Source organism: Nelumbo nucifera, chromosome 7, assembly GCF_055504915.1.
Source record: "Nelumbo nucifera cultivar China Antique chromosome 7, China Antique-T2T, whole genome shotgun sequence".
Classification (NCBI taxonomy): domain Eukaryota; kingdom Viridiplantae; phylum Streptophyta; class Magnoliopsida; order Proteales; family Nelumbonaceae; genus Nelumbo; species Nelumbo nucifera.
In genome coordinates, this window is record NC_142655.1 from 50,549,213 (window position 1) to 50,693,391 (window position 144,179).

The following is a 144,179-nucleotide window of genomic DNA, read 5'->3' on the forward strand; positions in this document are numbered from 1 at the left end:
ATCAACTTACAGTCGGGTACACTCCAGAATAGAATGGAGTATCCGAAAGAAAAAACAAAACAGTTATGGAGATTGCAAGAGCCATGCTCATGGAAAAGGGTCTTCCCAAAATTTTTTGGGCAGGGGCAGTAAGCACAGCTGTTTATCTGCTCAATAGATGTCCAACTAAAGCTGTGCAAGATAGGATACCAATTGAAACTTGGAGTAGGCAAAAGCCATCAGCAAAGCATCTTAGAGTTTTTGGATGCATATGCTACACACATGTCCCACAAGAGAAAAGAGGCAAACTGGATGAGAAGACTGAATCAAAAGGCTATTGAGTCTATAGCTTAAGGAAAGAAAAACTCATAATTAGTCAAGACATAAGCTTCGACGAGGATGCTGCATACAATTGGGAGACAAAAGAAGTTGAAAGAAAGACTATCAACTTGCCTCTATTACCAAGTCAAAGAATTGAAGAAGATCATGATCAAATCAGTTCGCCAACACAATCGGAACTGGAACAAGTTTCATAGTCTACTCCAGACTCACCACCAAGGCGGACTAAATCCTTATTGGAAATATATGAAACATGCAACTTGATGATCATAGAACCAGAAAGCTTTGAAGAAGTTTTTAAGAAAGAAAATTTGAGAAAAGCTATGAATGAAGAGATAAAAATGATCGAAAAAAAATGAGACTTGGGAGTTTGTGGATCATCCACAAGACAAAGACACAATTAGACTTAAGTGAGTCTATAAGACAAAGCTTAACACTGATGACTCAATCCAGAAGCTTAAAGCAAGGTTAATTGCCAAAGGATACTCACAACAATACGATATCAACTACAATGAGACATTTGCTCCAGTTGCTCGCCTTGACACAATCAGGGCATTGATAGAACTAGCTGCACAGAAGATGCTTTGCTTTGCTTTATTAAAAGTTGCTTTATTAAAAGTAGCTAGATGCTTTGCTTTATTAAAAGTTGGATGACATTTGCTGTCATTGTTAAGCTAAGCTAAGCTACTATTTTCAGAAACTACTAGAAAAGTCTCATCCTTTGGCTTAAAGATCACTACACAAATATATGTTTGTGTTTTTGCTAAAATGAAATTGTTTAAGAGAGACAAGACTAGAGGTTTTGAAAACTCATCAGCCGCCTGAGTTCGGAGTGCATATTTACGTAGAATATTGATCATCAGCCACATCTTCCTACGTGAACAGGTAATTTGCGTAATGTAGTATTCATTCCCCCTAAGCAATAAGATTTATATTTCTGATGTCTGCAGTATGTTTAAACTAGAAATGCATGGTGGAGGGGTCATTTAATTAATTTGTTGTGAAATAGAACCTTCTGAGTACATTCATGAATGCTGACGGTTTAATCCATCTGGAAACGGCTGATTCAATACCTCGAGAAACACCCCAATTTAGTGAAATGATGTTCTTCAGTTTACTCCGTTCAAAACGATTTTGAATTTCAATTGCTGATAGAGAGTGGTTTCCTTTGTCTTGATTGTTGAGTTTGGATTTCAACCTTTGAAATTTGGATTCAACAATTCTAACCCGAACAGAAGCTTCAACAACAGCCTCCCACTTCCTCTCTACCCAACATATTCACTTCATACACTTTAGAGTTGTTACTTGGAGCAATTGCCGACCAATCCTTCTAGCCATTTTCCTACAAATCGAAAACTTTTAAACCATTTCTTTTACACAATGTTTTTGTAAGATTTAAATTTCTCAATTTCTTTATCAAATTTAAATTGTTTAGGTATTCCTATTGAAGAAATTGTTGACTTTCTCATATTGTAGATGCAAGGCTCAATGGTTATTGGACCCAACTCTTGTTCTTACAACCTAGCCCACATTCTGAATCTCACCAACTCCCTCTAATTCTACTCCTCTATGAAAACTTTGTCTGAGAGTTGGCAAATTCATCAAATTTGAATTTGAGTCCTTGACAGGTGGCAATGACAACTCCGATATGATTGGGACCCAATGTTTGACTCACTAGGACTAGTGTGAGTTGTTCTCAGTTAAAGTAAAAGAGGAGTAAACTTCAAAGAATGGGTCGAATTTCACTAAATTAAATGACTACAAGTTTGAATATATACAGGAATAATAAAGAATAAATTGGAAACGATTTTAATGATATGATGTTCTTCAATTTACTCCGTTCAAAACGATTTTAATTTCAATTGCTGGTTTTATTGTTGGCAGAGATAGAGAGTGGTTTCCTTTGTCTTGATTGTTGAATTTGCATTTCAACCTTTGAAATTTGGATTCAACAATCCACACATCTTGTCCCCATTATCAGCTCGATCTGTTTCAGAGGAAAATCCATCTTCCACTTCATTAGCAACTCTAACCCCAACAGAATCCTCAACAACAGCTTCCCACTTCCTCTCTACCCAACACATTCACTTCATACACTTTAGAGTTGTTACTATTGGAGCAATTGCCGATCGACCAATCCTTCTAGCCATTTTCCTACAGATCGAATACTTTTAAACCATTTCCTTTACATAATGTTTTTGTAACATTTAAATTTCTCAATTTCTTTATCAAATTTAAATTGTCTAGGTTCCCCTGTTGAAGAAATTGTCTGAGAGTTGGCAAATTCATCAAATTTGAATTTGAGTCCTTGAAAGGTGGCAATGACAACTCTGATATTGTAGCCACCTCTATCAAAACTCTGTCCTGTCACCTTTACAGATTCTCCTGTTTGATTGATGTCCTTTCAGACATACTCTTCTTCTTTGCCTAAATATTGTTTTGAAAAGCACTCGCCAATGACCCCGGTGACAGCTCAATGCTCATCCCAACCTCTGGAGTATTTTGTGGTTCATCCATTGTAACTTTGTCTTCTTCAACTACTCCCCTATCATCATCTCCCACTACAACCATCCTAAAACCTTTCCTTTGATGAGTGAGTAAAGACTCAAATCCTTCAACTGTTGTATATGGAGGAGAGTCAATAAACTATGTGCTCATACATGTACAGCATGCGTAGGACTTGTACACAAGAGAGGAACACCACTCTTTTATATAAATCCCTTGCACCTCTTTTTCCTTTCTAATGTGGGATTCACTTCAACTTACTCATATGTGAATTCCAACAATCTCCCCTTCATATATGAGTTTCTTCCACATTGAGAATTTCAAATGCCCCCTCACATCATTCCCACGGATAGAGACATCATGGGAGAGCAATCACTCTTTATCAATTACTCGACCATGGTCAATTGTCTTATACTTGCGCCTAGTGGAACCATCAGCTCTGATACTCCATGTTGAATACTAAGGGGAGTCAGCATGCATAGGAGTTGTACACAAGAGAGGAACACTACCCAAAACCTTAAGCTATTAGGTTATGAATCACTCTTGTGTATAAATCCCTTGCACCTCTTTTCCCTTTCCAATGTGGATTCACTTCAACTTACTTGTACGTGAGTTCAAACATCAACCACTATTCTAATTTCTAACCATAAACACTTCCCAAGACCTCTGCGGTATTGCCTTTGGTAACTCAAATGGTGCATGCACCTACACCACTAGACAAACCGAGTTAATCTTCGTTGAAGATTTTCAAATGCCCCCTGCAAAACTGACCAAAGTGTCTCCGATGTACCGAAATGTGGCCCAACACCAAGCATGTAAAGCCATGCCATAGCATCTAGTGCGTCACTTTTGAGCTCCATGAATCACACATTAATTCCTTCTCAAAACTAGGAAACAAAAGCTTAACCATTATCTTATGCACATTAAGTTAGAGAAGACTTTCTAAAAGTGGTTGAAAGTTAAATATTTGCATTTCTATATTTAAGCGATATATGTACATCATGTATAGTGAGTGTCGTATATCAGTGATATACATGTGGATGAAAGAGTGAGATAAGAGAGAGCATCTACAACATAAATACATAGAGTTCAAATGGTATCTGACTCCGTAGTAGGTGGTCTAACAGCCCCACTCAAGTTGACAGTGGTAAGACAATGTTCAACTTGCCCTTAAGCAAGGAGAATCGAGGACCGGGAAGTGGTTTGGTGTGACAGCATCGGCCATCTGATTACGACCATTGATGAAATTAACTTGAATTCATTTGGTAGCCACTTCATCACATGCAAATTGGTACTCTATGGCAATATGCTTGGTACATGCATGAAACATGGGGTTTGCCGTGATACAAGTTTGATGGAGGCCCATCTCATCATGGAGGCCCATATCACCACATGGGCGACAATTCATAGGAAGTAAGAATTCAAGATAAGTCAAGAACTCAAGAGTCCAAGATCATTCAAGAATTCAAGAATCCAAGATAATCCAAGAAACTAAGAGTTCAAGATAATCCAAGATTCATACTAAGATTAGGATAACCCATGCATGGATAAGATCCAGGGAGTTCGGACGGTAGAGATCAAGTCAAAGGAGATTTCGATCCAAGCAAGGCAACATCAAGAAGAGTTCAGCTCTAGCTACAAGATTGAGATGTTTAGATCAACTACAAATTTTCTTTCCTAGTTATTCTGCAATTTCCAAATGTATTATAAATATTGTTATTTCCAAGATAATAGACACTTCAGTTTTTCGCCAACTTTCTCTCTCCTCTTGAGATCTACGTAAAAGCTTCGCTACGAAGCTGGTGTTCGCCCGGTGCTTGCATAGCCAGCCCGGTTTAGTGCTTCCACACCGTGTCAGGTGGTATCAAAGCAGGGATTTCGCCCAGTCAGATGGCCAACTAAGACGGTAGCAGTCGCAACCCACCCCATGACGGTGATCAAGGGTTACAAGCTGTTTGGAGAGCAATTGAAGAATAACGCATAGTCACACGCAACATCGAGTAGTAGTTGGCAGAGATGGCTGAACAACTGTGGACTTTGTTACGGGAGGTTGTTCCACGGAACCGGGAAAATCCATATCCAATCGAAGGAGACGACCACAACAGACCACCCGTCAACACTGTATCCTGGCATCCAGTTCTTGATGATGAAAGTGACGACGAGTTAGAGTTCGGTGTTGCTCCAGTTATTCCCGGCAACGGCAGAAATTGGCGCAACCCAAGTAATTTCAACCCCGTCAGAATCATGATGAATTTAAACTCAAGGTAGACATTCCTACTTTTAGTGGGGATCTTGGTATAAAGGGCCTTCTGGATTGGATCACAGAGGTCGACCGTTTCTTCGAGTACATGGAAACCCCAGAAGAACGGAGAGTTAAACTAGTAGCCTTCCGACTAAAAGGAGGCGCATCTGTTTGGTGGGAACGCATGAGAGAGACCCGGGTTAGAGAAGGAAGGGGTTCTGTTCGAACCTAGAGGCGCATGAAACAGCTAATCAGAGGTAGATTTTTACCCCCAGATAATGAACAATATATGTTTAAATCTTATCGACGATGTGTGCAGGGTTCAAGGAGTGTCAATGAATATACTTCTGAATTTTTAAGATTAGCTGAAAGAAATCAGCTATCTGAAAGTGATAACCAGCAGGCGGCCCGTTATCTGACCGGATTGAGACTGGCTATCAAAGATAAAATTGGCGTCCAAATGGTTCTTAGTGTGTAGGAAGCAAGGAACCTCGCCTTGAAGGCTGAATTAATGTTCCAAGAAAAAGCCCATAGTGATAATTACCGCCGGTACAGTGGGAGCGACAATAGCCCGACAACTATCAACAGGAACAAATCAGCCCCGGTAGTACAACCTTCTCACCCGGCAAGTATAGCTAACACCGGTAAGGCCATCACGGGAGGAAATACTCGAAGTAACCCTTCCAACCCTCCTAAACCCAGTAATCCCTATGCAAAACCTGCTCCTTTTAAATGCTTTAAATGTAATGAGGTTGGACATAGATCCAGTGATTGTCCTAGAAGAAAGGCAGTTTATATGATAGAGAGGGAGGAGGAAGGAGATGTTGAGGAGGAAGTATATTGTGGACCTGATGGGGAAGATGAAGAAGGTCCATACGAGCATGAGGAATATACATGTGTTGTGAGGAAATTAATGCTGTCCCAAAGAAATATAGATACCTCTCAACGATACCGACTGTTCCGTATCAGATGTACTGTAAAGGGGAAATTATTTTATTTAATTATTGATAGTGGCAGTCAGGAAAATATTATTTGCAGGGATGTAATACAAAAATTGCAACTACTTCTTGAAAAATATCCAAAATCATACACAATTGGGTGGATCAAGGAAGGTGGCGGCGTACGGGTGGAAGAACACTACAAGGTACCATTTTTCATTGGTAAGTATAATGATGAAGTATATTGTGATATTGTAGATATGGATGCTTGCCATATCTTGCTAGGTAGGCCTTGGCAATTTGATACAGATGCAAGACACATGGGTAGGAAGAATACCTATCAACTTGAAAAAGAGGGTATACGCTACACTTTATTACCCATGGCTGAAAAGAATGTTCCAATGGCCCCAAAAACTAATGAGAAAAATTTCTTTACTATTACACATCATCATGCTGAATTTGTAAAAGAATTAAGGATACCCGCGAGGTACATTTGTTGGTAGTGAAGGGAGAAAATATGAATGAAACACTGGAGGAAAATAAAATTCCAGTGGAAGTGCAGGGACTACTTGATGAATTCCATGATGTAGTTCCAGATGAATTACCAAATGAACTCTCACCTATGCGAGATATACAACATCACATTGATTTTGTTCCTGGGGCTAGTCTACCTAACCTCCCACATTACAGGATGAGTCCTAAAGAGAATGAAATTCTACGAGAAAAGGTAGAAGAATTGTTGAAAAAGGGACATATTCAAGTCAGTATGAGTCCTTGTGCAGTACCAGCATTGTTAACACCAAAGAATGATGGAAGTTGGAGGATGTGTGTCCACAGCAGGGCCATTAATAAAATTACTATTGGCAACAAATTCCCCATTCCTAGGCTGGACGACATGCTATATCAGCTTAATGGGACTGTAGTTTTCTCAAAAATCGATCTCAGGAGTGGATACCATTAGATCAGGATCCATCCCGGAGACGAATGGAAGACAGCCTTCAAGACTAGAGATGGCCTGTTCAAATGGTTAGTCATGCCCTTTCGACTAACCAACGCATCCAGCACATTCATGCGGCTGATGACTTAGGTACTCCGTCCCTTCACTAGTAAATTTGTTGTGGTATATTTTGATGATATTCTAATTTATAACAAATCAATCACTAAGCACATTGGACATATTAGGGAGGTACTAAAAGCATTAAGGAAAAACAAATTATATGCTAATTTAAAGAAATGCACCTTCATGAGTGATAATTTATTATTCTTGTGATTCATTGTGAGCAAGGATGGAATTAAAGTAGATGAAGAAAAAGTGAAAACCATCAGGGAGTGGGCGACCCCATCAAACGTCACGGATGTAAGACGCTTCCATGGGTTAGCAGCTTTCTACAGGCGATTTATTAAGCATTTTAGCAGTATTGTAGCTCCCATCACTGAATGTTTGAAAAAGGGAAAATTTCAATGGGGAGAAGAACAAGAGCAAAGTTTTGCTCCCATAAAATAAAAGTTATGCACTACTCCTGTCCTTGCTTTACCAAATTTTGATAAATTATTTGAAGTTGAGTGTGATGCCAATGGAATTGGCATAGGGGCTGTATTGTCCCAAGAAAAGAGACCCATTGCTTTCTTTAGTGAAAAGTTATGTGAATCCAGGAGAAAGTGGTCCACCTATGACAAAGAATTCTATGTTGTGGTTAGAGCATTGAAAACATGGGAACACTATTTAATTGCAAAAGAGTTTGTTCTCTACACTGACCACCAAGCCCTCAAGTATCTCAGTAGGCAGAAACAATTAAGGAGTGATCTGCATGTAAGATGGCCGGATTTCCTTGACAAATTCCTGTACAAAATTGTGTATAAGGCTGGACAACAAAATAAAGTGGCCGATGCCCTTAGCAGACGTGTAGCCCTCATCAAGACCCTCAATATTGAGATTGTGGGTTTTGAGTGCTTAAAAGACCTATACGCCCAAGATGAGGACTTCCAATAGGTATGGGAAAAATGTGTGAATCGACAGCCAGCAGACGATTTTTACATTCATGATGGGTTCATTATGAAAGGGGAACAGTTGTGTATCCCTTGCACCTCCCTCCGCAAAAAGATCATCAGGGATTTGCATGGGGATGGATTAGCAGGACACCTGGGAAGGGACAAGACAATTGAATCAGTTAAGGGGCATTACTACTGACTGAAATTAAGAAGGGATGTGTCCACTATTGTGAACAGATGTTATATTTGTGAGACAGATAAGGGACAAACCCAAAATACTGGTCTCTACATGCCCTTACCCGTTCCTACTGCTATTTGGGAAGACCTGTCCATGGATTTTGTGCTAGGCTTGCCAAAAACCCCAAGAAATATGGACTCCGCCTTCGTGGTGGTTGACAGGTTCTCTAAGATGGCTCACTTCCTCCCATGCAAGAAAACAATAGATGCATCAGCGACAGCCAAATTATTTTTCAGGGAGATTGTCCGTTTACATGGAGTACCCAAGACTATCACATTAGATCGAGATACAAGGTTCTTAAGTCACTTTTGGATGACCCTGTGGAGGTTATTTGACTCATCACTAAATTTTAGCAGCACAGCCCATCCGCAGACAGACAGACAAACAGAAGTGGTGAACCAGACCCTTGGTAATTTCATTTGCAGTATCTATCGGGAGAGACCGAAACAGTGGGATTTCGCCATAGCACAGGCTGAGTTCGCATATAATAATGCAGTACACAGCTCTACAGGTAGATCTACATTCTCCATTGTCTACATGAAGGCTACTAATCATGCACTGGACTTAGTGAAGCTACCTAGAGTGCCTGGTGTAAGTACCTCCGCAGAACAGATGGCAGACCAGATCCAGTCCGTCCAAGAAGTCGTAAAGCAGAAACTGGAGCAAACCATTGCCAAGTACAAGTTGGCAGCAGACAAGCATCGCCGGCACCAAGTATTTGACATCGGTGATGAAGTTATGGTATTCTTGAGGAAGGAAAGGATTCCTGTGGGAAAATGCAACAAGTTACAGCCTCAGAAGTACGGTCCATACAAAATCATGAAGAAAATCAATGACAATGCTTATGTCGTGGACCTGGGTATCTCTAGGACATTCAATGTTGCTAACCTTCATCGCTACCTACCAGAAATAACACTTGCATATCCTAGCCACGACTCGGGGTCGAGTTCTTTCCAAGTGGGGGAGAATGATGGAGGCCCATCTCATCATGGAGGCCCATCTCACCATATGGGCGATAGTTCATATGAAGCAAGAATTCAAGACAAGTCAAGAACTCAAGAGTCCAAGATCATTCAAGACTTCAAGAATCCAAGATAATACAAGAAACTAAGAGTTCAAGATAATCCAAGATTCATACCAAGATTAGGATAACCCATGCATGGATAATATCTTGGGAGATCGGACAGTGGAGATCAAGTCAAAGGAGATTTCGATCCAAGCAAGGCAACATCAAGAAGAGTTCGGCTCTAGCTACAAGATTGAGATGTTTAGATCAACTACAAATTTTCTTTCTTAGTTATTCTGCAATTTCCAGATGTATTATAAATATTGTTATTTCCAAGATAATAGACACTTCAGTTTTTCGCCAACTTTTTTCTCTCATCTTGAGATCTACGTAAAAGCTTCACTATGAAGCTGGTGTTCGCCTGGTGCTTGCATAGCCAGCCCGGTTTAGTGCTTCCATGCTACGTCAAAGTTGCTCCAAGTTTATCACACCAAAGTGTGGGAGAAGCTAGTAGCTTGACAACGAGATCATGAAACAAGGAATGAAGGCAAAGTATTTCCAATGTGACAAGCACTATACTTCTACATTTTGACTCTATACTTAGATAGAAAATGGGCACTTGTTTCTTAGAGGACCAAGAGTAAGCCCACTGTCCAGTTTTCCTTGAGGTAGCACAACACTCTTAATTTTCAATGCAACCATGTGAGTGGTGGTGGGGTTGTGCATAAACTAGTTGAGCTTGTTGATAGAGAATGCCAATTCCAAGCGAGTAATGGTTATATACTGGGCAGGCCAACCAGTTTCAAATATTCAAAGAGATCAATGACTAGTGTAACATAAATTTTTGATAGAGAAATGTCAGTTGCCATTTGATGAGAGTAGAATTTACCTTATTTTTATCCCCAATTATTCTGAATTTTATACTGAATTAGCACCTAATTGGACTCATATTTCTTGTATTTTGGTTCAGGGCATGAATGAAGGCATCAAGAGTAAAGAAAGGCAAATCGGATGATTTTTCATAGTTTCAATACCGTTCAGTAATTTGGGCCTAACTCGCGTATCCGAACTCCGATTGGGCGGATTCAAGACCCACTAGAAAGATAAGAAAAGAAGCCACAACTTTTATGTTTTGGGCTTTCGCAGATTCGGCCTGCATCGAAGTCAAATTTGGGCCCGAAGTCGGGGCAAAGTCGTAAGAAGGCCCAATCCGCAGTTGAAGCCCAACTTGCTGAAAAGCCTGACTGAAGCCCAATTTGCAGAGGAGGCCTAATACGAATCCAAGAACAAGAAACTGAGAAGAGTCTTTCCAGATCTAATCCTTGATGTAATCTTAGAAAGATAAAGGGATTGAGTTCATTAGATAAAGAGATAAGAGTAGGATTAGAATAGGACTTTCTATTCTTGTAAAATATATTTCAAGAGGAAAGAGGAGACCACCCCCTCCCCTTTAAGCTATATAAAGAGGGGGGCGGACCAGCTTTAGGACATCACTCAATCTCTAGATTGAATCAAGAAGCAGAGGAGCAATCAGTCAAGAAAGGAGAAAACAAATCAAGAAACTGAGGGAAGGTGATCAAGAATTCAAGAAACCTCAAGAAGAAGGTGGCGGCAAGAAGAAGAGATCTCAGCACCATGGGTGAATTCATGAGTTCTTTATTTCCCTGTGTTTGCTTTAATTCTTTTATCATGAACTGATTTGTTTCTTCCTAGGGCTGTGGAAAGCCTAACCATGTTAATGAATATATTTTTATCTTTATGATTTATCCAAGATTGTGATTTCCATATAGTCTATGAATTATTGTGCTTAATGCAATTAAGAGCTTGGCCACCTCTTAATTGATTTGGGTTATGTGAATGAATCGAGAGAGGAATTCACATAATTGGTTGAATAGTTCATAGTGTGAATTGAATGGAATATAGAGATATATATACATGATTCATCTGAAGTTAATAGTTTTCCTTGGACTTAATGCATTTTCATCTTGAGAGCTCTACTCGAGAGATCGAAGGGTTACCTGATGGGCGTAGTTTTAATATATCTTTAGAGAGAATACTAAATAAAATTGGAAAGACCTCAGCTTATGGGAATGACAAATAATCTTGGTTAGTCGAATCCATTAATATTCATTACATTGGTTAGGTGGACCAAAAGCCCTAGCGATCTCATCCATTGCATATTCGGTTAAGTGATCACCATTGCTTCTGTTTTCTTTTTCTAGTTTTTAGTTCCAGTAGTTCTTGCTCAAATCTGAATTTCGGTTGTCCAAATAATCAAGAAAGACTGTGGTTCTAATACTTATTTTGTTAAATCCCCGTTGGAACGATATTTTTATACTAATTGATAACTAGTGCACTTGCTAGGGTTATATATTAATAGCTATCACCATTGGAGTGTGAATAAATTTTGTAGCATCCATCCCAAACTTGTGAAGTAAATTAGTAGTATACCATCTTTGAGAAAGATGAATGTGTGAAGGAGAGCATTGTACCTCAAAGGCCAAGAAAGTAAGTGAGATCCCCAAGATCTTTGATGGAAAACTAGGAGCCCATGGCTGATATGAGATAGGAAACAACAGCGGAAGAGGAACTAGTTACAAATAATGTCGTCAACATATACTAGCACAAATACTACCCCATCATGATGGTGTGTAATGAAGAGTGATGTATCAAAAAGGAAAGGGTGAAATCCAAAGGACGTAAGGAACTCACTGAGCTTGAAATTGAGTAAGATAAATCAAAATTGCACATGACTCTAATATAGATTAGAATTAACTTGAAAATGTTGCTTCCCTATCGTAAAATTTCTGAAATGCATATGAAGTTATAATATGTGCAAAAGAGTGACTATAACTAAATGAAAAAAAAATAAACAAATAAAATAAAAAATAACATAGAAGCATGATTAGATGCAAGGGTCGACTAAAATTAGAGCATGCCATCAGTGAAACACAACAACTCAAACACAATAATCAAATTTTAACAATAATTAGATGAAGAAAGAAAATGATGATTAGAAAAAGACAAAATAAAATAACAACTAAAATATAACGAAGAAAAGTGATTCAAACAAACGGACTTTTGTATTCATTCTTCTATGAATTTACAAAGTCTGAAAAGATGTTTTGGACAAATGGTTAACTGAACCTAGTTATGTAGCCTATGGGATACAGAGTTTTGTTGGATGTCCGAGATCTACATTGCAACAATGCTTCAAGCATACATCCAACCTTTGCAAGATGTACTCGAAAATATTTAAGGGCTGCACATTCTTGACTCTCCATGTAAGATACTTCTGTAGACTCTCCTATCTAGAAAATGTAATGAAAATTCACTAGTGGCTAGGGAGGCTTCCTCGAGCTCTTGTGTGTCCTTTTGGGTTTGGAGAGGACCCCTATTTATAGGGACATTTGGGCTTATCTTGCATTGAATCTTAAGGGCTGAAATTTGGTGAGGAATAGATTCTGGCTAGGGCAATTCTTGATTGGATAGTCAGAATAGGTTTTGGTTTTAGGTCTTAAGATGAAAGGGTAAACAATGTCATATCTGAGCAATCTTGGTATTGTCAGATTTGAAATTTTGGGCTCTACGTGCCTATTAGGTCAGATTTGTGACATTAGGCTTGGGATTAGTTTTGATTCTGGGGTTTACAACATAAGGATAATAGTGTCGAAGGTATCATCGGATACGGGACTTTAGGCTTCTACATATCTATTGATTTGATTGGTTTAACTTGGTTGTTCAAAATAAAAATCCCAAAAATACCCATTGGTCACCTGATAGGTTAGCTGAAGCACTGCTTGAAAATCAAAGTGCTACAAAGAGATAGATAAAGACTAAAGGGTGCAAAAATGGGGTGTCCACAGATTGCCCCTCTTTGTTAGAGAATGGTAACCCAAACAACAAAGCTTGATGAGATTACCCTTTTTTGCATAGAAATACATTGAAATATATTCCATTTTCAAAAGAATACTGATCGAAAAGCCTTTTCATGATAAAGATGATAGTTATATAAGAAAGATGATGATTGGAAATGATTCCCCTGGAATTTCCTCCAATAGTGTGTTCCCATAGTTGTCTAGAACATTTGGCTATTGACAAAAGGATTGTAGTATCTCGTGCAAGCAAATCCCAAAATCTTCTTAAAGGAGTTTTGAAATAGAATCTCTTACCTACAACAATTGTGTGGCTATCTAGGACTTAGATAGTCCTTACAATAGAGGAATTACGAAATCTTTTGTTGGAAAATTCTTTGAGATTTTTTGAAATCCATGATTTGAAAGTTGAAAAAGAAAAAGATGATTTTTGTCTATGAGAAAATTCCTTTTTACAAAAAAAAATGATGGGTTTGGGAATGTTACTCCAATGTATTTCCTTATTAAACTTGACTAAGATACACTCAGCATATTTCTACACCTTAACCATACGTATTTTACATGGGTAAGTCAATATGCATGGCTCTTTGGGAATTTGGCTTTCAAGTCTAAAATATGCTTTGATGTTGAGAGTTAAGTCAACCACCTAATATGAGATTAGGGGTCATTGTGACTTAAGCCTCTTGTTATGGATGCAATGCAATGATAGTGCTAGAATGATGCAAGAAATGGAAAATGTGATAAATGCATACCTGACATTTACTAGTATCAAGTCTTGGTAGTTGGAGTTGCTATTACTATTTGCCACTAATGCATTTTAAGGAAAAATAAGATTAGATAAATGCAAATGAATCATGAATGCAAAAACAAAAGGCAAAGAGAGCTTTAGTGACTTGTGGAATCAAAATTATCTAAGTGGATATTTTCTTCTTTCTTTTCCTTTCATAATGGAGGACCTAGACTTATCATCATTGGCCATCACTAGAGCATTTGCTTGAAAACCTTTTGAAAACAAAATCCTTTTGGTGTTTTGAAAAATATTTTTGAAACCAATGATAAAACCTCGACAAGACATGGCTTATCTTTCTACCTCTAATCTAGTTCAATCCATTAGAAATTTGTAATGATTACATGTTTAGATTGGAGGAGACTTCAAGCATCATTCTTTGCAGTTAGGAATTTCCTTTTGATGGTCAACTTAGGTAGTTCAGCTACAAATGATAGCTTGGTCTTTGGTGTCAAACTGCCCCTTGTAGTGTGTTGATGTTGAAAAGTATGCCAATTGCTCACACGATCTCTTCATTTATTTATTCTTTTTGGACCCTAGATTTTTCCTGAGCTGCCTTTCCAAGTTTTCAACTCAACAAGTCAAGAAGACGATTTTTCCAAGAGAGGACTTTATTGAAGATGAAATGAGGCCTACACTTTTGATAAAGAAAAAGAGGATCTGATGGACCAAACTTCAAGGATAATACTATGGAGTTACGAGTGTAATGAATCACCTTGCTAGGAGTTCTTATTACAAAGTAGGGTGTATGGTTAGACTTCTTTCTTTCCTTTATTTCTCCTCTTTACATCTTTTTCAGTTTTCCTTTATCATTAGAAGGGAACTCTTAGATTTTCACTACTATGTGTCTTTATCTTGAGGTGTTTGTCATTTTAATTATCGGAGGACTTTCTATAGGATGAAACATAGCTTAGGACTTGGGTTTGGAAAATAGATGCTCAAAAGATGGTACCTAGGGCTGATTGAGGGGTTGTGAGTGTGATGTATCACCTCTCTAAGAGTGATTGGGAAATTGGGGTCATGAACTTTTCTTTTCATTCTTTTTATTTTTCTTTCCAGGTGAGAATTTTTTTTTTCTTTTTCTGTTTGCTTTCAATTTTGACCATGTTACCTCTAGTAAAGTGGAGGTGTGTTTTCCTTAAAAATCCATGGGGAAGATAAATGGGGTTAAAGGAAAACATTTTTGGATTTTGGATTTTTTTGGATTTTTTAAAGAAATCATGAAAAGAAAAAGGCCAAATCTAAAGTCATTTACAAGGGATTAAATATAATCATTAGGTGGCTTATGGTAAATGTTTAGCGAAAAATGGCCTACCACTGATGGAATTAAGATTTTCATTAACTCTTGCCTAAGACATAAGTAGTTGCCTCCTTGAGTGTCATTCTCTCTCTTTCCTATTTTCTCCCTTCTTTTCCTCTTTCTCTTTCCTCTTTGTTAGTCTCACCATGTACCCCTTTGTTTGGAGAAGGTGTGATTTCTATCATTAGGATGTTCTTAGGCCTTGTTCACTTTTTGATAAGTTATTTACTCGGGTAAATGCAAATTACCTAAGTGTTTTTTGGGAAACACTTACCTGAGTAAGTGCTTTTACCCATGTTCTTTTATTTCCTAGGTAAATAAGGTAATGACCATTTTAGTCATAAAAATCTATTATTAAAAGGGGCATTTTTGTCCCATTCAAGTGTTAGCAACTTTCAACTTTCCCCCTAGGTGGGAAAGTTATTTACCCTCCTAGGAGATGGCTATTACTTACCCGGGTAAGTGATACCCAGGAAAATAAACTTTCTCTAGTCTCCACATAAATCTGAAAAATGAACATGGGATTCTTGGTCAATGGGAACTAAAATCCCATTGACCAACTTCCCTCCTCCCAAAATCCAAAAAATGAACACCCCCTATGTGCAATGGAATAGGTTTCCTTTAATGGAATTTTAATTTAAGGGTTCTTGAAAAGAAGAGGCCAAGTTTCAACCATGGTTTACTAGGGATATATGCAATAATTGGTGCCCCTAGTATCAACCTCATCTTGTAAAAATGGTGGAAAAGACATCATCAGTTTTTTTGGTGCCTTAATTTTTACCTGGATTTCCCTTTTAGGTTTTCAATCTAGTGGACTCCTTTTTCTCTCTTTTTTTTCTCTTTTTTTATAGTCAAGTTGGATGAGCTTCATTACATAACTACGAAGTATCTCTTTAATGGTGTATAGTCATTCCCAATTAGATCTGAATTTACCCCCTGGGTCAAGACAATCACCCATAATAGCTTTTAGTACTAAGTTCCCTAGTCGAAATTCCCTTGATCATACTCTTTTGGCAAAACCTCTGGCAATTCTTTCCTGGTAGGATTTGATGTTACATAGAGCTTACAATCTCTTTGTATCCACATTCAATAAGTCTTCCACCTTGGTTTTAATTCATTCCTCTTCTAAAAGTATGTCTACTATTAAGATTCTTTTGTTTGGGATCTGACAAAGTACTAGTTCCATTCCGTACACTAAAGGATATGGTGTTGCACCAGTGTGGGTACGAATGGAGGTGTGGTATTCCCAAAGGGCATATGGGAGCTTCTCATGCCAATATTTATAAGTTTGAGTAGTTTTCTTTAACATACACCCAATTGTCTTGTTGGCATATTCAACAATTCCATTACTTTGAGGTCTATAAGGGAAGGACTTATGCCTTTTGATCTTATACTTCTCACTGAGAGAATCAAGGTACTGATTGTCAAAATTAAGGACGTTGCTCGAGATAATTTCATATAGAATCCGAAACTACAGTTGATGTTGTTCATGATGAACTTGGCCACATGCTTTTGATTGACATTTTTATAAGATGCATCTTCAACCCACTAGGTAAAATAGTCGACTATTACCAAAATGTACTCATGTCCATTAGAGGATACAGGTGTGATTATACCAATGATATTCATACCCTAAATAGAGAATAGCCATAATGAAACTAAGTTATGTAACTTAACGGGTGGTGCATGGATTAGGTTCCCATAGATTTGACATTGATAGCATCTTTTAACAAATTTGCAACAATCTTCAATCATAGTGCTCCAATAGTATTCCATGTGTTGTATCTTCTTTGTTAGCATATACCCATTCATATGAGGCCCAAAATCCACCATGTGTACTTATTTCATCATTTCCTTTGCTTCTTTTTCTATCAAGAAAAGCAAATAGGTTCCATCTTGGCATATTGATATGCCAACCAATATGCCAACTATTGGATAGTTATTTTATCTTTGTACAAATCACCTTCTGGGAATTCTCAATATTCCAAATATCTCTAGATGTCATAGAATCAAGGTTTGCCATCTAAAACAATAATAGTATTACTAATGGTGTAAAAATAGGTTGGGCCTCCTTTTTCTCAACTATAATTGGATGGATGTGTCCTCCAAGCGTTTCAACCAATGATCCCAACATGGCGAAGGCATTGGATAGTTGATTAAGCTCCCAAGACATATGTTGGAATGAGATGCTCCTGAATTGATGGGTAAGTGATTACGGTATGCTTTTAGCCTCTCGTTCTTAGTTTTTCATTTTCCATTGCTGGTTTTCCTACTAGTGATAAGTAAGGAGTCACCATAGGCATCTATCTCCTTAACGCCTAATGTCAAAGTTGTTCTTAACCCAGCAATGCATGCTTCATACTCTACCATATTGTTGCTATAGGGGAATCCCAATTTGAACACAAGTGGAACTTGGGGTCCTTTTGGAGAAACTAGTATAATTCTAATTGCTCTACTTGCCTCATTTCTTGTACCATCAAAATACAACTTCTAATGGTTATGTATGAAGGTTTGACTTTGCTTCTTTGGTAATGATATCTTCATCAAGGAATTTAGATTTTAATGGCTCATGGTCTGGTAAGGAATTCTCTACTAAGTGTTCTGCTATGGTGCGTCCTTTGATAGACTTCTGTGTCACATAAGTGATGTCAATTTCAGATAAAAGTAGTTGCCACCTAGCTGTTCTACCTAACAATGTTGGCTTTTCAAATATTTAGTGGGTTTATTAATTCTTGCCATAAGCCATACTGAATGAGAAGATGTTAAAGGGATTATATTTCCAGTTGCTAGTGAATCTTCAATTTGGAAACCAATGCAGACGAGGAAACGAAAGGAAGGGTGATGGTTAGTGTCAGCTTACCGGAATATTTCGTATTCAAAATCTTCAAGACCATAGAAATCTGATCCTCTTCATTGGGCCTTTTTAACATTTGAGTGGCTAAAGCCCTCCATCTGGTTATAAACTCAGTGAAATATTCATCAAGTCTTTGCTTGACTAAGTCTATCTTGCGCCTTAACAATTGAATGTCAGTATTGTATGAATAGTGGGTGATGAAGGCATTAGCTAGATTTGACCAAGTATTAATTGTATTAGGATATGTGTTCATTAACCAAGTTACAGCTGGTCCAGTTAAACTTCTAGCGAACATCTGAAGTAGTAATTCAGCTGTCAAGCCCATGGGCTTTAATGTTTATAAATACATTCTCACATGGGCCTTAGGGTAACCAGTGCCATCATATCAGTCTATCTTTGGCCACTTAAAGCCGAGGGTAATGTATCCTTTTGTTCAATCAATGCTAGTTTGGTAAAAATTATTACCCCGTAACTTATTCATATTTTCCTCAAAGTAGGCTAGTCGATGGCTTAACCCTTGGTCAACCACATTTTGAGTAAGGGGTTTAAGTGTTGCCCCTTGCATTAGGTATTGGGTGGATGGTCCAATGTCCAAAGATGCATGAATGGCAGTCAGCATCCACGGCTGTTGGGCTTGACCTATATTATCAGTTTGGATTCCTATAGTAGGGGCCAAGATGATTAGGCCATAGCCAGGTTAGTCTGAATACTTGGGAAAGGAACCTAACTTAAGAGAACTAACCCCAAATGGGTGGGGTTTGTTGTATAAAGTCTATCATCTTCATGACATCCTCATAAACTGGTTGGCTCTCAAACATGTATGTGGTCATCAACACTTTGAAGACCTTTTTCCTGGCATAATGATTCTATTATTTATACATGGATTTTATTCTTTCCAATTTCTCCTTACAGGTTGAGACATTCTTATACTATTTTTGGATGGAATTATCTAGTCAAACAAGGATGCTACATTTAGTAAGAAAGTTCTTATCCTATCAACCATTATATTCCCTCCATTCCTCAGAAGCTCGACTCCCAAGTCTTCTAGAGCAACTTGAGTGACAACCTTGTCTAGTATTTTAGATGTAAGTACTATGTTGATACTATGTCTTTAGTCAACCTAATTTAGGCCTTTGGTTCACCAAATTCTAATTTAAAACTGGTTTCAATAGGTTGAAGAAGAACACCCAAAAACCCTAGATTAAATCTAGTAGTGTTTGTCTCTTTGATGGTCAAATTTTGAAAGTACTTCTATGTGTGTACGAATGATCTTGAGTTGGTCAATCTCTAGGTATTTAAAGCCTAGAGTCCTATTCCAATTACCTAAAATGATCATAATCCGATTTAGAAAGGGCAAATGATTAGTAGCTTCCTTAATTCAGTTATCTATAGATTAGCCAAACTAGTTAAGTTCTAATCATATTAGAACTCTATCTAATATACTAAGAAGGTGGGACCCACCTAGGTTGTATTCCCTCCTTACGTAAGAAGAAATTGTCCCAAGTAATTGCACCTCATATTGGACCATTACTGTCTAATATAATATGCTTGAATTTTGTCACCCTAAATACCCAAGCCCATTAAAATATGTCTAATAGATAAAAGGAGCTTAACTAAACATTTTCATTTATGCTATCTCTTTACGATTAATATCATATATGGGATTGGGAAAGGATTTATTCCCTCACACCCTTTACCATGATGGAACCTAGGAAAAATATTTTTCAAACATATTTTTAAGACAATTTATTTGCATAATATTTATTTTGCAAAACCAATTCCAAAACACATGAAATCCACTAGTAACACATTTTCGGCTTTCATCAAAGAAAATATGTGTAGCGATATTCTCTTTATTTGACAAAATGACAAATCCAATCACAATGATCACTTTTTCAAATAATATTTTTACTTTACATACGTAGATAGAACCCTAGAACAATCTTGCTGATCGGCATATCAAAAGCAAACAAGTTTCATACCTGACAAAGTATCATTACCAAGTCTAAGGATTACATGCAATAACCCAATGAAAAAGTTCATGAGCACTTTAGAAGTGGTACAATTTAATGTTTCATAAATACCAACGCCTATACTTTGTGCCTAAATGTAGCAGTTGTGATACACCTATACTTTGGGTCTTACTTAATGGTCAATGCAAGTCTATATTTAATGTTTCATAAATACCAACCCCAGTTTATTTGCTGTTATAGAATATTTTGTCTAGATACTGATTATGTAAGTGTAGTCCTAAAATATAGATCAAAGGCATTACACAAAAGCACACCAAATTTACATATGCAATTGTACTAGAAAATCAAACATTATTCACAATGAAATAGTCTACAATGAAGGTTGGACTTTGAGGGCATATAATGTCTGATAGTTTGTTTTAGAAACTACCCTGATTTGATAGTATATTTGTGGATTTTAAATGTTTCCATACCAACTGATCTAGTCTTATTTGTTTGAAAATATTCACTTGTAGTATACATCTTATAGATTAATTGTCAAAAGGGGTGTCAATGGTATCTTCATTTCAGCTGCCATCCTCTCTTCATAAAGTTCATGAACTTTAACCTACAAATCTGTAATATTATGTCTTTTTATAAATGAAGTATCCCCCTTGTGAGAATGTAAACTGATTGATCTATTGTGGCTTGCACTTTTTAACAATCACATATTTTCCAACAAAAATTTGGTTTCATTTCTTTGGCTATCTTTATGATTTGTTGCCACTGTAAATTAAAATCATTGGTTTTGAAGGAATTTTATTTTATTTTTTCTTTTATTTAAGGAGTTCATTGTGTGAAACAAGCACTCCTTACAAATCCTATAATCAAAACCAAACATTTCTTCTATTCTTTCATCATAAATTCCATTTGGACACCGCTAATTGTTTGAAACATCATACCTAAAATATCTCATGATTAGAACATTCATAGACAAATTAGACACTTTCATTGAAATTGAAACCTTCAAATCTAACAACCTACCAAATTTCACCTCTAAACTACAAACAACAAAACAAATTATAAGTACATATGACACAAAATCTAGTATGGTTATAAATGTGCACCTATATTCATATAAAAAACCCTACTAATTTTCATTATATTCTCAACTATAATTACAACTCCACATTCCCAACTTAATCTCATCACTATCTTCCAAATAATACAATTTCATCCCTTAACCCTATGTAGAAAACTTTGTTCAGAAATGTTATTGCCTCTAAGACAACCTTGATATTGTACCTCCCTTTAGACAATCATGCCATGTAGAATACAAAAAATCTACATAATATCATTCCATTTCAAATGCTCTTGAAAAAAGAATTCTTTCACAATTTCTTTTCTAAGAATAAAAACTTTCTTACACAAATTAAACAAAGCACAAGAGAAAACGAAAGGCACATATTTTAATCATGAGTATATTTGTAATTTATAATGGATAATTTCATTTCACCTTTTGCATATAATCACTTCTTAGTGGGTCAAAGCAAAGAAAACATTTTTGTTCACTTGGCCATTATGACTTCTAGCAATTAGCTTCTACATTGTTCATTGATTTCATTAACTCTTATGTATTGATGGTTTTAAGTGTTTTGTGTTCAACTACTGTCTCTGCTTATCCTTTATCACCTTCTATGGATCCAACAATGGATGTGAATGAACATTCACTTGGTAAATGCTTATCAAATTTTTTTTTAGTTTCTAATAATTGTAGAAAGATGTAACAATTCTTTCGTTTGATGGATGGTTCATTATACTCTACTTCATTGCATACATTTTATTAGAAATATAACCAAAAAACAACCTTCAAGATTAAATCTTTACTTAATTACATTGAGCCCAAATTATAAATAAAGAATTTTGCTTATTGAAAATATTCTCAAACCTCCAGTTGTAAAGGATATGGATAGGCTATCCTTGAGACTCATTTAGGGTCAAACATGGTTGCTTTCTATTTAGACTTCAATAGTTTTAAGAAGATACATACTCCCTTATTAATATAGCTCTCATGCTTTTATCTATATTTTAATGAGTAATTTCACTCTATATTTATCTATATGTAATTATGTCAGTTTAATGTCTAATTTGAACTTCTAATTCAATATTTGATAATAGGAATGTAAAATTATTATTAACTTTGAATTTTGTACTCTAAATATTGTCCCTCAAAAAAAAGGTTAAAAGATGCTATAAAACTAAGGCTCAAAGTTGAAAGTGTTAAAAATGTAAAGTGTTTCATAAAGAAAACAGTAGAAGTGATAAAATGCATTTTAGATATATGTCTAAATATTAAAATTAATATACACATGGATGTACTATGTAAATTCAAATAAATATAGTATAAGTGTCAAGTGACTATCAAGATGGTATAAGCAATTAAGCATAGAAGAAATGCATATTTTAATAATTTGTGTAAATTATAATCTATTTTGATGTACTTACGAAACTTGAAAACTTAAAAAGATTAGATTACATCCATATACTTTATTTTCATTATTCTTTAATGTTTTGGTTTTATAAACATGAGTTAGAAAAGTCAAAATGTTAAATTGTGTGCAACTTCATTTTAAAAATAAAACAAAATAAAACAAAACAAAACAAAATGCATGTTACTTTAACTAGTAGCTTTTGTGGTATAACCTTTTTTTTTGCTTCCAACTTTTGTGGTGTATTTCGACGTTAAGGGGTTTAGTCTTTCTTATGGCCAGCAAGCTAGAGTTTAAAAAATTGCAATTGCAGATGGCACCTAGATTTTTACATGAGATTCAAGATTAAATTAGTATAGTTAGTTGAAGCATTGTCACTTAATGAGAAGAAGTGGGAACTGATTGAGGGACTTATTGAAACTAGTATGCACATGCTTTACACATTGCAATTTTTATGGTGTTGATAATGGTAGTAAATAATAGGTTTCCAAACTTTTCTACATTTTTTTATATTTTTATGTTTATAATTTTTTTTTTTGTTTGTGTAATATGTGGACTATATGATATTAGAGATGTACCCAAATGTTTTCTGCAATTTTTTTTTGTATTTTTATAGTCATGGGTGTTAATGCCGTAAATATAAGACTTAATGAGAGAGAATTAAATAAGGAGAAATGTAATAGTTAAAATTACATTTTGTGCTCTCAAAATTAGAGAATGATCAAATTTAGAAATAGAGGTATTCTAATCAATATTATGATTTAGTGAATGCTAATGGGAATTAATACATTAAAATAATATTTAAATGAGAAAAGTGATTGTTCAAATTACATTTATGCCTTTATAATTATAAAGGGCCAATTTCAAAAAAAATGTATTTTAGTCAAACAAAAGTTCCACAATATCATTCAAACTTTTAATAGTAGTATAGATTTGGGAATACTTTATAACATCCTTAACAAGAGGAAGTGATAATTGAGAATTTGAGAGTTATTAGATTTAATAGGGAATTAAGGAGTTTATACACTTATTGTAGGGCCTCAAACAAATTTATTTATTACAAATCTGTATCATGTACTATACAGAACCAATACAATATCAATACATTATTAATGCTAATGCATATTGACCAATACTTAGGAATATTGTAGAATTTTCAACCCCATGTTTCTTAGTGTGCCACCTGTTGCTTTGTCCAAAAACTAATATGTACAATATCAAATGTGGCTTATGTATGGGACAAAGGGTGGAAATAGGTAAGGCCATGACCAAGCCAATAAATTTATTACTGGTCAATATGAATCGCACTAAAACCATAGTCTCAAACTGAAACATCATTTAGTCCCATGTTTAATGACAAAAAACTGTAATCGAACATTTATTTTTAAAAAATTACCGGAAAAATAAATAGTTTTCAATTCAAAATTTGTCAAGGCTTTCATAGTCAAGGTAAATTGTTTCTTCGGAAATAAAAAGTTTATCTTTCAATTTCACCATCTCATCATAAGGATAAAAGTGGCAAAGCCCTGATCGAGCTTGGGTTGCTGGAACTTGTGTAGCTATGGAGCATGTATTATTTGTAACTTAGTGCTAAGCCCTACCCGAGAGAACTTAATGAATTGAATCACTATCAATTGAAATTAAATATTAAACAATGTAAGAATATATGATATGCACATGTACAAATATTAATTATATATAATGTATGATATTATTTAACTTTTATGAGACCACTATCAAGACAAGTATTGGCTTTATATAATACAGATATTCTAAAGTTGAATAAATAAACTAAATTGAATATAAGATTTAGTGTTCGACTATAAAACCATAAAGACATCATACTATTCATGGGGTGTTTTGATTCATCAAAACTTTTCCAATATCATTTATTTTAGGCATCATAGATTTTTCCTAAGATTTAATTGTCAAATTAGTTGACATTTAAATTTGACCCATCCAAGGTTGATGATGATAACCAACCGACGGATGGAATGTGATAAGAGATAATTAACCATAACAATCATGATAATGACTCCGAATCTCCTACACAAGAACTCTACTCACACCTACCCCCAAGATACAACATCCATCCATTGGAAACATATAAGAGGATGATATATTCTTTATGTGTGGCTGCGATTTCATGTGAATATGTGTGGGTAGAATTGTCATGATGAGATCCGGAATCACATCCCTTATTTTTATTTATTCATTTTTCTTTTTACATGATTTCGACGGAAGATGTTCCTATGCTAACTGGAGAATAAGAGTTGGAAGAAAAATATGGAAGAATATCTGTCTGAAAAGGGACTCCGGCATCACATCAGCGAACCTCAACCAGAAGAGGCAGAATATGGTTGGGTAGAACAAGATTTAAAAGTTTTGATGAAAATCGAAGGGACCTGTGATCCCAAGATCCATCCATACATTAAATCACTGTCCCCGGCTAAGGTTATTTGGGACCAATTAGCTGTAATGTATGGGGAAATGGATGACTTCGGCCCAAGATGGAAAGGTACTAATCTCGACACGCATCTGCCCATATTAGTCTTTTTCGTCCCAACTTCAAGTTTTTTTTGTTTATTTTTTTGAAATATCATAGAATACTGCAAAATTCATCAATTTCTATACCCAACTTCAAATTTGCCCCAACCAAATTTGTATACAAGCCAGCAACTCCAAATCTCCTACATGACACCACAGCCACCCACCGGGTAAAAGATTTGAACACCTAGCCAGTTGGGAGACCAGATCTAGTCGGCACAATATGATACTTAAGCACGTTCAATGAGCACTTCATAAATATTCTGACAACTGTCAAAAATAGATTTAATCTTTAGGTTGAGGGTACAGATGTCAAAAAATTTTCTAAATACTCATTAAACATGCTTACAGTATTGCCCCTACCAGATCGGGACTGGCCAGTTAGTGCCATGGTAGCTAGTAGGTATTTAAGTTACATCACCTGACCATTATGTACTATTGACCAAACAAACTATTCTAACATAAATTGCTTTAGCAGGGAAAGTGAGCACTTGTTATACATGGTGTTTGCCCTTCTTCAATGCAATCGCAACAGGTGAATGGAGTAAAGTGGAAGAATTTGTAAACAAGAATAGAGGAACCCTGACCGCTAGAATCACAGTGAATGGAGAAACCCCTCTTCACATTGCAGCTAAGTTTGGAAAAGAAAGTATTGTAAAGGAGCTGTTGCTCAGGATGGATGAAGAAAGTGTAAAGAAACGGGCGGGCACTCAACGAAGCAACAGCCCTCCATTTTGCTGTCATACAAGAACAACTACAAATTGCAAAGGTCCTTGTGAATAAAGTGGAGGCTCTGGTGCTGATGAAGTTCGAAAACATGTCGGCCGTTGCCTTGGCAGCCAAGTACCGTCACAAGGATTTGGTGACTCATCTTTACCCCATTACACTTAAGGAGGAAGAAATGTTCAAAGGGTTAGCAAAACCAAAAGATTATGAATGTGTAGGTGCAGAAATCGACCAAAACCGGGCTACGCTTCTTACTTCATTGATCAACGTCAATTTCTTCGGTACGTACAATAAATTGAGGTTTCTATTGATTTACTCTATACATATAATTTTTTATTGGATTGTATAATTGGGAACAGTGACAAATAGAGGAATCTATCATAATACAACGATATTATATCATAAATAAATGGGGGTTTGAATAAATACAACTGAAAAACCAGTAAAAATTTAGATGCATGGGACAAACCATAAATTTCCCTAAATTTTAAATCAATGTCATCTGAGCCACAATGTCTTTTGGTTGACACCCAATATTTATTTGTCTGATTATTTCTTTTTTATAACATAATGTCAAGAAGTTCAATTAGTTGCTTCAGTTAGGGGCCATTTGATTATTAAAGGCTGAAGTTGCTTAACTGGAAGACTATTTTCTTATTCAAAACATAGTAACTTCAGATTGTTCACAACCCCTGACAAAACATATTTATAATAGGCAAAAAGCGATAGCTTTCTGATCAGTTCAACCACTTCAGCTATTATCAAACAACCTCTTAATTTTAAATACCCATTGTCATTGATAAAGGGAATGTAACTGAACTGAATGCTTTGTGTTTTAGCATCAGGGCTTCATTGTATAGCACGCTCACGAGTCTGGACCCCCTACTCATGTCTCACTATAGCTATGAGCAATTTTTAAGGTTTAATATCAATAAAAGTAATATATTTAAAAAAAAATCAAAAATAGATTAACTTTTTAAAAATATCAATAAAGGACAAAAATACTATTCATCTTCTTCTTTTTGCCATTTGTTTATCAAAGCTGCCACCTGCCACCGCCGTTCGCTGCCGCCTACCACTGCCTCTGCCTCCGGCAACGTTGCCAGAGGTGGCCGGAGGCAGAGGTGGTGACGGCAAAACTGGTGATCATTCCTCTGCCCCTCGCCGCTGCCACCACCTGTCTCCACCCACCTCTGGCAACCTCTGGCAACGTTGCCAGAGGTGGAGGCGAAAGTTAGCGGAGGCGGCGGCATTGGACAGAGAAATATCATCACTGTCGCCGCTGCCACCTCTACCCCCGGCCACCTCCAACAACGTTACCGGAGACAAAGGCAGAAGTGGGCATAGGCAGCAGCGAGCAACAGTGGACGGCAATGGCGGGGGGTGGGCGGTGGCTTCAGATGTTACCATATAGCCCTAACTTGAACTCAGCCTACTGGATTGGGCCTAACTCAACCTAAATTAATTAGACTTATATTAATGAATCTCTCTCTCTCACACAGGTCTTAGTCTTTGTATTCATTTTATTTCTAACATGCAGATGAGGCTTTATATCTATTCAATCGATTTCCAAATTTAGTCTTGGCCGAAGACATCCATGGGAAAACAGCCGTGCTTTCACTCGCTCGAAATACTTCTGCATTCCGAAGATCCAGTTGGTTTTTTCAACGACGCATCTATTCATGTGGCTCTCTCTCTCTCGTCTGTGTATAAAAATTACTTCCTTTAAAAATGTCTAGCATGATTGAAGTACAAATATTTATTTTTTTTGTCCGTTTTTTGAAGGTTTAAATCTGAAGTTCTTTTGTAACGGTCGGGGCAGAAATCAAGACCAAGAAAATTTAAATCAAGCCTGTGAGGAAATGGAAGGTGTGTGCCCTTTTTCTTCCCGTCTTTTATCTATGGCAAAAGCTTTTTTTTCTTTCCTTTCCTTGGAAAATAAGAGGGATTCTACCGGATGTTTTGTCCCTAATATCAATAAAATAACCCTTTCAATATAATTTCCAAAACAGAATAACTCTCTTTTGAAAAAAAAATAAAATCAAATAAGAGTAGGAGATGCACTATTCACCTCTTCCTCCTCCGGGATCACCAAACAATGGCAGAAAACCTCCCCTACCTCTCTTTCTCTCTTGTCAGATCTTCCACCCACTACACCACACCGACTATCTCTGTGCACCAAATCTCTCTCCCTACCTCTCTCGTCAGATCTTCCGGCCACTCCACCGCTGCTACACCGCCCTCTATCTCACTCAGATCTTGTCACCACACCACCACCACCACCCTCTGTCTCTGTGCTGCTTAGATCCTCCGTTTGAAGGTCGCCGCCGCACAAATCTACCTTTGAAGATCTACCTGTTTGAAGAGAGGAATGTATTGCAGTGCGGTTATTTGATATTTTTTCCAAAAAAGTTATCATGCTTTAATTATTATATTAAAACTGTTATTGTTATTGATATTAGGAGCGAAAAGTGGTGGGTCAGATTTTAGTAGAGAAACATCAGGGTTCTCCTTCAAACCCTGTGGTCAAGGAGAACCAAAAGCCATCCCTCAACAAGAGGGCTCTCCCTCAAACAGGTGGTCAAGGGCCAAAATTTGAAATCAAAATAAGATAAAACTTTGTTGTACCCATTTAATTACAAATCAGATCCTAGGCTCTATTTGCACAAGTTTTGCTTTTGAAATTTGGGCTGTGAGAAGACAAAATGAAACCAAAAAGCATTTTCAAAATTTGGTAAGAAATTCTTTTAAAAACATTATATTCCGAAGGCGAAATACTTTTAAACCCCAAATCACAAAGCCTAAATTTTGGGTTTTGTGAGCTTATCCAAACACAACCTCTGTTAATTTCTTAACTCAAATAGAAAATTGGTTCAAAGGTCGTGAAGACTAGGAGTGTAACCGAGCTGAGCCAAGTCGAGTTTTGGGATGCTTGAGCTCAATCTTGACTCAAAAACATGAAGCTCAAAATTCGACTTGGCTCTAGCCAATTATAAATAAATTAATATTATGAAATATTATAAAAATATTTTACGAACTTTATTACAATTTTATTTATTTATGTTATAATTAAATTAATATAAAAATGAATATTTATTTATATTGTAAAAAATATATCAAAAAATACTATTTTATTAAAAGCTCGACTAGGACTGCAAGCGACTCGAACCGAGTATTATAAATCTCGAGCTCGGCTTAACTAACTACTCAACTGAGTCGCTCAACTAAACTCGATAACCTTGGAGCCGAGTTTGAGTATTTTGCGAACCGAGTCTGAGTCACTTGCACATTGGCTTGCCTCGTTTACCCCCCTAGTGAAGACGTTATATTGGTGTGGGTTCCATTATTCCAAATAAAATTTGTTGTTAATTATAAATTAAGCCTAATTTGGCCTCATAAACTAGATGAAAAAAAAATAACCGAAATGCTTGAGGACTTGCCTTGATAGTAGGGGTGAACAAATGGCTAGATTCTACCCAATACAAAATGGAACTGACCTCGAATTTGTCTTAAACTAACCATACCTAATTTGATAACAAGTAGAGTATGGTTCCAAATTCTTGTAACTGAACCCCATCTAGTCTGATTCTAGGGTCAAGGGGTTTACCCTACTCCAACTCACTTGGAGAACCAACCTTAGTTGATCTTAGTGGAAGCAACCTTAGTGCTTCTGACTTGGGAATTGAAATTGCCATGAAATATACTTTCAAATATATTAAGGATATAAAGATTTGAACCCAAGCACTCATAGTTACAAAGACCATAATCACACTTAGACCTGTTCATAGGTAAGGCTCAGGCTTGGCTGTTTGCCAAAATTTGAATGAGGCTCGAGCCCAACACAATGTAATTCAGGCCCAAAATCTGGCCCGTGAACAGGTCTAGTCACACTTTATCATTGAATCACTTAAATAATTTGATTTTTTTTTTCAATTAATATTTGAATGCGTATAATAAATAGTGTAAAAAGTAATATACAAAATTTAAGTAATAATGATAATTCTTAAACAATCTATTAATATATTTGGATAAATTACAAATTAAATTACTCAATTTAATTAATAAAAATAATATAAGTTTGGAACTATATTATTATTATTATTATTATTAACCAACCTTGGAAAGCCAGAAGCGATGTTGATATGATAGGTTTTAGTTCAAAAACCTAGAATTAATTCTCACAAGGTAGGTTCTAGATTCTGCCTTAAAACCTAACTAAACCGACCCATGTTCACCCCTACTTGATAGTAGGTCTCAAATAAGTTGGGCATGGACAGTTGTCTCATGTTAAGTATAGTGCCATTACCTAGTACCATTACAGCAATACCCTTATAAGTAGGGCTTCTTCAAAAACATGGTTACTTGGTTAGGCCTCGGACTCGAAAGAAGAAGAAGAATGGACTAAATAAGCTTCAATTCAAAACAAAACTACAAATTGAGTGGGACCCACATGTATAGTGGTATGGGTCCCACTCTAGCATACTGTGATGGTTACTAATTCAAAATAAAATGGACCCATGCTTGCAGGCGTTAGTGTTAAAAACACTCCCATATTCTAGAATGACATTTATTATTGTGTGTTTTTTGTGAGAAGACCATTAATTATTAAAGAAACATGTATTGATTAGTGAGCAAAAAGATCAGTGGTTTTAATACTACTTGAGCTGCTATTGTCTTGGTCAAATTTTTACAATTCTTATTATATATTTATAATAAGAAATGATAAGTTTTGAGAGTTGAAAGATTGGACTGAATATGCATCAGATCAACAGCACATGGAAACCAAATTGGTATTTTAACATTTGAGTTCAAATCTTATTCATTGAATTTAAATCAAATTTGGATTGGATATGGAAATTGTTAACAATATTATATATCATAAATAAAAATAATCTGAATATTATATATTGTTAACAAAACAAACTAAAAACTTAATACTATATATATCATAAATAAAATGACTTCAAAATAACTTCTATTATACTTCAACTTACAACTCTTTATAGTAAATATATGAAGTCCAAACATACTTTGTTGACATATAAATAATAATTTGATGTGGATATAATTATGTACAGTTGTAAATTTTTAAATATTATTGGATCACATCAATATTAATTATTTTTTAAATAGAATTCAAATGTATTTTAACTTTTAATTTATGAAATTCTAATTTTTTATTAATTTCTTAATTTTTAATAATTGCTAGATAAAAAATCTTGATAAAATTTTATACTTATTAATAAGTTACTAGGTTTCAAAATATATTTTTCTAACAACTGACCAATTAAATAAAATTTGAATATGAAATAAACATTCAGATGAAAGTATGATTCTCTCTCTTTGGAATACAATAGACAAAATAATTAAAGAGGCATATACAAATATGAAAAAATAGGTTAGTGATGGGGTCAAGGCTTGGGCCAAACTAAAATGATCACCCTTAAGAAAATTGCTTTTGGTATATTAGATTAATGAGGATATGGGAGAGAGAATAAAATAAAATTAAAAAAGAAAAAGTAAAAAATAAAAAAGGAAAAGAGCAATTCAATGGAGTAATTGAAGAGGGAGAACTAGTAAAATATTCCTAAATTAATAAAATATCTCTAAATTTAATATTAATTTTTAAAATATCTTTAAATTTTCCCCAACTATAAATTAGAATATATAACTTAACATTCCATTTGTCAATTATTAATTATATATTTCTGTTTCTCTTCTATGCAGCACCAACCACATCTCTGAAGAAAATAAACCCAGAAGATTTGCAATATCCCAATGCTCTTCGGTTACTGACGACTTCGACCATTTTCTCGGCCGTTCAAATTGGGAATGTTGAATTTGTTACGGAGATGATCAGATATTGTCCTCAGCTTGCACATTTATTTGACGATAATGACTTGGGCATAATCCATCAAGCGATTATTCACCGCCGAAAGAAGATTTTCAACCTTATCGATTCAATGGATCTCGCAAGACAAAAGATGGCCAGATATCGTAGTTCAGAAAAGGAAAACATATTGCATTATAACTGCAAAACGGGCGCCCATTGATCGACTCAATCAAAAACGTAGTCCAGCCAACCGAGAGTTGCAGAACGAGTTACGGTGGTTCAAGGTAATTTTAATTTCCTCCATGTCCTATTATTTTTTCTTGTGCCTCGCCATTTCTTGTATTTTTATATATGTTCCGTTTGGTTCTCAGAAATAGAGGTTTATTTGGAATAGCAATTCTATTTTAATTTCCTCCATGTCCTATTATTTTTTCTTGTGCCTCGCCATTTCTTATATTCTTATATATGTTCCGTTTGGTTCTCAGAAATAGAGGTTTATTTGGAATAGCGATTCTGATTCCAACTGTTTGCTTAGGCAGAATCAGAATTGCATTTCCATTCTTTTTTAGGAGTTGGGAATGAACTCTCATTCCTGCTGATTCCAATTCTTATTTTTATTTTTGTCTGAATCAAACAAACTATGAGAATAAACTATTTTGATTCTAAAGGATTTTGATTTTGATTTTAATTCTGATTCTAATCGAAAGTAAATGAATCCTGATTTTTTCTTCTTTTTCTTCTATTTGAAAAGAGTACAAAAATAATAGTTATTTCTCTAACTAATAATAATTGATTATTAATGGACATAATCAACTACTACTGCTGCTGCAGTTAGTAGGAGATACAGTCCCACCCACCCTTCAAGACTCTGTAAATAACAAGGGTCAGACGCCTGCAATGCCATTCATGGAGGAGCATAAAGAGTTATGGAATGATACAAAGCAGTGGCTCAAGGACACGACCAACTCGGGTATGGTTGCGAGATCCAGCCCTCTCCGGTAAACAACAAGGGTCAGACGCCTGCAATGCTATTCAGTGATGCTTTCAACAGTATTATCTCTACCAGCCCTCTCCGGTACCGGAAAAGCTGATAAAGGCGAAATCCCCATCAAGTTTCTTAATCACGGCCATTTCTACAATGTTGTTATAGCAACTATGATCTCACTGTTCTTTGCTTCTGCTTCTTTGTTGTCTTTCCTATCCGTCTATATGACTTGCCTACATCACTTGCCTCGCATGTTAAGCATGGGTCTTTTATTTCTCTAAGTCGCTGTGTCAGCCATGATAGCTACCTTCATCACTACCATTTACATGGTTTTGCGTAATCGGATTGCGTGGGTTATGCTCCCACCCGCCCTTCTGGCTATTATTCCAGTTGTGGCACTCGCTGCTTTAAGCCAATTTCCTATCTTCATTGACTTGTCGGTTTCCTCCTATGCGCCAACCAAATTCACCGAGCGTAGAAGAGGATACTTCTAAGAAAAGAATGTATAGCTGCTTCAAGCCTCAAACACCATATATATCCAGTTGGATGATCGTGTGTGGATTTTATGTTTTTCTTTTAATTTTATTTTTTGAGGGACAATTCATTTTTCACTCCCTTAACAGTGAAATGAAATGCACTAGACTGATTGTAATTTTATTTGGAATAAAGTGTAGTTTATTTTCAATTATCTCACTTTTCTCGGTTCTCCAACTGTTGTCTTTTTTTTTTTTGGTTGAAAAGCTGTCAGTGTGGTCTATTTACAGAAATTTGCAAACAGTTAGAGAGGGATCTTCAAATATCTCAACAAAGGATTAGAACTAAATCCTCCATTAACCAACTTATGCACCCCTCTCAAGAAGAGTCTTAGAGTCAATCTAGGACTTTAGCCACAGCAAAGTCCCAATCACCTATTGGGTCCCATAGATTCATCTCAAGCCACCTAATGAGCCCTAACAATACTGAATGAGCTCTAATAGGAAGAATAAAAAGAAGGGGAAGGGGATTTAGATAGGGCATCGTCTAGCTGGGTGTTCAAGTGGGTGGCTTCTCCTTCCATTAAGTCAAGTCTCCTTTTTGCTAATTCGAATGGACAGAGAAGACAAGGAAAAGGATGCAAGAGCAATAGAAGAGGAGGAGGAGAAAGACAAAGGCATAAGAGTATGGTGGAAGTATGAATAGAAGCCTCATTGTTGTGATGCTCTTTGTTTCAAAGAAAGGTCATCATGCTCTTTTTCTCATGTTCAAAGATTTCTTTGCATTCCTCTTTTTCCTTAGTTCCAAGAAGGGGAAGAAGATGCAAAGTGAAAATAAGCTCAATCACTTTTTAGATGGAATTACTTTTCCCCATCAATCTTAAATCATTTTTGTCCAAGGGCGTTATTCACCCCTTTTCAGGCTAGGTTTGAATGATGGCAGAGATGGCAATAGTTACAACCATATGTGGATTTCAGGGGTATTTTGGTTATCCATAGAATATTTTTAGTAATTTGGGTATTTCAAAAGCATTCCCATTGATTGATTAGGAATTTGAGATCAACAGCTACCAGCATTCATGTGTCAACCGGGCAATTTTGGTCACCTATGTCTTCAAAACAAGATCTTTTGTAAATTAAGGGGGATTCAGTATTACAAAATGATATATTTTCAAACCTGATGGTTTTGATTTGTCTTTGGAACCAGAATTCAAGTTGTACAATCCGATCATTAAATGCTCATTTAAGTTACCTTTAATTACAGCATTTAATGTATCATTAAATGTTATTTAAATCCAATAATTTGTTAAAAATCATAAACCAAAGGTACAAAGTTTTGAACCCAAGTCATTACTTGCAACACTAATTAATTAACCATTATACCAACCACAATTACTTGTTAAAACATGTTTTTTTATATTCAAAGTAATCTTCCTTGCCTTGGTAGATGTTTCCCAACAAGCTATAAATTTGATTATTAATATTTACATAATAATAAGATGGCAAGTTAAATTTATTTATTAAAAATTAAGGTATATATTAACTTGTATACATAATAAATATCATCTAAATCTATATATAATAAATATTAATTAATAAATGACTTCAAAAAATATTAACTAATAAATATTAGTATATATACACATACATTTTAGTTTTATTATTTTTCAATGGTTACTAATTATATCCCGATACTTTATATAAATCATTAAAGAATGGTTTTTTATGTTTAAATAAATTAGTTATAATCACATAAAACTCATTTTTATTATTATTCATATTTTTTGAATTTTCTAGTGTATCCATGTGTATCTTGATTTTTTGTCCATATCTATATGTTTCCAAAGCGTATCTTGATATATTTCTTAAAATTACTTTTCCAATACACTTTGCGATTTTTATACTTTGAACCTTGGATATGTTGAATATTGATGTCTATTCTCACTCCAGGGATTAGTGGTGAGAGTAGTTGTATTCATAAATAGTGAAACTATTTCGTTTCACAACTCAAGGTGGTAGTTGCTTATCAAACTTTCCCTAGCACTTATTAGTATGCCAATTGAATGAACCCAAAAAAAGGGGCATAGAACAATTGGAAGCAGAGTCTCCCAGCTCTCTTTGTTATAATTGGGTTTAATATATAATCCATACAGTTTGCAAATACTCATGCTTTTTGTTAATTATAATTGAGAGAAATGATGCAATCTATACTTGAATTGCATTCACTGATTTTGTTTTGAATTGTTGGATATTTTAGCAAAATTGGTCTCAAACTAAATATTCCATGCTTGTCTTCTTTAAGAGGAGCTAGGTTTTCAATATTTGCCTTAATTCCTTTTAACAAATGGCAAGTGGAAGATAAGAGGCTACTTCCCATCTCTACATCAAGTCAAAATAGCACAAGCAAGGAAGCAGAATTGTGAATGCCGGCAGAGGCAAAGCAGTTTCAACAACCACCAACTAATAACCCAATCAAATAAATGAGCAGTGAAGAATCTCTGTGAAATCTAAGACTTAAGCAAAGAGGAACTTGGATAAACAAAGCTACTAACATGGAGGACAAGCAGAAATCTCTCTTTCTCTGGCGAAAACAAAAGGTAAAGATACTTGCATAACCAAATAGGAGGGAGATAGACACCAGTGAGAATGGAGAGGTGGGTGGCAAAGTCGTTCGGTCAACATCTATCTAATTGGGTATGTATCGGATCTTGATGCCGGCAACGAGAGTGAGACATGATGAACTGCAGCACAGCCGAAACAAGCTCCCCAACCTCAACTGGTGCTGTGGTGTCAACGGTGAGCTTTGGTACATCACCAACATCATAATCGGAGCAGCCAGCGTACCCGTCCAGCAGCTTCTGCAAATCTTGCCACGTGGCAGGCTTGTGCCAGCTGGAAGCAGCACTGGGACCCGCGCCTCTCCTCTCCAGGCGTCGGCGCCATTCATTCTCATCGTGTGGTCTGCACTCGATGATGATGACATGGGCTCCATACAAAGCTTCCAGTTCTAACAGGCGATCAAGGTGTGACCGGCGAGACAGCGGGGAATCGATGACAACGCTGAGCCCCAAGGCAAGTTGGGTGCCGGCAATTCGCCAGATGACGTCGTAGGAGAGGTCATTGAGCAGCTTTGCGATGGTGGAGGGGGATACGTGGGATTCCTGAATTACCGCAGTGCAATCTCGAACATCATCTTTGTCGATCAGAGGGCATCTCAGAGAAGCGGCTAGAGAGTGGGCCAGTGTGCTTTTCCCAGTGCCAGGATGACCCTTCATTGCAATGATCAGTTTGAGAGGACCCACAATTTCCATTTCTCTCTCTCTCTCTGAGTTGAACTTCAAACCGAAGAACTCACAGGCCAAGCCTTTGAAACCAACCCAGAGGAAAATGGATAAGCTTTCAGATGTGGCAGAAATGAGATTCGACAAATTAATATTGTCTGCATGAAAAAAAAGGGCAAAGAATTCTAGAAAAAGATCAAGACCACACAAACTGATTAACTAAAATACTTATTAGCAATAAATACATATATAAATAAATAACGGAGGAACTGCGATTTCGTTGGTGGTGAGGGGCCCAAATTTACTATAGAACTACCTATTGCTCAAGAGAATTAGAAGATATTCTATAGATGAAAAATTGGTGGGTGTGAATTAATTCACACCACGCCTTACGGTAAGGACCAATCCATACCACACCACAATCCATATTTGTTCTAAACTGTGAATAAACTGTGTAGACAGGATGAGTCCACACCTATAATGGTGTTTTCAGTAGTGTGGTGGTGTTCACACCACACTTTTTTTATTCCATGTATCTCATTTACATGGAATTAATGATATACACATTTAATCATAAATATGTAGTTTTTGCATTTTGTATGATAAATATTTTAAGAAGTGCATCAATGAATTAATATTAACCAAAAAGTATCATTTTTTTATAAAACAATAGTAAAATAATTAAAAATATATATTAAATATTTAAAAAATATTATTTCATTGAAGTTGACATTCCAAGTGGTGGCCTAAATGGGTTTGTTTGTGCTTTGCCTAACAAGTTCTGTGGACCTAAAAATAGTAACTTTCATATTCGAAAACCAGCTCTACTCTCTCTGCAAAGCAGTTGGTGGAGGTTAACAGAGAGAATCATCCTATTGGTGACCCAGCTTTGCTCTCATCTGAATGAGTATCATCCTATTACACCTAAATAAGTATTTTATTTCATCACTATAATTGATTCTTTGTTTTCTTTTATTTTTCCAATCTAAATTTTTATAGTTGAGATTATTGTCATATGACCAATTCTATTCACAAACAATAATAAGGTCAAGGACTATTTGAATCACGGGAAAATGTGATCAATGGAATTTTGTGCAAATTCATAGGTTTGGTTTTAAGAATTTTTTGCCTGTTTTTCATGGAATAAAAAGAAATCTAAAATTTGTAATAGAGTTAAATAATGAAAGAAAAGATGATCAAGATAATAGGAGAAGAATAAAATAGAGAGAGAGGAGAGAAAAAGACTACAGCGCAATACCCAGAGCTATAGAACACGCATGTTAGAGATTGTGACCGCCAACCCATCAACACAATACCCAGAAAGAAACAAAAAAACCAATAAAAAAAAATACAGGAAAGCAACGTAGAGGTTCACTGAAGAGAAAAAAAAAAGAGAGAGGATGTTGTTAAAGATCAAAAAAGGATGCAACATGGGTCTTAACTTCTGTGAAGAACTTGGACAGCATCAGTGGAGCACAGCAAAGGCAATGGAGCACACAGAGGCAATAACGGCGAAACACAGCAACAGAGGTTTGGCGGAGGAGCACGCAGAGCCGGTGGCAGTGGAGAACAACAGCAAAAGCACAGCAATAAAGGTTTGGCATAGGAGACCTTGCACAAGATATAGGGTTATAGATACTGTGCATGAAACACATTATCAAAGGCAACCTGTGGAAGAAATCCATCCACGAGAAGAAGCCGTTGCTGAGAAATTAGGGTGTGGATGGAACAGGTCCATAAGATAATATGGACCAGTCCCATCCATAGTGAACCGAACGCTACTTCCATCTCATGGCGTGGACCAAAATGGTCCATCCACGAGATGTAAACAATACCGAACAGCACCTTACTCGGAAATGTGGGACTTATCTCTTATGGTCCACCCAAAGAACTATTGTTCCAACACTACTCTCGCTCTATGTAATGTTATGAAATGACAAAGCTGAGGCGCCCCTTCATGGTTGGTTCATGCTTGAAAACGTATCCTCTTTGCGGTTTACACCATTTCATTTGAACACAATAATCGGAAGAATCAAGTCATGGTGGGTCTAATTGTCTAATTCAACCTAAACCGAATGAGTCATACCATATTAAGCTTAGCATGACTTCAGTCATGGCGGTGGAATAGATAACTAAAGGAGAGATCAAACAAGCCAGCAAAACAACCCTAGCCCATAACACATTCTACTCTTTGTATGGCTGATGAGTTCCCACAGTTCTAATTCAGGACAGAAAGTTGTTGAGTGTAATAAGCTGCATCCATGTAATGGAGGGCCGTAGTCAATTGAAAAATCAAGCAGTGAGTTCTTGATGCCCATTAATTGAAAACCTCTAGATTTAACTTGTTATGATGATTCAGCATATCATAGTTAGGTAGTACAGTGGAGAGTTGCACCAGAACACAGTAGACGAATTGATTCATTGTTTGAAAACATAAGGCTAGGACTGCTAAGCTCCACATATCAACCCACACAAATATGTACAGAGGAATGCATGGTTCAAGCAGAGAAGGCGAAGTTCTAAGATACAATCATCCAATCAGTTTGATTGGGGAATTACTTAATAAAAGAAAAGAAAAGATGGAAAGAATTTCCCTTTTTTTCTAGTAACGTTCAATGTTTGGCCTTTTTGCTCTGTGTTAGTGTACAAAAAAGATGGATGGCTGCCTATTACACTTAGCCACCCTTCCTACTATCTGTTAATTTCCATGGAGCTGCTTTGGCACAACAAAAACCACAGCCACCTCTTGCTTATCTTCCATCTACAACATTTACCCCTCCACCCAATTTTCTTACCGGGTCCCACTGCCACGATGTCGTTTATATGATCCACTTCTTGGGCCAGATGATCCTTGCCTGCCTGACCCATGTCCACTCAGACCTTGAACTTGTGGTGGTCTCTGACTCCCATGTATGGGTACAAATGGCAATGATGGTGACCTGATTTGGGCTGAGGAGCCACTCAAATGTCCACCATTGGATACTGGTTTTCTTGATTTGTGATAACGTGAAGGAGAATTATGGCGTACATCGTAACCTATGTCATCATTCATCAGCTGCCTCAGATAATTATTTGAATTGCTAATGTTTTGCCCAACTACTCTCCTCCCCCCTGACAATGCTGATTTGGAATCTTCACCGGCTGCTGAATTGTTGATCCCTGCAGCATTGACCATTGATGTCAATGAATCAACAGATTCCAAGGGTAGGGAGATCCCAGATAACCCGTCATAAGACAAAATGCAGGCAATTGCATATATTGATGCTCCAAGAGCTGGAGGTAGAACTTCACATGGATGTTTTACCTGCAAATTATAAGTGAGATTATAGCAGCAGTTGCCATCGTGATGCCAAAATATAGCTGCTTGAAAGTTTTGCAGATGCCATATGCATTCGAACATTATTAATTTATAAAACATACAACACAGTAAGAAAGAATGTCAAATATTTTAGAACATTTGCATCCCATTACCAGGCTTCTCTACTCTACAGTGTTCCATTGCAATAACTCTATGTTCAAACAGAATTAAGAATGCAAACCATAGTAACTGTAATCTCTATATAATACCTACATGCCTCATAAGTAAACCACAACTAATATGAACAAATGAAAAATGACTTAAGTTTCTATATTCTTGGGGAATCCATTATAGTAGAATACCCTATTAGCAAAGTTCAAAGTATCAATATATATCTCTGGGTCTCTGAAACGCTAAATACTTACAGTTTTTAAGTTTTATTTGTTTTTATATATTTCTATATGATGTGACAACATGTCTGACAAAATATCAAACAAAATAGTAAAAAAATATTAGGTTTTGAGCTTTAAAAACTCTAAATACACAAAATGTGTGTATCAAATGTGTCAATACTTTGAACCATGCCTACTAGTAGTTAAGCACATAAATTATAAATTATGCAAAACCAAACAGTTGTGTATATTGCACTGCATGCATGTGGGAATGCTAATGTACAAAATAATAGGCCAAGATTATAATTCTTCCTAAATTTAATAACAATTTTTTTTTTTTTTGTGGTTAGATTTCATAGAAAGCTGTAAAGACTAAAATGTTAAGTTAAAGAGTGGAATAAAGATCATTTCGGAAGAATTTAGGAGAGAAAACTAACTGCAATCTCTCAAATCGAGCTCTTGGATGTAAAGGAGTGTCAATGTGTGATAAGTGAGGAATACAAGGTTATGAGATGGTCCTTGAAAAGGGAGCTGGAAGAAATCCTATAGAGGGAAGAGATAAGTTGGAGAGAGAAATCAAGGCACCAATGGATTGAAAAGGGGGATGGTAATACTAAGTTTTTCCATGCACATGCAAATGACAGAAGAATAAAAAAAAAATTGTGGAGAAATTAGAAGTGAATGCAGAAGCTCTAGTTGATCAAGAAGAGATTGCTAGTTGTTTGTGACTCACTTGAAATCAGTTTCCAGGAGACGAGAATGTGGGGTCTACTTTGGAATGTTTTGATTGGCATAGGTTGAGCACGGAGTTGGTAAGAATGTTGGAAAAGGATTTTGATTTAGAGGAGATAAGGGAGACGATGTTCTCAATGGATAGATCAAAAGCCCCTAGACTAAATGGTTTTATTATGGCTTTTTGTCAGGATTGTTGGGAGATAATTAAAGTGGGCCTTTGAGCAGCTTTTGAGGAATTTGCTAATGAACACTTTATTGGTCTAAGGATTAATTCGACTTTCTTAGCCTTGATTTCCAAGAAGGGAGAAGCCACCCAACTAAGAGATTTCAGACTAATTAGCCTGATAACTAGCATTTATAAAATCTTGGCACTTTGATACTGAAGCTAGTCATTCCTGTCTTGATAAGCTACCCTCAAGCGGCATTCATTCAAGGTAGATAAATCACAGATCAGAAATTGATAGGTAATGAATGTGGAGGATTTTAGAAAAAGGGGAAAGAAAGGTAATTGTATGTAAATTGGGCTTGGAAAGCTTATGACATGGTTGATTGGTCTTTCCTTTTGATCGCTTTAAGAAACTTTGGGTTTGGGGAGAGGTGGTGTGGATGCATAGAAGGGTGTTTTAAAACGTGTTATTACTCCGTCTTACTTAATGGAGTGGTTAGAGAATTCTTCCAAGCTACTAGAGGTTTGAGGCAAGGGGACCCCCTCTCTCCCTTTTTATTTACCTTAGTGGCAGAGGTGTTTAGTTGCCTTATCTCTAGAGCTCATTGCTTGGGACTCATTAAGGGTTGGAGGGTTGGGGAGAGAATATAGTTGTTACACATTTACAAATTGCCGATAATACAATTATTTTTTGAGTGATGATCCTCAAAAGGCAAGCAATTTGAAGCAAGTGATAAAATTGTTTGAATTTGTCTCTAAATTGAAGATCAATTTGGAAAAGAGCTGCATAGTGGGGTTTAGCTTGGGGGAGGAGATGATTGGGGTAGCAAAGACCCTAGGCTGTCCTATTACTAGTTGCCCATTGAAATATCTAGGTATAACTTTAGGAGCCAACCCTCAGGAAGGAAGATTTTGGAGTCCAATCATTGAAAAATGTGCCAAGGAATTATCAGCTTGGAAGAGGAATTGTGTCTCTAGGGAGTTGTATTACCCTAATTAAGTCGACCTTAGCAAACCTTCCAGTTTTCTTCCTTTCAGTCTTTAATATGCCACATAGGGAGGTGCTAAAAGTAAACAAGATCATGAGGGAGTTCTTATGGGAGCTAGGAGAAGGAAGAAAAGATCACCTAGTGATATGGGATATAGTATGGAAAAGTAAGGAGCAAGGGGATTTGGGGATTGAAGATGGCCTTTAGAGAGAAGGGGTAGTAGGAAGTATTCATGGATGTTTACCTAAAGGTTGGGATGCTAGAGTGTCTCAGCAGTCTACTTTGAACTCTCTGTGGAAGGCTATTCGCAATATCCTTCCCCAATTCCTCAACCTCCTCAAGTATGACGTGTGTACTGGAGACTAAGTTCTTTTTTGGGAAGACCACCTGGATTGGTAACTCCATTCTTAAGGACCTTTTTCCAGCTTTGTATTCCATATCCCCTTTTTAAAAATGAACCTATTCAACGGTTTGTCTCTTTCTCCCAATCCCAGGGTTTTAGTTGGAATTTGGGGTTCAGAAGAGACCTGAGAGACTCTAAGCTTGATCAAGCTGCTTTGTTGCACAAAACCCTTGACAATGTTTGTTTGCAATTCTCTAAAACTGATGCTAGAATTTGGACTCCCAACTCTCGGGGGTCCTTTTCTTCTGCCTCTTTTTTCTTTTAGTTGTGTTCTATCCTTTTGTAAGGAAATCTGGTCTAAACCCGTTCCCCCTTAGGACAGAGCTCTTTGTTGGGAAGTTTCCCTTGGGAAATTAAACACCTTGGATAACTTACAAAAGAAAAGACTCAACCTCTGTATCTCCCCAAGTTGGTGTTTCCTTTACAAAGAAAATGGAGAGAGTTGTTACCATCTTCTAATATCTTGCCCTTTTGTTGTAAAACTTTGGGATAAGATCTTTTTGGGGTGCAGGCGGAGGATGCCTTTGCAAATTGGGGGGCTTTTCGACCCTACAACTTTCAGGTGGCCTAAGAAAAGAGGAAGAGTCTTATGGAGTTGTATTAGGGCTACTTTAGTTTGGAAAGTTTGGGAGGAAAGAAATAACAGAATATTTAATGATAAAGAAAGGGATGAGGATTCTGGGTGGGAATGTCTGCTGTTTAAGGATAATAATTAAGCTAAAGCTTTGGATCTATTTTCACTTTCTCCTTTGATGACATATGGAGAAACGGGGAACTAGTTGCTAAAGCTTCTTCGATTAAGGACAAATCTGTTATAGACTGGAAGCCCCCAGAAGAAAGTTTCAAAAACTAAACTTTGATGGCAGCAGCCTCAGTAATCCTGAGCCTTCTAGGATTGGGGGAGGAGTATTCAGAAATGCAGGGGACCAGATAGTGGCTTTATTCTCTGGTCCAATTGGAGTTGGGAATGTGGTTAGTACTTAGTGCAGAGATCCAAGCTGTTTTACAGGGGGCTCAAATCGCTAAAGAGATGAACCTCAGAAATCTGATCATAGAAGGAGACTCTAAAGTGGTAATTGGGTGGCTGAAAGAACCAGAGACAGCAGTGAGAAGATTCAAATGGCTAACTTCTAATTTAACAGTCAGAGTTCAGTGAGAGAGAAGACCGGCAAATGGGCTGGCAGACCTACTAGCTAAGCAAGGGGTGAATAGGGGTCAATTATTCTGGGCTACACATTAACTTATCTTGTTTTTTAAGGGACCATCTTGTGCCTATTGAGAAAACTAAATGCTGTATAAGTTGTAAATCTATCTTAAAATTTTTTAAAGAAATGCTTTATTGTTCATCGAAAGAAATAAAAAAGATAGACATTAAGGGAGAAATTTGCAGAACAGCCAAAAAATACCTCAAGAAATCATTAAAAGAAGAAACCAAAAGAAACAAACTCAGGTTGGAGTTCTAGAAGTGAAAACCCAATTCCAATGAATTGATGATGGCAAAAAAGTTGGAAATAAAAATAATCAAAACACAGCATCATCGGCAAATGAAGTGGAAGGTCAAATGTTCAAAGGATTCTGACATAAAGTATGATGTTCACGAATAAAAGAAGGCTTCTCCAGGTGTACAAGTTGAAAAGGAAGAAAACAGTGGTTGTCACCGATCAGTGCCACCATCTGCAATAATTTCCTCAAGGCAACATGAAGGGGGGGGGGGGGAGAGAGAGAGAGAGAGAGGGCATAAAGATACAATTGTAAACCATGAGGGGAAAGAAAAACAAGGAAAAACAGAGGAGAAACTGAGTAATGAAAAAAAAAATACTTAACCAAAAAAAAGGTAACAAAAACGATGCACTATATTTCCATTACTTTTAGCACTTTCTTTAATGCTGACAAGTAATACCTACATGGCTGACAGCTATGTTATTCCTTTAATTGCAACCCCAACAGACACAAGAGGCATACATGGCACAAATACACAAGTAATAGAAATAGGAAACTTACTTTGAACAGGATTGCTGCAGACAATCTTTCTCTCAAACAGTAAATTTGAGCAACATCAAGTGCTGTTGACTCAAACTCGAGCCACCGATCAACAACAACAGAAACGGTATTATCAGGGGAGGACATTATTCGCTCTCCTCGTTGTTCAGAAGAACCAATATGCATCTCCATTTCATCCTCATCACTCCCAAATGCAGACACATCTTCGTCGCTGTCCTCCTCATGGCCCTTTGGAGGAGCAACAACCATTTCTGTAGCAATTAACAGTAAAGGGTATGGTCCCACAATGGTACAGTTCCTTATATGCATACCTCCATCACCACGGGTTATCTCATCATATACAACCAGCTGATGTGTTTTAGATTTAGTTTTTGCTAGTTTCATAATTGAGGATTGATGGTGCAATCGAACTTTAGCACCACTAGCAGTTTCCACAAATGGTTTCCCACTTTTATATGGAAGCAATCTTCCAACCATTGGATATAAACCAGCAACAAGGACTGAATGAAGTATGCCTGGGTCCCGTGCATTTAAGCTACAACTTGACACATCTTCTGGGATAAGCCCACTCCGTATTAGTTCATTTTGAAGCTGCATACGCAGACATGATAACATATTCATAGTGTTTGAGGAGACAAAATACTGAGAACAAAACCGTGCCTCTTGACCCCTATACTTTGCACGTTGCCAGCACTCAAATGCTGCAATGACAATTAGCTGATCACTGTACCCACCATATAATGAGGCAAGCTCAGATTTTGCAGCTGCAGCCTTCTTCCTTTCATCTGGCACCATGGGAAGAATAAAAGGATCTCTATAGTCCGATGCACATGCTAGAGTCAAAGCTGGATCAAGACAGTTCATCAATATGGAAAAGAAAAGCATCTTGCTTGTTGACGGGTGCACTGGTAGCAGACCAAGTTTCTCCCCCAGTTCTGTAAGATCCTCATTCTGTGATAGAGCGCCGATATCCTGAAGAACAATGATGGCATTGCGTATGCTTTCAGAAACTGGAGGATCCAATGTCTTCTGCAAGAAATCTACTATTTTGCAATTTGGATCAAGCAACTTCACCTGACAGTTTAAAAATGAAAAAAAGCAGCACAATGCCTCAGCAACGTACAAATCCAAAGTAAGTTGATATTCTGAAATTTTAAATTGTGCAAAATTAAAACAATAAATCTGGCAATAAAGCACTTTATTTCAAGAAATTGAGAACATGTAGCTTTAGTTTATTTCAAACTCCATTGTCTAGAAACCTGATTGAATTGCATGATTGGATGGGTTCAACCAGGACCCATAGTTGGCAAATCATCTAGGCAGTTCTAGGCAAGGCCAAGTGAACTAATTGTAGGTTATTTCCCCAATTTTTATTAATCAGCATGCACTTCAACTGGAAAAAAAAAATAGTAATGCTCTTTACTGAGAACAACATTTGTTTTTCTCCCAAAGCATAGCAAATCATCATACCTAAAAGACAGTAACATTTTAAATCACTACTTTTAGTAATTCAAAGACAACACTTTGGCATAATAAGTACTTAAAAGCGCAGTTGTGTGTCCAAAAAGGATTAAATGCAAGATTGAAACTGAACTCTTGAATCAAGCAGGTTTATTGCAACTCTTGAATTTAGCAAATACCGAGAGAATCAGGGAATAACTAAGACTATAGTCATAAAGATACACCAAAGTGGCTGGCCACATCAATTATTTTATTTTGATAGTCAGCAGATTGAAGAGGATGTTGCTAATAGAATTTGAGTGGATAAAGTGGAGATGGATCTATAGTGTTGTTTGATCAGAGAATACCAATCAGATTAAGAGGAAGATACCACATGAAAATAGGTCAAGCTATTTTGTCCATAGTATTGGGCAGTGAAGAAGCAACAAACCCACAATCAAAAGGTTGTGAGGTGTTGTGAATCTTATTTATTGGTTGTGTTAGTATACTGTTAGTATGTTGTTTGGTTCTGTGTTAGTATGTGTTAGTATGTTGTCAGCCTAGTCTATCTAGGTGCTGACAGCTAGCTTTCTTTTTTCCTTGTTAGTTGTTTGTTATTAGGAACTGCCAGGGGCATTCTTGTAACTTCAGTTCTTATTACATTAACTGAATATAAATAAGAAGCTGGGAACCGCCAGCCCTGAGTTTGAGTCTCAATCGACTCTTTCTCTTCTCCTCTACATTCTCTTCTCCTCTTTTTTCTCTTCTCTCTCTCTCGTCTCTCTTAGTAAGGAACACATGAGGGATGAGTGACAAAGGTAGAAATCACAGAATTGGAAATGACTGTTTGCGGAGATCTAGGGCTCCTGCAAAATAAGATGAGGGCAAGTACACTAAGAAGTTTAGCACATATGCATGGAAGACCAACTACTGCACCAGTAGTTAGAAGTAATTTATTGCAAGCCAATGCTTCTAGAAGAGCTAGAGATGGACTGAAAAGAACAGTACTTAAGTAATGGTTAAAAACATTTATTATTTGCCAGAGTTTTAGCGTATGTTGTTCTGACAAAGGGGCACATCCACATTGAAAAAGACATACTAACCACTTCCTAGTCTTTTTTTCCCTTTCACAAGAATACTTTGCACTGTTAATTAGGGTTTTTCCCTATTTATAATAAATGTGATATGCCAAACCTCTCACCACTGTTATTTAAAGTGTGCAATTGTATGCATAGAGACATATCAGGCTATGGCTCTAATGCATTTAACCATGGTTGTAATAGCCATTCTGAAACCATATCATCTACATGATTTAAAAGAAAGCACAAAACATTCACTAAATCACACCTGTAAGCACAATTCCTCAATTGGCATCCGCTTGATTTCAGGAACTTGAAAATTTGGCAGAGACATACTTCGAGTCTTTGAATAAAGATGGTAACAGATTCCAGGTTGGCAGCGACCAGCACGTCCTTCTCGTTGCTTTGCACTAGCTTTTGAAATCCAAGATGACTGGAGTGTAGAAACATTATTATAAGGATCATAACTTTTTTCTTTCATCCGTCCACTGTCAATAACATAAACAACATCCTCTATTGTAACAGCAGTCTCTGCTATATTAGTAGAAAGAATAATCTTACGACTACCGGGAGGTGGTGCTCTAAAAACCTTCTTCTGCTCCACAGATGGAACCATAGAATGAAGAGATATGATCACAAATTTTGAGGAATCCTTGAAAAATGAGGAAGCTAGCAATCTTTCCCGTGCCTTATTTATATCATCCCACCCTGGAAGAAATACAAGAATAGCTCCTTCTTTTGAATCATTACATATCTTCTTTAACAACTTCTCTATAAGAACAGTATCAATATGTTCAGGATTGACAGTTGCCAGATATTTGTCAAGTAGCTGTTGTTCTTCTTCAGACTTGGAAAGGGCATTCTCCATGTGTTGTTTGATGGTATCAGCAACCTCGCCTTGATTTTCTCGTTGTGCCCACTCTAATGCATTTGTCCCATCCTTGGCACGTAGATGGCAGTCCGCACCGAATGAGAGGAGCATGCAAACAACACCAACTCTACCTTTACCAGCAAAAACCATCAATGGTGATGCTCCAGTCAGAGAATGCTGGTAATTAAAAATTCTTGGTGTTGTGTTAGAGGAAATTAGTTCTAGAAGGGGTTCAAACTCATCACTTGACCAGGCCAAGTCAATAGCTTCATCCATGGAAACTCTACAATCCTCTGTTAACTCATCGTCTTCAACTGTATCAGCTAATAAAGCAGAATCAAGATGGTTATCATCAGATGATTTCAGGATAGAAAGCACATCCTCCAGGTAGAAAATCTTGACCTAAAGCAGAACACTTGAGAAGTTATAACAACAACAAAACAATCAAGACAAATTAGTTTAGATATTTTACGCCTTATGGAAAGTGCTTACAGGATAAGTGAATCCAGGAACCCTGATGACCGGACAACCACCAAAATATTGTGAAAAACGTTCAGCATCAAGAGTAGCACTCATAAGTATCTGTTCAGTTGAAGAATTGACAAGGCTGGTAATCAGATTTAATCTAAATAGGGTGAAAAGCATGTACTGAACAAGAGAGGTAGAAAAAACACATAAGCTAAAAATATAGTTCAAAGACACTGACCAGATGTAGATGAGGATATAGTGGGAGCATGTCTCTGCGGATAAGCAACCAAAGTCAGGAGAGAATATATTTTGAAGTGTATTCTATGTAAAACAGATTAATTCTATTACACAATATAAGATGTTCTCAATTGCATTTTCCTTCATTAAAAGCTTCACATGTAATTTAGGTTCTTTTTACTCCAGAAAAAAGCAGTAAAGGTCGAATCAGAGAGAGTGATGGATAACAAAGGAAATTAGAAAACTGAAAATGGTTAACAAGAAAAAATAAATCCATAAGGTATTGTGTTTGCTCTGGAACTATTGTTACATTCTAGGAAGACTTATGGTGGGAAGACTCTCCACTTAAGGATGCCCAACTAGACTTGCACTCCATCTCCATTTGCAAAGGCAAGCATGTTTCCTCTTTTGCTTCTTCATCTTCTGAAATTTCTTGGAACCTTGGTTTGAGAAAAGACCTGTGAGATTTCAAGGTCCCATCCACCTTGGCTTCCTAATCCTTTGGAACTTCTCTCCTACTCCACTTTGTCCAGTGCCCTTACATCCCCCTTTTAACCCATCATTTCCAGCTAAAGAAATTCTGAGTAAATTGGCAGCACTCATGGTGAGAGCTTTCTTCTGGGAAGTGCATCATCATAAACTAATACCTATGATGTCATTCGGAGGAGAAAACCAATTTGGTGTTTTATCCCTTCATCTCTGCATTCTCTATTTAGTCTGTGGTTCCATCTACTAATCTCCTTCTGCTTTATGGCTGGATTTTGGGAATGGTTCTTTTCTTCTGGGAAGTGTATCATATCTATGACATCATTTGGAGGAGAAAACCAAATTCGTGCTTATCCCCTCATATCTGTATTCTCTATTTAGACTGTCATTCCATCCACTAATCTCCTGCCCCTTTGTGGCTGGATTTCGGGAATGGTTCTTTGCTCTCTTTGGATGCAAGTAGCTCCCTCCCTCTGGTGTGACATATTTGTTCAATGCTTCCTTTCTTAATTCACCAGAAAAGGAGAAAGGCCCTCTGGAGAAGACAAAAAGCAACCATTTTGGGAAGAAAGGAACTATATAATCTTCAAAGACAAGCATAATATAAGTGACGAGCTACTTGAAGGAACAGCAAGAAGGGTGATATATTGGGTCAAAACCATGAAGACATTTTATCCTTTCTAACTGGAAGAAATTAGGAGAATGGTTTTGGGTGGCTGGATCTTCTAATGCTAGGCTAAAGATATACCATCCTTGGAAGCCACTACACCCAAACTTCGTAAAGTTGAACTTTGATGGGGGCAGTGTATGCAACCCTGGCCCATAGCATTGGAGACACTCTTAGAGAAGAAAGAGGATTCATATAAGCTTTGTTTTCAGGCCCCGTTAGCCATGACAACTCAACAAAAGCATAGGCTTACTCCACGGGATAGAGCTGGTGGGATCCCTTGGAATTGACAGTTGGTGGAAGGTGACTCTAAAGTGGTGCTGGATTCGCTTTGAAATAAGAGCTTGGTTACTTGACAGTTCAAAACAATTATAAGGGAAGTAAAAGCTTAGGGAAAGGACATTTACATTATCAAGGGTTTTCAGTGAGTGCCCAAGAATACCAACACAATGGTACACTTTAGCAAAGCAAGGGGTGAATGGACAGCAACTCTATTAGAATACAGATGGGCTTCTTAATGTAAATACAGTGTTCAGAGAACTGGACTGGACATAGAACCGGAAAAGGTAGAGGTTCATAGTTTAATGGTTCAACCATGGTCTAAGCGGATGTTGAACTGTGATGATGTAATATATATACATATATACTGCAGGTCACAGAAATACTATATATTTTACAAAATATTATCAAACTTGAACATGATGATAGATGGCAAGTTTTTTAATTTTTAAAGCAAATTACCAGGGTTCAAGCCTCTCAACACACATTTTCTTTAAGATATGTATGTGTAATTGTATTAAAACAATATATACATTAAAGAGGTATAAATGAGCACAAGTAAACATGTGGATTAATGGTAACGAGACAACACACACAAAATAAAGGTCATGGGTTCAAGTCTTACCATTAGCATTTTATAAGTTCGAATCATTTAGTCACTAGGCAGTTTTATAAAACCAGACCAGTTCACCAGTCAGTTAAACTGGCTGGTGATCCAGTTTTCACCAGTTTTTCATGAGTTGCGATTTTTAGAATTTTAGTGTATGATGGAACCAGCCAGGGGCCTCAGTCACAGTTTAACTGGTCCGACCGGCCAGTAATTAAGAAAGTTTTGTTGATTGGGTAAGTGTTGCTGGCCTGCATTGAGTGCTAGGCATTGATTGTATCTATTCATTTTTTCCTCACAACAAATAAATTTGATTATGTTATCCATCAAATAAAAAAAGGCTAATGAGAAAGTCTTGGGAGTTCTCATACTGGTCAGCAGGTGTTTATTCTTCTTTTTTAATTATTCTTGGCTGTAGCACCAAGAAACATTGTTTGTGATGACTGAAGTTTAAGGATGAGAGTGAAGATCGTGTGGTATGTCGACTGCTAGGGTTTGTACCATGAGAACTCTACCCAATCATGAAGTGTATACGAGGGGAAGTAGCCTTGGCAGATGGAGAATTATCATTCCAGGTAATTAGTTAAACCTCTAAGAAGATTTGGTGGGAGTACTTTTCTGTGTAAAAAGGTTGGCTCGCTCTTCTTGATCATATTCTTTGAACCTGTGGACCTCAGATGACATATTTTTGACAAGCATCAGGAAAAGTGAAATATTGCCAGTGTGTTGCATATACACATGGCCTATTACACAACTAGGAGGGTCTGTATGGACTGTTATTCTGTTAATCCATTGGCTGGTGCCATGTGGCCTGTGACAGACGTGAATCTGAATGAACTAGGGGTAGACAGTTTCTTTCATGTGTTTTTTGAGTAGGCTGAAGTGCTATTAAAAGGTGTCTGCTGTTTTTCTCATGGCAACTGAGGATTCAGCTGCATCAAGTGTTACCTCCATTCACTCAATTTTAGAAACAGTATGCAGAAGATGAATTTCCACATTTTTTTGAAAAGGTAAGATAAATTTATTAGATCAAACTCATAAAAGTACAAAACAGAACCTGCCAACAACCAGGGAGACTTGAGGGACCCCCATTATAAGCACCAAATTGACTGATTTCTCAGTAAATGAGTTACATTTGTGTCTGAATTCTGGGGTGACTGAAATCCAAGAGAGCAGTTTACCAACAGCTGTCTGAACTATATCCTCGGGTCCTCTCACTCTGATTAAAAATTCTGTTATTTCTCTCAGACCAAATGGCCCAAATCAAAGCTGCCGGGATAGAAATCCAGACCAATTTCCCTCTTATTGTCAATTTACTGAGCTTCTAGCTACATAACAACTCCTTAGCCGATTTAGGCATGACCCAACATATCCCCCCAGTCTTCAAGAAGTAATACCACACCTGGGCAGCAAACGGGCAATGAATGCAGATATGATCCGTAGACTCCAGATGATCATCGCAAATGGCACAAGACTTATCTGGGATCTGCAATTCTCTTCTTTCAAGATTGGTTCTGGACAGACATTTGTCTAAGGCCACTGTCCAGACAAGAAAATTAACATTAGATGGGTAAACTGAATTCCAAATCTGCTTAGGAGGGAAATCCTCCACTACCACTCTACTACAGAGTCTACTGGCCATTGATTTTACTGAGAAAACACCATCTTTGGTCCAGACCCAACTCCACTGATCATCCTAATTGTGGTCAATGATTTGAACCAGTAGAATCTCCAACAGTCTTGTAGCTTCTTGAATTTCCCAATCAAAAAGACCTCTTCTGAACTGGGGAACCCAAAGCACCTCATTGACCAAAACTGTGTAGACTTCAGCAACCGAAGCATTCAGGTTGGAGGCACATTGGAAGATAAGAGGAACCTCATTAGCCAAGGAATGACTCAAACACCAATGATCTTTCCAGAATTTGATCCTATCCCCTTTACCAACATTGAGGCTGATTCCCCCATCAAACAAGGGGAAAACCTTCATGATACTTTTCTATAATGAATAACCCCAGTTAGGTGGGGGGGTGGGGGGGTTGTTTAGTTCTCCGGTTACCCCATTCAACCCCAAATTTAGATGCAGTTAAGCTTCTCCACCAAGCTCCCCTTTCGGTGGCAAATCTCCAGATCCATTTGCAAAGCAATGCCGAATTTGTCACCTTAATTCTTCTCAAACCTAGGCCTCCTTGCTCCTAGGGAAGTAGATTTGGTTCCAGTTCACAAGGTGGGTTTTCCTTTCTTCCTCCCAACCCCTCCACAAAATGTTTTTTTGGAGAGTCTCAATTTTCCTAGCCACTTTATCTGAGATAGGAAAAGGAGAAAGAAAATAGGTTGGAAAGGGTACTTTTTAGAAGGGTGACTCTACCACCAAAGGAAAGGTACTTTGCCTTCCATGAGGACAATTTCCTTTCCAATCTTTCAATTATTAGATCCCAAATGGCAGAGGAGGAGCATTTCACCCCCAATGGAAGGCCGAGATACTTCACCGGAAGCTGGTCCACCTGACTAGCCAACATATTAGCACATTCTTCCAGGTTAGGGACTTCACCAACTGGAATAATTTGACTTTTATTAAAGTTGACTTTCAAACGTGTGACAACTTCAAACCAGCTAAGGATCTCAAGAAGCTTTTCCAACCGTTCAAGAGAAGCATCAATACAGCATAAATTATCATCTACAAACTGAAGAATATTCACTTTTTCACCCTCTAGGGAGATTGCAAACCCTTCTCACAACCCTAATCAACAGCCCACTGACTAAAGAGAGTTAGAATTTCAGCAATACAAATAAAGAGAAGGGAAGATAGGGGGTCTCTCTGCCTTAACCCTCTAGAACTCTCAAAGAAGCCTACAAATTGTCCATTGATCAGAATGGAAAATTTGGGAGAGAATGCACAAACTTTCATCCAATTTCTCCACTTTTGGCCAAAATTCATTTTTTCCAGAATTTCCACATTTATATTACTTGTCTTGATGGACTTAAATACTTGAGGGGTCCAAAGAAGAGAATTTTTTCATGGAGGGAGAGGGAATTTAGTATACTTGGATGGGGATATTGCTCAACCCAAGTGGAATCAAGATAACTACATGATCATGTCATGGCTTCTCTCTACTATCCAACAAACTTTGAGGAAGAATTTTATATCAGTAGACATTGCAAGGAGGATTTGGGAACAAGATAAGGCTATGTGTGTTGAACAGATATATCATGCTAGAAAACCTCTCTGCGTACTTTTCAGCCCTAGCATCAATGTGAAAGGAACTTGATCATTACCAGTCAATATATTGGAAATGTGAAGAGGATACTAAAGCCAATTGCGCATTTCTATCACAATAAAGAGTCCTGCCTTTTCTAGCTGAAGTAACCCCTCCTATAAGGGTTCGATTTTTTTTTTTTTGGGTATGGAGCTGCCCACTATACAGGAGGTCTATGCTCTTATACAGTCAGAGATAAGCAGGAAGATTGCAATGAATCCTATACAAGAAGAGTAGACTGCCTTATTTGCAAAAGGAGGCAGTAGTTGAATTAAGATTGGAGATATGAATAAGAAGACATACAGAGTGGAGAAAACCAAATCTCACAAGGAACAACCAATTTTACCAAAGACAGATTAGAGAAACATGGGAAGGAGTTTATTCAGATAAGACAATAGTTTAGAATATAATAGCATAGGATTTAAGAAAAAAACCATATAATTTGCACTATACCCTGTTCTGTATATTTTCTTTTGATCATTAACAGATCAGATAAGAGGCAGAAAACACAGTAGCAGAAAGACAGCAATTGTTGAAGATTCTGATCATACATACAGTTTCTAAACGACATAACTAATACAGGATCCAATGACTAATGAACAGAAAATTTTCTTATAAATAAAATCTGAAGAGACAAACACGGGAGTCTCCTTGTCCCCACACCAGATTGCCCTGTGGGAGATACCTGGTCATACATATGGTTCCCCAAAAATATAACTATAATCAGATACCAACATATACTCGCTAAACAAAGAATCTTAACTTACATTAGTGTAAAGATATAGAACCCAAATTGATATATGCAATGGAGTTCTCACCTAAAAGGTCTGTTTAATTAAATTTGGAATTAAATATTACTCAATAATTGCAACATTTTCAATACATCTGCATGGGTTGCCCCCTTACATAAAAACTACCAAAGATATTTATTGGTCTTGTTCAAGTAAGACACCAAATAATTGAATGGATAGTTTTATATGCAAATACCTGAGAATTGCTAAGATGAAGTCAGAGAACCGATCCCTTTCATGAATTTCATCCTACAAAAGTTACAATTGAATGAGTAAAGCAATAAACAGTTCCAATGTACAATCAAACAAATATAGTATCTTCCTAATTACACACCAAGAAAGTTAAATAAGAGCACAACATATCTCATTGAAAAGTTGCAACTTGGTTTGGTTTCCTTTGAGAAACCACTCCACAGGTGGACTCTCCTATAGGAACACTAGACCAATATAATCTGACACTTTCATTCATCATAGCATGCAGAGCTGTTTACAAAGAATGCTAAACCAATCAAACTGACCAAACCGACCCAACTCAACCCAATATGTTCGGTTTATTGATGCTGTCGGTCAGTTTTGAATTGATAAAATGTACAACCCCACCAGTCGGGTCAGCTTCGGTTTATACATTTATAAACTGAAAATAACCCAACTGACAGAATATATGCTAATATTTGTTTTCTCATACAAATTGTAAAATTTGTCACACATTATGATTTACGAGGCCAGTTCAATCGACTGTTAGCTTTCTTCTCTAACTCTTACCCCATTTGGCCTTTTACCCTTTACAGCTTCTATTCGGTAATTTTCATTTCTCATCACTCTACGTACCTCTGTTTCCAATGTAAAAGGAAAATACATTTATAATATCCACTTCATTTACCTCACCAAACTCAGGTTTTTAATTTGAGGGGAAGATTTTGCCAATCCCCACCTATTATTCTAGTGACATCACTTTACCTGGGCCTTCACAGAATAGGAGAATGGGTTGCATTGTCTTTATAGAGAAAAAACACTAGGGATGAGAATGAAGACAAAGGTGATTGTTTCCAACTGGATGACAAAGGAGTTCATTTCTTGAAGTAGGCTTCAGATTTGAAAAGGACGAAGCATTTCATCACTCTAAGGAGCGGAAGAGATTCACCTATGCTCTTGTAGAGCTGCAGCTGCTCATTTCTGTTATGTTCACTTTTTTTGAGACATTTCTGTTGCTTTTCATCGATTTACTGAGATATAGGTATTGGAAGAATCTTCTTTCTCAACCTCTGCAACTGAACTGGAGAAATCCCCTTCACTCTTCTTATCCCTCCCATCTCTTTGTCATAATGCTGAGGTAACTAATTTGCCTATTCACAACAAAAGCCCCCTTTCACCTCCATCCTCCAACTCAAGTTACATGAGATCAGGATGAACTACTACAATCATTGTTACCATCAACCTATTTTGTAATAATATTAGTTTTGAAGACTTACTTTTACTATCAGTCTATCTTTAAATAATACTAGTTTTGTAGATGCAAGCCTTCAATGAAATGCAGAGCGTCATATTCATGGAGGATAGTGGGTTTGATTTTGTGAAGGGGTTTGACACTTGACAAGGATGATGGTATGGTCATCCGACCAAACCGAGAACTCATGTTGAGTTTGGATTTCAAGTTTTCTCGGTTGGTTTTGAGTGGTAAAGATGTCAATCCGAGCAAGTCAATTTGGTTGAATAAATTGTATAAAACCAAACGGAACCAACCCGTGTACAGCCCTAATAGCATGACCCAAATATCATCAGAAAGAATGTTCAAAGAACTGGACCGGGGCCAAAGCATGATGATGTGGCATATATGTATATATACTACAGATCATATAAATACTATACATAATATATTTTACAACTTTATGGTGGATGGATGGCAAATTTCTTAATTTATAAAGCAAATGACTAGGGTTCAAGTCTCTTAATTTACATTTTCTTTATCTGAAAATACAGGGAAACAATGAAAAGATTTAGATGGTTGATTAGAGACATGACTGTTAGAGTAAAATGGATAAGGAGATCAGCTCACAGGTTGCCTGATTATTTTGCTAAGCGCGGGGTGTATAAGTCATAGTTGTTTGGGCTCAGTTATAACTCTGTTTTTGTAATGGAGGCTGCATTCCGCACCTCTGTATGAATGTTCTCTTTCTAATTTTCCTGCTTCTTAATAAAAAGTTATTATTTATCAAAAAATATCAAAGATTGTATCTTCACCTAGTAAATTACTTTAGGTTGCATTTGTTTGCAATGAAAATTTGAACTGGATACAGATTTTGCACCTGGATCAGTTTTGAATCCATTTGTTTGTGACTATGATTTGCACTCTTGCATGATGCAAAATTCGCACTTTTTGTCTCATTTGCATCCATTAGCAGTGCAAATTTTGCATCTGAAAAATTGATATAAAATTTATACCACTTCCTCCTACCTTAATTCTCTCTCAAGAAATCATTCGATTAAGATCCATCATTCAAAAATTGACTATGATTTGCACGCTCATTCACAGATTAAGTGTAGATTGAGTCCAAAAGAACAAAAGAGACAGATCTGTGATCAATGATTTGGGGTTACCTTCATCAGTGGTCAGTGATGATGACATCAGAAGTCAGCCATAATTGCAATGATGTGAAACCGGGAATTGCATGGGCTCCCTACAGAGCACACTCCACAGCACATCCCAACCATGCATTCGGAACATCTCCCCATGACATGTAAAGCATATGTTCCCAATGCACACTAAGATGTCCATGTGGGGTGCGCTCTGTGGGCAGCTGATCTGAACTTGTGAAACAGGCCAAAATAATGCTCTGATGCCAATTTGTGATTTGTGGGTATTATAATATGATGTTAAGAAGAAGAAAGAAAGAAAGAAAGAAAGAAAGAAAGAATAGAAAAATAAAAAGTAGAAGAAAAAAATGATGTAATAATGACCTGTCAAAGTTCAAGATGTGGCCCTCTAACTTGTATTTATTTTACAACAAATACATTACAATTAACCCCTTAATTAGCCAAATGACTATACCCTTGCATGGAAAACATGATCTCAACAGGGTTGTACCCAACTCTTGAATAAAAGAATGCATATGTGTAACCATGCAACATAGAAGCTTGTGGATGTGCTAGTTTCAGTTAGTTTTTGGATATGCAGTATCAGAACATCCAAACAGCCACCCAAACATCTTCTACGATATGAAGGGCAACAAAAGAACCACAGAGAAAGAAGAAACATTATGAGAATAAATAAAATTAAAATCAAAGTACAAGATCCTAAATTTCCAAAGGCTACAGATATTCACAAATTTTATTGTTAAAACTATGATTAAATCATCAAATTTATGCATGCACTAGATTATTACCACAATGATGTGTGTTACTTCAAAATTATCTCCTTTCAAGAATCTATTTGAAGGCTGTGTCTTTGAAGAAACAGCTCTTTTTCCAACCAGCACCTTCAGAAGAACCCCATTTGTGCAAAACATAATGGATGAATGCTTCCCACCCTTAGTCTCCAGTCGTATCTAATGATGGAACAAACAAATCAACTTTACAAACTAAAATAGATTAAAACACTACAACGAAATGGAAGAAAAACAGTGTCCAAAATAAAATTCATCATATGTAAGATTTTCTAAGAAAAAAAAATGCTATAGAACATAGGTCACAAGTTTTATGTGGTAACAATGCACCAACATGCATGTTGGAGTCGGAGAATTATACAAGGTATCTTTAAATGCTCAGAGAATTGTAACTGTTTTTTTTTTCTCGCTGCATTTGTAATCTTATGATTTTCCTATATTTGATTATTGTAATCCCTCCCCAAACTTAACCCAACATGGTAAAGTAGATAGTTTCAGTAAGCAAAAAAAAGAATTTAATGCCTCCTGCATAAAAAATCATCATCTTTAAAGTAAGCAGTGTTCCATTGGAAGATAAAACAATAGGTATGCTAATATCAATGTATAATAAGCATTACCTTGTATCCAACTGTCTCTCCAACTTTTTCACCCCTTTCAGAAGATATTCTCTCAGCAACTATGTAACACAGGTTATCCCCAAACTAGTAAGATGAAGTAACTTTGAAAGACGGGCTAGAAGAAAATAAAAAAATAAGAATTACACATCATGTTCATTAGGTACCTGATGTTGCTGATATACGTCGAGGTTGCGTACACACAATTTTACATGCCTCACCCTTTCTCCACATATGATCCAAAAGAAATTGTGGAACCTGAATTGGCAATAAAGAAAACAAGTCAATACCAAGTACAAACTTCCACTAGAAAAAATTTGTTAATCAAACTAATATCAAAACCAACTTCATGAAGCATCACAACTGTGTGCCTATAAACTCTTTGGTGAATAAGTCATCACCTCCTGGTGGCTAGTGCAACTTCTGTGCTTTCAATGTTTTGAAGGAATGGAGAATCAGAAAGGAAGAAGAGGAGAATGAAAGAAGTGGAGAAAACTCAGATGTGAAATGAAGTTGATAAAAGAAAGGTAGGAAATAGGGGAGTAGATATAAGATTAGGGAGAAGGGATAGGAAAAGAAGAAAGGTAATGAAGATGGTAAATTGCAATGTCAGATGGCTAGGGACTGCAAGGAAGATAAATATTTTGGGTATTCTAGGTAAGGTCAATTTAGACATAATTCTTTTGTAGGAGTTCAAATTATTAGAGGTTAATGCTAGATGGGTAAGAAGTATCTGCACAAACAAAAAACATCCAATTGGCTTAGCACAAACTTTGGAAACCTCAAGTGGAACCATTTTAATGTGGAAATCTGAATTGTTTGACTACATGGAGGAATTGGTCGGATGGAACTTATTATCAGTAAATTTGAGGAATGTGACAAGTTGAGTGGGTAATGAGTAATAGCAAGCACTCGGGTCAAAACAACATAGAGAACAAACAGAGGTTTGGGAAGAAATTTATGCTATGGAAAGGACCTTGATGTTTGGGAGGTAATTTCAATGTTTTTTTGATAGATAACCAATTTTCTCATAAACCTAATACTCCCAATCTAGCTCATCATCATTTAAGCCTTGCCCCATCTACATGGGGTTGGCTACATGAATCCTGTTTGCCATTCTGTTCCATATGGTGCCATATCCATTGCTAAATTATGGGCACTTAAATCATTTCTTATTACTTTCACCTTTCCAGTTGTACTTGTAGCCCCTCCAACTTGTAAGAGATCACCTTTTCTAGCAGGTGGCGTAGATAGTCCTCTATGCTAATGCTGCTAAGGGTTCTGCTCTCACTGAATTACCTTGCTCAATTGGATCTGAAAATAAGGCATTAATGTTGCCTCCCTCATCCCTAATAACCCCTCAAATACCTGAAGGAGCAGGGTTACCCATACTGCTACTATCAAAGTTCAGCTTCTTCCAACAAGTCATTGGGAGAGACCAGACCTCTAGAAGTTTTTATTTCTTAGAAGAAGATCGTGCAACTGCCCCCCAATTCCAGATAATATCCTCCACTCCAAAGTCTAAAAATAGTTTCAAAGTTCTTACCCAATGAGCAACTTTAAGAGTAATACAATCATTTAGCACATCCAAGCTTCTTTCCTTTCCCACAAAGATTCTTGCATTTCTTTCTTCCAACACTATCCAACAAACCGCTGCCCTTGTACATCTCCATAATATTCTGCCTCTTTTTTTTGTACTACTCAAAGCAGAGGGGCTAAACTCCATCCAAACTGACAGGAGGGTTCCACCTACAACCAAAGAGAAAAAAAAAAAAAAAAATAAGACTTTCCCAAATGCAACAAAGAGACAAGAGATTAAGAGGTGGAAAACAGTTTCACTACTCAACTTACACAGAAGCACCAGTTTGAGGATAAGGCCCAATTTGGTCTTTTATTTTGCAACAGATCACAAGTATTTATGCACCCATGGAACACTTCACAGCAAAAAGTACTGACCTTTGAAGGAATAGGAATGCACCAGATTTCTTTTACAGGGAAAGTGGGGGGGAGGAAGTAGAAATGGAGTTAAATGGAGGTTTACAAGAAAACTGCCCAATAGAGAAAAGGGACCACCACCAAGCATCCCTCCCATCATTAACAAAAGTTACTGATTCGATAACACTCGACAAGTTAGACACCAAATGGAATTCAGACTCTCTTAGATATCTGGTGAGCCCCAAATTCCAATTCAACCCAAAAGAGGAGTGGTGAAGATCAGTAAGTCAGCCATAAGTTTTCCTTTGAAATTGGAGAGGACATAAAGGGAGGGAAAGATGTCTTTCAAAGGGAACTCACAAGCCCACACACCCTCCCAAAATCTAATTTTATTACCGGAAGTCAGATCACACCTTACATGGTTGAGGAAAGATGGAAGAATGCCATGAATTGCTTTCCAAGGTGTAGCCAGAGTTGCCCTTTGCAGACAGTCCACATCCCAGCCATTTATTGACACGCCATTAATATAGCCACCACTCTATGCCATAACCTCTCACATTCCACAGGGAAACATCAAAGCCATTTGCTTAGCAGTGCCTGATTTTTCAGTCTCACATTGTCAATCCCCAACCCTCCTTCCTTTTGATTAATCACCATTTTCCACCTCACCAAACGATCATTCTTCCTGTCCCCCAATTCCCAGTTCCCAAAGGAAGTCTCTCATAAGCTTCTTTATTTTTTTCACTATTACCTGGGGCATCTTGAAGACTGACATAAAGTAAATCGGGAGATTAGCTACAGTGGATTTGATCAAAGTAAGTCTCCCGCCCAAAGAAATATAGTTCCTCTTACATCCAGCCAGTCTCTTCTCAATTCTCTCTACCACTAGACTCCAAATGCTAGCCAGCCTAGAGTCATCTCCTAGAGGTAAACCTAAGTACCTTAAAGACAATCTCCACTCTCACATCCCAATGTTTCAACCAAAGATCTAAGCTCTTCACTTTCAATGTTAACCCCAACCAGTAAGTTTGTGATACAATTTACACCCAGGTTAGACATTCTCTCAGAAAGATTGACCACCAATTTCAAGTTAGCTACACCTTCTCCATTCTCCCCATCGCAAAAGATCAAAATATCATCTGCACACTGAAGGTGAGTGACTAGAACATTGTCCGTTCCCACCAACCACCCCTTGAATAGAGTACAAACAGTTAGCCCTATATAACAACTTACTAAGGAGTAAGGACATCAACCACCAATGTAAAAATAAATGGGGAAGGAGGATCCCCTTGAATAGAGTACAAACAGTTAGCCCTATATAACAACTTACTAAATCATATTCTTTTTCAAAATCCAACTTGATTGCAACCCCCTTTTTCCTTGATCTCTTCTAAGCCTCAACCCATTCATTTGTAATTAATACTTGATCCACAATCCATCTCTCTTGAATAAAGGCACCTTGAGATTGGAAGATAAGAGAGGGGAGCACCTTCTTGATTCTTAATGAGACCACCTTAGCTATCAACTTGTAAATGCTAGCAACCAAACTGATTAGCCTGAAATCTTTTGGTGAAGTAGTCGAACAAGACTACAATCTACCCTGGGTTTTAATGAGAAAAAACAAATAAAGATTGAAGAGAAAAAGAACTCAAAGAGAGGATTTAGAAAATAGAGAGTAACTTGCAATAGCCGCCCCACTCTTATAATTTATATTAGTATTCGAATAACTGTAAAAGGGCTCAATTACCCTTATTGCTTACAAAAAAGCTAATAACATAAGGCTGAAATAAACTATCAACTAACATAACTAACTATCTATTACTGTCATACGAACATAGTGGGGTCCACATCAGTGTTCTCTACACTCCCCCTCAAGTTGGGAATAGATATTTGTCATTCCCAACTTGCATAAGTCTACCTCTTAACTTCTTCCTTGAAACAACCTTGGTGAGAAGATCTACAAGCTGCATGTCGGAGGTGATGTAGGGAAGGCATACTTCTTGAGATGTAACCCTTTCTCTGATAAAGTGTCGGTCCACTTCAATATACTTAGTTCTGTCGTGTTGTACTGAATTATGAGCTATATTAATGGCAGCCTAATTATCACAGTACAGCATTAAGGGCATCCCATAAGCAATACCCAACTCCTCAAATAGTGATCTCAACCATAGAATTTCAGCCACACCATTTACCATGGACCTATATTCAACTTTAGCACTGGAATGAGAAACAACACTTTGTTTCTTACTCCTCCAAGAGATAAGATTACCTCCTACAAAAGCACAATATCCAAAGGTAGGTCTTTTATCATCAGCACACCCAACCCAATCAACATCTGTGTAAACTTCTATCTTCATGTGATCATTATTTTTTAATAAAACACCTCTGCCTAGGCACCTCTTCAAATATGCAAATATCCTCTCAACTACAAGTAGGTGAATAGTTCTAGGAGAGTGCATATACTGACTAACAACACTGACTGCATAACTAATGTTCGGTGGTGTGAGACAAAGATAGAGAAGTTTTCCAACTAACCGTTAGAACATAGCTTTTATCTTCAAGAGGCTCTCCACCATCTGCACTAATCTTGTGGTTTTGTTCAATAAGTGTGTCAGTAGGCTTAACACCCAACTTTCCAGTTTCTTCCAACAAGTTAGGAACATACTTTCTTTAAGAAACAAAAATCCCATGCTTGGACCTAGCCACCTCAATACCCAAGAAGTATCGTAGCTCTCCCAGATCTTTTACCTCAAACTCTTGATGGAGGAGTTGCTTAAGAGACTCAATCTCACTGTTATCACACCCTGTCACTACAATATCATCCGCACATACAGCAAGCAAGGTTAAGGAAGAATCCACTTTCTTAATAAACAAGATGTGGTCTGACTGGGCCTGCATATAACTGAACTTTTCAAGGGCTTGTCTGAATCTATCAAACCAAGCTCTGGGAGACTGTTTTAGTCCATACAAGGCTTTGTTCAGTCGACAAACCTTCTTTCCTGTTTCTACACCATAAAATCCAAGAGGCAATTGCATGTAAACCTTTTTTCTGCAAGTCTTCATTGAGGAAGGCATTTTTAACATCCATTTGAAACAAAGGCCAAGAGTAACTAGCTACAAGAGATAATAAAACTCTGATAGTGGTTATCTTTGCAATTGGTGCAAAAGTCTCCAAGTAGTCAATACCATATGTCCGAGGAAATCCCTTTACAACTAATCGGGCCTTATACCTTTCCATCAGCATTAGATTTCATAGTAAACACCCGTCTACATCCAATCGGTTTCTTCCCTTTGGGTTGATCAGCTATCTCCCATGTATTGTTTCTAATAGGGACATCCATTTCAAACTTCACTACATCCTTCCACTCACGAACTGACAAGGCCTCCTGCATTGTTCTAGGAATGGAAGTATTAACAATGGATGCAAGAAAGGACTTGTAAGAGGGGGACAGATGATCATAGGACAAGAACTGGGAAATGCAGTGGGTTGTGGATGTGGTGCAACGGCGCTTGCCTTTACGGACTACAATGGGGAGGTCAAGGCCATCCAATGAAGGTGAGGTCTCAACAGTGGAAGGTGAGGGCTCAACAATGGAAGGTATCTCATTTGTAATAAAGGAACTGTGGTACCTGGATCTGGATCCATAGAGGGAACTAGGGTTGGCCTGGACTGTTGATGACCAAAATCAACTTGCCTCCACCGTCTGTGATAGACTCTCAAATCCCGACACCTCTAACAACCCTTCCCATTACATCCCTCATCACTCAATGGGACAGGTAAAGGAACTTATGATGAGTTAATCCCAACCTCACTACTCTCTCCCTAAGATAATAGGGTACATCCTCAAAGAAAGTGACATCCATAAAGACAAATCTCCTGCCAGAAGTGGGTTCATAGCAGTAATATCCCTTTTGAATTTGCGCATTAGCAAGGAAAATACATTTTGAGGCCTTAAGATCAAATTTGGAATGATGAGGGCCAAGATAGTCATATGGTCAAATGCACCCGAGTCTATTACCCAACAATGTTCAATGTTACCTAGAGCTGAAGCATGATAAGCTGAGGCCCGAGTACCTGAATGAGCAAAAGCTAAGGTGGGAGGAGCTGATGGCAACTAAGGTGATGGAGCCGAATTACCAACTTCACTTTCCAACTGAGTTAGAGCAGCCCGAACAGCATCTAGAGTGTCTAGTGGTGTACCTCTTGTGCCCAATGAAGTTGCACAATTAGTATTAACAACCATATTAGAATTACCCTTTTTGTTCTTGAATTTTGTTGGAACTAGATGAGGATGCAACTTCCAACAGGTGTCTTTAGTATGTTTAGGTTTCTTGCAATGTTCACATACTAGGTCATTCTTGTCTTCCTTCTTCATATCCCTCTCCTTATCACCCCCAGACTTAGATTTAACTGCTACCAAGGATGATTCGAAGGGCTAATGCTACAACATAACCTTTCTCTTAGTCTCTTCACTGTGTGCTAAGGAATAGGCTTGTGATAGGGTCACACTATCGCTTGTCAGTAGTTGTGGTCTCACAATATCATATTAAGAATTCAAACCAGATAGGAACTCAAAAACCCTATTAGTTTCAACCTACTTTCTGTAAGTCTATGCATTCTTCTGACTTTCCCACTCAATTCTTTCTAGGTGTTTAGTTTCATGCCACAAGGATTTCAAGGTTGAGAAGTAAACCAATACCGGTTTCTCTCCTTGCTTAAGATTATTAACCTCACATTTCATCTCATAAGCCTTAACAACATTAAGGGGTTGGGCATAGGTCTCTTTCATGACATGCCATATTTCCTTAGTTGTTTTTTGCCCACAAATAGTTTCAACTGATATGTGGCTACATAGAGTTGCATAGCCATGTCACTAGAAAAAAGTTCTCCTGAACCCATTTAGCATAAGTTGCGCCCTCCTTAGTTGGTTCCTTCACATCCCCCAACAAATAGTTCAGTTTTCCTCTACCCCAAACGGCCATCATTACTGATTGGGCCCATTTTAAGTAGTTTGATCCATCAAACTTTAACAGTTGTAATCTGAAAGGTGTTCTCAGACATGTTACCAGAACCACCAGCCCCAAAAACACCTTCCCCTTGGTTCTTAAACTCCATTCTTGGTTAAGAGTTAATTAAAAAATACTGTTTTACTCACTGTAATAGGAGAAACTGTACTTAGAAACTAATAACAGCCGACCTAGGAGGATGATTTAAATTCGGCAACTACCCAGAAACAATGAACAGCTCTATTGGATCTTCCAGAGAGCAAAAACAAACTCAAACTGAATGAAACAAGTCCAACTACTGCCCTGAAATCAATAATAGACTAGGATTTTAGGGTTTTCTTTTAAAACCCCAAAAAAACATGTGAAAAAGGATATTTTCTAGTCGCACCTCTCAGAATAAACAAAGATGATCTATTTTTAATATCAATCTCAAGGAAAATAACTCACTTCATGAAAAAAATCTCGTAGCCACCTTGTAACTGATGTAAAACCCTAATCTTGAGGATTGAAACCTTCTTCTAATTCTTCCTTATCACTGGAACTCTCCAAGCATCTACAATCTCCTTAGTAGCAACTGCACACTGCCAGTAACCTCCAAGAATCAGCCGATTCACTTTTTTCTACTGAAAACTTCCAAACCTAGGAAATTCTCATGTAGTCGACCTGATTAGACTAGCACCAGAACTCCTACGTTGGCTCTGATACCAAGTAGTGGAACAAGACTACAATCTATCCTAGGTTTTAATGAGAAAAAACAAATAAAGATTGAAGAGAAGAAGAAGAAGAGAAGGGAAGAAGAGGAGAGGACAAGAAGAACTCAAAGAGAGGATTCAGAAAAGAGAGTGACTTGCAATAGCCGCCCCACTCTTATAATTTATATTCATATTCTAACAACTATAAAAGGGCTGAATTACTCTTATGGCTTACATGGAAAATAATAAAAGAAAAAACTAATAACATAAGGCCGAAATAAACTACCAACTAACAAACTAAAATAACTAACATAACTAAATGTCTACTACTGCCATACGAACACAATGGGGACCACATTGGTGGGGTCCATATCAATGTTCTCTACAAGTGACAAGTCATTCTTTTTTGGAACCAAGGCAGTAAAGGTGGAATTAATTCCTTTATTGTGAAACTCCAAAAAAAAAAAAAAAAAAACTTTGATCAAGAGGGTGTAGTAAGAGGGTTTGGTAAGAGGGGTGGGAAGAAGTCATTTATTTTAGGCTACACTGTAAATTTCCTTTTGGGGGTGTGGTAAGAGGGTTTACCTCCCCCCGCCATTGTATTTTAAACTTTTTTCTTAATTAATGAATGTTTTCTATTGCTGATCAAAGAAAAAAAAACTTTGATCAAGTCTGATTTGATTATGTCCCAACAATCTTGGTAGAAGGTCATTGTAAACCCATCAAACCCTAGAGCCTTTGATCTATCCATACAAAACATTGCTTCCTTGATTTCTTCCTCCTCAAACCTTCTCTCTAAAAATCCCACCCAATGGGCTCCCAACATATTCCAGTCGAGCCCTTCCACTAACCATCTTTCATTGAGAGGCCTTCTATATATTGGACCTGAAATTTTCTGCAAAAGCATTACCTATCTTCTTTTCTATCAATGGCACCAAAAAAGATTTCATTAATTAAAAGAAATCAGGATTACAACAAGAAGTTGAAAGAACCTGTTCCAACTTTAATAAAGTAAGAAAAGGTGAAGAAAAGGATAGAAGAAAGAAAGAGAAGAAGATAGGAAGAGAAAGAGAAGGGAAAGAGAAAAAAAGGAGAAGAAAAGAGGGAAGACTAGAAGGAGAAATCTGTTCACTTCTCCTTATTGTCGACCCAGGTTGTATTAGAATTCTACTAAGGCTGAAATGACTACAATATCCTTAGGAAAGTTACAATAGATATAAGAGAGAAGAATAACATGAAAAAGAGAATACTGCTCCTATCAACTACTTCTAACAATTCTAACACACCCCCTCAAGCTAGAGCATATATATCATAAAGTTCCTGCTTGTTACAAATATAGTCCATCCTTGAGCGACCCACACTTTTAGTAAAAATATTAGCTACTTGGTCTTTAGATTTAACATAGGGAGAAACAACCTCTCCACTTGTCACTTTCTCTCTCACGAAATGGCAAACAACTTCAATGTGTTTAGTCCTTTCATGAAACACTGGATTAGAGACAATATGTGTTGTCGCTTGGTTGTCACAAAACAATTTAATGGGTTGACAAATTGTTATAGTCATCTCCTAAAGAAGATGCTTCAACCAGACTAGTTCATAGGTAGCATGGGCCATTGCCCGGTATTCAGCTTCAACGCTACTCCCAGCAACTACGTTCTGCTTCTTGCTCTTCCAAGTAACGAGATTTTCACACAAGAAAGTACAATAACCTGTAATAGACTTCTTGTCCATCAGAGACCCTACCCAATCTACATCTAAGTACCCTACCAGAGACATATCTCCCCCTTTCTTATACAAAAGACCTTGACTATGAGCACCCTTTAGATACTCCAACACCCTCATAATACCATCCCAATGAGCAATTGTAGGATTCTACATGAATTGACTGAGGAATACACTGAAGGAGATGTTAGGCCTAGTGATGGTAAGATATATCAACTTGCCTACAAGTCTTCGATACCTTGTAAGGTCTTCTAATGGCTCTTCTAACTATCAGTCATCTTCACATTGGGATCCATGGGAGTTTCAACTGGCTTGAATCCTAACTACCCAGTTTCATCCAACATATCTAAGACATGCTTTCTTTGGGACAGAGAGATTCCACACTTCGATCGAGCTACCTCAATTCCAATAAAATACTTCAAGGTTCTTAAATCTTTAGTTTGAAAGTGTTGTTGTAGGAAATGTTTCAACTCACCAATTCCATGTGTATCATTGCTAGTAAGAACAATATCATCAATATACATTGCTAGAATGATCTTCCCAGATAACGAGTCTCTACTAAACACAAAGTGATCAACACTGCATTATTTCAAGCCAAAATCTTGCACCACACTACTAAAACAACCGAACCATGCCCGCGGTGATTGCTTCAACCCATAGATAGCCTTCTTCAATCAACACACCTTTCCTGACTCCCCCTGAGCAACATACCTAGGAGGTTGCTCCATATATACCTCCTCTTGAAGATCACCATGGAGAAACGCATTTTTGACATCAAGCTGTAATAAGGGCCAACCAAAGTAGGCAGTTAAAGAAATGAGCACTCGAACAGAACCTATTTTAGCCATAGCAGAGAAGGTTTCTAAATAGACCACACCATAGGTCTAAGTATGCACCTTTGCAACAAGTTGAGCTTTGAACCACTCAAATATTGCCATCTTGACAGTGTTTAACTGTATATACCCATCAACAACCAACAACCTGCTTCCCAGGTGGTAAGAAAATGAGGTCCCAAGTATTATTGGACTGAAGAGCATGAAATTCTTCATCCATCGCCTTCTTCCAATTTGGACATGAGAGGGCTTCCTGTAAAGAACACGATAGAGAAATAAAAAGGAAAATGAAACGTTGATGTTGGGGAGACATACCAATAAAGGGAGTGATTTGTGCAAGTACGCTTACCTTTACGAAAGGCAATAAGAAGATCAAGATCTGAGGATGGTGGATCTATCAACGGTAAAGAATCTGGTGGCATGTCAAAAGTTGGAGTTGGATCAACCACTGGCAACAATTCTGGTTGTTTACCATGTCTAGAGTTACACTCTATGAACAGATGGTCAAATAGGCTCCTCCATAGTAGGCAAGGAAATAAAGACATCACCAGAAAGGAAAGAGGAACAAAAGGAGAAGGTTCACGTTTAGAGAAATAGGGTAAACTCTCAAAGAAGTAACATCTGAAGCAACAAAAGCTTTCCGTAAAACAGGATCATAGCATTTGTAACCATTTTGAGTACGAGAGTAGCCAAGAAAAACACATCTAATAGCTCCATAGTCAAGTTTATCATGGCCTGAACCCAATTTGTGAACAAAACACACAACCAAACACATGAGGAGGTAGAGAGAAAGGTGAGGTGGAAGGAAACAAGATAGAGAAAGATGACTCACCAATAGATTTTAGGAACTAAAATTTGAATCAATAAGGCCCAATTAGTTTCAATCACATGGCGATTTTCTCTCAGCCACACTATTTTGCTAATGAATGTGTGAACATGAGGACTAATGAATTATACCATGAGAGTCAAAATAAGACTGAAAATTATTATGAAAGTATTCATTGGCATTACCGGAACGAAACACTTTAATGCATACACCAAACTAATTCCTAATCTCAGCATGAAAAGATAGGAAAATAGAAAACAATTTTGAAAGATCCTTCATTAAGTAAATCCATGTCATTCTTGAATAGTCATCAATAAAGCTACAAAATATTTGAATCCATTATAAGATGACACACGACTAGGACCCCAAACATCTGAATGGACAACTAAAGCAAAAGGACTCAAGACTCTCTTATCATCCCTAAGAACAAAAGACACTCTATGATGTTTACTCAACTGGCATGACTTACAATCTAGCTAGTTACAAACTCCAAGGTTGGTACTTGCTTTTTCAAAACACACAGAGAATGATGACCAAGACAACAATGCCACTAATATGGTGTAAGAGAGGAATGAAGAGCCTTCTGAGGACCATGGCCATCTAAGTAGTATGGCCCTCCAACTTCACGACCGCCACCAATCGTCTTCCCCGTCTTGAAATCCTGAAAGACACAATATAAAGCATAAAATGTTACTGAACAATGACGGGTTTGAGTAAGCTTACTTACAAACAAAAGACTAAAGGGAAATTTAGGAGCATAAAAAACCGAGTGTAAACTAAGGTCAGAACCAAGAAACACATTACCAGTACTAGTAATAGCGGAAGAAGAACCCTCAGCTAAGGTAACAATTTGAGAGGTAGAAGGTGGTAACAGATACAAACATATATAAGGAGCCAATGATGTGGTCTGAAGCTCCAGAATCAATTACCCAAGGTGAAGATGAAGAACTAGAAGCGAGACAAGCAATACCTGACTTCACAAGAATAGCAGTGGTAGAACTAGAAGAAGCAAACTGGCGAAGCCCTTCATACTCCTCATGTGAGATAGAGATTGTGTCTTTATCCTTACGAACATTGGAAGTAGGAGCATCTTCAGTCACACTAGACTCCCAAAATCACCTTCCATCATTGCTTGGTTAGCCCAAGAAGATGGGAGGGCCATGAAGATCATAACAAAAGTTGACTATGTGACCTTCTCGTCCACAATGTGAGCACTCACGGGCTGAACCACGACCACTACCACTACTTATTCAGTGATAGTTTTCTGCCTATGTAACTCTTTGAGTGTCTGATCTCTGTGCACATCTCCTCGTGCACCTTCTTGTCTTGAATAAAGTTAACTTTTTCTCAAAAAAAATGTTGACTTTTGTTGTTTGCACCTCTTTTTGAGTTTAACTCTATTTCATCGAACTATTTTTTACTCTATCTCCTTTTTTATTTGTACTGAAATTTCTCTTTTATTTATCATCAAAAACAGTAGGGTGTCCCTAACCTGCCTCTCTATATAAATTTTCAGCTCATGTTCTCTTAGTAAAAACACAACACATGTTTTTCATTGCTCTAATCTCATAACTTATAGAGCTGCTTCAAATTGCACACCTTCAGCTGCTAAAAGTTGCACCTACAACAAGTTTTCTAACCTAACAACTTCAAAACTTCATGTTTTCTCCACCTTAACCCACCAGTCTCCTTAAACCTACTAAAAACATTCCAAATCAATCATCAACTATTCAATACCTTTTTTTTTCTTTTTGCGAATTTGTTTCATAGTTGCAATAGCCCATCACAACTCTATGTTAGAATTTCTTCCTTGCATCTTACAATTTTTCTTGGTAATAGATAAAAAAGAAAATTTTATTAAGGGAAAAAAAGAGAAAGTGCTGCAATAGAATAGGTGATGAACAATCAACACAATTTTTCAGTCACTTAAACAATGAATAAAATACAAAAAAGGAAAAAAAACACTTGTTTAGTTCAATTCAAGAAAACTAAATCCATCTCCAATATCTTATTTTGGCACTCCTTCAAATTCTAGCAATATAAGAATCCAATCCATAATTCTTCTTCCATAAATCATTGCAACTTGAACTCTTTCTTGGTTTTGTCTTCAAATATCCTTCTTTTTCTCTCCTTCCAAATTTCCCAACAGATGGCTAAAGGGACGCAGCTCCATGAATCTTGGGTTTAGAATTTCCATGTAATGTAGGTCAGCAAGCAAATATCTCTCCCAAGGTTCTAGGATCAAAGTGTTTCAATCTAAATATACCAAAAAAGAACTCCCAAATGATTTTTGAATAAGGGCAACCAAAACAGAGGTGAAGTACATCCTACTCAGCAGCTTTGCATAAATAGCACCTCCCATCCAACAGGGTTCCTCTGTGCTGAATATGATCCACTGTAAAGATACTATCTAATGCCACCAGTCAAGGAAAAGCTTCAACCCTCGGTGGAACAGAGTTTCCTCATCAGCAAACCTTAATTCAAGATTCTCAAACACATCCTCATTCCATCTCTTCACTTCTTCCCTCAAACACCTTTTTAAGTCCTAAAAAAATAATTTGCCTTTTATCAAAACCAAAGGATGTTTACCACCTTACCAAACCAAAATGCACGGCAGCTTGCAATACTTAAAAACAAAAGGAAGGAGCACTTTCCCAACCCTCAAACATCAAATAAAGGGGGCTCTTGACCTGACATGAGACAATGAACATTTCTCTAACACTAGAATATGTTGAATTATTAACTTCTCAAGGGGATTCTAAGATATGTTATCATCACATTGTAATTCCTCTACTTAATAAGGTAAGCAAGTATCATAAAATCTTTCAAGCAGAAGATATGCAAATATTTTATAAAGGATATTTTTCTTCTCTTTATTATATAAAGGAACCTATGAAAGAGAACTTCTGAAGCCATAATTTTCATACAGGTTATGATAAGTGTACCAGAAAGAAGAAAAAGCAAAGAATTGGTAACCTGTGTGGTTTTCCCACATCCAGTCTCACCAGAAATGAGCACAACCTGCTTTGAAACATAAGACCAACAAATTCTTAGAAAATGTTAGAGAACGCAAACATTAAGCTGTGGTTATAAAAATCAACAAAGTAGGCTAAAACAGGCATAACCTTTAACTGGCACAAACATCCTACAGAGTAAGTCTGGGTTAAGAAATTATTTGCAAACGGCAGCTCAAAATAAAATTGCATCCATGATGAGTGGAGTAATCTCTGTTCTTGATGTTCAGAGATATGGATACAATCCAGATATCCAAACTTCATGCCCATCCCTGATGAAGCCAATTTCCAAAATTCATAAGATCAAAACTGTCTAGCACATGGCACTCCAGACTGATGCCCATGCATGCCACATGTTTAGTGACAAAACCAAGAAGGAAGACCCCCTCATCTTCAGAAATATAATGCCTTCAAAATTTTTATCCCTAAAGGTAAAAGATAACAGGACCTCCAATCCAATCAGAGGAAGAGAACTAAAAAAATTGCACATGTAAAAATATAAAAGAACCTGCTGAGAATCCACTGAAGATGTAATAGCATCCCTGAACGATGCAATTGGAAGCTTGAACCTGTCTTCAGTAATCTGCATGAAAGAAGCAATAATAAGCCTTCATTGCAAACCAAGATATAAGCAGAAGACAATTATCTTTCATGAGCATTTACTCCAATAACTGTCAAACATTAATAGACATTTGACATTTCCAAATATATTTGGTTGGTGGACTGAACCTGTCTCAAGTTTGCATCCTTATTTATTCTAGAAGCAAGTGCCTCCAACTTCTTTGTAATTTCAACCTTGCCCATTGATGGTTTGCAAAAACTATCATCACTCTTCCCCTGTATAATTCCAGTCCTTGCAGTATGGTTCTCAAGTTCTTTATTCTCTCCATCATCGGGAGGATACCGTGTAAATAAGTCCTGTAAAACTATTTTTGACTCTTCTGAAAATGTCAAACAAGTAAGAATTTCCTCCCCATTCATGCCGTTCCCCTTCTTCTTCTTGCTTTTGTAAACAGTAACACATCGCTGTTTGCCACGCCTGTAAAATTTGACTTTCATAGTAAACTAAATTTCAAAAATGTCAAAATCATTAAGAGGTTCAAAAAAGGCAAAACAACTATATAGAAACATGCACAGCTCATCCAGAAGATACAGCTGCGAACTGCTAAGTATGGCTGTAATCAGGTCTAATTCAGAATAGAACCAACCACATGCAAATCCAATCTGATTAGTAAAACTTAAAACCAAATACAATCTGAAATCCAGTCCGATCTAGTGGTTTCTGATCAGATTCAGATTTAATCCGAATCCACTATTATTTCAAAAAGAAAGGAAAAAATTAGAAAATTGTAAAAAGTAGGTCATTTTTACATAAATATGAAATACTGTGTTTATTAATTAAAATTATATGCACATATAAATAAGCCATGTATGTAAATCATTCCAATTTTACCAGATAAAGATATTATCTTGTATATGTAAGTATTATGCATAATATTTGAAATTTAATCAGACTCAAATCTTAATCAGATCGGTTAGGGTCAAACACACATGCAATCCAATTATTAAATGGATGCAAGCTCCAAATTAGAAGTTCAATCCGATTATATAAACCGATCATCCAAATCTGAAATAATTGGATTATATGTCAGATCAGGTGGACTTTCCCACATCAAAGCATTCTATGCAATGCAATAAATTCGACATTAGACTTATTGCAACATCTGTAACCACATTATAGATTGGATCATCTTGACTCACCCAGAACTTTTTGACACCATACCCATCTTCCTGCATAATTCATGCACCACCGCCCGTTCAGGATTTGTCAAGCCAGCTTCAAATGTGTACACTGTATGTGACATGCATGAAATAGAAATGGTGTTCTTTAGAAGTTCCCAAAGGTTGATGTGCAGAAATAGAAATATGGAGAATAATAAAAAATGATAATTATCATTGAAAGTTAAAAACCACCAACCCATTAAACCAGAGACCTACCTTCTTTTCAAACTAAACCCTAAAAATAACAAGTAAACCAAATAATGGAACTCAAGTAATACAAAGAAAATACATAGATTACATTGAATAGAACACTGAATTTTATTCAATTAAAAATTATACAAAGAAATTACATAAAATACATTGATTAGGCTGGCACCAGATACCTAAAACCTGAAGAATATATACAATTAAAGAGAGCATAGACATAACTATCCCTCCCCAAACATTCTTTTCAACTTAGCCCACAGCAAATGATCTCTATTAACCCCTCGTTTGGCTAATGCATCAGCAATGCCATTAACCAATTCTGGCACCAATTGAATCCTAACTTGAATATCTTTAATCATGCACTTTGAACTTCTTAATCTCATTTCTATACATCCAATGAACCCTCTCCCTATTGAGTGAGCAGACAGCTAATTACTACCTTAGAATCACCTTCTATAAGCAATTTATTCATGTTCATTTCAGTTGACTTCTGCACACCTTGCATCACAACCATAAGCACAGCCTTTGTAGAATCTCCCTCTCCCACTGTACCTGAGAATAAAGTCACCACATGACCCTCTTCATTTCTAAAGGCCTTCCCTGTTCCTGGTGGTCCTAGGTTCCCAAAGCTGCTATTATCAGAATTCAACTTTATAAAGCCATTCTCTGGTGGTGCCCCTCGCCCATGTATCAGACTTTTGTTAGGTTAGGTTCCAGGCTTCCAGCCACTTCTCCCAAAAACAAACAAAATTCCTTTAACATACAACATACCTAATTAAACTGAGGGGAGAATACCATGGGTAGCCTTCTAGGGTGCTATTAATGTAGCACGACGTGATACCCTATCATCCCAACCATTTTCCATGCAGCCATGAATGCTTGCCACACTTCATGCCACAAAATTTCTCTCTATAAGAGCCATCTTCACAACCATTTCCATAATTGAGCTACATTCTTTTTAATAACATTTCCTATACCCAGTCCACCACCCTCCTTGCACCTACACACCATCTCCCACTTGATTAAATGGTACTTTTTACTTTTCCCATTTCATAGAAAATCCCTCATTACATTCTCTAGCTTCTTAGCTTCCCTAGAAGGAATCCTAAAAACTGAGAGGAAATTAATCGATAAACTGCCAAGTGTGGCTCTTATGAATGGGATCCTGCTTCCTAAAAAAATACAACTTTTTCCACATAGCCAATCACTTTTTAAACTTTCAAAAATTGGGAAACAAAATCTAGCCTCCTTGGGGTTAGCACCTAGAGAAAGGCCTAGGTAAGTCATAGGCCAGGAAGTGGCGAAACACTCAAGACATAACAATAATATGTCCCTATCCTCCACATTGGCTCTAGCGATTTAACTCTTTTAAAGGTTGATTTTCCTTTTTTGTAATAAATAAAACAAGAAGAACTACTCAAAAGAATGATAGAAGTACAAGGAAAGGTGATAAGTTATCAACCACTAGAAAAAAGAAGAAAAGCTCAACACCCTCCAAACATTTTTTTTTTGATAAATAAAATCACATTTCATTAAGATCAAGAGGAAAATACAGACCCTTGGGGAGGTGTGATGCTGCCTCTCCAACACATGAAATCCAAATAACAAAACTATAAAATTAGAACAAGGAGTACAAGAGTGTTACTACAATATTACAGTTTAGCCCAAAATAATGTTTCCCTATTTGTCCCTTGTTTTGTCAAAATATCAGTGAGGGCATTCGCTGATCTTTAAGGCTATGTTTGGTTTGAAGGTAAATGTAGGGAAAGGAAGGGAAAGGTAGGGAAACCTTTACAAACATTGTATTGGTTTCCCTGTCTTTCCCTACCTTTTCCTTCAAACCAAACATAGCCTAAAGAACAACTTTGAGCTACTTCTCAAACTTCTACAAAAAGATCCAAACACCTTTCCAAGAAGACATAAAATGTGTAGATATATTTTTTTCCAATTCCAAAAATGCTTTTCGAGCAAATTCCTCTACACCCAAAAAACGCAACCGGCAATCACGTAGGCCTAAAATCTTGCTCACTTGAACCTCCATTCTTTTTTGGGAAGATATTTGGGTGAGTACTCAACCCCTAAAAGACCGCTTTCCTTCTCTCTATTCCATCTCCCTCTTTAAAAAGAAACCAATTTCATGGTTTCTTCCCCCCCCCCCAGTTCGCCCTTTGGATTTAAACTGGAATTTTGGGTTTCGAAGAGGGTTAAGGGATAAAAAAACTTCTTTGTGTTTCAGAGTTCTTGTTGCTTCTAGACTCAGTGTGCCTGGACCCCCCTAACCTAGACAAAAGGGTTTGGTCTCTAACCTCGGTTGGCTCCTTCACTTGTGCTTCTTTCTTTAAAGCCCTCTGCTCCAATCCCTCCTCCCAGGTGTTCCCTGTTAAAGAGGTCTGGTCATGGCCAATTCCTCCTAAAATAGCAATGTTCTGTTGGGTAGACTACTTGGGTAAGATCAATACAGTGGAAAACTTGCAAAACAAGAAACCTTACTTGTGTTTGTCACCAAATTGGTGCTTCTTATGTAAAGTGAAGGGTGAGAACTGTAACTGTTTATTGATATCGTGCTCTTTTACTGCCAATATTTGGAACTAGGTTGTTGCACTATTTGGGTGCAGGTGGAACTTGCCCTCCGAAGTAAAGCTGCTGTTCGTTCCGGCTGCCTTTGGGAGATTGACAAAAAGAGGGAAGATAATGTGGAAATGTATCAGAGCCGCTACCTTGTGGACTTTATGGGAGGAAAGAAATGCTAGAATATTTCAAGAAAAGGAAAGAAGTCTTGCTGAAATTAAGGAATGCATAATGACAAGGACAGTCTCGTGGCTAAAATCTTCACACTTGTTGGCAGATTACTCCTTTGATGACTTAAGGAGAAACTGGGCAGCAGTGGCTTCTACAGTCCCCACAAAGAACAAATCACAAGCTGAATGGGAATCCCCACCGGATGGAGTGGTAAAACTAAAATTTGATGGTAGCTGCCAAGGTAACCCAGGGCCATCTGGAATAGGAGGGATTCTGAGAGACAAAGATAGCAACATGTTGTCTTTATTTTCAAGACCAGTGGGTGTTGGTGATTCTGTAAGGGCAGAGATACTAGCAGTGGTACAAGGTATACAGATGGCCAATCAACTTGGAGTGAATAATTTGATAGTAGAAGGGGACTCCAAGGTAGTAGTGGGCTGGTTGACAAGTCCAGAAACAGCTTGTTGGGGCTACAGGGATCTGTTAAAGAAAGTTAAATGGCTGACAAGGAATATGTCAATCAGGTTTCAGTGGGTCAGCAGATCAGCAAATGCAATGGCTGATTCTTTGGCCAAGCAAGGGGTGTCAAGGGGAGATCTGTTTTGGGCCACTGTAACTGTGTTTCAGGCTTGTGTTTGTTTAGTGTTTATGACTGTCCTAGGGGGAGGTAACACCTCGTGCCACTTCCTAGGCTGAATGTACTACTATTTTTTGAATTAATAAAACTATTCTCATTTATCAAAAAAAAAAAAACAATTTTTTCAAGACCGAACTCCCCTTCCATCTCCCTCACTTGACCAATAATCACCTCCTCATCTTCTCTTGGTCTTTATCATCCCTTTCATCGACTTTAATCTCTCCTTCCACATCTTCCCAGCCCAACCCAATTTCTTCTCCTTGAGAATATGGAGTCATTTTCAACTTCCTTTTCTTAATCTTCCTCACTCTTTAAGAGCACAACTTTTCTTCTCATCACCTCTCTGAATTTTATTTTTGGTCTTCGCTCCTTCTTGTAGACCCCCTTAAATCTATTACATGGACGATGTAATACTTTAGTAACATGAATTAAGTGTCCAACATTTGTTCCTTTCTTATTTTCACGTTCTCTAGTAAGTTGTTACCCCTCCAGCCACTTGTGACCTTTTCTTGCCTCAAGTCAACCCCTAATTAGACCACAAACACCTCTCCCTCACTTGACCAATAATCACCTCCTTGTCTTCTCTTGGTCTTTATCATCCCTTTCATCGACTTTAATCTCTCCTTCCACCTCTTCCCAGCCCAACCCAATTTCTTCTCCTTGAGAATATGGAGTCATTTTCAACTTCCTATTCTTAATCTTCCTCACTCTTTAAGAGCACAACTTTCTTCTCATCACCTCTCTGAATTTTATTTTTGGTCTTCGCTCCTTCTTGTATACCCCCTTAAATCTACTACATGGACCTGCCCCCAAAAGACCATCCTCCAGACGATTTAAAACTTTAGTAACATGAATTAAGTGTCCAACATTTGTTCCTTTCTTATTTTCATGTTCTCTAGTAAATTGTGACCCCACCAGCCACTTGTGACCTTTTCCTGCCTCAAGTCAACCCCTAATTAGACCACAAACACCTCTGTAATCTTTCCTTAAGTATTCAACTCTGACTCTCCTACCAACAACTTAGGATCACAAAGACTCCCCCGCTCCTCCTTTACCTCATATTGACATGTACAAGCCTACCAGACTCTGAATCTGGAACAACATCAAACTCTAAACAACAAACATCCATTTCTGCTTCGAACTGCCTCTGGTTCAGATCTTGAACACATTCTTCTTGATTATGCACCATGACTAACCTGGAAATAAGAGAGGTTGTTTCATTTGGATCAACCACACCTGATAGGAACTGTCGCCCCACCCAACAACAGCTCTGTCCCTTCCATCCTCTTTAACAGACCTTGCCTTCTTCCTTTGTCCAACGTCCTGAGATTTTCTTTAAAATGAAAATCCACTTCATTTCGAGAAAACACCGCCTTGTTTAAAGTACAAGCTGTCTCTGACATCTCCTGGCCAGCCTCAATCTCTGTTGAAACATCTCCCCATTTTGCTGAAACCTTTTCTTCCTTCTACACAAATCTAGTAATAACTCACTCACAACAATCATCATTAAGCTTTCCTTTTCTAGAGTTTGGAAACATCTTTTGTTTCTTTTTTTTTTATCAACAAAACATCTTTTGTTTCTTAAAAACTAATTCTTTCTAAGACTTTATGGCACCTTTTTCGCTCAAACAACCTTGAAGCACCACTCCTTTTCCTTCCCCTTCAAGAACAAGACAATGATGGACCCAAACTACAGTCCATCATCAACTCCATAAACCTAGTCGCATGCTCTTTAGATGAGTCACATGCCCCTTTGAGTCTTGGTATAAAGCCCAAGCCTGGCAATCCTTTCAAACTTTTTTATTAACTCTTTTAAACTCCCTACCTTCCTAGAATCTCCCCCTTCACAAAAGTGCAATGTCATCTACAAATTCAAGGTGAATAACCAACATTATTTCAACAAATCAACCTACTCTCCAACCCCTTATCTCCTCCCTATTAGCATAAGAAATTAATTTGCTCAACACATCTGCTAATAAAGTGAAAAGGAGTGGTGAAAGGGGATAGTCTTAAACATTTACAAGCTAGAAATGATAGAAAAGCATGCGTCCACCCACTCATTTACACCATCTCTCCCCAAATCCACAATTTCTCATCACCTTAATTAAGGTCCACTGGTCCAGTCCACCAAATCATAAGTTTTCTCTAAGTCCAACTTACAAGCAAAAACACTCCACCTAGATCTCCTCATCTTTTCTATACATTCATTAGCTATCAATATAGATCTCCTCATCTAGAGCTAGAAAGTGTCATTGACTCCAACGCTTATTATATGTTTCTTTTTCTTCAAACTCCTTAAAGACTTCATACAAATCCTCTTTCAGCACTTCCCAACACTCTTGATAAAAAGCTGTAGTAAAGCCATCCAAACCCAAAGCCTTAGATTTATCCACAAACGGAAACACAAGTTTTATCTCTTCTACTTCAAAATTCCTCTCCATCCATCTTATTGTGTCATCACTTAACCTTGGCAAATCAATCCCTTTCATCCTCACTCTATCATTCAGTGGCCTTCTGTAAATGGATTTTGTTAGAGTGAGCCGAATAAGGGTAGTTTAGTCAACTTGTCTTTGTTAAGTTGTATGCTTATGTGGCAGTTTTATTAGAGACACTCTGCCCCACACTTAAGTAAGGGCAGTTTAGTCTTTGTACAAGTAATTAGAGACTAATTACTATTAAGGGATCGACTGATAGGGTTAACCCATCAGATCGACAGTCCCTTCATTTTCCTTCTTCTCTTCTTCTTCTTCTTCCTCTTGCTGGTTCGGGTTACTGTAGCAGCAGCCGAAACATGGTATCAGAGCAAGGTTCCTGACCTACTTCAGTTTGTGAACATCTCAGCAGTGTTCGTGACCTCTCTTTCTTCGTTTTTGGGCCGTCACTGGAGAAAACTGGTTCGTCCTAGGTCTGAAACATCTCAGCTCGTCTCTCTCTGTTGCGCATAACCTTCTTCATTAAGAAAATGATTTCAGCAGTGAATGGTTGGTTGAAACTCTCAAAAGAAGGCCGGTTATTGCTTCTCCTTGTGTTGCTGGTATTTATGGGCAGAAAATCTTCAAGAACCTACGAGTACTGATCAGAACCTAGAAAACTAGGTTTATTGTTACCCTAGTTCTTGGAGAAAATCCCAAGAACGAGCTGTGTTTACAGTAGCCGAATGGTGTAAGGGCTGTTGTAAGTGGCTGAATGGTGTAAGGGCTGCTGTAAGTGGCCGAAATGTGCAAAGTGTAATGCAGTGACCTAGCTGAGTTCTTTGTGGTCGTGTAGTGCCCTCTTAAAGGTGTTAAACAGGTATGTACCGGGTGTAACAGATATGAATATGTGGTGGTGCTTGTGACGCACAATCTTTGTTGAGTGGTTGTAAGAGGGCTTGCATGTGATTAGTAAGTGTTGAATTGATGTTTATGTGGTTCGTGGTGTGGACAAGAACAAGGCTTGTGTACCTATTATTGTGCTTAGGGACTGCTATAGGTGCTGGAACATCAAACTCCTAATAACAGCACTCAGTTGGTAACTGGGAATTCAGGTTAGAGCAGTGGTGAAAGAGTATCATGGCAGCAATGGGAGATGGGTATAATGATCAGAAACCTAGTGTGGTAGTTCCCTCTGACTATCTAGGTGTACAGATGACCTCAATTAAACTGAATGGTGAGAACTATGTTCCATGAACCAAATCAGTGGAAGTTTTCCTCAAGGCAAAGAGGAAAGTGAAGCATGTAAAATAAGACAAACCACCGGCTGACTCTCTAGGGTTTGATGATTGGGAACAAGAGGATGCTCAAACCATGACCTAGTTATGGAATAGTATGAAACCAAAAATTAGTGCCAACTTCATATTCCAAGATACGGCTAAGGATATATGGGAATATGCTAAGAAGTTGTATTCTGGACAAGATAATACTACATGGGTATATCAACTTTATCAGGAATACTTTGATTTGCAACAAGGAAACAAAACCCTAGAAGAGTACTATGCCTGCATGAAGAATCTCAGAAATGAACTCAATGTCTATCATCCCCTCACTCCAGATGTTAAAGTTCAGAAACAACAGAGGGAACAACTAGATGTTACAAGATTCTTAGTGGAGTTGAAATCGGAGTATGAACCAGTTAGAGCCCAAATATTAGAGAGCTCTACTCTTCTTACACTTGAGGAAGTATTTGCACGGCTTCGTAGGATTTCTTTAGGACAGACAGAGAATCCCACACAGTCTGATAGATCAGCACTTGTGACAACCAAAGGAGGTGGACGTGGTACAAGAGGGGGAGGACATGCCTTCCGAGGAGGCCGTGGTAGTTCCATGTTTGGCCGGGGTGGTGGTCGTGACTTAAGGGGAGGCCGTGGCAAAGGAAAGTGTAACTCTGCAAGGAAATGTACCAATTGTGAGGGAAGGACACTCTGTGAATTTCTGTTATGATCTACATGGCCCTCCCTCTAAATGGGCTAATCATGTTGTAGCTGGTGAGGTTGATATTAGTGATAGTAAACCGGCAGACCTAACTCCCTCCACATCTACATCTGCATCTGGGAGGGAGATGGTAAGTGTACCGCGTGATGAGTATGAACAGTTCCTTCAAACCACTTCACAGCATACCACTGCTACTCTGACCCACTCAGGTATTGCTTGCATGTCATCTAAAACTTCTCCCTGGATTATTGACTCTGGAGCCTCTGATCACATGACCGGGACTCCAGGTGTGTTCTCTTCTCTTTCTGAAACTTCCACATCACAAACTGTTACACTTGCCAATGGTTCTTCATCTCCCATCTGTGGTGTTGGTAATGTTGACATGGCTTCTCTTTCTTTATCATTTGTTCTATATGTACCTAAGTTTCCCTTCAATCTTATGTCTGTTAGTAAATTAACCAAGACTCTTAACTGTTTTGTTACCTTCTTTCCTTTCTCTTGTGTTTTTCAGGATCTCAAGACGGGGAAGAAGATTGGTGGGGGGCATGAAACTGGTGGATTATATTATCTTGACGGTGGTGGATCCTCAATTGCTCTTCAGACTTCACTTACTCCTCTACAGTGACATTGTCAACTGGGACATCCTTCTCTCAAGGCACTCAAGATATTAGTTCCGTCTTTGAGTCATTTGTCAGTTTTACAGTGTGAGTCATGTCAATTTGGAAAACATTGTCGTGTTTCCTTCAGTCCTAGAGTTGAAAGTCGTATGTTGAGTCCTTTTTCTTTGGTTCATTCAGATGTTTGGAGCCCGATCAAGATAGAGTCTTATAATGGGTACAAGTGTTTTGTCTCTTTTATTGATGATTGTTCAAGGATAACATGGATTTACTTAATGAAAGAAAGAAGTGAATTATTCTCCATTTTTCAAAAATTCCATGCTGAAATACGTACACAATTTGGTGTTCCAATCAAAGTTCTTCGTTCAGATAATGGTCGTGAATACTTTCTTACTTCGTTTCAACAGTATTTATAACAGCATGGCATTATTCATCAAACCTCATGTGCATCCACTCCTCAACAAAATGGGGTGGCTGAACGAAAGAATCGTCAGCTCCTCGAAACTGCTCGGTCTATTCTTCATCATATGAGTGTTCCTAAACGGTTTTGGAGTGATGTTGTACTCACTGCATGTTTCCTCATTAATCGGATGCCCTCCTTCATTCTTAATGACCGGTCCCCCTTCTCTATCTTGTTCCCCACTTTATCTCCATTTCCATTAACTCCTTGTGTCTTTGGTTGTGTATGCTTTGTTCACAATTTGAGTCCTGGAATAGAAAAGCTAGATGCATGCTCCATTAAATGTCTTTCTTGGCTACTTTCGGACTCAAAAAGGGTATAAGTGTTATAATCCCATTACTCGGAAATGCTATGTCTGTCCTGATGTCACATTTTTTGAGTCTGTCCCCTTCTTCTCAGGACCTGATGCACCTTCGTCTCCACCCTTACTTCCTCTTCCTCTTCCTCTTCCTGTCAGTGATCCAGTTCTGGATGTTCCTGTTGGAGTAGACTCATCACCTCATCCAGTGCAGATCACTACTGAACGACCACCGATCCGAAAAGTGTATACACGTCGAACGACACCGGCCCCTCCTCCAGCTTCTACCTTATCTGCAGATCCTGTCATGGCTCCTGTTGCTGAACCCTCAGAACTTGACCTACCCATTGCCTTACGGAAAGGTAAACGTAGTTCTACTCTCCATCCCATTTCTAATTTTGTTTCATTATCTCGCCTTTCCGCCTCACATTGTCAGTTTGTTTCACTTTTGTCATCTATTTCCATACCTAACAATGTCCAAGAATCTCTCAGTTCATCTGGGTGGCAGCAGGCAATGGAGGAGGAACTCTCTACTCTTCAACATACTCAAACGTGGGAGCTCACTACTCTCCCACCTGGTAAGCATGTTGTGGGCTGTAAATGGGTGTATACTGTTAAATACTTGCCAGATGGTAGTGTGGAGCGTCTGAAGGCCAGACTCGTTGCTAAAGGTTACTCACAGTTGTATGGAGTGGACTACATGGAGACATTCTCTCCAGTAGCTAAGATTGGCTTTGTTCGTGTGTTAATTTCCCTGGCAGTTATGTATGATTGGCCTCTATTTCAGCTTGACATCAAAAATGCCTTCTTTCATGGTGACCTTGTGGAGGAGGTATATATGGTGCAACCACTTGGGTTTGTTGCTCAAGGGGAGGATGGTAAGGTGTGCAGACTGAAGAAGGCAATTTATGGGTTGAAACAATCGCCACGTGCTTGGTTCAGGAAGTTTAGTGAAGTGGCGAAGAGTTTTGGAATGAAGCAATGCCAGGTTGATCACTCAGTGTTCAGCTATGACTCAGAAGCTGGAAAGATTTTATTAGTGGTCTATGTGGATGATATTGTCATTACTGGCAGTGACAAATTGGGGATTGACAAACTAAAGGTATTTCTGCAAAATCATTTTCAAACAAAAGACCTTGGGAGATTGAAGTATTTCTTGGGCATAGAAGTTGCCAGGTCAAAACAAGGTATAAATCTGTGCCAAAGAAAATATGTTCTTGATCTACTGGAAGAAACAGGACTGTTAGGTGCAAAACCGGCTGAAACCCCTATGGAACCAAATGTTAAGTTGAACAGTGATACAAGGGAAGTTTTGAAGATCCTGGAAGGTATAGACGACTAGTGGGGAAGCTGAATCATGCAGAACCCTCGTGCAGACATCTCCTTTGCAGTCAGTGTGGTGAGCCAAATCATGCAGAACCCTCGTATACCTCACTGGAATGCAGTTCTTAGAATTGTAAGATATCTGAAAGGAGCTCCGGGTCGTGGGCTAATGTATAAACCAGGAGGAAAACTTGAAGTAGTTGGGTACACAGATGCAAACTGGGAAGGCACAGTGTATGACAGAAGATCTACTACAGGCTATTGCACATTTCTTGGAGGAAATCTTGTGACGTGGAAGAATAAAAAGCAGACGGTTGTGGCTAGAAGCAGTGCTGAAGCCGAGTATAGGGCCATGGCACACACTACTTGTGAATTAGTGTGGTTGAGGAATCTCCTACAAGAAATTGGGTTCCACATGGATAAACCTATGAAATTGTACTATGACAATCAAGTTGCACTCCATATCTCATCCAACCCTGTTTTTCATGAGAGAACGAAACACATAGAGGTTGATTGCCACTTTGTGAGGGAGAAGGTTCTTGTTGGAGAGATAAGAACAGAACATGTGAGCTTGGGTGATCAGTGGGCAGATTTGTTTACAAAAGCTCTAAGCTCAAGGAAAGTAAACTATCTATGTAACAAGTTGGGATTATATGACATATATTCTCTAACTTGAGGGGGAGTGTTAGAGTGAGCCAAATAAGGGTAGTTTAGTGAACTTGTCTTTGTTAAGTTGTATTATGTGGCAGTTTTATTAGAGACACTTTGCCCCACACTTAAGTAAGAGCAGTTTAGTCTTTGTACAAGTAATTAGAGACTAATTACTATTAAGGGGTCGACTGATAGGGTTAACCCATCAGATTCGACAGTCCCTTCATTTTCCTTCTTCTTCTTCTTCTTCTTCTTCTTCTTCTTCTTCTTCTTCTTGCTGGTTCGGGTTACTGTAGCAGCAGTCGAAACAGATTTAATGTGATCCACCAAAATCCTAGCTATCTCATCCTAACTAGAAACCACCTCCCCATCTATCTCCAACTTTGTTTTTTTTGCTTTCTTCCATTAGCTAAAGGCCTAAAGCATTGAAAAATTTAGTGTTCCCATCCCCTTAATCCACTTATGCCTTGATTTCTGCCTCTGACAAATTCATCTCTATATAGGAGTCAAGACTTCTTCCAACTCCTTTTTTCAGTTTGCACCTTAATTCTCTTTCTTCCTCAATAAGGTTCCCCTGAGTCTTCTTTTCTTCCAATTCCTCAATTTGGAACATAAGCATAAGCTTTTGTTCTTCTACTCTCCCAAAATGCTCCCTATTCCATTCCTTTATTTTTGACTTAAATCTTTGAAGTTTCTTGTGGAATCTTACATTCTTCCATACCTAACCCCCCCTAATTCTTAATTCTACCATTCCACCACTTTACAAACTTCAGGTGTGTTTATAAATTTGCACATGTTATATATCTTAAAATTTTTATAAATTATTAATTAATATTTTAGTTTGCATTAAATATCAATATATTTATTATTTACAAAAATAAGATATTTTTCACAAAATATTTGAAAATATAATATAAATTGAATATATCAAATCCAATAATCTACATCTATATAAAATATAACTTTTAAAATTTAGAAAATTTATAAATAAAATATTAATCATGGAATAATTACTTTAGTGATTAAAATTTATGAGCTTTCATATGATATGCATCTTCAAAATTTTACTAGATTTGATATATTTTAAGATAAGATTATATATCTTTATAAATTATTAACTGATATTTTAATTTACATTTTATAATAACATATTTATTGTTTCTAAAAATAAAGGTATTGTTTACCAAACATTTGAGAAATGATTTAGTTGACTTTTTTGCTAATGTTTTTTTTATTAGCAAAGAAAAATTTTATTTGAAATTAGAGTTAAAAAGTGTAACAACTTTGTGTATGGGGTTAGAGCTCCCACACTATTACATATTTCTGTCCCTCTTTACATTGCAGCCCAAAACAGTTGGTGCCTAAGAGCCCTTTGCACTCCTTCTAACCCATTTAAATTCAGCCTCTACTTCCCTTGTGATCTTTTCCACCTCCCTTATCACTTGTTTGAAAGTCCACAAAGTAGCTCTATTGTTTTTAGCCCAAGAGATGATCACCTTGGAGTCCCCTTCAACCTCAACATGCCTCATTCCTAGTTGCTTAGCTATCTTCAATCCTTGTAGCAATGCAATTAACTCAGCTTTTAGAGTGTTGCCCATGCAAATAGGTCCAAAGAACAATGCTATTATTCTCCTTTCAGAATTTCTGATTACTTCCCTGATACTTGACAGTCACGGATTTCCAAAGGAGCTTCTATCAAAATTCAGTTTAATCCTGTTACTTTCTAGAGGTTCCACTCCATCCGTACCCTCTCTTTCACTCTTGAAGATTGCGCTACTTCTGTCCAAGATCTTATAATGTCTGTAATTGAGAACTCTTGAAAGATATGTAAAGATCTTATCCAATGAGCTACTTTAACTTTAATTGTGTCAATTACCTCCTCCCTAGTTCTACTCTTATCTAAAAAAATCTGTTATTCCTTTCTTCCCACATTACCCAACAAATAACTGCCTTTGTAGTTTTCCACATAACCTTCCCTCTTTTCATTGATTGCCTCAAAAAGTCTCGATTGAAAAGTCCTACCACGTTATGAGGGGAAACCCACCTACAACCAAAGAGAAAACAAAAAGAATCCCAAATGTGATGCACAAAGGAACAACATAAAAATAGATGTGTCAAGGTCTCACCACTTTCCTTACAAAGGGAGCACATGTGAGGAGAAAGGCAAGCAGAAGGCCTTCTTCTCTACAGCATATCACAAGTATTAACCTTACCAAGGAAAATTTCCCAACATAAGGCTTTAATTTTGGGGGGAATAGGCTTACTCCAAATTTCTTTAACAGGAAAGTCCCCAACCGGGTTGCTAGGTGTGGCAAGAACACTAAAGGAGGAATAAGAGAAAAGGCCATACGAGGAACCTTTCCAAATTCTAGAATCTTCCAAGGATGGGTCTAAATGAACTTGTCCTAGCAGATCCAACAATTGGACTAAAGAGGCACGTTCATTTTCACTAAGGCCCCTCCTAAGTCCCAAATTCCAATTGACCCCATTTGGGCCAGGATTACCCAAAATGCTTATTATTTCCCCTTTGAAGTTTGACAAAGTGTAAAGGTCAGGGAAGAGATCTTTGAGTGGACTATCTCCTACCCAAAGGTCTTCCCAGAAACGAACTTTATTACCCTGGCCCACATCAAACCGAATGGAACTAAGGAACGTTGGATAAACTTCAAAAATTGCTTTCCAAGGAGAAGATGAGGAAACATGAGGGGCAGCTTTTGCATCCCAACCATTTCCCACCAAACCATGAATACTCACAATGACTTTGTGCCACAGCCTATCTCTCTCAAACAAGAATCTCCACAACCATTTTCCTAGCAGAGCTACGTTCCTAAGTGAAATATTTCCTACTCCTAGACCCCCTTTATCCTTGGGCATTCTAACTTGGTCCCAATTTATCAGGTAAGACTTCCTCTCCTGCCTTGGGTCCCAAAGGAAATCTCTCATGTATTTTTCTAGCCTCCTTGCTACTCTACAGGGTATTCTAAAGGTTGAGAGGAAGTAAATAGGGAGGCTTGCCAACATGGCTCTAATCAATGTTATCCTTCCCCCAAGAGAGATATAATTCCTCCTCCATAGAGCTAGCTTCTTGGCAAATCTTTTAATGACCGACTTCCAAAAACCTTCTGACCTAGGGTTACCACCAAAAGGTAAACCCAAGTAGCTAATTGGTCGCCTTCTAATTTCACATCCCAAAATCTCTACAAATCTATGAAGTTTCCTTTCCTCCAAATTGACCCCTACAATGCATGTTTTGGTCCAATTTATCCTTAAACCTGTCACCCCCACAAAGTTATCCAATAGCAACTTAAGGTTAACCACTTCTTCCTCATTACCTCCCTCACAAAAGAAGATTGTGTCATATGCAAATTGAAGGTGCGTAACAACCTCTTGATTTCTACATACCCTCCACCCTCTAAACAAGCCTTGGAGATCACTTTTGCCACCACTTTGCTTAACACCTCAGCCACTAAAGTGAAGAGAAAAGGGAATAAGGGGTCTCCTTGCCTAATTCCTCTCTCAGCCGGAAAGAAATCCTTCGCTACTCCATTAATAAGGATTGAATAATGGACGGAACTTAAACATCCTCTCATCCAAGATCTAGTAAAATAGGAAAAAAACTTACTTAATAATTCAAATATAATAGTTGTATATGTATTATGCATTGCACTTTAATGGATAATAAAATAATAATGGCTTTTTGCATGTATTAATTTGTATTAATTAAATGTGCCTTGGACTCTTGATTCATGCATTATTAATAAAATTGTATGATATCTATGTGTCCTGCTATACTAATTATAATACATTTCTTCATATATATACCATTTAAATATACGATTCCTATAAATTTATACATTATTACTTTGACGTTAAACTTAATGCTATCAATATATTTAAGGAATTTGTATGCATTTCCTTAGCGCATATGAGTGTTTTCATATTTTTCATCTATATCCATACGTTTCCCAAGCATATCCGTATCTGTATCCAAGTTGTCCAATACAATACCCGACACCAATACTTTAATCCTTGGCTAGAATGATGCTATTATGGTCCCTAATTACTCTCTACACCGGAACTGCCTAGATTACCAAGATTGAAGCCATCAAAATTGAATTTTAATTTTCCCATCTGTGGAGCAGCCTAATTTTCCACCCTTTGTTGCTAAACATCCAAACCATCATGAGGCCAAATATCTCCTCCATACCCAAAGCATTATCATCAAAAATTCTTGCATTTCTTTCATTCCGTATACACCGAAGTACTGCTGCCCTCATGCATTTCCATAAAGTTTTTTGTCTTAGTTGTACACCAAAAAGTCAAAATTGAAGAGCCTCATTACTTTTATTGGGACAGTTCACCCACTTCCTACAAGAGAGAGAAAATGATTTGGTACCTAAATAGCAAAGTGACAATGTAAAAATAGGTGCCTAGTGGTATCCCCACTAGGGCTGCAATCAAATCGAGCTCTAATCGAACAATTCGGGCTCAAATTCGATTAAGCTCGATTAGAGTTCAATTTTAACCGAGCTCGAGTCGAGTTCGAACCTTGGGGTAAGCTTGATTAGTTATTCAAGCTCAAGCTCGACCAATAAAAAGTTTGGCTCCAAAGCTCGCGAGATTGTCTCGATTAACACATAAATACATAAAAATATATATTATATATTATAAAGAATATTATAAAATATATTCTATATTCTATATATAGAAATATATTTTTATATTCTATATAATATAAGAATATACTATATATTATAAAAAATATCATACATATAAAATATACAAATGTATTTATTTTCGAGCTTTCAAGCCAAACTCAAGTTCATTGAATACTTAATTGAATTGAGCTCGAGCCAAAAAATATAGTTCAAGTCAAACTCGAGCTCGAACTCGAACCTAGTAGTATTTCCAAGACATGCCAAAGTTCAGCTCGACTAGGCTCAATTACAAACCTAATCCCCACTCCTTAAGCAAAGGATTCATATGAGAGAGGCATAATTTTTCTGCTTCTTTTGGAGCCCCTCACCAATATTTAATAATATGATTAGCAGTCCCCCAACAAAATACCTTCACCTTAGGAGGACAGGGCCATACTAGAAACCTTTGACAGGGATCCAACCATCGATCTCTGTTTTAGTTGATGTACTCTCACTATTTGAATGATTGAATCTTAGGGCCTGTTCGTTTGCTCTAAAGTTTAACATCTAAAAGTATAATAATTACATTAAGAGGTATATTGGTATTGGTGAATTTTCTTTCCTCTGAACTCTAAATGTAGAGAATGTTGTTCTTAATTCTGAATTCTGAATTCTAAAAGCTATCAAATATCCATTTTGACCCCATATATGAGAGTTTTTGTTTGTCTTTTTGGAGGTATCATTGGAAAACAAAAAATTGTATGATTGCACTTTAAGAGATAAGAGATAAGAAGAAACAAACAACCAATTTTCTCTTAAAGTTAAAAGATTCCTCTTAAGAGATAAGAGTAAAGAGGAAACGAATAGGCCCTTAGATGTTATAATTTTGACTTGGATGTTTATACACTACATATTCCACCAATAAGTAATTTTTTCAGCTCAAATGTCACTTAAGGAGGGGTAGTTTAGTTAATCAATGTCATCATCATCCATGCCTTATCCAACTATAAGGAATCAGTTACATGAATCATGCTTTCTTGTTATAAATATTAAACTGCTACAAGTGGGGGTGGACTTTTCCCAAGGTATTCCAATGGGATTTATTAGGATTCAGCCTGCCCTTGAATCCTATTAAGCTGATAACAGTCAAGAAGAAGGAAGAGAAAGAGAGAGAGAGAAAGAAGAAGAGAAGAAAGAGATAGAAAGAACTAGTTCGAATGAGAGAAAAAGATCACTCTCCCATTCAGCCATATATGATTTATATTACTTATATTGTGGAAAAGACACATGTGCCCTGACTTAAGGGACACTAAATCTAACATAATCTTACACATCAGCACATAAACATAAGTATAAAGACAGAACTACCCCTACATATTCGACACTAACTATCCCCCTCAAGCTGGAGAATATATATCATACAATCCCAACTTGTTACATATGTAGTTCACTCTTCCCCGACTCAACCCTTTAGTAAACAAGTCTGCCCACTGGTTCCCTGTGTTAACATATGCAGTATCTATCACTCCACCCAGCACCTTCTCTCTCACAAAGTGACAATCAACCTCTATGTGCTTGGTTCTCTCATGAAACACTGGATTAGAAGAAATATGAACTGCAGCCCGATTGTCACAATAAAGCTTCATTGGAGTGTCAACAACGTATCTCATCTCTTGTAGAAGGTTCTTCGGCCACACTAATTCACTAGTATGTGCCATAGCTCTATATTCTGCCTTTGCACTACTTCTTTCCACAATTGTCTAATTCTTACTTTTCCATGTCACCAGCTTACCCACAACTGTCTGTTTCTTTCCACAACTGTCTGCTTTTATCCCCAAGGGACATAATTCTCACCATTCAGTTTTATAGAGGTCATTTGCACATTCAGATAATCAGAAAGCACCATCACACTTGATTTGTATTCAATGTTGTCTCCCATGACTGCACAAGAAAACAATGGGAAGTTGTACCACTAAATTGTTCCTCTACTGCCCTAAAACATCACCACACTTCACACAAATGACTGAACACCACTAGGTTCCTAGTACCAGGTTTCAGCAACAACACTCACAACTATTCACCACTATTTCAGCAACAATATTCACAATTGTTCACCACTTTTAGCAACAGCACTACTGTTACCATCTACTATCAGCACTAGAAACCCTCACAACACCTCACGAATAGGATATTCAATTCTACAACATATAAAAAAAACTTGCTACATACCACAACTTAGTTTGAAGATCATGTACCTATCGAGTAGCGGGTACCAAGTCTGCACTGTCACCATCACAAAACCAGCCCTCTTTGAATTGCCGAGTAGAGGGTTTTCTACCAACCACACAAAACCATAACAACTGCACTCATTGGAGGCATGGAAACCCCCAGAAGAAGAAAATGACCAATCCTTTTCTTTCTTTCTAGAAAACTCTCTAGGTATCAATGAGAATTCTACAAAACCCTAGAAAGGAATGCGTAGAATAGAGAGAAAATGAGACGATTGTTCTGAACTGATTATCGTGGCTCTGATACCATGATAAAACTCATACTAGATGTTCGTATAAGTTCAGATCAGAAGAAAGAGGAGAAGAAGAGAGAGAAGGAGAAGAAGGATAAGAAGGAGAAGAAGAAGAAGAAAAAGGAGAAAAAGTCACAGCCAAACTAGAGAGAAAAATTCAAAACCCTCTAGTTGGCCCTTCTTTTATTTATACTCTTCTAAGATATACAAGAATTACCATTGCGCCCTCACTTAAGTGAGAGCCACATCAGCTGAACAATACATATATAACTAAACATAAAAGGACTATACTACCCTTGTACAGCCAGCTCTAACACTCCCCCTCAAGCTAGTGAGTATATGTCATATAGTTCCAACTTGTTACATATGTAGTCTACTCCACTGATTCAACCCTTTAGTAAACAGATCCGCCCATTGATTTCTTGTGTTCACATATGCTGTACTTATCACTCCACTAAACACCTTCTCATGTACAAAGTGGCAATCCACTTCTATATTCTTCATCCTTTCATGAAACACTGGATTAGAGGAGATATGAACTACAGCTTGATTATCACAATATAGCTTCATAAGAATGTCAATCGAGTATCCCATCTCCTCTAATAGATGCTTCAACCACACTAGTTCGCATGTTGTGTGTGCCATAGCCCTATATTTAGCCTCTGCACTGCTTCTTGCTACCACTGTCTGCTTCTTACTCTTCCATGTCACTAAGTTCCCACCAAAAGAAGTGCAATACCTGTAGTGGACCTTCTATTAGATATGGACCTGGCCTAATCAGCATCCGTGTATCCCTCTATCTCAAGACTTCATCCACTCTTATACAACAAACCAGAACCTAGAGCACCCTTCAAATACTTCACGATCCTTAGGACTGCCTCCCAATGTGGGATTCGAGGGTTCTGCATAAACTGACTCACTACACTGACCGCAAATGAGATATCAGGTTGAGTGATGGTTAGGTAATTAAGCTTACCCACCAACCTTTTGTACCTTCCCGGATCCTCAAACTCCTCACATGTATCACTACCCAATTTAACATTCAATTCCATAGGTCAGCTGATCTAGCACCCAACAACCCTGTTTCTTCTAGCAAATCAAGATCATATTTCCTCTAGCACAGATTAATACCATTCTTGGACCTCGCAACCTCTATCTCTAGGAAGTATCTTAATTTGCCAAGATCTTTTGTCTGGAAGTGATCATGCAAGTAAGTCTTCAACCTATCAATCCCTGGTATGTCACTGCCTGTGATAACAATGTCATATACCACCAAGAGAATCTTCCTAGCATTTGACTCATAGCTAAATACGAAATGGTCAACCTGACACTGCTTCATTCCAAACTTCTTCACCACTTCACTAAATCTCCCAAACCATGCACGAGGAGATTGTTCAAGTCCATAAATAACCTTCTTAATTCTACATACCTTCTCACCCCCCCTGAGCAACAAACCCTGGTGGTTGCTCCATGTACACCTCCTCAAGAAAATCACCATGTAAAAACGCATTCTTAATGTCAAGCTGAAATAAGGGCCAATCAAACATAGCAGTAAGAGAAATCAAAACACAAACTGACCCAATTTTGGCAACCGGAGAGAAGGTGTCTATGTAATAAATACCATACTACTGTGAATAACCTTTGGCAACTAACCAAGCTTTTAACCGTTCAACACTCCCATCAGGTAAGTATTTAACAACTGTGTACACCCACTTACAGCCGACAACATGCTAACCAGGCAAAAGAGTGATGAGGTCCCACGTATGAGTACGAGTCAGGGCCGAGAGTTCTTTTTCCATTGCTTGGCGCCACCCTGGAGAAGTGAGGTCTTCCTGGACATCCTTTGGAACAAAGACAGAGGATAACATAGAAACAAACTGTCGATGGGAAGCAGAAAGGTGAGATACAAAAACATAATTGGAAATGGGGTGAAGAGTGCAACTGCATTTACCTTTCCACAAAGCAATAGGAAGATCAAGGTCAGAACTTGGGGTTGGGGTTGGGGTGGGAACAACTATCGGATTTGTCGATGGTGACAAAGCTGAGGGAGAGCCGATGCCTGACGATGTGTATACACTTGCTGGATAGGTGGTCCTCTCTCAAGTAGCGGCACTAGAGGCAAAGACTAGGTCAAACTGGAACAAGAGGAACAAGAGGAACAAGATCCTCAACAAGAACGGGAAGAGGGGGTGATGGCAATGGAGGAGAAGTATTCAACTTAGAGAAGAAAGGAACAGACTCAAAAAATGTAACATCAGAACACACAAAAAAACGCCGAGAACAAGGATTGACACACTTATACCCTTTTTTAGTCCTGGAATAGCCAAGAAAGGCACACTTAATGGATCTAGCATCTAACTTATCCACTCTAGGCCCCAGATTATGAACAAAACACATGCATCCAAAAACTCTAGGAGTAAGGGGAAAATGAGACATGGGAAATATAACAGAGAAAGGGGACTGACCTTCAAGGATAAACATGGGCATACGGTTAATAAGAAGCAGGATGTAAGTACAGCATCACTCCAAAAGGGTTTGGGGACATTCATCTGATGTAAGAGGGACCGAGTAGTTTCCAAAAAGTGACGGTTCTTTCTTTCAGCCACCCCATTTTGTTGAGGGGTGTAGGTACATGAGGTTTGATGGATAATGCCATGTTGTTCCAAATATTCTTGAAAGGGTGTGGAAAAATACTCGCAGCCATTATCAAAACGAAGAATTTTAATATGTACACCAAATTGATTGCGAATTTCAGCATAAAATTTCTGGAAGATAGAAAACAATTCACTCTTTTCTTTCATAAGGTAAAGTCATGTCATCCTTGAATAATCATCAACAAAAATTACAAAGTACTTATAACCATTATAAGACACTACTTTGTTTGGACCCCAGATGTCCGAATGGACTAAAGAAAAAGGAGTCAATGTATGACTATCAACTCTAAGACTAAAGGAGACACTATGATGTTTCCCAAACTAACACGAATCACATTTTAAATTAGAAAGACAACTCAACGACGGAACAAGTAACTGAAGAGCTCTAAGAGATAAGATGACCAAGTTTGTAGTGCCACTGATGAGGGGAGAGAGATGATTAAAGAGTTATTGTCGAACCACCTCCATCAAGATAATATAGTCCACCAGCTTCATTCCCTCCACCAATCTTCACCCTCGTCTTGAGATCCTGAAACACACAAGAGGAAGGGTAAAAAGTTATTGAGCAATTAAGAGACTTAGTCAGTTTACTAACAGACATTAGGTTAAAGGGAAACCTGGGAACATATAAAACTGAGGAGAGGGATAAAGAGTCTATGTCAGCATTTCCAACATCACGTATGGCTAATGTAAAGCCATTGGCAAGAGTAACAGATTGGGAAGTGGAGGATGGAGAAATGGATGAAAACACTCATGGAGTTCCAGTCAAATGATCGGAAGCTCCAGAATCTATAATCCAATGAATAGCTCATACTCATCCCGTAAAACACTCACCATCTCCTTTTTGGAAGCATCTGTAGATGTAGTGGGGATCTAATTGGTAACTTGAGATTCTTGTCTTGAGCTACCACCATTTACAGCTGCATGATTTGCCCAGGTTGAATGTGGGCCATGTAGATCATAGCAAAAGTTGATAGTATGTCCCTCCATAGCACAATGAGTACACCTTCTATGAGTATTACCACATCTCCTACCACGGGCTCCCCCTGAGTCTCGTCCTCCAACACCACCACCATCATGATTATACATGCCACCACCACCACGACCATACATGGGTCCACCACGACTATTCTGACCCCCTCTACCACCACGACCTCCCCCTCTCGTAACTGCAAATGCAGACCTATCTAACATAGTGAAAGTCTCTGTGGGTCCAATTGAAATCCTCTGAAGACGAGCAAACACTTCCTCAAGAGAGGGAAGAGCAAATCCACCTAGTATCTGTGCCCTTACGAGTTCATACTCAGATTTCAGCCCTACTAAAAATCTGGTCACATCCAACTACTCTCTCTATTGTTGCTGAATTTTAGGCATTCAGGTAGTCAGTAGGGACCATCACATTAGTCTTGCTACCACTGTTGTCTCCCATAGCTGAATTCTGATATTGTTGAATTCGGCATACTGCACACTAGACCACACCACACACCGGTTTCAGCACTTAGTACTGCTGAAAATTGCACTCTTTACACCACAAACCCTACCCCACAACTACCTGAACACTCACCACACTGTTTGAGGACCACTCCCCTTTCGAATCATACTGAAAGAAAACATAAACCCTAGCATGCTACAACCTAAAATCTCACCATACAATTTGAAACAGACTTATGATTTGATTCACAGCACGAAATTGTATAGAAATCTCTTACCTAATCACTAGAAAATCAGACCACACGAGACATCCACTGCACCACACGAATCAGCCCTTTTCTCTTCATCGATTAGGGGAGGGCTTCTTAGAAACCATAGCAACCAACCATAAACAACACAACTTGAGGCATAGAAACCTCCAAGAGAAGGGGGCGACCACTCCTTTTCAGTCCGTTTCCTTGTCTCCAACAGATGGCGAAGAAACCAAGAGAAAACCCTAGATTGGGTGCACAGAGAACAGAATTCTAAGCAGGTCTGATTTGCTCAGGTTGGCTCTGATACCATATCAGGATTCGGCCTGCCCTTGAATCCTATTAAGCTGATAATAGTCAAGAAGAAGGAAGAGAGAGAGAGAGAGAGAGAAAGAAAGAAGAAGAAGAGAAGAGAAGAAAGAGAGAGAAAGAACTAGTTCAAATGAGAGAAAAGATCACTCTCCCATTCGACCAGAATTGATTTATATCACTTATATCGTGGAAAAGGCACATCTGCCCCTACTTAAGGGACACTAAATCTAACATAATCTTACACATCAGCACATAAACATAAGTATAAAGACAGAACTACCCCTACATATTCGACACTAACAGGATTTATTCTTTCAAAACAAGAGTGGTTTGCAGAACAGTGGAAAGTTTCTGGTTATTTGTGGGGAGGGGTTTTACATGTTTATGGTTTGTCCCTGTATTAGGCTGTTGTTTTGGTAGCCTATTTGTAAGCCAGTCCTATTCGTCACAATATTACTTTACCTTTTCAAAGCAAAAAAAGGTACTTCTCTATACCTAATACCACCATGGATATTGACTTACCTATAACCTTGCACAAGGGGAAAGGACTGCACACAGTCTTCTAATTGTGTTTCCTATCCTATTTCCAATAATATTTCATATAATTATTTTATCTCCATCCCATTGTATCCATCCATCTACAACATCCTTTGTTTCAATTCCTAAAAGTATAATAGTAGCTATAAAGTCTTCTCAATGGAAGGATACCATGGCCCATGAGACGGAGGCTTAGTTATCCTTCCATGATGCAAGATTGATCACAGCTTCACCAGTTAACTTGCACACCAAGAAGGCAAGAACTAGCCAATAGCCACTAACCAATTCCAATGACTAATTATCATAGATGCCTTCACATGCATGATATTAAAAAAATGGAAACCAATTTCTTGGATTAGCAAAATATGAGGACGCAGAATGATAATAATCTTTCTCATTGTCAACACCACCAACAGAAAAAATAAATAAATAAACACAAAATAAGCATACAGGAAAACAACAAAGAAATGGTATTGATAAGAAATGGTTGAAGGAAAAAGGAAGAATGAATAGATGAATGAAAACTATTCTTCTTTGTACGACCAATAATTCAAAAACAAAACTAATGATAACCATCGTCTCTCTTCACCTGAAATAGCAATCATAGTAAAGTTTTCACTAATCATTTAGATATGATTCATCTGTACTCCACAAGAGCCAAAACATAATCGAATTAATAAAATTCCTAATGCCTTCAAACATATCAGATTTAGTGTATCAAAATAAAGCTCACATTATTTCCTTACCAAATACAAATACCGAAATTCTTAATCATCAAAACTCACCTAGTCAAAATCAAATTCCAATATCCAAAAACTTACTAATCTTTTATGGGGACCCTTCAAAGAAGTGAACGACAACACCCAAGTAAAAAAAACACGGAAATAACCAAAACCCATTTCTTCATTCAGCCTAAAACTCTCGAAACACTGAAATTTCTTGGTTTCCATCAATGCTCACTTCAACAAACAACCAACCCAATGCAACCACAAGAAAGAAAGACCAGGAAAATACACATTAACTCTCATTACAAATGAATAACTGGCAAACCTTCAGCGGTTCCCATACGAAACTCCCCCAGTACTTTGGCTATTCGAATTCGGGTGACTTCTGTGACGGTAGGGTTTTGTTGCTCCCTGTCATTTCTGTTCTTGCCTTTCTTTCCTGATCTCGTCATCTTCTATTCTTGGGTTCTTTCTTGTTCTGCGTCTTCCCGGCAAGAGAAGGAGAGCTTGAGAAGAGAAGCCGCAGCTTATCAGCTTTCTATGTGTTTGTCTTTCTGCCCTTCCGTCCCGAGTCCTGCCTGACCTATTATTTGTATGTGCTGTTCATTTAGGTAACAAACTGAATGTTTTTCAAACAGGAGCTCTGGTGGTACGAGTTCACAGTTATACGGAACTACAATCACCGTTGAAGTGGAATTACCACATACATGGGTCCCAGACGTTATTCCACATGGACGATGACAAAAGCATCCGTACCGTGAACCGAATGGCTAGGATTGTTTTCCACTGTATAGGAATGTTCATGTCGGAGCAGGAGAATGGTGCGAACTGATAGGTTCTCTCCCTACCCCTACATGTAGCATATATTTAGTGGGCCACAGACAAAACTAGGCGCTCCGATAACCCGTCCTAATTACAGGGCTAAGTATTCTAGGGTCATCTACTAAAACACCTCCTATACTTTTTTATGAATTTATTAAAACCTATTTTATAGTTTGTATTGTATTATAATCAACTTATTTAATCAATATTTTATTAGAATTTAGAAGAAAATGAAAAATCACAGTTTTAAACCTAACATCCATTCAAATAAGATTAATGTTGTAGAGTTTTTATATACATTTTATTTCAATTATATTTCTCATACCTAATGTTGGTAACAACTATTCAATATTGGATAAAATGCATACCTTCACCATTTGGACTTTCCATGACAATCTTAGATTCGAAATATTCAACTATAAAGTGTTTGTTGAATAGGGAAATATGTTAAAATATTTTGAATACAAGATGTGAATTAAATTCTTACGTGTATACTTATAAATTTATTTTTTTGAAACCTATGTACAATTATTTTATATTATATAATAAAATATAGTATAATATAATATAATGTAACATATATTAATAGTTATATATGTACAATGTTACATAATATAGTTGGGTGGAGTGGGCAAATACGATTCCCGCCCTGTCCCCAATTCCTAGAGTTTCAAATTTTCTCGATCAATAGTCAAAACACCCACTTTAACCAAGGTGGAGTAGAGAGAGGCCCCACAGGAATTGATCAAATTGTCATCTCTATTTTTTACAGATTGAACATGCATTGTACGAAAGCCTTTGTTCAATGTCGTCAACAAAATGTAAAATGCCCCATTATTTGATAATATTGTTAATGCGTGTGTGATGGATGGTGATTTGACCCAACCTCATCATAAGAGGACACGTGGACGTGACTCTGCATAAGTGACAATTCAGCGCAACCAGTCCGCCAATATCCAGTGTGGCAGCTCGGTATCAAATGACGCTCCGATTACTCCGAACTCTCTCTCAAGGGGGGAGCGCCCCGAGGTCCTTCTAGGTGAGGAGTCTCGAGCTCCTCCTAAGTAAAGGAGCTCCTCCTCAATAAGAAGCCCCCGAGCTCCTCCTCAAGAAGGGAACACCCCGAGCTAAGATTCTTCTAAGGAAGTGTCCCGAGCTAAGGTTCTCACAAGGCAGGAATCTCCCAAACTCAAGGCACTTTGGGGTGAGCTCGAGAGCCTCCTAAGTTAGAATAAATATATTCCTGCTCAAATCTAAGTAGGCCACCTCGAGTAGAAGCACCTCAATACAGCACCTGCAGCTCAGTGTATCACAGGAAGATCTGTCTGACAACTGTACTTGCCAAATCTGAGGACCTGCACCCACGTCTCTCGCCAGGCGGTGTCATGCCTGCCAACCCTGAGAGGTGTCCCCCGCTTGGCAGAGTCATACTCTGCAACAGTTACCTGCGCAGCCCTAGCAAGTAACGGTTATGGCAAAGGATCAAAGGCAGTTATGTTTTATTTGACAGAACACCGCTATATAAGAGCTCCGACCCCCAAAGAGCAAAGGTAATTGCAAATTGCGCATCTCCACTCTTAGCTTATTTCTCTGCAACTCTCTCTTTCTTAGCTCTCTACCAAGTTCTGATTTAAGCATCGGAGTATTCCCGCTGGGAGAGCTCCCCGGGAATTCTTCACCTTCTTCCTTACAGGTATCTTGTCCGACACCAGGTAGGAGCACAGCCTCTGCCAGATAGGAGTGCTCAGATCACACACCATCACGTGTAGAAACAAATGCTTGAAAAGGGTTAATAAATGTACTAATAGAAAAATGTAACCTTAATTATAATTTTGTTTTTTATTAGTATGAATAGTACGTATAATGGTTAGAGGGTTGTTAAAGAATTGAATAAAGAAAGAGTTATTGGTTTATCGACATAGCCTGTGAGGGTGACCCAGTATTACGAAGCCGCTCAACTATTCCTTATAATTATTGGCTAGGTGTGATTATAAACTATATTATACATAAAAGTTTTTTTGTTCGGTGTGCTAGATGTAATACATTGCCGAACCATGACTGTGGGTTGGATTTTAGTAAAACTCGTCATTTGGACCAAAAGCGTTTGAGGGCAGTTAAATTGCATGTTAATCCCTTCAATTCGCTAAATGAGTCGTGGGTTATACATAAAATGTGTTTGTAAATTTTTCGAAGGTCATAACTTTGTATTCTGATTTTAGGCCATAATTTTTGTCATAAAATCACAATTTTTAGTATTTCATAAATAAAAAATTAAAATCTGAATTAAAAATATAAATTAAACATTAAATAATATTTATATATACATATATTATATTTAAAAATGAGGATACATTTTTTTATTGATAAAATACATGTTTATACATATCCGTACACACACACACATATATATATATGCAAAAATTTTAAAATTTAATTATTTTCAACTTTTATATATAATAAATTAATATAAATTTAACATACTAAAATTTATTATATATATTCATATATAATATAATATATACAAATAATTTTAAACATAATTATATAGATTTCATATAATAAAATCAATAAAATATTTTAATAATAATATAATAAAATTCAAATTTTAATATGATCAGATGGATTTAAATTTGGATCCTATTTAATTATTAATCGAATATGGATTATGAAGTCAAAATATGACCAAATTATGTTCTTGTTTGGCAAGTTTTTTTTTAGAAGATCTATTGCAAGATCTAATGGTTAAAAGACCAAGTGAACCTTTGCAAATAGATCTTGGAAGACCAATGACTATTTGGTTGAAACATTTTTTATAGATCTCGGGAAAGACCATAAAAGCTAGATGATTGTTTGGTAATGTGATGAATGTGTTATGTATATATGAATGTCTCATGTGTGGGCCAGCAAACCATTCATTTAACACATGTGGGACCCATATACAAGTTTAAATATGCATTTCATAGTTGTGGGCCCCAAGTGCACTCACCATAAATGGGCCCTACATTAAGTCCACTTATGCATATCCTTCACTATGGAGTCCACAAATATTTTTTCAAGGTGGGTCTCACATACATTTCAAAATAAATATAATATGTAATATGGACCCCACAAACATTTCAACATATGCATAATACATAATGTGGGCCCCACATGCAATTCCAACTATGTTTATCCTTCATTATGGAGTCCATAAATATTTTTCAATGTAGGCTCCACATACATTTCAGCATATTTATAATGCGTAATGTGGGCCCCCCATGTAAGTCCACTTATGCATGCCATTCATTGTGAAGCCTATAAATGTTTTTCAAGGTGGACACCATGTACATCTAAAAATATGCATATCCATCATCATTGGTGTCTACCATGTCAAGCCTCATTAAAAACTATTCTTAATTCATTTTATTGATAATACATAATATCCAAATTTGATTAATTCTGATGGATAATATTTAATTCAAATTCAAATATTATTGCTAACAGGAATTCAAATTTAGATAAATTTGATCTAGATCCAACCCATTTACAGCCTTGAATAATAATGAAAGCTCTAGAGAAAGAGATGTGCAACTCGATGTGGTTTCAGTATGAGGTCAATTTGAATAAATAGCATGTTTTTTAGACTCTAATTGATTAGATTAGATCTAGAGGGTCGGTGTATGCATGCTTTTCACAAATCCTTATGCTTTAGATATTCAAATATGTAGCCAATCTTTATAACTTGGAACCAACTAGCAATACAAATGATTATGATGGAGCAAAATCTGTTTCACACAATGATTCTAATATTTGGTGTAGCCAATATTTATAGCTAGTAATCCTCTGTGCCACTTCACTGTACTGGTGCTCTTAAACCTTATAAATCCATAAATTTACTAGAGCCTTGCCAACTTGGCTATCCAGACCATTCTTGTTGAATTATTGCTGTGGTTGGATGGATATCTATGATAACTTTCTATGCAACAGGTGGAGCCTAACCTATTGCTTTTTTAGGTTAATTGATCAATGGGATGGTTCTTGGGAGGGCAATGAGTTGGATTTGGTAGGGATTGGGTCTGGGAGACAGCTCCAACTCTAACCCAACTCCCTGAATTTTAATCTCTTTGACACTAGCTTGGTTATTCACCCAACTGACTCAAGAACAAGGAGGTGGTGGGAAGATGGGAAACCAAAACTAAAAAGAAGAAGAATCATGAAAGTAGTTTGAATCATTCAAAGTCCAAACTGCAAAGCTAATTCAAATTTCTAAAGCAATAGAGTTTTAGCTTGTAAACAAATGCAAGTGGAAGGGATGATGTTGTTAATTATCTATTTGCATAAAATATGTTATAATATACTTTGTGATGAAGGGAAATTTGGCCCGACCTCGCAATCACCTGACACGTGGCAAAAGCAAGCAGCTCGGGGCAGCAGAGCGCCCAAAACGAGCACCGAAAGTAACCAACAGTCCAAGCTCACCACTAAGCCCGAACTCTACCAAACCGGATTCCCTACTACGAGCCCGAGCTCCCTGCTAAGAACCCGAGCTCCCTACTAAGAACCTGAGCTCCCTACTAGGAACCCGAGCTCCCTGCAAGGAGCCCGAACTCTCGGGTCCTAAGCCTCACAAGGCCGTGACCCGAGCTGGCCCATGGCAGCTCGGAACACTCCCCAAACCGAACTCAAGACTCATCTCGCTCGCCACTTCAGCACTTCGCTTCCGAAACACCAGACTGACCAAACGTACCTGACACCGAGGACGTCCGTATCCAAGGGCGGCGCACTTGACTGATTTGGGATCTGATGCCTGACAGCCGCACTTCAAACGGCCTCCTGCCACCGCCACCTGCCACCGTCGTCACCAGCCGCAGAGACGGCTCCGACAAAAGGAGCAGTGGCGGTTCTGTCCGGCCAGAGGGTATGGCATCCAAACTGGCAGGAGCTCAGAGATAATCATGCCCGATCTGATAGAAGCCTGGAAGTGAGTGCGCGAGGTGGTTATAAAAGGCTCCCTACCCCCCAAGAACGAGGTATGCTAACTTTGCGCTATCTGGCTTATCTTGCCTTTGAAGGATTCTAACTTGAGCTTCGGAGCCCATACGTCGGGTTCTCCCCGGAGCTTCTTCACCCCCTCCGTTTCAGGTTCCCTGCCACTCAGTTCAGAGGCAAGATCGTTGATAGCTAAGACCGGCCGGATTGTGCATCATCAATTGGCGCCGTCTGTGGGAACGCTTCAAAAGGCCTCCCTCCAAACTCTCATACCCCTTTCTTCTTCTTTGAAAAACTCAACACTCATGGCCTCTTCTAGCAACGCCGGACACGGCACGGAGACAAACACCACCGGGGAACAGCCTCAAGTTCCCGTGGTGTGCATTGGGCAGTTCACCATCCCCCTCTCGATGGACGGAATCCCCAATCTGAATACGCCACAAGTAGTGGCGCCTGTAAACCTTCCTGCCACAAACATCCCCTTTCCTCCCCCCATCGAGACTACCTTTGCTGAACCAACCGCCGTCCCCCTGGCAGCTAGCCAAAACCGGTTGGACGACCTAATGCAGTGCATGCGGGCAATGTAAGCCCAGATGCAACAGTTCCAGCAACACCAGCTTCACCAGCACCAAGTGTTGCACAATCTCTCCCAGTATCACTATCAACAGCAGTTCCCCCAACTGCCACCGAACCAACCACTACTTCCACCTCGCCACCCTGCTCCGAAGCCGGTCAAGGCCTCTTCGCAGGATGGGCGCCCCCACCAAGGAAAGGCCTCCAGGCCCCAGAACCCCCCTAACAGCCAGGCCTCATCCCCAGGCCGAAGAGAGAGAAAAGTCATCCCCGCCTCGCAGCTCGCAGGCGGGTCGGGAACCTCGCTCGTGAGATCGGCACCTCGGGGCTCCAAACCAGAGTTCCCACTCACGGAAAACTGATTCGGCGCACTGTCAGCAGCGGACTACCAGCATTCCGGGCCCATCGAGCTCGGCAACACGGAGGCCAGCAGCGCCAGTACAAGGCCCACTCAACAGCGAAGGCGCCGGCGAAGTCGACGAACCGCCACCCGTGTCCTGTCAGAGCTCAGAGGCAAAGGCGAGATGAGCTCGGACGAGGTAGGAGTTGCCCCGATTCTCTCAGTTCCTTCCCCCCTCGCGTCAGAACTCCTGGCAGTCCCCTTGCCTAGAGATTTCAAGCTCCCACCTCTAGACAAGTATGACGGGTCCTTCGACCCCAACGACCACGTTGACGCTTTCCAGTCCCAAATGCACCTCGCCAGAGCCAGCGAATCATGCATGTGCGTGGCTTTCACCACCACCCTCAGGGGGGTAGCCCGCACTTGGTACAGGAATCTGGCCCCCGGGTCGATAAAGTGCTGGGCTCAGTTCGTGCAGGTCTTCATTGTACACTTTGTCACCAGCAAACGGTGCCCTAGAGCAGAGGAAAGCATCTTCGGGGTAGTCCAAAGGGAAGGAGAACCCATACGAGGCTACATCAAACGATTCAATGAAGCATGCTTACAGATACCGCGGTTAGACCTCGCGGTGCAGCTCGCGGCAGCAAAAAGAGGGGTGACGCACAAAGAGTTCAAATGACACATGGTAGCTAACCAGCCCGCGACCGTGGCCGAATTTCTCAAGCTCGCAGACAAGTTCATGAGGACGGAGGAAGAAATCAACCAACGAACTGAGGGCGGAAACGAGAAAAGAAAGAGGGATGACGAGCCCTCTAACTCAGTCGACCGGAAAAACCCAGCCCGGGACCCAAAACCGAACCAGTCGTTCCGAGCTCCCCTACCAGTTCAGACGAATTACACGCCACTGAACACAAGGCGGACCGAGATCTTAATGACGATCAAGGACGCCCCGTACGTGAAATGGCCACCTCGCCTAAAGGGAAATCCGAACGAAAGAAACAAGAATTTGTATTGTAGTTTCCATAGGGACCATGGTCACAGTACCGAGCAGTGCAATAATCTCCAAGACGAAATAGAGGGGCTCATCCGTCGCAGATACTTGAGAAACTTTATACAGCACAACAATAATAACAATAAGGCAGATCGGTCGGGCGAGCACGAAAAGGACGCCCCCGAATCTAGTAGCAGGCCTGCCGAACCGTTGCAGCGACAGCCTCCGGTAGAGAGGCCAATTCGGGGAACCATCCATGTAATTGTGGGAGGTTCGGTGGTAGCAGGGTGTACCTCGGCAGCAGCCCAGACTTCAGTTTGCAAAGCGGTCATCGAGGAGCATAACCCTTCGAAAAGGCCAAAGACCGAAGAACCAATCCTCTTCACGGAAGACGACGCGCGAGGAGTTCGCTACCCCCACGATGACGCGCTTGTCATTAAACTAAGGATCAACGACTTCGAGGTCAGACGCGTACTCATAGATTTGGGCAGCTCGGCGGACATCCTCTTCAAATCAGCGTTTGATCAGCTACAGCTGCGGAGAAGCGAACTGAAGCCCGCGAACACTCCCCTGGTGGGCTTCAGCGGAGAGGAAGTCAGGCCCCTCGGAAAAATAACGGTACCTGTGGAAGTCAGCTCGTGGCCTTGTGCGGTTTGACTCAACTACGACTTCCTGGTGGTTGTGACCCCCTCCCCATACAATGCCATAATAGGGCGGCCAATCACGCATATCCTACGAGCGGTGGTCTCCACCTACTATTTGGCCATGAAGTTCCCTGCGGACTTCGGTGTGGGGGTAGCGCGGGGCGACCAGCTCGAGTCCCGCAAGTGTTACGTTGCCGCCCTAAAGGGAAAGACCAAGGCAGCCGGCGACCTCGATCTGGAGCGGCCCGCGGAACAAGGCGAGGATCGAGCCTCGCCCACAGAGGAAACAGTCGCGATTCCAACCTCGCCTACGGACCCAGCTCGCACACTTCAGATCGGTGCTTCCGTCAAAGAACCCCTACGGACCGAACTGGTGAGTTTTTTACTTCGAAATTTAGATATTTTTGCATGGTCCGCGGCCGATATGCCCGGTATTGACCCTAGCCTTATAACTCACAAACTTAACACTGACCCTTTAGTCAGACCCGCTAGACAGAAGAAACGGAACTTAGCCCTAGAACGCTGGAAGGCGGTCGACGAGGAAGTCGAGAAGCTCCTCGCGGCAGACTTCATAAGGGAAGTCCATTACCCGAGCTGGGTGGCCAACCCTGTGCTGGTGAAAAAGGCGAACGGCAAGTGGCGCATGTGCGTCGACTACACCGACCTGAACCGAGCTTGCCCGAAAGACTGCTTCCCCCTCCCCAGGATCGACCACCTAGTGGACGCGACCTCGGGACATGAATTGCTAAGCTTTCTGGATGCCTACTTAGGCTACAACCAAATCCGGATGGGCCAGTCCGACGAGGAAAAAACCAGCTTCATAACCGAGTTCGGTCTGTACTGTTACAAGGTCATGCCCTTCGGATTAAAAAATGCCGGGGCGACCTTCCAAAGACTTGTAAATAGGCTGTTTCGGCCCCTGATTGGCACGAAGATAAAGTGTTATGTAGACGACATGGTCGTCAAGACACGGTTTTCACAAGAACTAATAAAAGACTTGGATTCTATCTTCCAAATCCTGCGTCAGTTTAGCATGAAATTGAACCCCAACAAATGTGTCTTTGGCGTCACCTCGGGCAAATTCCTAGGCTACGTTGTCAATCGGTGCGGTATCGAGGCCAACCCGGATAAGATAAAAGCCATCCTTGATATGAGACCGCCTCGGAAAGTAAAAGAAGTTCAGAGGCTAAACGGCCGCATAGCCGCTCTAAGCCGCTTCATGTCCAAGTTAGCAGATCGCTGCCTACCCTTCTTCATAGCAATCAAAGGCAAAGGGTTCGAGTGGACCCAAGACTGCCAGCTCGCGTTTGACAAGCTAAAAGGTTACCTCGCCAGCGTGCCCACCTTACCTCGGCCCGAGGAAGGCGAAGTCTTAGAACTGTACCTTTCGGCTAGCGATGAGGTGGTCAGTTCGGTACTAGTAAAGGAAGCAGACCGGGTCCAACGACCCATATATTATGTTAGTAAAATCTTGCAGGGAGCAGAGACAAGGTACCCGCAGATAGAAAAGCTAGCGTATGCACTGGTGATAGCAGCACGGAAACTCCGCCCGTACTTCCTGGCTCACACCGTCATCGTCCTGACCGACAAACCTCTGAGACAAGTTTTACTCAAACCCGAGGTTTCCGGTCGACTGACGAAGTGGGCCATCGAACTCAGCGAGTACGATCTCCAGTACAAGCCAAGAACTGCCATTAAGGCCCAAGCCTTGGCAGATTTTATCGCAGAATGCACGTTTAGCCTCGAAGCCCCTGAGCCGGTCGAGCCCGAGATCCCCAGCTCGGGCGAGTGTAGCATCCCTCCTGGTTAGACCAAGCGTGAACTGGGATGAGGAGCCCTGGATCCTTCACGTAGATGGCTCCTCGAACCAGCAAGGCAGCGGGGCTGGAATAGTGCTATGCGGCCCGAGCGGAACAAAGTTGGAATACGCACTACGCTTTGAGTTCGTGGCGTCCAAAAATGAGGCAGAGTACGAGGCACTGATAGCCGGACTAAACCTAGCGCACAAGGTTGGAGCAAAGCACGTAGTTATCTACAGTGATTTCCAGCTCGTGGTCAACCAAGTTACAGGCGAATACGAAGCGCGCGAGCTCACAATGATTGCATACTTGGCAAAGGTAAAGGAGGCTCTGCTCAACTTCCAGTCACACTTCATCAAGCAAATCCTGAGGTCAGAGAACGCTGAGGCCGACGCCCTGTCCCGACTAGCTAGCACGAGCCACAACGCCATGAGAACCGTGTACGTAGAGGACTTACCTCGGCCCAGCATTCTCGGTGGGGCAGAAGGGGTCGCTCCCGTCACTGAAGCAGAGCCGAGCTGGATCGACCCACTCGCGAGCTTCCTGCTAGATGGAACCCTCCCCGCGGACTGTAAAGCAGCCAAGAGGGTGCAGCGCTAGGCAGCCAAATATGTCATGATAGACGAATGGTTGTACCGACGATCCTACACGCTCCCCTACCTGCGATGCTTGCGCCCAGCCGAAGCCGGGCTGGTACTCCGCGACACTCATGAAGGCTTGTGCGGCGGACACCTGGGGGGCAGAGCCCTCGCCAAAAAGCACTTCGACAAGGATACTACTAGCCAACGATGAAGACAGAGGCAATCGAGCTCGTCAGAAAATGTGACAAGTGTCAGAAGCATGCCAATATCCACCATCAGCCCGCTGCCGACCTCAAATACCTCACCAGTCCATGGCCCTTCGCCCAATGGGGCATCGACCTCCTGGGGCCATTCCCACTAGTGACAGGCGGGAGAAAATTCCTAGTGGTGGCAGTAGATTACTTCACAAAGTGGATAGAAGCTGAACCCCTAGCAATAGTTACAGCCCGAAACATACAGAACTTCTTTTGGAAGAACATTGTATGTCGCTTCGGGCTACCTCGGGTACTGATCTCCGACAACGTTAAGCAGTTCGAGGATATCAAGTTCCAAGAATGGTGTCAAAGTATGAGAATTAGTCAGAATTTCACGTCGGTCGCACACCCGCAGGCAAATGGCCAAACAGAAGTAATGAACAGAGCCATCCTCCGCGGACTGAAAGCACGATTAGACCGAGCCAAAGGTTTGTGGGCAGACGAACTACCAAGTGTTCTATGGGCTCACCGAACCACGGAAAAAACCGCCACAGGAGAGACCCCCTTCAACCTCACCTACGACACCGAGGCGGTGATCCCGGCGGAAATCGAAGTACCTATGCTACGACTAGAAGCATACGACGAACATACAAACGAGGGTGAGTTACGCACCAACCTCGACCTACTGGACGAAGTGAGAGACTTCGCGCACATCCGAATTGTGGCCTACTAGCAAAAGGTGGCTCGGTACTATAACGCCAGAGTAAAGAAGAGGAACTTCCGCGTCGGTGACCTGGTTCTCCGTAAGGTCATGGTGCCCGAACTCAGCGTAGGGAAACTTGGACCAAATTGGGAAGGACCCTACAGAGTAAAGAAAGCACTCGGGGGGGGGGCATACAAACTCGAAACCCTAGAAGGAAAACAAGTACCCCGAGCATGGAACGTCGTCAACTTAAGAAGATACTACCTATAAACCACCAAGGCAAGTACCCCGAAGCCGAGGTAAAAAATGGACTAAAGGACCGAAATGGTCAGTTCGGCAAAAAACGCAGCTCGAAGACAGGACAACCAGCACTTAAACAAAAAAGCCATTTCATTTCAGATAAAGAGGTGTACATTCAAAAAAAAAAAAAAAACGGGGGCCACTTCACTTCATCTTTTACAAGTCAGGGGCTACTTCATCATTATCAGAAGCCACTTCGACAACACCCGAAGGACCTGCCTCCCCCTTGGAGTCCGGTTCGACATCCGCAGCATTGGCCATCTCTTGAGTAATGCGCGAAGTGGATATGGCGCTGGTATCGAGCTCGGGGTACGTATTCCGGATCATCCACCGGCTTAGCTTGAAACCCTCCTATAGGAGTCCTCCATCAGATCATCGAAATCCGGCGAAGCAATATAATCATTGACAACTTTTTTCTTCGCGTCTTCGATGCCTTGAGAGAAGATCTGAGTCCTCTCCCTGATATCCTCTTGAAGATACTCGACCTGATGCTGCAGGTCCAGCTTCAATTCCGCCATATGCTTCACCACCACTCCCATTGCCTCAGCATCTCTCTGAGACCTCGCCTGCCTAGACCGCGCGAGGCGAGCAGCCTCATCGGCAGCACGAGCAGCCTCCTTGGCAGCTCGCGTCTGCCTCAAGCACCTCTCCACCTGGTTCGCCAAGGCGTGAATAGAAGAGTTCACCTACCAAAGGGAAACAAGGGATCAAAGGAACGAATAGAAGAATAAAGGCCAAAGAACTCTAAAGAAGGGAGATCACTTACCACCATGGCATGGGTAACGGCACGGTAGGCCACTTGGTGCAGAGGGAGCTCGGTCCACGCCGCGACTTTCTCGGGAAACATGGCCTCCTTACTCCTTTGAAGAGCGTGAATAGGTGACAACACACTCCTGAAGTCCCCCGGGGCCTCCGAGCCCGATGGCCCAGCTCGCGTATGGGCAGACTCGGAGTAAGCAGGAGCCCCTGTGTGAGTAGTTTCGGCATAAGGGGCCCCCGCCGGCTCCTGCATAGGAGGAACCATCTCGGGCTCCTTAGGCTGATCCTCCGTCGGGTAGTCCAGTACCTCGGGCTCCGTACCCTGGGGTGGCTCGGTGCGAGCTCGCTTAGCCACCCATTTTCTCCTCTTCATGCCCTGGAACAAGTGCCCACCTCGGGTCCCTCGAGAGTCCATCGTACCTGTGAAAAGGAGTTCGGCATCAGTAAAACAAGTAAAAGAAGAGCAAGACAGGATCGCTAGGGGAAGAACCTACCCGAACTCAGGCCAGCAGCAATAAGCTTGGCCTCCGTCAGATACCGTTGACACTCCAGCCCAAGCCGCGCCCACTGCTGGAGGCCCTTCGCCGTCTCTTTATCGAGTGTGACGCCGGAGTCGGGAGCGGCCATCCCCCAGTCGGTTTGAAACGGCCACCCCAGCGCACTTCGCACCCCGAAATAGTCCCGCTTCCACGCCGGGACCTTATTAGGGAGTTCGTGTAAGAGCTTGAAGCCTGGGCGAGGAGACCGGTAGTATGCCCGCCTACGCCCAGGAAGGGGACCCGCTTGCTTTTTCAACATTAAAATAGAGGAAAAAATCTCCAAATCCAAAGGAAAGTTCTCATCACAAAATAAGGAGATCATCCCCACTAAATTCCTAATGGAGTTCGGGTGAAGATGGCCGACCGTCACACTGAAGTGGTTTAGAACCTCGACGAGAAGAGGATGGAAAGGCAGTCGCAGCCCCGCAGCGAGCTACTCTCGGAAAATCACGATCTCATCAGGACCGTGTTCCCAAGGGAAGCTACCCGTAGGGATGAAGTAAGCGTACTCCTCGGGCAAGTTGTAGTAGTCTATGAGGGATCGAAGTCCCTTAGGCGTCATCGTCGAAAGGCCGAACTGATCTAAAGCCCGACCACGACGGGAGGTGGACGCCGACCTACCCGAGGCACCTCGGCCTATAGGTTCAACCTCTTCCTCAGGACCTACATCGGGCTCACTTGAACTACCGGGGGACGCAAATTGGTTCGTAGAACCTGCATCAGACCCGCTTGAACTGTTTGAACCCTCCGAACTAGACATCAGGGAATGGAACAGAATTCCAAGAAGAGCACTCACCCGGGAAGAAGACTGAAGTAGACCACGAAAGCTCGAACAAGCAAAAGGAACCTGGGACGCGAGCTGAAGAGCCTGGACGCGGACTGAAACTTAGGCGCGAGCTCAAGAGGTACAGTGGCAAGGACTGGGCCCCCCCCCGCTATTTATATCCACAGCGGCCGGAAAGCGACGGTCCAAATCAAAGCCAATCCAACGGCCCACAGCCGCGCTGACCGCACGCCTTCCGAAGCCGACCAGCGCACGTCTTTCCGAAACTGACGAGGCGTCGTGCACGTCCTGTCAGAGATGACAGGGCGTCAACACGCATCTTCTCGAAACTGACAGGGTGTCAGCGCATGTCTCCTCGCAATAAAAGCATTTGCAGCACGACTCCCGAACGACTACCGTCACGTCTCCCAAACGCGCGTCTTTTTTGAAAAATCAAATTAAAGCGAGCGCCCTCAGTACGGACCAAAATCCTCCTGCTACCTTACGAACTCCCCGCGCCAAGACAGGACCCTTGTCGTAGGGAGTGGGGGCAATTAATGAAGGGAAATTTGGCCCGACCTCGCAATCACCCGACACGTGGCAAAAGCAAGTAGCTCGGGGCAGCAGAGTGCCCAAAACGAGCACCGAAAGTAACCAACAGTCCAACTCACTACTGAGCCCGAACTCTACCAGACCAGATTCCCTACTACGAGCCCAAACTCCCTACTAGGAACCCGAGCTCCCTGCAAGGAGCCCGAACTCTCGGGTCCTAAGCCTCACAAGGCCATGACCCAAGCTGGCCCATGCCAGCTCGGAACACTCCCCAAACCGAACTCAAGACTCATCTCGCTCGCCACTTCAACACTTCGCTTCCGAAACACCAGACTGACCAAACGTACCTGACACCGAGGACGTCCGTATCCAAGGGCGGCGCACCTGACTGATTTGGGATCTGATGCCTGACAGCCGCACTTCAAACGGCCTCCTGCCACCGCCACCTGCCACCGTCGTCACTAGCCACAGAGACGGCTCCGACAAAAGGAGCAGTGGCGGTTCTGTTCGGCCAGAGGGGATGACATCCGAATTGGCAGGAGGTCAGAGATAATCATGCCCGATCTGACAGAAGCTTGGAAGTGAGTGCGCGAGGTGGTTATAAAAGGCTCCCTACCCCCCAAGAACGAGGTATGCTAACTTTGCGCTATCTGGCTTATCTTGCCTTTGAAGGATTCGAATATCGATGATGACATGCACTTGTATATATAGGCCTCTTATTAAGTGGCCAGTGGGTAAAGGGGGTTGATCTTGGACTATTTCTCCTACCATTAAGGCCACAACCTTGACTCGAGCATCTTCCACCACCGACCTAGGGATTAGATGTAGTTGACGCCATGACTTTTGATGGCAAATTTTTTCATTGGTGCCTTCCTCACTATTGACCATGGGGCAACCATAAGCCAACTGGCTCTAAAGAACCAGGGTCCCCCTTTTAAGGCATGGTTTCGCTCATTAATGTCCTCAAAATGGATTCCTAATTGCCCTCCCTCAATAAATTTAATTTGTACCCCTTGTTCCAACTTCCATATTATTTTTACGTGCCTTTCAAGGGCTTCTACTGTAACTTAGAGTTGAGGGAAGATTCTTCCTTTGAGAAGATGTGCCAGTACCTCTTCAACTTCCACACATTTTGTCATCTCCATTTCGATTTGATTCCCCTTTCTTGTAGCTTTTTCTGCCAGCATCTGGGTCAACTTTAGATTGTCTTGGTTATCTCTTCTCTCCTCCATCTTGACTTTGCCTTTTGGATCTTCCATAATCCTCACGTGAAAGTGGAATCCTCCTTGAATCTCTACCTTTTTGTTAGGCCAGAACAACAACTTGTAGTAACCAACACTGTTAAACAAAATCAACGAAGACTTAGTTAACGGAGACCTTACCCCCACGGTAAGTGTTGATTTTAATACATGGTTTTAAGGTAACAACATGACACTTCACAGGAAAGCTGTTAACAAGAAAAAACTTATAGTAAGCCTGAAGACGAAGACTTAGTAATGGGAACTAATGGAACTGAAACAACGGACTGGGCAAAGGATCCACCGTAAGAGGCTAGGAAGGAACACTAATCTCTTCGATTAGTAGGGATAGCTATTAAAACTGAAGAAAAGTTTTAACTCAACTAAGGTAATGCCTTGTATTCGGGGGTTAAACAACAAGTAGGAAACTCATGATTATGGTGAAAAGATGGATTGCTTAGGTGTTTTACATGCAAAGCTTACATACAATAAGCTTTGCAGGGATTTTTGGTGGAAGGGATCTCAGCACAAACACCCATCTCATACTATCTCATGGCTCAAGTTATGTTTGCCAAAGCAAAAAGGAGGATTAGGCCTTCGTTTAGCAAATGAGATGAACAAGACAATGTTTGCAAAGTAGGTTTGGAGATGACCCTTGGGTCAACTTAATTTGTAGCCCATTATATTAATTTGCAATTCAGCAAATGACCCTTGGGTCCCTACTTTGCCAGGTTATATCCCCCAAATAACTGATAATTACACAATACCTGTGTCTCATTTTCTGAATAATGATAGCACTTGGAATGCTAGTGAGCTACAAATACATTTTTCAAATGAAATCATCAGGCATAGATCATCCATTACACCTCAGTCAGACTTGTCATCGAATTGCTTGCTTTGGAAGCACACAAATAATGGTGTGTTCACCGTTAAATCTGCTTATCAGGTATTTATTAATGCCAAACCATCAACATCTTTTATTTTTTTCTCCATTGGAGCCTAATCTGGAAGCTTAAGGTCCCATATAAAGTCCAAGTTTTCATGTGGAAGGCTTTATGGCAAGGAATTCCTACCTTGGACAAATTATGTTTCATCACACACATGCATGGCAAACTTTGTTGTTTTTGTAAACAACATCAATAAACCTTCAATCATATATTCTTTTGTTGTTTTTTGTAAACAACATCAACAAACTTTGAATCTTTCCGAAAAAGCCCAAATTTGGGCCTTTTGCATCTTTTGTCAGCTGCATCTTTTTTCGAATAGATCTATCATTTACCAAATGGGAAAAGCCCAGAAGCCCATGTGAACAGCCGGAAGCCCATGTGAACAGACTTTCCAAATGCGGCCTATGTAAATGCATCTTTTGGGCTATTGACCTAATTGGTTAAATCCGATTTTATGCAAACACATCCAGTCCAATTATTAATCAACAACTGTTAACCTAGCCAGTTGAATTGTTCAAACCACTACTTGGCTATGATTCTGGGTCTAGTTTTAGTAAAATCTCCCATTTAGTAAAAAATCATCTAAGGACAGTTGGACCATTGACCCATTTAGCCTGGTGACCTAGTTCCTATTGCATGCTATATATATAACATTAATTTTAATATGTTATATTTACATTAATTTATTATATATAAAAGTTCAAAGCAATTATATGTATGTATGTATGTATGTATGTATGTATGTATGTATGTATGTATGTATGTATGTATGTATGCATGTATGTATGTATGTATGTATGCATGTATGTATGTATGTATGTATGTATATTTGACAATGTGGTGTGGTTTAACCCATTTAACCCAGGTGATTGAACTGGTGACCTGCAACCTTGAAGCAAAAACGGTTCACTCTTCGTATTGGTTTGTTGGTTTTTAAAAGCAAAAAAATAAAAAATTTAATTATTTTTCAACTTTTAAATATAATAAATTAATGTAAAGATAACATACTAAAATTATTGTAAATATAATGTTTTTACAATTTTAAATATATGCAAACCAATTGGATAGGATTCGAATCATGTATTTCTAAATCTGATCTGACACTACAAACCACAAATTCATTCTGATTTGAAGATCCGATTGGATCTCATAAACACGGATTTGAATTCAAATCCATTAATAAAGTCGGATATCTGAATATGATCTAATCTGATTTAATTTCTGAAAAATTTAAAAGTAGGATTGGATTTTGGGTCGAATCAAATAATGATCCGGTTCATTTGCACCTCTGCTTTTGAACGACATTCTTATAATTAGAAATCCTTAATTTACAATGGCATTCATGTAATTAATAAACACTTTTCAATGGAATTCTCGTAATTAGAAAAAAAACTCAATGTCACAAATAAAAGAGTTCAATGGTTCTCTTGTAATTAAAATGAAAATTCAATAACACTCTCGTAACTTAAAAAAGGAAATGATTGTTTCAATGACACTCTTGTAATTACCAAAAAAACTCAAGCTTATAAATCAATAGCACCCTTGTAATTAGTATGGAAATTCAATGGCACTCTTGTAACTAAAAGGAAATGTCACTTTTGCTTTTATTATATATATAAGATTCTAATAAATTTTTGTTTTACATGTTTTTTATGTTATAAATGTAAATTTAAGTTATTATTTCATTTTATATTTTTTAGGGAAAAGTCCGATAGGTACCTTGTACTTCAGGCTAAGTGCCAATTTAGTACCCAAACTTTAAAATGTGGCAATCTAGTACCTGAACTTTTGAAATGCGAGAATCTAGTACCTACCGGTAATGGACCATTAGTTATGTATATCACGTGACCTCATGTGCGATTTAAGACTTCTAAAAATACCAAAATTGCCCTTAAAAATAAAATACACTATTCATCATTTCTTTCTCAAGAAAATGAAACAGAGCCCAAACCAAGCTCTCAATAGTCCAAATGACGGGTTCTCGAAGCCCTCAAAATTAGTACTAGTCCCACAATCAAATAATTGCAGTAAAAAGTGGTATTAGGTCGAATCCCACAGGGAGCAAATCAGTAATCTCTTAGCCGAATGGATAAAGTATTTGAGTGGAAAATTTAATAACTAAAATTTAAAAGAATAAGAAAGCAATAACAAACTAAACAAGAGAAAATCAGTCTTACCGAATTCTAGTTCAAGGGTTCGGGTTGAATCGATTGGCCATCCTAGGTAAAATTCAGCATTCTTGCAATTCAAGCATTTAACCTTAGATTTATTAGGATAGCCATAATAAACCTTGTGTTTTCCTAATTTAGTTGACCAAACCCAACATTCGATCAACACTTATCACCACTTAACTGGGTACGATAGCGTTCCATGTTAAACAGTGATAGCATTAAGAACAGTTAAACCAAAATAACAATAATTGAGATAGCTGCAATTACTGAATCTTATCCCATCGATTCCTTTTAGGTTGATCCATATTAAAACATTGGTCAAAGGCTGTACGAACAATTGACCCAAAAGGATTTCAACCTAATTGCTACTTGTACCATTATTCGTGACAATTACGGATCACCGAAATCATGGATAGCAGTAGGAGAATCAACATTAATTCAGTTTGTCAAACTAATTAACATCAACATCCAATAAAAATATGCTCAAGAATCAATGAATACTTGAATTAAAAGGCAAGAAAATAAATTAACTACAGAACCTCACAATGACACAATCGAACCTCCCCCCTTTGAACCAGAAAAAAAGAAGCTTAGTTGCTCATGATCTACGCAATCTCCATGCTCTGCTTCTCCATGGCCGAACTGCTTTTCTTGAGTTTCTTGATGATCTCTTGGATTTTGGAGTGAGTGGTGCTAGAGCTGGTCCACCCCCTTCTTTATATAGCCAAAGGAGAGGGCAGTTTTCCAACTTTTTCTAGGAGATCATCTTATCTTAAGGGAGTCTTGATCTTCTTTGAACTAATCCTATCCTATCTCTTATCTAATTCCCATCCTTCTTATCTTTATAGGATTACATTCGAATTAGGACTCTAGGCTCTCGCATTCGAGTTGGACTTCTCTGGTAACTTGGGCTGGTTCCATGTTCTTCTGTGAGTTGGGCTTCAGTTGTGAAATGGGCCCGACTACGAACTTACTCCGACTTAGGGCCCGGTTTCGGACTCGATCCTGACCGAATCTGCGAAAACCCAAAACATAAAAATGTGGGACTTCCTTTCATCTTTCTAATGCTTCTTGAATTGTCCAATTCGGATTTCGGAATTGAGAGTTATTCCTAGATTACTGACTTTCGCCGAAACTGTGCAAAATCACCCGATTTGCCCTGTTTTCTTCCAATTGCCTTATTTATTGCCCTGAATCGAAATACAAGAGTAACGAGTCAATTTAAGTGATAAATAAATGTAAAAGAGTGAATATTAGGGGATAAAAATAGGGTTCTTTTTTGTCTCATCAAATTCCCCCACACTTAAACCTTGCCCGTCCTCGGGAAAGACAAAATTCAAGCAAAACAAGAGAACCTAACTATTGAATCTCTCTTCTTTTTCTCTATACAAGGCCTGGTCCAATGCATGCTTCAGTCTAGTCTTGGTAACCTTCCCCTTTTCGTCTCTTTCTCCCCTTTTTTTGTCCAAGAGTGATCGCAAATCACCATTCCTCATGGTCCCAAGTTAAATCGATAGTCAAGGAGACAAGCCTTCCCGGGCTGAAACTCCTTGGACTGCACGGGTGCTCATTGCTTTTAACAAACCAATTCAGCTAGATTCAATTACCTTTCTTTAAATCAAAACAAGGTGTGCTTATTGCCATAAGCTTGCTATATATCACATCTCCACCACTTAGTATGAATTCCAAGGATTTGAAGGTGAGAACGGGGTTGGGGTTCTAGGGTGAGTGCATTTTATGCTCCATCTCACATTAGTCATGATTTTAATTTCTTTTTTTTTTTTTGGATAAGAATCACATGGTCTCGCCACCTGATCCATAAATTCAGTGATCGTGGTCTCAATCTGCCTAACACAGCAAGTTCTAGAATAATCAAACCATATTTGACAGATATTTATGCATCTTGCTTATTGGTCGATTAAAATCATGAGGTACCATATGCAGCCAAGAACGATTCAGTTAGTCAGGCTTGCATCCTATCCTATTTATTCAGCCTAGGCACATGATTCCTAATAAGTTGAAATCATTCAAGGATAAGCTTCCAGGGAATAGAGTTTCCAAAAGCAAGGTTAAGAAGAGATGATCGAAGCATGCTAGGGTTTTCCGTCAGATTTCCTAATCCCTCCACACCTAAGTTGTACATTGTCCCCAATGTATGTGATTATGCATAAAGTAGATGGATTTGGGGGTACTTCTCTATTTTGTCTTGTTTGGTTCCTGCTAAACACAAAAAAATCAAAAACTTAAACAAAATAACAAAAAATCACAATGGGTTGCCTCCCACAAGCGCAATTATTTAACGTCGTTATGCTCGACGTTCTCCTCTACTTCTTTAATCCAATGAATACTGAGGAATGTCCAACGAGATGTCTACCGTAGAGGAGACATTTGCATCCTCGTAGAACAACTTCAATCGATGCCCATTCACGTTGAAGATCTTACCTGTGTTGAGACTTTTTATCTCTACTGCACCATAAGGAAATACATTAGTCACAATAAAAGGACCCATCCATCTGGAACGCAGCTTACCTGACATGAGTTGGAGGCGAGAGTTGTACAGTAAGACCTTTTGTCCAACTTTAAATTGTTTTCTTAAGAGTACATTGTAATGGAACAATTTGGTCTTTTCTTTGTAGACTCTTGAATTTTCATAAGCCTCTAACCTCAACGCTTCTAGCTTTTGCAACTGGAGCTTCATTTCCTTCCCTGCTTCTTCCATATTCATGTTGCATCGCTTTATTGCCCAATAGGCCCTATGTTCAATTTTGACTGGCAAGTGGCAAGATTTGCCAAAAATTAACCTGTAAGGGGACATACCTATTGGGGTCTTGTAAGCTGTTCGATATGCCCAGAGAGCATCATTCAGGCGTAGGCTCCAATCCTTCCTTCCCAGATTTACCGTCTTTTCCAAGATGGACTTTACCTCTCTATTGGAAATTTCAGCTTGCCCATTAGTCTAGGGGTAATAGGCAGTGGCGATTCGGTGATGCACCCCATACCTTCTCAACAAGGCTTCTATTGTTTTATTGCAAAAGTGTGTCCCTTGATCGCTTATGATGGCTCGAGGAATGCCAAACCTGTTGAAGATGTAAGATTTGATAAACCCTACAACACATTTAGAATTATCAGTCTTCGTGGCCTTGGCTTCCACCCATTTTGAGACATAATTGACTGCCAAAAGTATATAAGAAAAACCACAAGAGGGAGGAAATGGTCCCATGAAATAGTTGCCCCAGACATCAAATATTTCACATATAAGAATGGGTGTTTGGGGCATCTCATTCCTGCAAGACAGTGTACCTGTTTGCTGACATCTTTCACAATTTTTACATAACAAGTATACATCTCTAAATAGGGTTGCCCAATACAACCCACTATCTATAACCTTTCGAGTAGTCCTCTTTGGCCCAAAATGGCCACCACAATCATAATTATGGCAAAAAATTAGAATCGACATCTGCTCATCCTCAGGGACACATCTCCTAATCATTTGATCATAACAGAATTTTCATAGATAAGGTTCATCCCAAACATAATATTTTGCCTCATACCTGATTTTGTTCTTCATGGATTTGCTAAGGTCATTAGGCAAAAATCCGGTGATCAGGTAGTTCACAATGTCAGCATACCATGGAACCATACCTCTCATGTGAAACAACTGCTCATTAGGAAACAACTCATCGATGGGTGAGGAGTCCTCATCTTTCACCAACCTACTTAGGTGATCTGCCACCGAGTTTTCAGCTCCCTTTCGATCCTTGATTTCTAAATCAAACTCTTGGTGCAAAAGTATCCACTTTATCAGCCTCGGTTTCGATTCCTTCTTCGCCAGTAGGTATTTCAAAGCTGCATGGTCAGAAAATACAATCACTTTAGAGCCAAGCAAATATGATCTAAATTTGTCTAAAGCAAACACAATAGCTAGTAGCTCTTTTTCAGTGGTTATGTAATTGCTCTGTGCAGCATTCAGCGTTTTGGAAGCATAGTAGATGACGTGGCTTTTCCCATCAATTCGTTGACCTAGAACCGCCCCTACCGCATAGTTGCTCGCATCTGTCATGATCTCAAAGGGCAAGTTCCAATCGGGTGGTTAAATGATGGGTGCAATTGTCAATAAATTTTTTAGCTTATCAAATGCTTCCTTGCACTCATCGCCAAAATCGAAAGACATATCTTTTTGCAGCAACTTAGACAATGGAAGGGCAATCCTTGAAAAATCTTTGAAGAACCTACGATAAAAACCTGCATGTCCAAGGAATGAACGAACCTCCCTAACATTTGTAAGGTAGGGTAAGCTCATAATTAAATCAATTTTAGCCTTATCGACTTCTATTTCTTTTGCTGAAATTACATGTCCCAACACAATGCCTTCCTTCACCATGAAGTGGCATTTTTCCTAGTTTAAGACAAGATTTGTTTCAACACATCAATTCAGAATTTTGCTTAAACTATTTAGGCTATCATCAAACGAATTACCATAAACAGTAAAATCATCCATAAACACTTCAATGCATTTTTCAATAAAATCAGAAAATATACTCATCATGCATCTTTGAAAAGTGCCTCGAGCGTTACACAAACTGAAAGACATTCGTCTGTAGGCAAAGGTGCCGAATGGGCAAGTAAATGTTGTTTTCTCTTGGTCCTCCTGTGCAATAACAATCTGGTAATAACCTGAGAAACCGTCAAGAAAACAAAAGAAAGACTTACCTGCTAATCACTCTAGCATCTGATCGATGAAGGGTAAGGGGAAATGGTCCTTTCGAGTGGCCAAGTTAAGTTTTCGAAAATCTATTACCATTCGCCAGCCACTTTGCACCCTCATGGGAATTAGTTCATTATTTTGATTTTTTACTACAGTAATCCCAGTTTTTCTTAGGTACAACATGAATAGGACTTACCCATTTACTGTCCTAGATTGGATAAATTATCCCTTCATCTAACAGTTTAAGCACTTCTTTCAATACTACCTCTTTCATTACTGTGTTGAGTTTTCTTTGTGGTTCCCTAACCGGTTTGGCACCATCCTCCAAAAGGATTCTATGCATGCAAATCGAGGGGCTGACCCCCTTTATGTCGGCTAGGGTCCAGCCGATCGCAGCCTTATGTCTGATGAGCCTTTCCTCTTGCTCCTCAGTCAACCCTTTTGCAATGATTACGGGTAGTGTCTCTTTTTCGCCCAAGTATGCATATTTCAAATGATCAAGCAGGGTCTTCAGTTCTAGCTCCGAAGCCTGCAAAACAGAAGGCAACAATTTTGTGTGAGAAATCTTCGATTGAATATCAGAATTACTTACCTCTTGTTCTGGTTCCGTAGTGCCATAGGATGCATCGAACTCCTCTTCCTTGTCTGATTGTCCCTTATATTCCAGCTCATCGCCCATGTCTTCCTCTCCAAAGACTTCCTGTACAATCGAATCAATGGTGTCAATAGAGCAGATCGAATGACATTCACTAGGATATTTCATTGCTTAAAAAATATTAAATTTTACAATCTCTCCGTCAAACTCGACGGAGAGGGTACCCTCGTCCACATCTATTTTGGTCTTGGCCGTTTTCATGAATGGCCGGCCTAATAGAAGTGGGGCTGAACTCGTGGCTGTGTCCTCTTCCATCTTCAGGATGTAAAAATCAGCTGGAAATATCAAACCGTTAACCTGCACCAATACATCCTCAACAATCCCCTCAGGGTAGGCATTAGAATGATCAACTAATTGAATAACAACTCTAGACTCTTTCAAAGGACCTAGTCCCAATGCACAGTAAATCGAGTATGGCATGACATTAATAGATGCACCTAAGTCCAGCATGGCATGCTCGATTCGTTTGTTGCCAATCACACAAGGTAGGGTAAACATACCTGGATCAGCCCATTTTTTCTGGCAGGGTCATCTTGATCACGGCTGAAACGTTCTCCCCAACTCTTACCTTTTCATCAATTCGCAGCCTCCTCTTGTTAGTGCATAATTCTTTTAAAAGTTTGACATATTTTGGGATTTGTTTTATTGCATCTAACAAGGGGATGTTGAGCTCCACCTTCTTGAAGGTTTCCAACACTTCTTGCTCATATTCCTCCTTCTAGGACTTTTCCAATCTGCTAGGAAAAGGAGGTACAACAGCATTAGTAACTTTCGGAAGAGGGGGGTCGGATTTTACCTCAATGGGACTGTCGTTTGACCCTTGTCCTTCTTCTTCCTTGGCCGCCTTCGATGGTGAACTTGGTTGGGGCTGCAACTCTCTTCCACTTCTCAACACCACCGCACTTGCATTCTCTTTTGGGTTGACTATCGCTTGTGATGGTAGTTTCTCGGAGTTCTGCGCTTCCAACTTGCTAATGGAAGTGGCAAGTTGACTGATCTGGTTCCCTAAATTCTGAATGCTGGCTCTTGTTTCCTGCTGAAATTGCTGAGTATTAGTAGCTGGAGCCTTGACTATATCATCTAATGACATACCTGAATTCGGGGGTTGTTCTTGCGCTGTGATGGGTGTTGAAAACTGGGGCTGCCGATTGAAAATTTGGGGTTGGTATTTCTGCTGTCCTCCTTGGTTTCCGTAGCTTAAATTTGGATGATCTCTCCACCTCGGATTGTAATAATTGGAGTAGGGATCATACTTTCGTTGGGCTGCCCCGGGAATCCTCCTACGGCGTTTACTTGTTGCATCGATCCATCTTGTAATGATGGACACATGTCCGTAGGATGGTTAGGGGTCGAACAGATACCACAAACCCTGGCAGTTTGTAATTGTCCTACAGCTAGTTGCCTAACTAAGGCAGTTAAGTCAGAAATCTGATTTTCTAAATTTACATGGCTTACCTCATTTGCATGCCTAATGGGACCATCTGTCCTTGCACCGAACTGCTGTGAATTTTCGGCCATGTTGGAAATTAATTCCCTGGCCGCTTCGGGTGTCTTGTTCACTAAAGCTCCTCCACTGGATGCATTGACCATACTTCTATCAATGGGCTGAAGCCCTTCATAGAAGTATTGGATCAAAAGCTGTTCGGGTATTTGGTGGTGTGTACAACTAGCAACAAGTTGTTTAAATCTTTCCCAATATTCATATAGCGTCTCACCACCAAATTGCTGAACTCCACATATTTCTTTTCTTATATTTGTAGCCCGGGATGTAGGGAAATATTTATCCAAAAATATCCTATTCATCTCATCCCTTGTGCGTATTGAACCGGGAGGAAGAATCTACACCCAATCCTTTGCTTTATCACGTAAAGTAAATGGAAAGGCTATAAGTTTTACCTGGTTCTCGCTCATACCGTGGGGCTTCATGCTCGAACAGACAACATGGAATTCTTTTAGATGCTTATGAGGGTCCTCACCTGGAAAACCATGAAAAATAGGTAGTAATTGAATCAAAGCAGATTTCAATTCAAAACCAACCTCAAGAGTGGGATACGTGATGCATAGGGGTTGTTGGTTCATAATTGGCACAGCTAACTCTCTCAATGTCCTTTCTCTGTCAGCCATTCTTTCTTCTCCTTTGAAGATGGGTAGATCACAGATGAGTAAATCACAATCTGAATTCACCTTCTTTGGTGAACGATCCTTCCTTTGTTTTGCCTCCTTCCTTAAACGATGGGTGGTCCTCTCAATTTCGGGGTTGTACTCAAGTTCACCTTGTTGAGAAGCACGAGTCATATAACAGAAGAGGTTAACAAAGAGAAGGTAATAGCTAAGAAATTAAAGTTGCTCCCCGACAACGGAGCCAAAATTTTGATAGGTTGTCGAAGCCCTCAAAATTAGTACTAGTCCCACAATCAAATAATTGCAGTAAAAAGTGGTACTAAAGTACAAGGTACCTATTGGGAATTTTCCTATTTTTTATACATAAACTTTTTATTTAACTTAACAGATTAAATTTTATTTCTAAATAATAATCCATTTTATGAGTCTTACATTATTTGAAATGAGTTTGTTTTTTCTTTCCTTCTAAGGGAGGTAACTGCCATTAACTCCCTGGAGAATGGAGATAGCTATCATTTGAAGCTCATACTTTTTTTGAGTGGATAGATATGTTATAAGAAAACAAGCTTCTGTTTGAAAGTAATAATAGACACTTTTGAGATGCTCTTTCTTAAACCAATTGATGATGGCTCAGTTGGTAGAATTTTTGACTCATTTGTAGTAGAGACCTTGGATCACATCCTACTACTATCAAGAATGGGGGATTAAGGGTAAGGGTGTCGATGAACCGGTTTTGGGTTGGAATCCGTCCAAATCAAAATCCATTTGGACGGATTGGATGGAACAATAAGACATATTGAATTTAGATGGAGTGGAGGAACCAATATGACATATTGGATTGGACCTAGCCCATCCATAATGAATTTATATTGGATTGAGCCAATATCTGGTCCATTGGTAGAAGATAAGAACATAGGTGTCAATGGACTAGGTTTGAGTTGAAACCAATCTAAATTAACAAGAATTTGAATAGATTGAACAGTCTTTGGACCGGTCCAAAATGGTCCAAAATATTCATTGGACAGGATTGGACCCGGTCCATTTGTAATGGACTCACATTGGACTAGACCGGATTGGACCAAATCCAGTCCAATTGACACCCCTAATTAAGGGGATGGGGTGGGGGGAGGGGGGAAGGGCTACCTCCCATACCCTAACCAGATTCAATTCTATTTGGTTTGGTTTTTAATTGGGTTGGGCTCAGATTCCACATAAATGTTAAACATTTATATTGATTCTACATAAATAATTAATGGATAATTAATAATTAATAAATAGGGTAAAAGATTTAAACCTCCCTTGAATTTTCACATAAAATCTGAAACTTCCCCTCTCGTTACAAAATGGACTAATACCTCCCCTATTAGATGATGCCATCGGACAATGACCTCTCCTCCATTGGTAATTTGTTAATATTTGCTTACTTGTGATGTTAAAATTTTTCAAAAGCCTATTTTCTTTTCATGGTGAAGCAAGGAAAAAATATAAAAACAAATTTGATGTCCTTATTTTCTAGTATTTTTGATAGATGTTGAAACCACTACAAGATTTGACCATGTAAATGAGATTCAATCCATATAACTTTGCAAAACTGTAATTTAGGTGTTTTACAAATGGATCTTTAAACTTGTAAAGATCAGGTTTTCATGTAGAGTGGATTTCTCCTCCCAGTTGGTTAGATATATTGCTAGATGATGGAAAATTTTAATAGGAAGGTGTATTTGTATCTTTGATCTAGTGATATTCTCTATAATTAGGAGTCCAAAATTAGGTAGGTGATCATTATTAAGGACTAATTTTATGCCTTGGAACTTGTATATATGTTGTAGCTAACATACCTTTGCGATATGCTTCAACATAATTTTTTTTCTTCCGTTGAAATTCTTCTCTCCACCTAAATTTCTTATTTTCGATCATCATCTTAATTTCTTGGGTTTTATCATGGTATCAGAGCTGTGGTGATCTTCACCACTGATCCGTTCAGATGGTGTGTGCCCATTGAAGAAAACGAGTTGTGTGACTCGCAGCAGTAAGGTTTGGTGTATGCCGAAACACTCATTTAACCCAACAATTTCTTGGTGATTTCACGTCTGAAGTGATGACTGGCAAGAACTCATCCACCTCCTCCAAGATCTCGTCGATCAATGATCCCACATCTGTGTATTATCTGAGTTCCTCAGACAGTCCTGGTACGCTTCTGAGCCAAATCATTCTTAATGGAGAAAATTACCATGTTTGGGAAAAGGCTTTTCAAAGAGCCATAAGATCTAAAAATAAATTGAGTTTCATTGATGGAACTCTGGAGAAAACTAAGGCTGATGATAGTGATAAGAATACTTGGGATAAATGCAATGCTATGGTTGTTTCATGGATTTTTAACTGTGTTGACAAAAGCATACAAAATACTATAGTTTCTTTTGATGATGCTAGAGCGTTGTGGACTGAACTTCAACAGAGATATCATCAAGGGCATGGTCCCTGAATATACCAGTTGAAAGGGGATTTAAATGAATTCAGGCAAGGATCATTAAGTGCCACAAATTACTATGCTAAATTGAAGGGAATTTGGGATCAGCTAGACCAGTATACTAAAACCGCCAGTTGTGTGTGTGGATCGATGTGCAAAACGTTGATCAATATGCTGGAAGAAAGGGAGAATGAAAAGGTCTATAAATTTTTGATGGGTCTTGATGATCAATACGATACTGTCAGATCAAATATTATAAGCATGGATCCACTGCCTTCACTCACTCGTTGTTTTTCTATGATATAGAGAGAGGAATTGTAGTTGAAAACGGGGCAACGCGAAGATCCAAGGATGCAAGCTGCTGCCTTTGCAAGCTGAGGAAAATTAGATCAAAGAAGTCAGGTGGGAGAAGGGCGAGATTCTACTGACCTACCCGTAGTCTGTGCTCATTGCAAAAGACCTGGACACGACAAATCTCGCTATTTTGAAATCATTGGGTACCCTGAACACTGGAAAAACCGAAGTGGAGGTAAAGCAGGCCGTGGTTGAGGATGAGGCAATGGAAATCGCGGATGCAGAGGAGCAACGGTTAATGCAATCCAGGGCCGAGCAGGTGCTGTTACTGAAGAAGTGGGAGCGTCGAGCAATACTATACATCTGTCGTCTCTCACAGAAGGTCAACTTGACCATTTAATGTCTCTACTAGGTACAAGTGATTCAGAAAACATGATCCATGATGCACTGTCTGGTAAGAAATTTTCCTTGGTTCACTTGTCGAATTGGATTATTGACAGTGGTGCATCGCACCATGTTTCTAGTAACCTTAAAGCATTTGAGAATGTTCGAGAAGCTGGAAGGGATGAAAGAGTTGTCATCCCGAATGGAAATTCTTTGAAAGTAAATAAAATAGGGGATATCTTGATTAACAAACATATCAAATTGAAAGATGTTTTTTATGTTCTGGATTTTAAATGTAATCTGATATCCTCAAGAAAGTTAAGTGAAGATATGGGTTTGCTATTACTTACTATTTGAATGTTTGTGTAATACAGGACCCTACCCGGCGGACGCTAATTGGACTGGGTGATCTCAAGGATGGCCTATACTATTTGTGAAATACACATAGTGCTCATGCGATGGCCATCAAGAAGAGTACAGAGAAGCTATGGCACAAACGTCTAAGACACCTTTCTGACAAAAATCTATCGTATTTATCTAGAGTGTGTGGTTTCAGCCGTAGTAGTAATTGTGTTGAGTGCTGTGATGTATGTCATCATGCAAAGTAGACATGGATTTCATTTCCTTTAAGTGACAATAAAGCTTCTCATGCATTTGAATTGGTACATTGCGATCTATGGGGTCGGTATCACACTCCATCTCTTTCAGAAGCTCATTATTTCTTAACCATTGTGGATGATTTTACACGTACTACGTGGGTGTATCTTTTGCATGATAAATCAGAAACTCAAAAAAATTTCATATCCTTTTGTGTTATGGTTAGGAGACAATTTGGGGTTGATATCAAGGTGGTTCGTAGTGACAACGATACAGAATTTTTGGGGACTCTCAATGAATTTTTTCTCAGTCAGGGAATTATCCATCAAACTTCTTATGTTGGGACACTGCAACAAAATGGGAGAGTGGAAAGGAAGCACCAACACATCCTCATTGTGGCAAGAGCATTGCGTTTCTAGGCTAGTCTACCTTTGAAATTTTGGGGAGAGCGTATCATGCCAGCAGCTCATCTCATTAACTACACACCAAGCAATGTGCTAGGAGGCCGCACACCATTTGAAGTCTTGTTAGGAAAAACATCCAAATACTCTCACATTAAAGTATTTGGGTGCATTGCATATGCCAAAAGGCAAGGTATTGGAAAGGATAAGTTTGGAGAGCGTGCCGAGAAGTGTATTTTCGTTGGATTTCCGTATGGGAAGAAAGGATGGTAAATGTACAGTTTAGAAAAGGGAGATACTTTTGTATCCCGAGATGTATATTTTTATGAAGAAGTCTTTCCTTTTAGCAATAATGAGGCACTTAGAGTGGAACAGCTTCCGAGTGAGGGGGAGCATGTGGTTGTGGAAGATGAAATCGAGTCGTTTAGGAATGAGAGAAGTCCTATTGGGATTAATGGCAACCAACATATGGGCACAAATGAAGAAAGCGTCCACATAGGAGATGTAGAAATAAGTTCGGGAGAGCAACAAGGAGCAAATGCGTCTGACCAAGCTGCAGTGAGTACGCCACAAAGAGACGAAAGTGAACAATATGTTTTGCAGCAATAGCGGCCTCAACGGGAAAGAAAATCCCTTGGGTATTTAAGAGACTATGTGTTAATACATTGTTATCGCCATCCAACGTGAACTCAGTTTGAAAAGCGCCCACAGGTAAGGCCCATCCTTTAACACACTATATTTGCTATAGTAAGTTTAGTTCAACTCATAAAGCTTTCTTAGCGGCCATCGATTCTCATGATGAGCCAACCAGTTATGTACAGACTGTCAAAGATGAACGATGGATTAAGGCGATGGACAAAGAGATTAAGGCCTTAGAAGAAAATAAAATATGGAAAATTATGGGTTTGCCCCGGGGAAAGAAAGTGGTTGGATGCAAATGGGTCTACAGAATTAAGTACAAATCGGATGGGAGTATTCAACGTTTCAAGGCCAGATTAGTTGTGCAAGGCTTTACTAAAAAATGGGGAGAGGATTATACAGAGACTTTCGCTCCTGTAACAAAGCATGTATCTGCTCGTGTCTTTCTGGTAGTGGCAGTGGCAAAAGGATGAGAACTTCATCAAATGGACGTGAATAATGCCTTTTTACATGGCGATCTCAAAGAAGAAATTTACATAAAGCTCCACCGGGTTTCAGTTCCGAGAAACCAAATGTAGTATGCAAGTTGCAAAAGTTTCTGTACGGCTTAAAATAAGCCTCTAGAAACTGGTTTGCAAAGTTGGCAGCATCCTTGCGTGAGTATGGTTTCAAGCAATCCACTGCGAAGAGTACTCTTTTCATATACAGAAAAGGAGACATCTTTCTTGGCCTCTTGGTGTATGTTGATGATATTATACTAGCTGGGAACAATTCAGAAGCGTGTGTAAAATTCAAGGCGTATCTTAATAGTTGTTTCAAGATAAAGGACTTAGGAAATTTGAAATATTTCCTTAGAATAGAAGTGGCTTGGTCTACTGCTGGTCTGTTTTTGAATCAACACAAATTTGTTTTGGACATTTTGAAAGAAATTGGACTGACTGGGTGCAAACCCGTAGACACCCCAATTGAGCAAAATCATCGTTTCGGGCATACCAATGGCAGTTTTCATTTTGATCCAAATCAGTACCGAAGATCAGTAGGACGACTGTTAAACTTAACAATCACAAGACCCGACATCACTTATGTTGTGGATGTGCTTAGTCAATTCATTCAGCAACCCCAAGTTGAGCATTGGAACGTCCTTGTGCGTGTTCTGAAATATCTTAAAGGATGTCTAAGGCAATGTATATTGCTAAGTGGTGAGAATGTTATGATATTTCGAGGATACTATGATGCAAATTGGGCAAGTTGCCCTTTAACCAGAAGATCAGTAACTGGTTTGTACTTCCAGCTTGGTTTCTCCCCTATACTTTGGAGAAGTAAGAAACAACCCACAGTGTCTAGATCCTCAGTAGAAGTGGAATATAGAGCCATGGCTGTGGCTGCTAGTGAAGTGATCTGGCTGCAGAGGTTATAAGTGAATTATTAATGTCGCAATTGGGAGCTACTAGTCTTTTCTGTGACAACAAAACGGCATTACACATTGCAAACAATCCTGTCTTTTATGAAAGGATTAAATATATTGAAGTAGATTGCCATTTTGTACGTGAGATGCTGCTTTCTGGAGAACTCTTACCAGGTTATCTTCCATCACATTTACAGTTAGCAGATTTATTTACTAAAGGTCTTGGCAAATGCCAATTTCAATTTCTTCTTTGCAAGTTGGGCATTTCGGATCGTCATTTTCCAACTTGAGGGGGAGTAATAGGAAGGTGTATTTAATAGGAAGGTGTATTTAATAGGAAGATGTATTTGTATCTTTGACCTAGTGATATTCTCTATAATTAGGAGTCCTAAATTAGGTAGATGATCATTATTAAGGCCTAATTTTATGCCTTGTAACTTGTATATATGTTGTAGCTAATATACCTTTGCGATATGCTTCATAAAACATAATTTTTTTTTCTTCCGTTGAAATTCTTCTCTCCATCTAAATTTCTTGTTTTCGATCATCATCTTAATCTCTTGGGTTTTATCAAATTGGTAGTTTGTTTGTTTTGTGTTTTTTTAGTGTTTTGTTAGTTGCTTTCTAATTTCCACACAAAAGAAAAAACAAAAAAAAAAAGAAAAACTTGCACATTCTAAGATTATAACGTTTCGAATAAAGAGAAGAAAACAAATATTACATTGTTAATGCAAAAACCTGTCATCTATCAATATTGTGAAAATCAAATGAAAAAGCATATTTCACAATCCGAGCTCAATGGTTTAAAGCCAAATTGTGCTGTAGCCAAAATAAAACTCCAATGGAGTTTACATGAACATTAATTACCCATTTTTATCAAGGAAATGGAAGTGCTGAAAAGAGTGCAACAAATCCCGATCGATATATACTTGAAACTAATGTGAATATGGTGGTAGAGTTGCCTGGTTTCAATTATTGTTGCTTGAAATGGGACAGAAATTTGAAATAGAAGGGACACTTTTTGTTTTCTGTAACAATTCCATTGTTTTGAAAATTTAATGATTTAACAAGGATAAAAGAGACTTTTTAATCATTCCATTGGATATAACTAAGATAGGGGAGGTATAAGTCCTTTTTAAAAAAGTGAGGGAGGCTTCAGTATTTAGGAGAAATTCGAAGAGAGGTTTAAGTCTTTTACCCTAATAAGTGTTATTAATTAAAAGCTAGAACAACCCCAAAGCCCAATGCCAATAATAGGGAATCGTTGAATTGGCCATTGGAAAAATTAATAATTAATAAGTATAAAATATTTAATAAAATATTATATATTTAATATACTTAATTAAATAAAACAACTATTTCAATTTCAGTTCAGTTTGATTGAAAATCTCAGCTAAACCAAACCAAAATTGATAACCAATCAAGAAAAATAAACGAATCGAATGAAACCCAAATTAACCAAACCAAACTAGCTTACTTGGTTTGGTTCGATTTATCATCTGAATTTGAAAACCCCTATATGTATGCTAAGTTGAACCACTTTTCCCACAAGGTTAATGTTCTAGTGGTTCAATCATCTATAAATCAATCAATAGTGCCATCGTTATAAAAATGTCTATTTGCAAAATAAATCATCAAGTTTGCTCAATTGACAAGTTTAATGAAATTGAGAAGAAAAGTCTCAAATCATTGATGATTGAGTAAAGTAGGAAGAATAGTTATTTTCTAAAATAATTGCCCTTATGAGAAAAAAACCAAGAGAGAATTTATTTTTTGTATTCTTCACTCATCCATTGTCTCTCAAAAAATGTATATATGAAAAATGAAACTATTGAAATCTGAATCTAGGCAATAGATAAAGAGGAGGGAAGGGAATGATCAAGGTGAGTGGATGAACCAAATTTCTTCCAAAATCTTATAAGAAAGCAAAGAGTGCCGAGTTATGTCCCCAAGGTGAGCTCTATAATGCTTAAGTTAATAGGTAAGCAATGAGTTGCGCAGACCAAATAGAAAAGGTTCATTGAGGAGTCCTAGTCTTATTGGGAGACGACTACCAAGCCTGAGTTTTTGGTGGCTTATCTTCATCTAGGCATGCCTTGTGCATCCAAGTGAGAATGACTAGTTGGCATAGCGGTTAGACCAATTTGAGTTGGGTCATTGGGGAGCTCCTTGTGCCTGATAGAAAATAGTTGTTTTTCCATATATATTCTCTAGAGTAGGATTTTTTTGCATGCTGATTTATAATGTAAATTTCATTAAATATTAAGATAAAAAACCCCTAATTATCCCTATAATTGGATTGGCATGGAAATTATCTTTATGAAGAGATCTAAGAAACTATTTCTTTAGTTATATACTTAATTTCAATTGAGTTTTAATCAATCTGGTTGGAAGTTTTCAGTATAAATTTCAAAAGACTGTAGGATGATGAGTTGTACGGGACAAATTCAAACTACCAACTACCAAGTATAATGTATTAGCAAATATTTACTTGATATTTATTTATGATGAGTTCGTCACTGAAAATCTCTCTTGTTAAATATCATATAGATTTTAATATGATAGCTAACTACTAACCATGCATGTTACTTAGGTGTGGTTGATAACTCCAAAGTCTAATGCCTAAAAAGTCAAAAAGAAATACTTTTTAATTTATATTTGAAATCTAAAATGCAATAGAAATGCTTTTTCACTTTTCAAAGTCTTTAAAAAATAAGATTGTTTGAGTTGGATCAAGTTTCCTACATCTAAAACTATGAAAGTCATTATTTTACCCATAAAAATAGATTGTTTGATAAATCTAAATTCAATTCGCACTATTTTTCATATTTCATTTGAAATTTTAATAAAACAATAAAAATAAAAAACATATAAGAGGTTAAAATATTTTAAAAATGTTAAAGATAACAAAAATAAATTATTAAATATATGAAAAATAAATTAAGAATTTTAAAAAATAGCACAAAATATGGAACATGTATAAAAGTTTTAATAAAAAAAATATAATATTTAAAAATGTTAGAAGTAGTAACAATAAATTATAAAAGTATACAGAAATATCATAAAATATATGAAAAATTTCATTCAATGTTTTAATAAAACAATAAAAATAATATAAAAATTAGACAAATATTTAAAAATGTTAAAAATAAGTTCCAAAAATATGAAAAAATACATTAAAAATATAAAATGGCATACAACATGGAAAATATATGCACTACAAAACAATGACTACCTTTTACAATCAAAATGTCAAATGTAAAAGAAAAGAAAAAAACTATTACTAAACATTTTACTTACAACTAGACCGATTTATAGTAACAAAACTTTTGCAAAAAATATTTAGCAACAATTAAGTATTGCTAGATAGTTTTTTTAACAACTAACCAACGTGTTGGGAAACACAATTTTTTGCAATGTTTGATTAAATTGTTGCCTAAAGTTTGGTTTTAGCAATATTTAATTCAGACCGCTGCCCAGAAGTCTTTTCAGCAACATGTTAGATTCCTGTCTTATAACTATTTTAGGCAACAATTCTTGCAAACTGTTGTTACATAAATAATAGTCAAAAGTTACTCACTATGTTTGAAACAGTTACAAATTGTTGCTAATAATCATTTAACTATTTCCATCGACATAATAAATTATTACAACTAATATATTAATTGTCGTAAATAAACCATTTGATTGTAGCTAAAAATGAATTCATTGTTGCCAATCATTACTTAATCATAGCTATATGTTTCTATTTTAAAAATATATTTATCAATACCAACATCATTCACTTCATTCATACATTACATTTTATTATGAAAATCATAAATCACATTTTCATATATAACTTAAACGCATCCATTGTTTAAAATGTATTACAAATCCCAATGTTCTTTAATATGTAAAAAGAATATTGTAATTGTTTCCATCCACACATTCATAGTTACTCCTCATGTATGCTTAACCTATAAAGAAAATGACAAAGAAATAAATTAAAATACACATTTGTGGATATAAAGCAATGCCTAAAAATCTAATTAAATGTATATAAATAAAGAAACACAATAATAAAAAAATCAATAAATCTTTATAAAATAAAGACTTACAAAACAAATGACGTGGATTCTCAAATTAACAAAATTAGTGATAATTCAAAAATATTATTTTGGGCTCTCATAATCACTTGAGTTAATTCCTTAAATATAAAAATGCTTGTTCTTTCTTGTAACCTATGTGGGCCCCACCTATTGGACCTGAGTGAAGCGTGCCTAACCCCTTTCTTCTCCCATCCACGTCTTATCCAAATTAGTTGGATCATTGCTTTGGGTCTTGGGGCCATTATAAGTAAAAAAATGACTTTTGATGCAATTCTCAAAGGTCCCACATCACTTCCATTTTTTCAACTGATTGGTGGTGATTCTAAATCAGCCCAAGTGAACCATTTTTTTACTCTCACATTAAGTCATTATGAGCTCTAAAGAACTAATGGCCAGCCCAATAGAGTTGCCATCCATTTTTGTTTAAGAGGAAATGAATCATCTTTTCAGGTTAAACGGTTTGGATTTTTAGGCCATCTTTGTTTACCGTGAAGCAAGGGGGAAAGTTTGCCATTGACCAATTTACCTCTGTTCGGATTTCAAAATTTTGTGGGATCCATGGTGAGTTTGATTTACCAGGTACCACTTCCCCGGGTAAATGATACCCTTGGGAGACTTGGGTAAATTGATTTCCCAAGTGGAGGGTAAGCAGATAAAAATAGGAAATCTCAATATTGCCCCCACAAGATATAAAAGTCACGTCTGTGTTTCCCTCCACTTCATTTACTTCTCCGAAAATCAGCTCTGCGTTTCTCCTCCACTCCTTTCTTCTTCTCTGCCATTAATTCTTTCAGGCAGAGAATGTTGAGTTCTGCTTTTATTCCACCGCTGCTACGTATCTCTGGTATCTCTGAGTTTTGCCCATCGTTGATGCTGCATCAAGTCATCGCAAATGCTGAAGAGTTGTCGTCGTCGTCCTCCCTCTGTTGCTAGCACCAATGATCATCCTAGTTTCTGTTGCCGTTCTGCCTCGTTGTCGTCGCTTGTCATTTTTTCCTCCATTTAAACAGTAAGAATCACTATTTCTCTGCATCTTATTTTTTTCATCTAATTCAAAAAATGTTGCTTTCCATCTTATTGTTTCTCTTTTATTATTATTTCATTGATTTCTTTTTTTTTTTTATTTTGATTTTTTGTTTCTATATTTCTTGGATCTAGTATTTTTGTTTTTTAGATCAATTCTGATACCTAGAGTTTTCAAAATCAGTACTGATGGAGGGTGATTTGGCCCGACATCATAATAAGGGGACACGTTGACGTGACTCGACATAGGTGGCAACTCGGCATAGCCAACTCGCTACAAACTGATACTCCACTACCCCGAACTAAGGGTTCTCCGAGCAGAGATCATCCCGAATTAAGGGCACCACGGTACCAGGTCGAGGCACCAGTACCTAATTCAGTTCGAGGTGTACGAGCCTTAGCTCGAGAACATCAGTTCGAGAGGAACCAGCTCGGTTATACCGATCTGCCCTCAATATAATCCCGAAAGTCACTGCAACGGTTCCCGAATTTTGCGGGATCACGCCTCGTAACAACTAAGCATTATCTCCCCATCCAATTCGGGCGGAAGTGATTAACCTTATCAACTAATAATGTTATCTCCAGTTAACACAAAAACAGATTCTATCATGGCAATGATCTCGGAACTACTCCGTGAAGCCCGCGAGGACTCCATTATATAAAGGCCCCCCTCCAGGGGCCCAAGGTACACGCATTTACTGCTCACTAGCCTTGTTATTTTCTAAATCACTCTTAACTCGCAAGTTACTGACTAAAGCATCGGAGCGACCTCGTCGGGTAAACACCCCCGGGTTCTTTGATTTTCTCTGTGTAGATCAACTAGCCCCGTCGTCTACTAGAAGATTCCATGGAAGCTGGATATGAAATGCTTTGTGGAAAAGGGCTTTTTGTAGTGTTTCCCATAGACGACACCAATTGATGCTACGCAATCTAGCTTCCATGGCAGCACTGACATGAACGTCTCCGGGGGCCAACTCCAGGTCCCAACCGTGTGCATTGGACAATTCACCGTACCTCTCTTTGCAGACGGGGTCCCTACATTGAACGTGCCTCAAGTCATTGCACCGGTGAACGCCCCACTCCCTCCTACAGTGGGTACGACCTTCACAGAGCCCTTCGTTATTCTCCCGGTGGTCGGACAGAATCAACTCGACGACCTGGTACATTGCATGCGGGCCATACAGGCCCAAATGCAGCAGGTCCAGTAGTTTCAGTTGTACCAGCAACAAGTCCTCCACCATGTTTATCAGTAGTAGTTCCCTCCACTGCCGCATAATCAATAGCCGGTTCCACCTCGGCACCCGGCCACGTAACTAACCAAGCCTCGCTGCAAGAGCGAACGCCTTCCTCGCTGGGGAGAGACAAATTACTCCTCCCACCTCGTAGCAAGTAAATAGGTCGGGAGACACCCAACCCACCAGGCCTGCTTCACCTCGGCCTTCACAGTTTGAAGTTCTGCTCGGGGAAAACTGGTTTGGGGCTCTGGCCGCGGACTCTAGGCAAGGCCCCTGACGGGTTGTCGAAGCCCTCAAAATTAATACTAGTCCCACAATAAAATATTTGCAGTAAAAGTGGTTATAGGTCGAATCCCACAGGGAGCAAATCAATAATCTCTTAGCCGAATGGGTAATATAATTGAGTGAGAGAATTTAAATACTGAAATTAAAAGAAAAGAAAATAAATAGCAACTTAAACAAGAGAAAATCAGTCTTACCGAATTCTGGTTCAAGGGTTCGGGTTGAATCGATTGGCCATCGATCCTAGGTACATTTCAGCATTCTTGCAATTCAAGCATTTAACCTTAGATTTATTAGGATAGCCATAATAAACCTTGTGTTTTCCTAATTCAGTTGACCAAACCCAGCATTTCATCAACACTTATCACCACTCAACTGGGTATGATAGCGTCCATATTAAACAGTGATAGCATTAAGATTTGTGAAAACAGTTAAACCAAAATAACAATAATTGAAATAGCTGCAATTACTGAATCTTCTTCCATCGATTCCTTTAGGTTGAATCATGTTAAAACATTGGTCAAAGGCTGTCACGACAATTGACCCAAAAAGAAATCAACCTATTTGCTACTTGCACCATTATTCGTGACAATTACGGATCACCGAAATCATGGATAGCAGTAGGAAGCTCAACATTAATTCAGTTTGTCAACTAATTAACATCAACAACCAATAAAAATATGCACAAGAATCAATGAATACTTGAATTAGAAAGCAAGAAAATAAAGTAACTACAGAACCTCACAATGACACAACCAAACCTCCCCCCTTGAACCAGAAAAAGAAGCTTAGCTACTCATGATCTGCACAACCTCCATGCCTTTCTTCTCCATAGCCGAACTGCTTTCTTGAGCTTCTTGGCCTCTTGATGATTTCTTGGATCTTGGAATGAGTGATGCTAGAGCTGGTTCGCCCCCCTCTTTATATAGCCAAAGGAGAGGGCTATTTTCCAACTCCTTATAGGAGATCATCTTATCTTTAGGGAGTCTTGATCTTCTTTGAACTAATTCTATCCTATCTCTTATCTAATCCCCAACCTTCTTATCCTTATAGGATTACATTCAAAGTTTAGATCTAATAAGACTCTCTCCCTCTTGGGAGATTACATTCGAATTAGGACTCTAGACTCTTGCATCCGAGTTGGGCTTCTCTGCTACTTGGGCTGCTTCTAGGTTCTTCTGCGAGTTGGGCTTCAACTGTTAAATGGGCCTGGCTGCGAATTTGCTCCGACTTCGGGCCCGGTTTCGTACTCGATGCGGGCCGAATCAGTCAAAACCCAAAACAGTAAAGTTGTGGGCCTTTCTTTCTTCTTTCTAATGCTTCTTGAATTGCCCAATTTGGAGTCCGGAACTGTGAGTTAGGCCCAGATCGCTGACTGTCACCGAAACTGTGCAAAATCACCCGAATTGGCCTGTTTCCTTCCAATTGCCTTCTTTATTGCCCTGAATCGAAATACAAGAGTAATGAGTGCATTTAAGTGCTAAAGTAGTGTAAAAGGATGAAATTAAGGGGACAAAATAAGGTTCTTCTAAGTCTCATCAGCCCCTTAGTCCACAACAGTCATCACCAGCAGTCTGAGCAACTACCAGTGGGAACAATGCCTGACAACACTGAAGCTAGTAGCACTAATGCGGAGCCGATAAAGAAGCAGCAAAGGCGACATCGCAGAGCTCACTGAGCAACAATCCAGAACTTGCCTGAACTGCCCAAAGGAAATGAAGAGGCGAGCTCGGAGACCATGAAGACCACTCCGCTCCTTTCCGTGCCGTTTCCTCTATCTCCCGAACTCTTGGCCACCCCAATGCCAAAGGATTTCAAGGTACCTCCTCTGGACAAGTATGATGGGTCGTTCGATCCAAACGACCATGTAGATTCATTTCAATCTCAAATGCACCTGGCCGGAGCAGATGAATCATGCATGTGTGCTTTCTCCACAACTTTTAAGGGGGTAGCTCGCACATGGTATAGAAACCTTGCGCCCGGGACAATCAAGAGTTGGGCACTGTTTGTGCAGATCTTCACCTCGCACTTCATCACTAGTAAGAGCTGCCCGAGGTCACAGGAAATCCTCCTCGGCATAGTCCAAAGAGAAGGAGAATCCGTCTGGAGTTACATCAAGCATTTCAATGACGCGTGCTTACAGATCCCTGATCTAGACCCAACCGTGACACTTACAGTTGTAAAGAGGGGAATCACTCACAAAGAATTCAATTGGCACGTGGTCACCAACAAACCCAAAGACGTTATTGAGTTCCTCAAGCTCGCTAGCTAGTTCATCGGAATAGAGGAAGAGATGAACCAGAAGAGCGAGAATCCACTAGAGAAGAGGAAAAGAGAAGGTGAGACCTCAACTAATGGGGACACCAAGAGAAAGAAGGATGAGCCAGTTCGAGGAGGAAAACCGGGTCAGTCTTTCCGAGCTCTTCTAGATGAAAGAACAAATTACACTCCCTTGAATGCAAAGCGAGCAGAAATCCTCGTGGTGATCAAGGACGCTTCTTACGTGAAGTGGCCACCTTGGATGAGAGGAGACCTAAACACCAGAAATAGAAATTTATACTGCAACTTTCACAGAGATCATAGTCATAGCACCGAAATTGTAAGAACCTCCGTGATGAGATAGAAGAACTCATCTGTCGCAGATATCTGAAAAATTTTGTATTAAATGATAATAAAAGTCAAATAGGTCGACAGGGAGAGCAAAGTAGAGATGCTCCCGAATCCAACAACAGGCAAAACGAGCAGCCGCAGAGACAGCTGCCCGAAGAGAGGCCAGTTTGAGGAGTAATACAAATGATTACCGGTGGATCGATTGTCGCGGGCTGCACTTCAACCGCGACGAAAACATCAGCTCGTGAAATAGAAAGAGAAGAACATAATCCTCCAATGTGGCTGAGGATAGAAGAGCCTATTTTCTTCACTGTGGATGGCGCATGCGGAGTCTAGTACGAGCCCCGAACTGCTATCAAGGTCCAAGCCTTAGCCGACTTTGTCGTGAAATGTACCTTCAACACTGTAGTCCCTGAGTTGATCGAGCCCGAGCACAGAGAAGCTTCAACCAGTGTGGCACCCTCCTGGTTAGAACGAACCCGACCTGGGATGAAGAGCCCTGGATCCTCCATGTGGACGGCTCGTCAAATCAACAAGGTAGCGGAGTTGGAATCATTTTGTATGGGCCAAGCGAGGTGAAACTGGAGTATGCACTTCGGTTTGAGTTCACTGCGTCCAATAATGAAGCAGAGTACGAAGCGTTGATAGCTGAGCTCGCCTTAGGAAATGAAGTACGAGCTAAACACCTTATTATCTGTAGCGATTCCCAGCTCGTGGCCAACCAGGTCACCGGTGATTATGAAGCCCGCAAACCGACCATGATCGCCTACTTAGCCAAAGTCAGAGAAACTCTGTGCAATTTTTAGTCCTACTTCATCTGGCAGATCCCGAGGTTCGAGAACGCTGAGGCCGATGCCCTGTTCCGATTAGCTAGCACAAGCGACAATACCATGAGAACTCTGTATATAGAGAACTTGCCTCGGCCTAGCATTCTTAGGGAGGCAGAGGAGGTCGCTCCTGTTGTACAAGCAGAGCTGAGCTGGATTGATCCGCTCGCGAGCTACCTGCTACACGGGACCCTCCTTGCAGATCGTAATGCCACCAAAAGGGTAGAGCATTAGGCAGCCAAATACATCATGATAGACGGATGGCTGTATCGAAGATCCTACACGCTCCCTTATCTGTGCTGCTTATGACCTTCCGAAGCCGAGCTCGTGCTCCGCGACACTCATGAGGGTTTGTGCGGCGGACACCTAGGGGGCAGGGCTCTCACCCAAAAAGCACTACGATAGGGTTATTACTGACCGACGATGAAGGCAGATGCGATTGAGTTCGTCAAAAGATGCGACAAATGTCTAAGGCACGCCAACATCCACCCCCAACCCGCTGCCGACGTAAAGTAACTCACCAGCCCATGGCTGTTCGCACAGTGGGGAATCGACATACATGAACCATTCCCACCAGCGACAGGACAGAGAAGATTTCTAGTGGTAGTAGTGGGCTATTTCACGAAGTGGGTGGAGGCCGAACCTCTTGCGACGATCACAACACAAAGCGTGCAAAACTTCTTTTGGAGGAATATAGTTTGTCGCTTCGGACTACCTCGAGTGCTTATCTCTAACAACGCAAGCAGTTCGAAAACATAAAGTTCCAGAACTGGTGCAAAGACATGGGGATAAAACAGAATTTCACCTCGGTGGCACACCCTCAAGCCAACGGCCAAGCAGAAGTCACGAACAAGGCCATCCTCACCTATGGGCTTATCGGACCACTGTGAAGACCGCCACGGGTGAGACTCCCTTCAACCTCACCTACGACACGGAGGCAGTGATCCCAGCCGAGATCGAGGTGGCTACGCTATGCCTGGAGGCATACGATGAAGAGGCAAATGAGAGTGAGCTACACACCAACCTCGACCTACTTGAAGAGGTACGGGACATCGCATACATTAGGACCGCAACCTACCAGCAGAGAGTAGCTCGGTACTATAACGCCAGAGTTATAAAGCAGAACTTCCACGTTGGAGACCTGGTTCTTCAAAAAGTCAAGGTGCCCTGAGCCCGGTGTTAGTAAGCTCAGACAGAATTGGGAAGGACCCTACCGAGTAAAGCGGGTGCTTGGGGAAGGTACGTACGAGCTCGAAACCTTAGAAGGGAAACAGGTACCTCGGGCATGGAACATCGTCAACCTAAGCCAATATTATCTATAATTGCTGAACTAGGGAGTGGACTGTGAGTCGCCCCCAGGGCCTATGGGCCAAGACGCCGAACTAACAAAAAGACCTCGGCACCACATAAGTCCCAGTCGTCTCCTCGGCATGGGCGAACTCTAAAGGAGAGTGGACCATGAGTCGCTCGCTTAGCCCAAGGGCTAAAAACGCCGAGCTCACAAAAGACCTCGGCACCATATAAGACCTAGTCGCCTCATCGGCATAGGCGAAGTACTTTTAATGCCCAAGGCATAGGCAGCTCGGGCATGAGCCCTGTGATGCATAGCCTGCTCTAGCATACAACAGGGTGAACCTGTTAGGGACAACCGATGTCTATTTAAGTAGCCCGTGTGCAGACAGGTTGGGCATATACCCTATTATGTCACTCACCTCGGTGTACAACATGAAATTGCCCCTACTAATTACTAGGCGACAGTTCGGGGTGACGACAATTGAGAAACCCCCCATTTCGGTTATCTAGCTCGATGACTCAACAATTCGGGGAAAAACCACTACTTCGGTCAAAAAAGGTTAATTGCACGACACTTAGCAAAAAAGTGTATTTCATTATAAAGAGTTCATTACAAAAGGGGAGAGAAAAGAAAAAGATGCTGAGCTTGCAGGCTTGAAGTACAAAGAACTATCAGGGGCATTCATCGCCCTCGCCCAAAGCTTCGGTGGAAGAACCAACCTTGTCGTCGGCACCAGCTTTGTCATTGGCACCGGCCTCTTCAATGTCAAGTAGCTCACCATCGCTCTCCGCCTCGGAGTCTGGGTCTCCGGTGGCTTCAAGGGCCATCTCTTTTGTGACCCGCGAAGTAGTGATGGCACTCATATTGAGCTGTGGGAACTCGTGTTTGGTCAGCCACCTACTGAGCTTGAAGCCTTTACGGTAACCCTTTGATCCGACCTTGATTAGCTCTCCCTCTAACTCCTCCGAGCTCTTATAATCCTGGATGGCCTTGACCTTGGATTCCTCTATGGCCTTGGGAAGAATCTCAATTCGCTCTTTGACGTCGGCCTCGAGGTTCTCCACCTGGCACTTCAGATCCACCTTCTCCAACATCAGCGATGCGATAAGCTCTTTCTGAGCTCGCACACTATTCTCTAGTTGACTGATCTTGCCGCGAGCTAAATTCAACTCAGTATGAGCCTCACGGGATGAACTCTCAGCAGCTAGAGCCCGCTTCAAGTGCTGTTCAGATTGGTAAGTCAGGGCATGCACGACGGAGTTCACCTGCCAAGAGAGTATAAGTTAGTACCGACAAAGCTATAAATACAAAAAATTAAAGAAGAACAAGACTTACCACCATGCAATGGGTAGCCACCCGAACCCCGAGCTGAGCAGGCGATAGTTCAGCCCAGCTTGAGACTTCCTCAGCATACATAGCTCCTTTGCTCTTATGGAGGGTGCATTGCGGAGTCAGGATACTCCGAACTGTTTCCTCGCTCCCCGAAGAAGCAACATTTGTCGTAGGGGCGGGCTCCAATGATGTCTCAGGCGCACAAGGTGGGGCCTTAT

General features: G+C 39.1%; 2 protein-coding genes across 9 annotated transcripts; one reads left to right on the plus strand and one right to left on the minus strand.

Annotated features, from left to right (window-relative positions):
• The first annotated feature begins 25,522 nt into the window (after positions 1-25,522).
• On the plus strand, positions 25,523-36,148 carry LOC148790476 (uncharacterized). 2 transcript variants are annotated; one of them, XM_088891399.1, is made up of 5 exons: positions 25,523-26,047; positions 27,307-27,450; positions 27,552-27,635; positions 31,494-31,883; positions 35,360-36,148. In XM_088891399.1, the coding sequence occupies exons 1-4, from the start codon at positions 25,843-25,845 to the stop codon at positions 31,817-31,819; spliced, it is 759 nt and encodes a 252-aa protein (XP_088747525.1). In that variant the 5' UTR covers positions 25,523-25,842; the 3' UTR covers positions 31,820-31,883; positions 35,360-36,148. The 2 variants fall into 2 exon arrangements, with proteins under 2 accessions (XP_088747525.1, XP_088747524.1); XM_088891398.1 differs by lacking the exon at positions 35,360-36,148 and adding an exon at positions 32,431-34,505 and having other exon boundaries at positions 25,525-26,047.
• A 2,579-nt stretch (positions 36,149-38,727) lies between these two features.
• Positions 38,728-99,326, minus strand: HVT1 (helicase in vascular tissue and tapetum). 7 transcript variants are annotated; one of them, XM_088891394.1, is made up of 15 exons: positions 99,041-99,288; positions 74,286-74,376; positions 73,254-73,563; positions 73,033-73,107; positions 72,487-72,531; positions 60,042-60,244; positions 58,663-58,753; positions 58,499-58,557; positions 57,882-58,043; positions 54,698-54,750; positions 48,419-48,452; positions 48,205-48,294; positions 47,110-48,114; positions 44,323-45,396; positions 38,728-39,642 (listed from the first exon to the last, which is right to left on the minus strand). In XM_088891394.1, exons 5-15 carry the CDS (start codon positions 72,503-72,505, stop codon positions 39,130-39,132), a joined length of 3,303 nt encoding a protein of 1,100 aa, XP_088747520.1. In that variant the 5' UTR covers positions 72,506-72,531; positions 73,033-73,107; positions 73,254-73,563; positions 74,286-74,376; positions 99,041-99,288; the 3' UTR covers positions 38,728-39,129. The 7 variants fall into 7 exon arrangements, with proteins under 7 accessions (XP_088747520.1, XP_010242091.1, XP_010242093.1 ...); XM_010243789.3 differs by lacking the exon at positions 60,042-60,244 and having other exon boundaries at positions 99,041-99,321; XM_088891395.1 differs by lacking the exon at positions 60,042-60,244 and having other exon boundaries at positions 39,289-39,497; positions 99,041-99,326.
• Positions 99,327-144,179: the final 44,853 nt, after the last annotated feature.

Excerpts from the sequence above, each read along its gene's own strand:
- LOC148790476 (XM_088891399.1), top strand. The coding sequence starts at position 25,843 with ATGAAGTTCGAAAACATGTCGGCCGTTGCCTTGGCAGCCAAGTACCGT. Across the intron at positions 26,048-27,306 it reads GATCAACGTCAATTTCTTCG|ATGAGGCTTTATATCTATTC; the intron begins GTACGTACAATA and ends TCTAACATGCAG. Across the intron at positions 27,636-31,493 it reads AGCCTGTGAGGAAATGGAAG|CACCAACCACATCTCTGAAG; the intron begins GTGTGTGCCCTT and ends TCTTCTATGCAG.
- HVT1 (XM_010243789.3), bottom strand. The coding sequence starts at position 99,167 with ATGACGAGATCAGGAAAGAAAGGCAAGAACAGAAATGACAGGGAGCAA. Across the intron at positions 73,564-74,285 it reads ATGGTGTCAAAAAGTTCTGG|GCGTGGCAAACAGCGATGTG; the intron begins GTGAGTCAAGAT and ends CAAATTTTACAG. Across the intron at positions 48,295-48,418 it reads TATATCCTCATCTACATCTG|ATACTTATGAGTGCTACTCT; the intron begins GTCAGTGTCTTT and ends TCAACTGAACAG.